The following is a 128,606-nucleotide window of genomic DNA, read 5'->3' as shown; positions in this document are numbered from 1 at the left end:
AGCGATGTTCTAGCTCCACGCTGGCTGCAAACCTTCCCGCTCGGTGAGCATTTCAGGCTTTGTTTAGAGCTGCCCAGCTGGACAAAGTTTTAGTCGCCGAGGAGGAATCTGTTGTCCCCGGAGCAGGGAGACCCGGAGCAGGGAGACCCGGAGCAGGGAGACCCGGAGCAGGGAGACCCGTATGTCTGACATGGAGTCATTTCAAAAAGTGGAGAAGATCGGGGAGGGCACTTACGGAGTGGTTTACAAAGCAAAGAACAAAATAACCGGCGAAACGGTGGCCCTGAAGAAGATCAGGCTGGACACGTAAGTAGAGTTAGAGGTGTCCGGCAGCACGGCCGTGAGCACTGGGGGGAAATAACGCTACAAGTTGGCGAGTTGCAAAAACCGCCCAAACCTGTCCGTTCCACCTTAAATCGAGCGGCGGTTGCATTCAGAGTTCGGGCAGCGCTCGAGGAGCGCAGGGGCTGCCCGCTGTGCAGCTGCCGCACCATTTAAGGTGGAACGGACAATTACAAAAAGACGCCAGCTTCAGACAGCTGGGTTCAATTTCTTTACAGACATCTGTCAGTTTTTCATCTTATTTGATCTGTATGTTCTGAGATTGACCTCAAATCTGGAGATTTCGGCTTAAAATGTTACTTTTCAAATTTTCAGCTTTTTTTTTCTTTTCAAAACAATCAAAAAAATTTTTTTTATGGTTATTTAAAGTATAAAAATTGCACAATTAGGTGTATGTGGGGGTAATGGATAGATATTTAATTTATAATTTTAAATATTATGATCATTAGTATTAAGGACTATCATAACTATCATATTAGCAATATCCCTTATAATAAAAAATATTAATATTAAATAACCGTAAAATACATAATTAAATAACAGTTTTATTAAATAACTTAATTCTGGGATTATTTCAGACGCTGTATTTGCTGTTTTGTAGTGTAATAATTGCCTGTGAAGGAACTTTTGCAGGCTCTGCTTCCATTCGGTTTTAATGTGTTTGTTAATGAGCATGTTTGTCTGAACAGAGCTAATTTAATTGATCGATAAGTGACACTAATCAATAATACTTCTGTACGCTTTGTTTTCCAGTGAGACTGAAGGTGTTCCCAGTACTGCCATTCGTGAAATCTCGCTGCTGAAGGAGCTCAACCACCCAAATATTGTCAAGTATGTCACACGTGTAACCCGCAGCTACTTTAAGACCTAGCGTCTGCTACTGGATTAGGCCCACATATACCCTCGCTGATCTTTTGCATATAGTATATATAAATCTGTTTAAATTTGGGGTATATAATATTTGTAATATTTCACCCACCTGTATCTGTCGTTTATGAAATAACCCCCCTCCTTAACCTCCACATCCTCAGGCTGCTTGATGTCATCCACACAGAGAATAAGCTCTACCTGGTGTTTGAATTTCTTCACCAAGACCTCAAGAAATTTATGGACTCCTCCTCGGTTACTGGCATATCCCTTCCACTCGTCAAAGTGAGTGTGTGAGTGTGTGTGTGCGCGCAGGCTGTCCAGATTCCTGAGCGTTCAGCTTTAAGGGGCTTTATTGGTAGAATTGGATTCATGGTTTTGTATCCTTTGTGTTTTTGTCCTCCAGTGTTCCCTCACTACAGTACCCAGCATGCATTGCCCAAATGTGTCGTACAACAATACTACCCCCCCCCCCCCTCCCCTCCCTTCCCCCATCCTCAGGCAATAAAGACAGCCAGGGACGTCATTGTCCCTTTGTGCTGCTGTAGAGATCGCTCTCACACATCAACCCAGAGTCAGCTGCAGTTTTTCAGAGGTCCCCTCCCACCTCCAGGATGCACGTTCAGAAGGGTGGTCCAGGGTTCCAGGTCTTTAAGCTGTAAGCTGTAGTGAGGCTGCTGTGGCACCGCTGCAGGAGGAGAGTAGGCATGTCTGCGACAGGTGTAGCAGTGCCTCTCTAAAGTACCTGCCTTATATTTGGTGCTCTCTACTGTAGATAATTGATATCAAAATAAGACAGATTCTGAGACTTGACTGATATTTTATGTGTATTTTGAACTTCAGAAATGCAGAATGTAAAAAATCTGAGATCTGTGTTTTATTTATTTGACTGTATTTCAAGCTTTTACTAATAAAGGATCCTGGTGTCTTTAGTCCCAATTTGTACGTTTTAGAAATATAAATATTTATAGTACAATTCAAAATTAATTTAAAAATACCCTGAATACACAAGTGGGGCAGCTGTTTACACTGCAGTGGAATGTGCACCATTAAATGAAGTTGTGGACCATTTGCCAATATCTGTAAACAATATTGTTCGTCCGAATATATACATATATATGTGTGTGTGTGTGTGTTTTTATGTATATATAGCTAATTTATCTACTTTTTGTAACTGATTGTCTTGCTATCCCTTTGCTGCAGTGACACAGTGAATTTCCCCTCTGTGGGACTAATAAAGTAGAATTACCCTCTTCCTGGCAGACCTGTATAAGTGTGTGGGTGGGGGCTATTTTGTACTCTGTGCTGTCTGTTCTTATCATCGTGTGTGTTTGTGTATCCTCAGAGCTATCTGTTCCAGCTGCTGCAGGGCTTGGCTTTCTGTCACTCTCACCGGGTCCTGCACAGAGACCTCAAACCTCAGAATCTGCTCATCAACGCGCAAGGAGAGATCAAACTCGCTGACTTTGGGCTGGCCAGAGCTTTCGGTGTGCCGGTGCGGACCTATACCCACGAGGTGAGAGAGGAGTCTCGTCGGGCTCCTGCTTCGTCAGTAATATCAGTTATTTGATCTGCATGGTCTGCTTGTTAACCACCACACTCTGAAATGCTTTTCGGTGAAAATGTCTTCAAGACATTCAGTAGATTCAGAACAAAGTCATGTGTTAGTGTCTGTCTGATTGATTGAATGATTGGATATATTTGTACTGTGTTCTTTAGGTCGTGACTTTGTGGTACAGAGCTCCGGAGATTCTCCTGGGGTGTAAATATTACTCCACAGCTGTTGACATCTGGAGTTTGGGATGCATTTTTGCTGAAATGGTAAGAGGTCATTGTTGGTGTTCACTGCTGCAAGACAATGTAACAGGGGTGGACAGTCAGTGGCTCTGACCTTTGAATGGAGAATTGTATCAGAGGAATTTTACTTGGTGTGAGCAACACAAGTATGACTGTTAACAAGTAGTAAGATAAAAATAGGCAATAAAATAGAATAAACAATAAATAGAATAAATATAATAAGTAAAAAAAAGTACTAAAAGTAAAAGAGCTGTAGCTGTCATACAAACATGGATGTTCATGTTTGTATGAAATGTGCGATGGCTCTGCATTGTGTTTGCAACTTTTTAGAGGCTCTGAAAGTAATGGATGGGGATTAAAAATTAATTGAATTAAAAACATTTATTTTTGTACAGAAGGCTGTAGTTATCATTGTACATCATATAATAAAATATGTAGTTTAGGATTTAGAAATACACAGGCCTGTAGATGTAAGCAGAAGTCTTGTGTACACTGGACAGATTAATGATAATTATAGACTTATAAAATAATAAATAAATAAAATATTTAATAAATTAAGATGTAATAAATGATTTGGTGGACCTTCTAAACATGATTTATGCAGCTTTTTGTGAATATCAGCATTGCCTGTTTGCTAGGGCTGGGATCACCACTGATTTCCAGGGTTGATTCAAAGGTCCCAATTTAATTTGGTTTGGGATTCGATTCAATGAGTTCATTTGATTCATTCATCGATTCATTGAATTTCAGAGAACTAATGTTGTAAAATGTACAAGGAGTAATAAATGATTTTATCAGATTGAACACCGAAGTGCCTAAAGATTCCCACCCTTAACACCTGATTATTGATGGCCTGTAGTTAAACTGCCTAATCCCAGCTGTGTCTTGTCCTTCTTGTTAATGTCAGATTACTCGGAGGGCTTTGTTTCCAGGAGACTCTGAAATCGATCAGCTTTTCCGGATTTTCCGAACGCTGGGCACCCCTGATGAGTCGGTCTGGTCTGGAGTGACCTCTATGCCAGACTACAAGCCTTCCTTCCCAAAGTGGGCCCTGCAAGACCTGGCTAAAGTAGTGCCCCCTCTGGATGAGGATGGCAGGGACCTGCTTGGGGTGAGGGATTCGTTCCTCATTTCTGTTTTAGTTTTCCTTCCTGTTCTTCTGTATTTGTGAACGACTGAAAAGTAGATCTTTAGTCTTTAGACCTTCAAAAAATATCTAATGTGGAAATTAGAGTTTTAAGAATTTCTATAGTTATTACACCCCAGAGATGTAATGCTACTGCCCCTAACAAAGGCCACTGATGCTGTGTGACCGGCCGGATTGTTTGAGAACCATTTAAAATGACGTGTGACTTTCATCTCAAAGCCGACAGTGAATTTTAGTCTTAAAAATAACCTGAATTCAAAAGTAGCTTTGTTGTAACTCTCTAAGCTTAAGTTCATCTAATAAGTTTGATCCACTGTGGTGCTTTTTTTTTTTTTTTTTTTTTTTTTTTCCTTCTTCTTCTTCTTCATTTGGTGAACCTTCTCCACATGGGGTTTATGGAGCTTTTTGTAAATATCAGCATTGCCTGTTTGCTAGGGCTGGGTATCACCACTGATTTCCAAGGTTGATTCGAAGGTCCCAATTCTATTTGGTTTGGGATTTGATTCAATGAATTCATTTGATTCATTCATCGATTAATTGAGTCTAATTGAATTTCAGAGCAACTAATGTTGTAAATGTGCAAGTAAACTCAACCTACCATTATTAAAAAGATTGATTATTTTTATAGTTGAACACTGTTTATAAGAACCCTTTGAGTTTGTGGCTTGCTGTAATGCTACGATGAGAAAAATTATGCAATGCACCTCACTGGGCCAAGCAAACGCACAACAGGTGGACTTTTCAGCCTCACAGGCAGCTCTCAATTGAGGGTGGGTGAAATATCCAGTGTGCAACAAGTTGGTTGCACAGCATGTGTCAACGTCCACAGCACTGTCTGTCCTGATTGAACTTTTAAACAAAATATGCTAATTATGCTGATGCTCTGGCTTATACGAATCAATATCGGATCATTCAAACGAAGATCGATTTGAATCTAAATCTTTTTTTAAAGCACCCTTTACGGTTTGCTCCTTTTGCTCAGGCTGAGAGCAGATGTTCACGTCTGTGTGCCGTTCTGTTCTGTTCTGGTGGCTGAAGCTTAATGATTCATTTGCATGTTTTCCCTTCCTCACAGCAAATGCTGAACTACGACCCCAACAAGAGAATTTCAGCCAAAAATGCCCTCGTTCATCGGTTCTTCCGTGACGTCACCATGCCGATGCCCCCATTGAGGCTCTAAGACGTGCAGAGGAGACGATAAACAGACTGACACTGGCTGCAGTGGACCAGGACTCAAGACCCCCCCCCCCCCCATCCAACCCCCCTCCACCCTTCTTTTCCTGAAGAGTTTCTTCTGTAGCTCAGAGACTGTTCGCCAGTTCTTTGCTTACGGACTCTGGTAGCTTTTTAAAAAGAGAGGAACAGTTCAGCCAAAGTTAAGATTCTGTGGAGAATGTTGTTAGTGATACCAGCAGGTTTTGTTTTTTTTCCTTTTCTTCATCCAGCGCAAGTCCGTCAGCTCAGGACTGTTGCTTTGTTCTGTGCAGATGAGACTCCCTCTCCGGTTCCTTCTGCTGAGAGATGACATTCCGTAACTTGGTGAACTGTGAATTCAGGAATTAGTTGACCGTGTCTGTTTCACAAAAACCTCTTCAAACAATCTTATGCACCAGTTTCATTCATAGAAATATTTATTTTGGATGGCTAAAAACTTTTCACTTTCAAGTTCTGGATATTTTTGTAATTGGTGATTTTTAAGCCTGGTTAGGCATTTTATCAATGTTTGCTTATTATACATAAACTTGTTTAAAAAAAAAAAGTGTGTTTAATGTGTTGACCAGCCTGGTCAGGAAACCTACTAACTGGGCATAAAGTTATGTTTGCAGTTTTTTCAAAGCAACCTGTATATACTTTAAAATAATAATAATAATAAATTATTATATATATATATATATATATATATATATATATATATATATATATATATATATATATATATATAAATTATTAATTTAATTTTAATTTTATTATTAAAAGTAATTTAAAAAGTTATATATAAATTTAAAAAAAGTGTGTGTTTATATATATATAATATATATATATATCTTTTTTTTTTAATATAATTTAGCATTAAAAGGAATACACAACCTAATCTTTATAGGACATAATAATAATTAATAATAAAAAAGGTGTCTTTAATATTATACAATTTAAAAATCCCAGTTTAGGAAGGTAGGGTTGTTCCTCAAGAGACCAAAAGTGGCAGCTTAGTGAACCTGGAGTTAGAACCCACAACCTTAAGATCACGACCCCAGTGCATATGTTCGCAGACCCCCTGCTTTTCTGTTTTTTAAACACACCCCTACGACTCTGAAAGAGCTTAATAATGAGCTGATTGGTTGAATCAGGTGTGTCTGGAGCAGGGAAAGCACGGACATGTGCCAGGCAGGGTGCCTCCAGGACATTGCTGTAACCGCTGAGCCAGTGCTGCCTTTGTAGCCACTAGACACTCAATCTTTTAGAACAATTTTGTGAAAGGATTTCATTAGAGAGCAGTTCTAAGAGGTTTTCCACCAATTCAAAGAACCACTTAAACATCTAAATGTTTTTCTGTGTTCTGTATAGCACTGCTGCTATTATTAAAGAACACTTAATGATACAGATTTTTAGTTTAATGTACAACTGTACAGCTGCTAATGTAACTTTGCTAAATACAGGAAACGCAACGCAGGTTAGCTGACAGTAGGCTATTGCTGATCGAGAGAAAGCTGGAAAGCCCTGAAATGTTCCTTTAATAGTAGCTATTAGTATATAAATATTATATTAATAATATATATTATTTTATTAATAGTATCTAAATATTATATATATTATAAATTATAAATATTGTATTTTTATATATTATAAATTATATATGAATTTGAATGAATTTTGTTTGATATGGTATGTAAATGTTTCCCAATCTTTATGGTAAAAAATTTACTGCAAAAAGCCTAAATTTGAACTCACTATTTTGCCATGTCACAAAAAACAATTCATTTACATATCCCCATTTATTCAGCCTACAGCAGTTTAGCCCCGCCCATTTACCCTGAGGTTATAAGTAGTATTTCAGCCCTTACTGGTTTTTGAATGAGTTGCAATATAACACAGCCAATCAGAACGGAGCACATTGCATGAATTACTCTTAAAGCTACAGTAACACCTCCAGCCTGGCAGTAAGAGTAGTTGGAGAATTGTCGTGTAAAATTGAATTTGAGAAACCAACAGTATCATGTAACATGTTTAACTACGCAGTCCCTGGGAGGAGTAAACACAAGGTTCAACTCCAGTACTGAGGAACCATTGCCCTGCACAGTAATCCATGCACTACCTGAACACACCTTATCTAGCACCTTAGCTGATCATCGAGTTTATCGAAAATCATGGAAACGTGCAGGGCAGTGTCTCCCTAGACCTGGCCTATGGTCACCATGTCCAGTGTTAAGTGTTTTAGAACATCTATTACACAGACCACTCTACACCAATAAGAGTCACTGGGCAGGACTCCTGTTCCTCTACATTCCCCTACATACATGACATGATACACATGCAAATGCCATTAATAGTAATATTTTATTGTTTATATATATATATATATATATATATATAACCAGACTTTACAAGATTAATATAACATAAAAGTATGACGCTGCTGTTCTCAGAGAAAAAAAAAAATATATATATATAGAACATAAAGAACAGCAGCGTCATACTTTTGTGTTATATTAATCTTATAAAGTCATGATATAAACTATTCTTCTGCTTAATTTTTTTTCTGTACTTTATGCAAAGTCCACCAAAATAATACTAAAAGTAATGTTCACTCTCATCTTATTTAAATAATTAATAATAATGTGAATTTTTACTTATGTTTCCAATTGACTCCTCGCACCCTGGCCACAACATCTTCCAGCCGCTCCCGTCTGGCAGACGCTACAGAACTATGTCCATTAAGACTGTCAGACACAGGAACAGCTTTTACCCTCAGACCATCACCTTCCTCAACAGCTGATCACCATCATCAGCCACAGGCCATAGATCTTACTTATCTTACTTATTATCACTCTTATCCCACAGTCACTGCATTACTGCACTATGACTCATCTCACACATGCTTACACAATATTTAATCTGTATAGCGCTGCATACTGCTGTTTTGTGGGTAACACTGTAAAGCACACTGTATAGTCTGTGTATAGTGGCAGTGGTGGCTTAGCGGTTAGAGCCGATAACAGTATCGATAACAGAGGTGTGGGTTCGATTCCCGGGCTCGGCAAGCTGCCACTGTTGGGCCTTTGAGCAAGGCCCTTTACCCTCTCTGCTCCACAGGCGCTGGAGTCGGCTGCCCACCGCTCTGGGTGTGTGTGTGTACTCACTGCCTCTAGTTCACTAGTGTGTGTGTGTGTGTGTGTGTGTGTGTGTGTGTGTGTGTGTGTGTGTGAGTGTGTGTTCACTACCACAGATGGGTTAAATGCAGGACACATTTCGCTGTACAGTGATAAATACATGCACATTTAGTGTGTATGCTATATTGTGTATTGTCTGTAGATTATATGTAGATTAGCTGTATATTGTTATTAACACTAGAGAGACGCCAGCAGCCAGAAACGAATTAAAGTGTGTGTGGCCAATAATTAAATTATTAAAATAATTGGATTCTGATCCTGATTCTGATCCTGATTCTGATTCTGATTCTGATCCTGATCCTGATCCTGATTCTGATTCTGATTCTGATCCTGATTCTGATTTTGATCCTGATCCTGATTCTGATTCTGATCCTGTATTTTGATCCTGATTCTGATCCTGATCCTGATCCTGATCCTGATTCTGATTCTGATCCTGATCCTGATTCTGATTCTGATCCTGTATTTTGATCCTGATTCTGATTCTGATTCTGATCCTGATTCTGATTTTGATCCTGATCCTGATTCTGATCCTGTATTTTGATCCTGATTCTGATCCTGATCCTGATTCTGATTCTGATTCTGATTCTGATCCTGATCCTGATTCTGATTCTGATCCTGTATTTTGATCCTGATTCTGATTCTGATTCTGATCCTGATTCTGATTTTGATCCTGATCCTGATTCTGATTCTGATCCTGTATTTTGATCCTGATTCTGATCCTGATCCTGATCCTGATTCTGATTCTGATTCTGATTCTGATTCTGATCCTGATCCTGGTGATTAAAGTGAATCCGCCGAGTCTATTTCCAGCCTCTGGGTGGCGCTGCTGTCCCGACGCCACTAACAGCTCCGTCCTGCAGAAGAAGGAAGAAGCCTCTCAAACGAAACGGGTCCCAAAAATGGCCGAAGTCGTCGAACTCCAGAAACTGAAGGTAATAAACAGACTAGTTTGCTTATATAGATGTTTTCACACCTGTATGAGTTACTGGCAGGGGCATGTGAGCTGGTCTGTGGGCGTAATGTGAGCGTTAGCGGGGAGCAGACTGCCTGGACGCCCAGCCTGCTTTCAGGAAGCTAGCGCTAGCTCATGTTAGCTTAGCGCTCAGAGGCGCCTCCCTGCGTGCTTACAGAGCTGCTTTACTCCCCTTCAATCATTTCAACCAAATATTAATAATTATAAAGATGTAAAAATATCCAGACCCATATCCAGCTCATTTGGAGGTAATCTGATAGTTGTGGGTGAATCATTTAGCTACACTCAGTCAAGTTTCGGTTCCCCCTTTAAAGCTGCAGCAGAGTTTGTATCCATTTCTAACAGATTATAAATCATTATAAACATTAATAACATTTTTAATAACGTTTTCTGTTGTTTTAGAGTTTAAAGTTTAGATTATGACTTTACTGTGAGGTGGAAATACAGTCCTAACCATAATAGCTATAGCTAGTGTCCAGCTGGGTTTAAAGGGAAAGTCCATCAAATTTTAAACATTAATGCATCTGCTTTTAATCACCAAGGTGATGGTAAGGTCAGTTAAAATGGGAATGATATGATGCTTTATTAAAGGAAAACTCACCAACTTTGATTTCTTTACAGTGGTGGTGAATGGAACCAGGCGCCGGTCGCCATGACTACAGTGCAGATATAGGCATTTTTATGTACTATCCAAGCCCACCAGTGGAGCCACGCATGTCTTGATATCTTGGGTCCATGTTATGTTATGTTGATAAATTGCTACAGTTGTTAAATCTTAAAAATAAAGAAATAAATAAATAAAGCTAAATACATAACTTAAAGGTCTCCTTGGGAACAGATAACCCCACTACCTGCCAGTGAGCTACCACAGCATGTGGGAGACTGGGGTTCGATTCCCAGTCTGGGTGAATGTGCTGCCCTACACCAATAAGAGTCCTTGGGCAAGACTCCTAACACTACACTGACCCTCAACCTCTGTAACACGAGTACCCTTGTAAGTCGCTCTGGATAAGAGCATCAGCTAAATGCTGTAAATGTAACTATTGGTCTCGTCACAGCCTGCACGTATCCTTCCACTGTATATGTATTTTAAAAAATACATTTTAAGATTAAGATGCTGAAAGTGTCTCAGGCAGCGTATTCATGACCGGTTGGTGTGATAACGTTCTGTTTGGGAGCTTTTAGAGACGTTAGCTATGACTCGGGTGCCTTGTTTCATTCGCCACCACTGTAAACAACGGATAAAGTAAGTTTCTCTAGAACCTTAAACTGATCTGAATGACTTTAATTTCATTTAAATATGCAGGAATATCTCTCTAATGTCTGTATTGTTGGTTGACCACTGGAAATGTGACTTTAATTGGTGCTTGGGGTCTGTTTGGGTCAGTTAGTAGCTTTTTGGATACTAATTCTCTAATTAATCATCAGAACTGGATTAAATATGAAAACACAAGGCTAAAATCTGGCTTTAGTGTCTAAATATGAGTATTGATGAATGTGTGTGTGTGTGTGTGTGTGTGTGTGTGTGTGTGTGTGTGTGTGTATAAATTCTGTAATTTATTCTTTTAAATGTTCTCCACAGTTGGCTGAGCTGAAGCAGGAGTGTTCTCTAAGGGGTCTGGACATAAAGGGTAACAAGGGTGACCTGATTGCTCGGTTGCAGCAGTACATTGAGGAGCATGGTAGGTTTTTTTTTTTTTTGGGCAGAGTTGCCAGAGGGGCAGTGGTGGCTCAGCGGTTAGAGCGCCGAGATATCGATAACAGGGTTGTGGGTTCGATTCCCGGGCTCGGCAAGCTGCCGCTGTTGGGTCCTTTAGCAAGGCCCTTTACCCTCTTTGCTCCCCGGGCGCTGGAGTTGGCTGCCCACCGCTCTGGGTGTGTGTGTGTACTCACTGACCCTAACACGTGTGTGTGTGTGTGAGTGTGTGTTCACTACCAGATGGGTTAAATGCGGAGGACACATTTCGCTGTACAGTCCACACTGTACAGTGACAAATACGTGCACCTTTACCTTTACCTAGTTGCCTAATGTTTTGTCTTTAACAGCAGGTGCTGAGATTCCTAGACCTACTCTAGGAATCTTAACAGGCATGCCCAAAACCATGTAAATCTAAAGTAAGAGTGGACCAAGCTGATGACCCCACATTGTAATATATTTTTGAGATGACCAACCTTTTTATCCCATTTTTGGGCCGAAATAGAGAATCTGAGCTTTTAACAAATAGTTTGGAAAAGAAAGCTGTGAAATCATGGAGGACACTGATGAATGTAAATGAATGATTTCTCTCATATCTGCTTTATGATACCTGAATGTTTGTAGGTAATTGGCTCTAAAACTTTGCATAGAAAGCCAGTAATCAGACATGCATTGGACTGAAATAGATTTGTGAGAATCTAATGACTTCTGAATGCTTTCAGAGGAAGAAGTGAATGAAGAGGAGGTGTTGGGGGAGTACACAGAGGTGAGTGGACTTTTAATTAGGGATGCAGCAATCCAGCTTTTTCAGTTCCGATACAGATACATAAACTTTGCATATTGGTTGATACCAATCTGATATCAGTGCTGAATTAATTAACCGTATACCTTACCATGTGGGAGAGACTTAAGGAATCAGAGTTGACTTGCACATTACTTTAATAACTTTGTAAAACAAAATATAACTAATTAATACAGATATAAATGTACTGAGTTGCTATTTATTTGTCACTAAAATAATAAACAATTGTGCAGGACCTTGACACAGCATTCACATTCAAAATAACGGAGTAGAACTTACTTACCTACTTAAAATATATTAAAATAAATAAAAGCCAAAACTGGAAAATAAGTAGCTTCACTTTGCTCAAAACTAAAAAATGAAGTCTAGCAGCTGAATCTGAGAATAAATAAGTAACTTGGCTAAACATCCAAGCAGTAATCAAGCATGTAAACATTTAGTGCAGTCCCACACCAACAAATTAAAGTGAAAGGATTGGTTTCATGGATCAGCCTAATTATCCGATACCCCATCCAGCTAATTTTGTTAATATCAGGACCGATATCCGATCCTAATATTGGATCGGTGCCTCCCTACTTTTAATTCGTCAATTCAAACATAAAAAAAGTTATTAATGATTTTAAGCATTTAGAATTCAAACATGCTACATGTTTTTATCCTGCCCCATCCCATCCCACCCCCAAACCTCCATGTAAGAGAAACAATGGTGCATATTAATTTTAAATAAATACGCATTGCAACTTTCACACACAGTGCATCTTATTAGGTCTTATTTCTAGCTTCCATGTTTTCCACAAATGTCAAAAAGGTGCCATAAAACATCTGTGCTGAACTCTGGAGGGCGTATCTTTATCTTCTCTGGGTTGAGAGATTGCAGAACTTCTCTAATCCATTAGGTGCAAGTCGGAGGAAGAGGATCTTTCCACTAGTAGTAGTATTAGACGCCTGGCTAGCAGAGTGCAAAAAGCCAGTACACTGCACTACACTTATGATGGTTTAGGTTGACTCCTGGTGGCCGAACACCAAATATTGCCACATGTCACTCCTCTGCTGCGTTCTCTTCACTGGCTTCCTGTAGCTGCCCGCATCAGATTCAGACCCCTGACTCTGGTCTACAAAGCCAAGACTGGACCAGCCAGCCCCTCCGTACTTGATAGCGATGGTCAAAAGCCGATCCACACTAAGAGCCCTTCCAGCTTCAAGTATGGCTCGGCTCGACCCGCCATCCTTTAAGATCCACTGAAGACGAGCGTCCAGACTTTTTACTGTCCAGCACCGAAGTGGTGGAACGAACTTCCCCTGGGTGTCTGAACAGCAGAGTCCAACACTTGTCCTCAAACCCAGACTGAAGATCCTCCTCTTCTGAGAGTACTCAGGCGAAGAGAAGAGTATTATGGTCTCCCTATTGTCTTGTGTTTAGTAGAGTCTAAGATTAGAGAATCTTTGAATTATTAGTCTATTCAAAAAAAAGGTTTTTCTTGGGTAAATAGTGAAGCACTTTTGTAAGTCGCTCTGGAGAAGAGCGTCTGCTAAATGCCGTAAATGTAGGACAAATAGTCTAGGGGTACAAAACTCATTTAAGAGAGGAAAAGGATGCTTTAGTCAATCGGCCGAAACATGTTTGGTGTCCAAATGTTGCTTTTGCAGTTGTGCACTGAAGCCGCTAACAAACACAAGTCAATAGTCACCAATTGGTTTTTGTACATACCGGCCCACACACTTCTCTCAGGCAGCTCCGAGATGTTTAGATGCATGCAGGCCTTCGTTAAGGTGGTGCAGAGACCTGTAGATGATGGGTTTTAATGAAATAAAATTAAGATATATCTCAATAGGGCTGTGTTTTGTTTCTTCTCGCAACTGATTCAACAACAACTCAGGTGATTGCTAAGCTCTCTGTGAGCTGAATCATTTGTGTGAAATCTGATTGTACTGATATGGCGACGTGTTTACGGATAACTGGAAAATGAATCTGTTTCAGGAGGCCTCCCCAAAAGCTGAGGAACCAGTCCCGGAAGAGGAATCGGTAGCTGAACCTGAAACGTAAGTCAGTTTCAGAGTTTCAGGCAGTAAATGCTTGTTTTTGCTTGATTCTGGTCTCTGTAGCAAACAGCTGCTCTTGGTACAGCTAAAAAGATGCGCACTGATCACTGTAGCAGCATTGATGCACTTTGTCCAGCAGATGGAGCTATAGCTCTGACTAGTGAGTTTCATGCAGCGTTATCAGTTCCTGCTAAAGCTGGTTGAAGATGTTTATTGTGCATCTGGTAGTTGTTCTTTATATTGTTTCAGAGTCTCATGCCGAATGGACCAATAGAAATCCTCCACAATGACTTGAAATAAAATCTTTCACATTGACTTCCATTAAACGTCCTGTAAAGCTGCTGTTTGAGATACAAGGTTTTTGTGGGACGGCTATTATTTGTACTTGCTTCTAAGATGTTTATAGGGTTAAACATTGAGTTTGCTTAAAGTGTGGAATGTTAAGAGTGAGGAGGAACTACTAAACCTGGGTGAGGGGTCCGTTTTGGCCTCCAGTCCTTTCCTTAGGATTCTTCCTTTTTCTGTCCTGCAGAGTCCGTATACAGTTAGTCTATTGCAGGTTAGACTGGTCTCCTCCAGAGCTGGCTATCTTTTGTTCTTACCCAGTGCCAACATTTAAGTATGCATGTACTGAAATGGTGCTGATTTGTGGTTTGTGTGTTTTTTCTCTCTCTTTCAGGGAACCTAAGAAAAATGTGGTTAAAATCGCACCCTTGTCTTCAGTTGATGAGGTTTGTGAATCCCAGCATATCTCTCTCTGTCCAGAACATATCACCTGATTCTGTTTTTAGTAAATCCAGCAGTGCACAGACCAGCATGACCAGTGCAGTGTTAATGTTGACAAAACAAAAAACAACCAAATATCCATTTATTTTATATATATATATATATATGTGTGTGTGTGTGTGTGTATATATAAATGAATGAATTTAAAAAATATAAATTAAAATATAATCTAAATGATAAAGAATCTGGGTGTATGTACTTCCTCACTTTCAGAGATTGCAGAAAAGGGCAGAGCGCTTTAACCTGCCCGCAACTTCAGACACCAAGAAAGCTGCACGTGCTGCCAGGTCAGAACCTTCACCAGGGGTTTCTGTAAAGATTGAAAATCTATTTCAAGCGAAATTCCTGATTTTATTGTTTACTGGCTTTATAAAGAATGTTTATTGTGTATTAAGTGTTCCTACAGTTCAGTCAGATCTATCTGTATTTGGAATTTCTGCCATAACTTATATATAATTAGATAGAATAATAGAATAATTATTTTTTTTAAAACAAATTGACTATTTGTGGAACTGGAATATGAATTTAATGTTATTTGGACTTAATGACCTCATTCAGAATGAAAGTAAATATCGACGTCAGTGTAGAAGTATCTGCTGAATTTACAGTGATGTAGCTCTTATTTGTAGTAAATGAATAAGTACCTTCAGCCCTTAGACCCTGTATGTAAGCCCACACATTACTCCTATAACTACATCAGTTTTATAGGCCTTTATATAGAACTCTGTCTGACTCCCTGGGATATGTTAATTCAGTGATAGTTTCTGCATTAGGATTAATAACTGAATAATAATTCTATGCTTTAATGTGTTAATAAACTTTAATAAAGTGCAGTTTCTGTCCTACTCAAATAACGCAAAGCACTGTTTTTAGGTTGTAGGACGTTGCTTATGTTAAATTCAAATTTTTTGTTGCGTCGTTCACCAGGTTTGGAATCCCAGCAACAGCATCAGCCCCCTCTAAAGGTGAGTCGGCATCTGATACCAAATCAAATACCTGGATACTTGTTAAATGCTTTTTCTGTTGGTCTCACCGCTGCTGTTCTGTTTTTTAGGGACCTCCGCCATGACGAAAACAAATGTGAGTGTGAAAAACACTTAACTCACTTTAGTTTAGTTAGAAGCTGAAGCTAGATTTTGCTCTTGTTGGTTTAACCGGACACCAGAAGGTTGGATGGAATGGAATAATCAGGCATATACGTCTATAATGTATAATTAGAATTAGAATATTTTATTTATTTATATTTCTACAGGTATTTAATATAAGTATTAAATCAATATAGACACATTGTAGAATGTGCAAGCCCCTAATTACTATACCCATATTATCTTGCCTAATTTTGATTGGGTTATCTTGTCTATAAATGTAGGTGTGGGTGTAAAATTCTTGATTTGACCTGGACGTAGGCACAGTAATGTGTATTTATTCATTGATTCCTCCCATGTACAGGTACTGTTAACATGAATTAAACAGAAAATATAAAGTTCAAAGGTCATGACGCATTTCCTATTTTAGTTTTTAAAATCCAATTTATTAATGAATAAATGAATAAATAAGCTGAAAAATGCCACGTTTGTTCGCCTGTTGTAGAGAATATTGCTAGAATTGAACCATTTGCTTTAGCATCGCTGAGGCTGGATTGTTCTACCTAATCTCTTCAGAAGCATTGTACGAGTTGTTCACACCGTCCTCTGTGTCCACCAGGTCGATGTTGAGGTCTTAAAGAAGAGAGCAGAGCGTTTTGGGATGAACGTCTCGTCCGTTTCTAAGAAGGTATGTTGCTGTTCTGTAAAGACCACCAAAACCGTGTTAAACGCTGAAATGGCTGAAAACGATCATACCGGACACTGCATGGTCCCCATTATCTCTCATACTGAAGTTAACAGCCTGCCCCTGAATTATACTGGGCAGGGTGACGCTTTCCACTAAAGCTCCAGTGTTTTTACCACTTCTCTGAACAGCGGAAGTTGTGGCTGGTGAGGGGCAGATATAATAGACCTTGGTTGGGGGTAAATGGGTTCCAAATGTGCAGTAAGTGTGGAGTAAATTGAATTATTGCAGCAGGGCTTTTTTCACTGCGTGGCCATTTGGTCGGAAGTGAGCAGCTTGCTCAGCGGTGCCTATTAGTATATGCTTATTACGGTGTTAGTGTAGTGGTGGTGATTTTATTTATTATTGTTATATATACACATGGTTATTACACGTTACTTTTTAAACCAAAAAAAATAAATACATAAAAATCAGGGTTGTGATCTGAAAGGGAAACTACACCAATTTTCCTTTCTTTTTAAATTAAATTAAAAAAAAAAATTTTAGTTCTCCATTCTAGAGAAATGTTACTGTAGTTCAGTGGTGGTGAGCAGAAATCTGAAGGCTTTACTGTAGCTATGATTATTCTTTTTTTTATTAATTATAGTGTGTATATATTGTATTATATTACATAGTTTATTGTTTTATTATTTGTGTAAGTTGTTTTATAAGGTACATATCTTCATTTTCAGTTTTCTCCTGCAGCATTTCTGTGCACTGTGTAATTTACTTCCATTCAAAGTTGATAAATTAATTGCATTCTGGGGATGCATGTTTTTCACTGGACAGCGCCGAGACACACGCTTTCCTCTGGAGAAGTGAACGTAGTGTGCCTGTTAACTTCTTTAAGGCACACAATGAGATCTTAAAGACAAGACTGGGGCTTTGAGGGTTTTATATATATATATATATATATATATATATATATATATATATATATATATATATATATATATATATATATATATATATATATATATATATATATAATATAAAATGTATGTATGTGTGTTATATATATATATATATATATATAACCCTTAAAGCCCCAGTCTTGTGTAAAAAAAATAAAATAAAATATACAAATATTAATTAATTTATTTTTTGCTGTTAACATGGGCATTCCCATAATCGGGCTGTTTTTACATGTGCTTTTTGCTCCACGCCCATTTTGGAGCAGATAGCAAACACACACACACACACACTTAGGAATGCAGTGTGGTTAAAGTTTTTAGAGCAAGTTTTTCCGAGTTGCACCTCTTCTGTTCTTTGTACTTCAAGCTCTTCTCAGAATCCAATCTGCTGTTCTGAAGCTCAGCAGTTTCTTCACAATGGAGCTGGGCCAGATCATTCTGCTCTGACAGCTCTGTCAACTTGAACCCTGACCTGTAAGAATCAGTCACCCTCCCTCATTGAGCTGAGTTGGTACATATTGGTGGAATCTGAGAGTAAGCATTGGTGTGGAGTGCCTCAGTGGTTGGGGGAGGAGGTGAATATACACTAAGGACAAAAGTATTGGGACACCTCATTCATTGTTCCTTAGGAGATCAATGGTATTCAAAAGAGTTCTGCTTATGTTTTTGACAAGAGCGTTAGGGAGGTCAGGGTGTTGGATGATTGATCACCGCCCCACTTCATTGGCATCTCCCCAACTTCTTCCAAAAGAATTGGATGGAGCTCCACCACCACCGTTCACAAGAACACAGGTCTACCACTGCTCCACAGCTCAATGCTGGGGGGGGGCTTTATACTCCTCTACTAGCCCACGCCTGGCATTAGGCAGCAGGGTGCCAATAGATTCATGATGTTTATCTATACTCATAAATAATGATTTGATGTCCTGACAGAATAGATTCTTGACAAGTATAGATGGCACAGACCAAACAGCTGTCCTCCAGCAGGACTCACTACAGTTATGAAAATTAGCGAGCCCCTTCCCGTGCAAACGCAACAGCTTACAAACGTGGCATAGCTTTGGAGGCCACAGTGTTCCAGTATTTCAGGTCATTAAAAAGCATTTGTCAAGGACAGGCCAGAAATGACATAAAATGACCAACATATCTTAAATACTTAAGTATAAATCTAATTTACTAATTTAATTTAAGTATTTAAAGTATGCTGTGGTTTGCAAAGTGGATTTGGCAAAGATACCAACAGACAATAAAAGACAATATCGATTATATCGATTCTATCAAAGTATTGTGGTATTTTGCGAAACTGTATAAATTCTCAAACACAGTATTGATTATTTATTAGACAGTGGTAGGATGTTTGATGTCGGGATTTGCAGAATATTGACAGACCACAGCATGTATTTGTTTAAAATAAGCTGTTGACTTTTATTATTATTATTTATTATTTTAGTTTAAACCTTAAAATCCCCTCTTAAACAGAATCAGCCTGCTTTATATCTCTTAAATATATATATTATAAATTATAATAAACTAAATTAAAGGAAATTTAATTGAGTTGTTTGTAGATTAAAATGCTCTTAGAGGGAAGCACCATGTGTCCAGACGCCGGCGCCAGCCAGCATCACACTGGAGTGCCGTCTACCCACCCTGTAGAGAGTGCAAGGCCAATCGCGCCATCTCGGGACCCGGCTGCCGATGGCTAGCAGCATGACCAGGATTCGGATTAACAACCCTCTGGTCATTGTGATGGCACCTTATTCCGCTGGACTGCTCTGGGTCCATCTAAAGATCCCACTGTTCTGATTGGATAAAAAGTCAACTATTCTTTTGCTTAGATTTTATGCAGATAATCTAAAAAAAATACAATGGCGATTTTTAATTTATTTAATTTTTTTAATGTATTTTTTTCCCCCCCTAAAAGTATCGCAGTGTGTCACAGCATATTGAATCGTAACCCCTGTATCGTGACGTGAATCGTATCGGCAGGTTCTTGGCGGCACACAGCCCTATTGTGAAGCAGCAGCTCCTCCTCGATTCCCCTGCACCCTCATAACTAACCCATGTGTTCTCCCTCCCCCTGTGGTGAGTTATGTAATTCAATTATGATGAAGTCAAGGCGGTGAGGTAATCAGTGATGGGGTTTGAGCAGCAGGATCAGCTCCCTGGGATTCGCAACTGGTCGTACCACGATACCCCCATTCTAATTTCCTTCTGAGTTTCATTGTAGTGGCTTGCCTAATGAGGGGGCCCCCGGGGATGGATGCAGGGAGCTGGGCACACTGACCTGCCTGGCGTCAGGGGAGTCTAGCACAGACTGACGTGATTGTTCGGATTACTCATTACGAATGCAGCATCAGGCAGGGCTGTTCTGGCAGCTGGTGGCACAAGGGGAAAGGAAGAAGGGAAGGATCCTGAGTTGGAAGGGGTGTGAGGGCATGGCAGAGGTCTTTCGTAGAGCTCCAGCTGAAGCTGGATGAAGATGTGGGGAGTTACAGCAGGCTGGGAGTGATTGGTCGCCAAGGTCCAGGGCTGGAGGTGGACTGATTGTTATTTTATTAAAAACTGCACATGGGTTTTGGGGGACATTGGGGGACCCTTCCCTTCGGCCACTTGATTTTGGCACCGGCATCGCCATCATGCCAGAGTGCTTTAAGTGATCTGAGGTGCTGGCTGAGACATGAGGCCAGATATGTTGGTGGTGTGTGTTGAAATACTCTAATAAACAATATCAGGAAGACAGATTCTGAAATTGAACTCATGTTATCGTGCCAGTATTGCACTATACTCAAATATTGACGGCCATATGGGGCTACAAAATCAGCTTGATGGGTAGAATGATGGATCGGGACACTAAATCACAGCTGTAGTTTAAAATATTGTACTTTTTATAATGTGGAATGAATTCTAAAGCACTGGTTTTGCATTAAGATATGTCAAATCGAGACCTCGTATGGTATCACATTGAATATGGTCAGTCGATGCAGACCTATTCCTAGGATAAGGATCTGTATACATTTTATTTATTTATTTATTTAATTTTTTGAAGCTGTTTTGTTATTCTGCACGCAGATGTTGTTTTTTTTTTACCAGTGGAGGTTGAAATATCATCATTCTTCAAAATCGAAACGGGAGATGCGGCTTTCGGGCGGTTGGGGTCTGAGCGTGAACGAGTTGATGAATGTGCGAATGCTGGCATTTTGATAGGGGTAATTTTCTCGTGACAGAGCCTGGGCCTATCCCATGAATCAAAATCTGTCATGAGTCCATACGAGATGGAGGGCCGCCCATTGTGGGTCTTGACACCCATGTGAGCGACCAGAGCTGCAGGGGGTCAAGTGTGACACATCATTATAACAGTGTTGATTTAGTGAGGCCACAACGCAACAGACCTCCTCCCAGGGGGCTAAAAGGGGGATGGACAAGCAGGCCAGTGGACAAGAGAAGGGGGCCCACTACTTTTCATTGGCAAGGCAATCAGTCGACAGCTTGCAAATCGTTCCCTACACCATACACCCTACATAATGCACCCTACACCCTACCCCCCACCAACGCTTCACTGTCCTTTACTTCTAGTCCTTCCCGAAGCCACCTCTCTTTCGTAGAAGCTGCTGACCACCTCGAGGGGCCGTGCGTAATTCTGCGCCGTGCAGGAAGATGGATGAATGTTTAGTGTTTATTTTCCCCTTTCCGTCTCTCCGTCTCCCCGTCTCTCAATCTGTAGTGTCAGAATGTCCAAGACCTTTCACCTTTGAACTCAGGGGTTGGATTTGTTCTCTGTAATGTCGAGATAGGCTTGACACTCTGCAGTTGTGCTTTCAGGTGACCTTAAACTGCTCGATGGAAACAGTTGACGGTCAGAAATGGTTCTGGCTTCAATGCTTCAGATTTGGGTTTTCAATATTCTGATGGTTTGCGAGTGACCTGTACCAGAACCAGGTTGAGGATCTGTACCATCGCGTCCACCACCGGACTTCACCATGGGCTGTATGGCTGCACTGTGTGGAGATATGGACATTTTTTTAAATGCTGCAATGACTGATTTAAATTATGATCCGTTAAAATGGCATATTCTGACTTTTATGATGCGTAATTTACCTCAAACGAATAAACCTCTTAACGTTTTCTTTATAGGCTTTTCAGTTCAGTTTGTTATTCCTTAAACCTTATTCCTAAAAGGTGATGCAGATTTGCTGTGACTGCAGCTTTTACTAGGGTTGTGCTTGAGCTGTGCTGTACGCTTTGTAACTGGATATTTAGCGAATGGTTGAGCCATTAACTGCGTTCCTGTTCGCCTAATTACTCCACACTGATGCGGCGCGTGTAACAGGTGTTCCTTATTTGCATTTATTTTTGTCAAATATAAGAAAAAAAATGAGTAATTAAGCTCCTTTGAGCATGATTACTGCTACCTTTTGAGGCTTCTGTAGAGAAAGGGCTTCATTTTAGCTTCGTTTTTAGGCCTCAGCTGTCCAAGAAACCAGTTTTAAGTCGTGTTACAAACTCTCGATGTTCGTAGTCTGAGTAGAGCCTTTCCTATAGCATGACCTCAGGGTAGTCTGTTGGATTGGCTTCTTGGCATGTTGTAGGTGTAGAAGCTTGGTGACCCAAGATAATACCAGTAGTTGCTTTGCTGCAGGATGGTGGATGTTTGGGTTTTGGCGTTTGTCGCCTCCTGTTGGAAATCAACTGAAAAGCTGTTTAACTAATGGTGTTGGTGAAAGCTCAGGTAAAGGTTATTTTCATGGTGGAAAGGGTTAGTAAGGATGCCTTGTGCACCTTTGGTGGCTTGAAGCACTGCTGTTAATGTAAAGGTACTTTACTTTCCAGTCTGTTCAACCCCTTTAGAAATGCACGATTTCTTCCAAAGCGTCGTTGTATTACCAGGCCTACTGAGGGGGCCGGTTACTGAACGATGGAAAATTAGTTGTCAAAACCGTAATACGGTAATTTGTCAGAAATGACATTGTGTCTTGCTTAAATTGATCACTTGTTGATTTATGAAAATTGTCATTGATCCATAGTTTCATTATTTTTGGGATTTATTGATGTTCTACCAGTGATTTAATGTCGTTCAAGGATGAACTTTTATTGATATGTTCTGAATATATATATATATATATATATATATATATATATATATATATATATATATATATATATCCATACACACACACATATATAAAAATAAGAAATCTTTTTATATATATTCATGTATTTGTGTGTATGAGTGTGTGTGTATATAAAAATCTTATTTTTTTGTGTATGTATGTGTGTGTATGTGTGTGTGTATGTATATGTATATATATATATATATATATATATATATATATATATATATATATATATATATATATATATATTTAAACCACTAAAACAGGTTTTAGAAGAAAATTGTTAGCTTAACTCTGTATAAAACATTGGTGCATTGGAAGCCTTAAGCTCCATACACACATAACCAGTAGAGAAAATAGCCCCTTGTCCTGCTGTGATTATGCACACACACACTTTCACACATGCAACCTCTCAAAGAGGTGGAGGAGGCCATATGCCCTCCTTTCTGCACAATGCAGATCTCATGACGTCACGTCATTACAAACCCGGCCAATTAAAAGAGAAGGGGGCGCCAGATCCCCTTGAACATTTCTGACCGCATTTGATTTTAATGGAGAAGAAGGACGCCTAACATCTCCATACCCCATACCCCCCCCCCCCCTCCCTTTTTTCCATGCTGTGGTGTAAAAGTGACAAATGGAAGAAGTTCAGTGAAAGTAGGCCCATCGTTCTGAAACCCGACCCACTTTGTCGTGAAATGAATATTCCTGCGACTGTAAGAGAACGTCACTGTTTGGTATTGTGAGCCGCAGCGGGTTTTACTCATTAGTTTGAATAATAACTGTCACTAATTCAGACTGTTCTCCAGTGGCTTCTGTGAATAGAGAGCGGAGGCCCTGTATTTGGCCCAATATTGTTTGAGGAGGCAAAAAGAAAACATGATGAGGGTGGGGGGCTCACTGGAGCCAGCGAAATGAACTCGATGATCTCTGGAGATCGAAATGAGATTGGCTTGCACTGTATCAACACTGTCACCAACACAGAGCAGGGCACTGTGGGAGATGACCCCCTGCTGGGCTCTGAACATTGGCTGTGTGAACTATGGAGACCCACAGAGCTTTTCAGTGGAGCTGCTGGATTTAAAGTGCAGCCTGTTTTACCAAGTCATGCTGTAAAATGCCTGGTTTCCCCTCTCTGTCCAAGCCGATATGCTGGTTATCACACTGGCTGTTATTGCTTTGATTAGCAGTGAAGTTGCGCTCCAGTATGTTGCTGGTCTCCATTCCACTGTTGTTGCAGCAACCTCAGTGTGTTCAGATGGTAAAAAACAAAAAGGGAGAATGATATTTATAAAGCCTATATATTACTGACACACTGGCCACATGCTAGCCCCAGTACGACAGTATAACGTCCTGAAATACAGGTAATTAATATGTTAAATAAATGTGAAAATAAAGGGAGGGATGCCCTTGAGGAACCACCTCTGATTCCTTAAAGAACTCTCCTCTATTACAAGCCAGGTTCTTCTATGGCATCGCTCAACTAAAACTCTGCATATACATATGTTACGTGTGTGTGTATTGTCAGTGCATGCTTTAATTAATTAATCAATTCATTCTTCATTTGTACTCATGTACAGGTTGAAGAGGATGAGAAGCTGAAGAAGAGGAAGGAGAGGTTTGGGATTCTCACAGGTGCCGCCGCAGCTGGAGCTGAGGATTCAGAGGTATTGAGATGAAGCTTTAATTAGTCAGTTTGCTTTAATTGAATATTGTTGATTAATTTTAATATTTAAAATGATTTGCATATGAAGTCCTGCAGACGTTGAAGAAGAGCACATCTAATTGAATAAATGGTTACCGTTATGATGTTTCCCATTTACTACAAATATATTGAAAAACCTTTGCAGGAGAAGAGGTGGGCGGGATTCCGAGTGAAAAATTGAGAAAATGTATAATTATATGTAATAAGTGAAGAAATAATAGATTTAATAATAGATTTAATCTCTTTCTGTCTTTCATAACATATAATACACACCATGTATGCAAAGTTTAGTGTTCTAGGTTCTCCAATTTCTCGTACTTTGAATACCGATCTGTGTTAATTGCGAGATTTTAACTGCATCAGCATTTAATGCTATATACCAACAGCCGAGCTTCGCTGGAGTTTCTTTACTCCGCTCCGGTTGGCCAGCCAATTGCACAACCGATACAGAGCACAATTAGATTTAGCTTTAGATTATTATTAGATTTATCTTATGAAGATTTATGTGGATTTATCAAATTCTATACATTGACTCTCTCCTCTTTGCAATTTAATGTTTTCCTATTTATTTTGTCATGTTGATTTAGTTGTTTTCTGTGTTTCAGGCGAAGAAGAGAAAACGAGCTGAGCGGTTTGGAAATGTATGAGTTTACAGTTAAACTTTTTTTTTACTTTTGTATTTTTTTTTTAATCGTTCATTCTTTAAGACGTGTCATTTCCAGTCACTAGCTTATTTTAAGTTGTGTACAATAAACATCTCAACTTTCTCTACATGTAGTTTCTTGAGAATGCTTCGCCACTTAATATGTGCGTTTAGTGTAGTCTGATTTTAAATGGTGCTTGCGCACTCTCGCAGTTTTGACATTTTGCAGAAACAGCTGGGTTAAAGTAGAGGTGGATTGGTGGTTGAATGAAAGGACATGAGCAGTAAACTCGGTGAACTGGATGCGTTTGGCAGTGAGCCACAGTTGTTGGCACAAACCCAGAGCTAATTAGCTTTCGCTGTAGGTCGGCTTGAAGATGAATGTGCTTCCATATTACATTAGAGGTTGTACACAGGGTCAAAAAAAAATGACTGAGTCCAGAGTGCATTTGTCTCCGCAGCCTATTTTCTTCCCACCGCCTCCCCAAGCACCAATAATCTACCCCCCGCCCCCCCCTGCCCCCAGAGCCCTTTTTTTTCCAGCTCCCAGTGAGCGATAGCGCCCTCCTGCTCCAGCACTTAACCTGTTGGCTGTTTGCAGATGTGACCGCAGGTCAAGGTGGGACAAATCCACCTTATGTAGACCTCAACATCCTTATTTTTGCAAGAGCTCAGTGATCGTTCAGGTAAACTCCTTCAAAATGAAAGTTAACTATGTGACTACAAACACACATTCACTCATCTTATTAAATCCTTCCTCATGGTGGATCCAGAGCTTTTTTTATTATTATTTTTTTATGAATGATTTAATATATAATTTCTCATTTATAAATTTAATCAGAAATATTCCCATTAAGAAAATGTCCTGCATTCTGTAGAATTGAGATTGAAATTAACCAAAACATCTGCAAACATGCTTACTTAATTTATTTATTTATTGTTTATTTTTCAGTAAGTGTCACTAACAGGATATGGTGGGAAGAGAACTCCACTTTTGTAGATATTGAATTGTGACACTTGAGGGTAGAGACATTACTTACAGTGGCTCTGATGCAGAGGAATAAAATGAAGCTGTTAACCAGTTTATTATATTAGTTTTTCAGGATAGATGTGTATATCACACATTATATATATATATATATATATATATATATATATATATATATATATATATATATATATATATATATATATATATATATATATACACAAGCATGCACACTTATATATTTTATATATTTATTTATATATACATATACACACAAGCATGCACACTTATATATTTTATATATTTATTTATATATACATATACACACAAGCATGCACACACTTTTATATATTATATATGTGTGTGTATATATAAATAAAATGTATGTGTGTAAATGTATAAAATGTATAACATATAAACTAGGAAAAGCAGGTAGCACCATTTCCCATACCTGAAAAGACACACAAAGAAGAATTGAGTAAGGTCAGCGCTGCCTTCCTTTCTCAGTGGACTCTAGAACGTGAACCTCGATGCAGTGCCTGTTTGCACCTACCTACTGGCACTGATGACAAACCTTACGTCAGTGTTTGCAGACCAGAGGTGGGTGGCCTCTGTTCATTTGCATTAGTAAAGAGCTCCAGACTCATTTGTCCTTTAGATTCACTAAATTACGTTGATGAGAGGCCCTCCTATCAGGTGACACTAATTGGGTCATGCTGCACTCCATACGTGATTCAAACAAAGGCCATCCAACACTGGATCCTGTCACCGGGCCCCTGCCTCTCGCTTTCCCCAATTAGCCTGAAGAAGTAACGAGTTTCCTATGGTGGTGGTAGTCCTAGATTGTTATTGTAGATATTGTGGTGTTTTGTTTTGTTATCTACAAATAATAGAGCTGGGTGGAATGTGCACACTGTGTATGGAGGGATTGTTGTAGGCTGCTGCTTGGGCCTGGTAGAGGGGGTGAAGGTTTCTCGGTTTTGTGATCACGCCAAGACAGCTTGACCAAGCCTAGTAATTTTAAATTCAGGAAATTATTTAAAAGCATGAACTTTGGGTTGTAGTTCAGGTGGCTTCTGCTGGGGGTAGGAAGCCCTTCCCCACCCTCTCTGATAAGTGGAGCCAGGAATGAGAGATGACGGGACTCTCCGGAAAAGCGAGGTAATTGGATGGTGGAAGGCTGTGAAGACCTGCCATGAATAAACCAGCTTCTTCTTCAACAACAGTGGTCATTACGAGTTCTTAATTATAACTTGGCCTGACTGATGCTCTCTGATGTTTTAGAAGATTGATCTTGTAGATCTTCAGTGATGTGTTCCACACAATTGTTGCGAATTGATGGCCTTGTGGTCTAGTCCATTGGGCCAGGAGGAACACATCAGCCAGAGTTGTCTACGTTGCTAGAGCACATTTTTCTATCAATAGGACGTTAGATTGGGGCTTCAGGCATGTTCCTCCTCCCAAACGTCTCTAAATGGATTCTAAAATGGTTCTAATGGAAAGCTGAATTGCGAGTTGCCAGGTATTTTGCACCCACAGGTATTTTAAAATTCACGCTTACTATTCTGTACACATGATGTTATAAAATAACAAATAATTGAGAGATTATTGATGATTGAACCTCCCTAAAGTCCCTCCTCTCAGTCTTCCATCCTTTAAATACCATCTCCACCTTCTTCACGTGTCTGACGAGTCTTCGCAACCCTCCACCACCCCGTCAACTCCCTTTAGCTTAGCCAACAACTAAACCCCTGCAGAGGGGACGTCAACAATCCGTGATCACACTTGCTCAGTAACAGTCTGAACGGATATCGCTGAAGGCAAACAGGCCACCGGTTCTCTTGATGTTCCATGGGATGCAAATATGTCAAGGACAAGGATGGAGAGGGTATAGGTCAATACCGGCTGAGGTGAGGAACTAGGTCAGTTCCCTGCTCTACACCAACTGACCCTGGCACTCAACTGATGACTTAAATCAGGTGGGAATAAAAAGTCTAATCTGATTTTCCTCAAATCTAATCTTACTCTCAAACCTGGTAGCCTAAGTAAATGGAAATGGATTAAAAAAACAGTTCTTGTCTCACTGTAGAAAAGTATCGCCAATGGAATATGAGACTCTGGAGCTGAGACCCATAAGACTATTGGCACTATGCCTAATGCCAAGCATGGTTCTCAGGAATGATGGTGGTGGAGCTCCATGGGATGAGTTGATAAGGTGGGGTGGTGGTGATCATCATCCAACATCCTGACCTCACTAACGCTCTTGTTGCTGAATGCAATCAAATCCTCACAGCAATGCTCCTCCTCCAAAATCTAGTAGAAAGTTCCTCCTATGGACAGTAGAGACCGAGAGTTACTCGGTCATGCTGCACTCCATACATGATTCAAACAAAGGCCATCCAACACTGGACCCTGTCACCGGGCCCCTGCCTCTCGCTTTCCCCAATTAGCCTGAAGAAGTAACGAGTTTCCTATGGTGGTGGTAGTCCTAGATTGTTATTGTAGATATTGTGGTGTTTTGTTTTGTTATCTACAAATGATAGAGCTGGGTGGAATGTGCACACTGTGTATGGAGGGATTGTTGTAGGCTGCTGCTTGGGCCTGGTAGAGGAGGGAAAGCTTATATTGATACTGGGACAACTGGGAGAAAACTGGAAGAGCTTTGGGTTGGAGTTCAGGTGGCTTCTGCTGGTGGTACGAATGTACGCCCTTTCCCCACCCTCTCTGACACAGTCACTCCAACAAAAACAGGATTAACTCTTTTTAACTCCCTTGATTTCAGAAGAAACAATGAATGAGCAGGTGTCCCAATACTATTGTCCAGTATTGACTTGCTCCCAGGTACTTCTGAGGTTATTTCCCTAGTTCACACTTCGGTTTAGTTCACTCCACTGCATTCCTGAGTCCGTCCACTGTCAGACAATGAAACAGCAGTTATGGCGGAGACTATCTGACAGGGTATTATTCATCTGTCAACTTCGCTAGCTTCTTCAAGATTCTTTGTTCTGGAGAAGATGGATGGAGACCTCTGACCTTCTGGCATCAACTGCAAGAGAATGGATGACATCAGTGTCTGTCTTTGGTCCCTTCTTTACTGGACAACTGTGTGAATTACACCTCCACACCAAACCAGCCTCTTCTTCTTCTTCAACAACGGTGAAGAACAGTGGACACTACAGGTTCTTAATTATGACTTAAGGCCTGACCGGCGCTCCCTGACGTTTTAGAAGATGGATCTTGTAGATCCTCAGTGATGTGTTCCACATAATTCTTGTGAATTGATGACCTCGTGATCTTGAGGAACACATCAGCCAGGGACAGAGTTGTCTACCCCTGCTAGAGCACATTTTTCTAGGCCTTGTCCTGACGTTGTATTCATGGAGAAACGTAAGATCATGTCCTTGAATGATACAGGAACTTCAGCTGGAATCAGATGCAAAATGGGCGGGGCTATTTACTCATTCAAGCATATGGGGATGGGCGGAGCTACACATCATACTCCAGCCAGCCAGCAGAAGCTCTAGACTTGTGGTGGCTTCACTTTTGAGAGGCGTTACATTACATTTACATTTATGGCATTTAGCTGATGCTCTTATCCAGAGTGACTTACAAGGTCACTGGTATTACAGAGGAGGGCCAGTGTAGTGTTAGGAGTCTTGCCCAAGGACTCTTATTGGTGTAGCGCCAATTGGGTAGCTCACTGGCAGGTAGGGGTGTTATCTGTTGCACCACACCAACCACACAGGCGTTGCGCTCGCTGTCCAGGCTTTCTGTAGTCACTGGCCCTGACAGTTTGATACCTCATTCAGCAGAAAATGCCCCCTCGTTCATTTCAGACAATGCGTCAATAAAAGGCACAGTGTATTATGTAGGCTAAATAAATGATTTATTGTAGAAAAAGAGACCAAACAAGAAAAAATGAAGAAACAAAAAACAATGAGCAAGTATTCATTCGCACAAAATTCAAGCTACAAATTTATAGTTCATCTACACAACATAAAAAGTGATGAGACAGCAAGAAAAACAGCAGGTATTTCTTTTTGAAGCGGAGAACCTGTCCACAGAAAACAGTGTAGGATAACATTGGACTTTATTTACACTGAGATAATTCCCTCTCCGATATCACTGAGTGTGGCGATATTCCACCAACGCATAACAGTCCACGTAAAGATTCCTTCAGTTTCACGGGTCGGTCGGTAGGGCTTTCTGTCCTAGGCACACCAGTACCTCCCAAATGGCTACACACAAGCCAGTCTGGAACTACGTCCTGATCAGCTGATTTCTGAGACTCAGCAGTGCAGTAGATCACTCAGAACATGCTCAACCACCTCAGTCCATCCATGCTCCAAAACCTTGTCTGTACCTTCTGGTTTGTTTTTCCTTTGGGATGCACAACCTTCATGAATTGAAAAAACATCTGAAGCTGAGGAGGCAAACATCGTACCCATCACCAGGTTACAAATTTGAGATAGTTAGCATAATAGCTAAGCAAAAGTTAAGACATATGTTGATGTGGTAGCCGGTACAGACATAGTCATAGTAGCACTCTGGAATCCAGCAAAGGACTTGAAAAACAAACAATAAAAATAATACTTTTTTTTTTTTTTTTTTTTGCATTTTGACCATAAACGTATGCAGCCTTAGGCCCATCCTGGGCCTGTCTTTCATGATTGATTCTCCTGAACCACTTTGCAGACCTCCAAATCCTTCTTTTTTATGGCCCAACTGCTATAAAATGGGAATCCCTTGGCTGGAATACCCATATCCATCTGCCATCTGCGGGAAACCTCGATCAACAAACCCTAAATTCTCAATTTGGCAAGAGGGTGCAAGTCTGCACTACCCATTACACACTACATTCTTCTTCGTTATATATATATAGTTTTTGGCATTCTGCAAACAATGTGTGTATACTGCCACCTGCTGCTACCTACCGTACTGCATTTACTTTAGTACCTAGAACCTTCAATCCATTAGTTTTACAGTCTTTATCTTCTGGAGACGTTCCTTCATTCGGACTTACATATACGGACTAGTCGAGTTCTGATTGTTGGGTCGCCCAACAAAAACAGACAGCTCTGCTCCGTTGGCCTCGAACAGTGATGTAACCATGTCCTGACCAAGCAGTTTGGATTCCCACACTGTGTTCTGCCAGATGGTGGGAGTGCTAAAAGGACTGCTCTGGGGCGAAAGCCGAGCAGGTGTTGCCGTGAGACTTGTGTTTATCAGCTCATCTCCTTTTCTTGCGAGGTTTAGAGGTAGACCTTGTTTCCTGCTCCTTCAGTGTCCATTTCTTCTCCACTTTGGTGACAGTATGTGCATTCGATCCCTTTCAATTCCTATTCGAAGCACAGGACCACAGAGAAACGGACAGGGCCGAAGGCTCGACCTTTCGTTTTGGGGTCAGTCAGTCAGTTTGTTGTGGCGGGACAAAGGGAAAAGGGGCATCTCCTTTGGATTCCTACACCGTCCTGTGTCTCGTAAGTACAGTTCCTCTATCCTCTGTAGTTGTAGGTTGTCCAGGCAGGATAGGGTCAGAAGTCTGTTTTCGGTGGCTGAAGAAAGGTCTTAGGGTTTGTAATTTTTTTTTTTAGGGGAAGGGGAACGACAACAGGCCTCCGCTTCAGAAGACAGAAGAAAGGAACATCAAGAAAGCATTATGGTAATGGAAAATGTGATCGACCGGGACAAACAGCCACTGTTTATCCACACAATGCATCTCCATAAACTCAAGACTTATTTTTTCTCCTTTTTTTTTTCTTCTCTCATTTGTTACAATCCATGTACAAGCTCTTGTGCTCGCAAAGGTATAATACAAATACAGACAATAACATGACTCCTCTTGCCATTCCCATAGTGCAAAATTTATTGTTGGTAAGGTAGAGTGCCCAGAAAGGATCTTTTGTACCCCTTTTTTCTTTTCTTTTTTTTTTTTAAATTATATACATATATTATTTATATATAATGTCAGAAGGCTCCTCCTTTATCCAACAGCATAGTGCTTTCGTTTCCAACAAAGGGAGATTTTTCTTTGCTTAGACATCTGGTGAGGATGAGACAAACTTTCCTACTCTAATCTTTTATTTATTTATTTATTTTTGTTTTGTTTTTTTAAGCACTTCTAGAGTTCACCATATACCAGTAATCAGGGCCGGTAAAGGGTAGGAGTGGTATTTTGTGAAATAAACAACAAGATAAACCAAGATAAATGATATTCCTCAAGACCCAGTGTAGTCGAACTGTAATGGACGCTTTCTGATGACATGTCTTGAAGGTGGGAGGAGCTTAAGAACTGCTTTGGGTGGAATTTTGGAGGGGGCGCATGGGCCATGCTAAAAAGGCCAATACAGTCTTTTAAGAAATCGTCCCTCCTTCGAGATACATCATTAGAAGGCTAGCTGGACTGTCCCTTTAATCAAGCGTAATCCACCAGCTATGGGTTTGGTACTGGCTACAGGTTTCCCTTACAGTCCCCTACAGTTCTAGATCACAACTGGGTAAGTGTGTTTGGTACAAAGCCCAAAGTTCTAGGTAATATATTTGCGTAACAGGGTGGTAAGGTCCAAGAAAGTCTATGTATCTAAGCTACATTGATATATTTAAGGCTGAAATATAGAGTTTCTTTATTAGGAATACGGGTAATGAATAGAGACTATGCTGCTGTGTGTTTTGGAGCTTGGTTTATAATAATAGTGTAAAACTTTAGAGTCTATCAATTGCACTGGTCTGTTACCCAGAAATGAATCTGCACTGAAAGTTATCATTCTTACCGGGCCTATTCTCAGTTACCTCAGTAATACAGTGTGCTGAAAATAATTTCCCAATAAAAACCTATATATGTTTTCTATCATTTATTAAAATTTTGAAAAATTTTATGCTACCCCAACAAAGCCAGGTGTAGATTTGTAAGCAAAATGCTTTGGAGTCTAAAGCTCCTTTATTCATTTAAACCTGGTAATAAATTCTAAAATTGTGGTTCAGATTTCAGAAGATTCGGATTGATGCTGATAATGAAATCTATATTATTTAAAATGTTGTATAAATATAATAATATAAAATCCACTTTTAGCTCATTGAAGAACCATGTTTTAACACATCTGCATGAATGTGAAGAACCTTCAAACCTTTACATCAAGCAAAGGTTCTTTAAGCCTTCAACAGGTTCTTCATGCTCTCAGATCTCTTTTAGAAACATGGAGTCAAAAGAGGTTCTTCAACAGCATCACTCGAAGAACCTTTTGTCGCACCTTTATTTTCCTTGAGAAACTTTTAGGGGTTGAAACTGTGGAGGTGCTTTGAGAAACTTTGAGAAACCTCCACAAATTGAAAAATCCCTAAATGTTCCTCAAGGAACTTTAAAAGTGAACATTTTAAGCATGTTTGTACTTACTGACCTGTCCTTTTATATAATTCTACAATTGATGAGTTGTTTTTCAATAGCTAGAACAGTTCTAGGGTTCTAGGCATTTCAGAGTCATTCACGTAGACTTTCTTGCTACTCATATTTATGTGGAAATGTTTGGGCCTCATTTTTTTTTTGTCCCAATTATTTATTTATTTGTTTATTTTCTAAATGTAATGTTCTTTATTTTTACTTACATTATTTCGTTTTACAGTTTCACTACACAAGGGGTGCCCAAACTTTTGCACACAATGTCCTAGTCATTATTTTACTTTGGAGTTTGTACTTCACACCCTCCCAGATGACATCTCGAGCTTAAGAGGACTGATTAGGAAAGCTCGACTCTTATCGTGGCCTTCAGAACCAAACCGGTCAGATTCCCGCAGTCCTGCTTTGTGCCTTGTTGACCTTCCACTACATGAAGTACCGACGGCCGGCAAACGCCCACAGTATGCTGGACCGAATATATATATATATATATAGTGGGACAGTATCTCATTAAAGCATTACTGGAACACCAAAGCATGAAGTTAAACCCACTTAAATCCACACTTCCAACACAATCTGCAGGCCGCTCTCCTGGCAAGAACTAAGGGCTCGTCCTGGTCCCACAGTGGGCGGGACCGGCGCTCAAAAGGTCAGGCTTCATGTGTTGAGTCGGTGCTGCGGTCACATGAAGCGTCGTAACTCGATTGCCCGGGCAAACCCTTTTCCTGTTCTCATTTAAAAGTACTGAAGAAAAAGGCCTTTCTTTCCTCTTTTCCGTCCTCTTCTTTTTTCTTTTAGTCTTTTTACAAGATCACGAGTAAAAGGAAGATCAAAGCGGCCATGAAAGGGTGCCTGGACTCTTGGGAATCTCGCACTGGGGTGCTAGATGCATTTGCAGAGTGGAGGTTGGGGGGCGGGGGCGGGTGTGGGGTGGGTGGGTGTGTGCTAGATGGTCTACCCTTAAATGCTTCAGCACTGTCTGTCCTGTTTTGGCATCATTTTGTTTGTGGTTGCTCCTCGAGTTCCTCTAGTGAGTGCAGTTTAGATGGGAATTTATGGAAAGGATGGGACTGGAGTTTCGGAATACTGAAGAAATGACGTGCATGCACACGAAACCAACTGTCCATAAGTATTGGGACAGCAAAGCGATAATAATTCTTGGTGGATGATAGTTTTTCTGTCCTGGTTAAGTAGTAGAACTGAATTGTTTTAAGGCCGATCAGCCATAACATTAAAACCGCCTGGACTTCACAAGACCTCCAGAGATGTCCTGTGTTGTGTCTGGCCTATCAAGATGTTAGCCGCAGATCCTTAAAGTCCTGCAAGTTCTTTTGGAGCACTTTTGGTAGGTACTGACCACCTGGTACAGACCTGCTGGGGATGCCCCATGAGACCTGCCTGATGTTTTGGAGATGTTCTGACCCACTCGTTTAGAACACCACCCACAGATATATCATACATATACATATCCACCCCTTTGACATGAGCCATTGGAGCCATTATGATGATGATGATGATGATTATTATTATTATAATACCCAGTGTTTCTCACTTTAGCTATCAGTGGTTTTAACGTTATGGCTGATGATAAGCTGTGAGGGACAAGTCTGACTTCAATGTCCCAATATTTATGGCACTGTAAAATGTTCACTTCTCAGTACTGTATTTTCCCCTTTCCTCAGAGCAGGATGAAAGGGTATAATGTGATGTATAACTAATAAACAAACAACTTAAAAACCTAAAACATGAAAGATAAACTTATTATTTTGTCTCTTTTGTCTCCGTTGTTCCATCTCGCTTTTCTCTCACCAGCTGGTCTTCAGACACTCACCCTCTGAAAGCATTCATACAAACCTCTGCCGCTAGGCCTCAGTTTATACTGCTGTACAATGAATTTTCTCTTATCTGTTGAACTACAGTGATGAACTAAAACTGGCCTCCCTTCAGGTTTCGTGTAGCTCTTCCAGGACATGAGGGACAAGGGACAAAAACCAGGAGATGCTCCATGACACCGTTGGGACGCTCCCGAGCCTGAACGAGTTGTGCCGTTGTCTAAGAGCATCCACAGCGATCTACCACCATGCCAGGAATCTTGCCGTGGATGATCTGCTGCTTGTCGTTGAAGTAGAGCATGTTTATGGGAGACATCTTGGTGGGGGTACAGCAGGGGCCCGCTGAGCCTCTGGGATTGGCGTGCTGGACCAGGTGAGTGTGAGGGTACTTCTGCATGAACATGTACTCACACTGACCCGAGCAGTAGTTGGCTTTGTAGCGCTTGGGTGCAATGATCCAGTCCCAGCCGAAAGCTTCGAAGTCCACCGTGAGCGGGTAGCGGCAGCAGCGGGACTCGGTGGAGTGCTCGTCGCAGTCCAGGCCCAGGTTCCGCCGCGAGCGCTTGGTGGTCTCGAGAACTTTCACCTCCAGGAACGGCTGCTGGAGATCAAGGGTGGGGGGGAGAAGGAGGGGAGGGGAGAGAGATAGAGAGGTGAAACAGTGACGGAGGTGAGATTTCTCATAATCTATGCAGAACTAAAAGGGAGATGTAAATGAGATGTAAATAATTCATTTAGGGTGGGGTTGAAGGGTGAAGCTCCTTTGAGGAACCTTAAAAGAACCTTAAAGGAAGTTATTGCAGACAGATGTTTGTGGCCTATTTGCCATGATTTTTAAAGTCAGGACCTTGGATGATGATCACCACCCCACCTCATCATCCCCTACTCATCCCATCCAAAAGTACTGGATGGAGCTCCTCCACCATCATTCCAGAGAGCACAGTTCTTCCACTGCTCCACAGCTCCTCAATGCTGGGGGGCTCTGTACCCCTCTACTAGCCCACGCCTGGCATTAATAGGCAGCATGATGCCAATAGACTCATGATGTTGATCATCTCCAGAGAGTCCTATTATCCTATTTGTGTCCACAAATATTTGGACATACAGTATCCACTAATAACACTAATGCTAATAACCGAAGCCTCGTGTTCCTGAGGCTAACCAAGGACCCGAGAAACCTGCATGAGCTTAGACTGACCCAACGCCTCAGACTGTACCCGCTGCCAAATAAGCCGAGACACAGCGCCGTCACATCTGAATAATCAGGCTCCGATTCTACCCAGAGCCTCGCGCTACTGATTGCTAGCGACTGCTAATTAAAATGTAAGGAACCCTTTCAGCCTCGTAGTGAGTTGTGAGGAGCTGTCAGAATTTGAAAAGCTGACCTTCTACAGGCCATACTTGACCTTTGCCGTCTTTTTTTTGTCCTAACCTTGACCGCGGCGCACCTAGCAATTCTCAGGAGGTTTGAAATCCAGTGTCTTCACGTTGCATTGTTCTCCAGAAAGCACGGATCTCGTTCTTGCGGCAAAGCAGCTGGACGCAAGCAAGAGTTTACCATAGCTCTCTGGTGGGGGGAACAAACCCAGAGGCCACTGAGGTCAAATCCTGTCAGCTTGTACTCTGCTTTCTTTGTTGGATGAAGAGAAAGAGGAGCGGACCCTGAGAGGTCCGGGGGGAGTTTCATTCTTTCTCTGCTTTTTATGTTGTTTTTTGTACTCTCACTAAAGACTCTCTGATCTGTGGGTTTTTTTCTCCTCCCTTTTAAAAACAACTTGCTGTGCAGAAGGACGGCCTGTTACTGACTCATGGGGAAACAGACCTGCCCTTTGGAGGACCAACAATGGACTGTGGTATGTATGAACATACCTGTCAACACCAATGCTTTACCCACATTAGTCTGACACCAGTCCTGCTGTTCTGCCTCAGTTCCCTGAGAGGATACTGCTTTCACTGCAATCTAATCAATATAATAACAATAATATGATTATTAATTAATTAATAATAATAATAATAATAATAATAATAACAGATACTTTAAAAATATCTTTTCTCATTATGACTTTAGAAATTAAGCATGTGAGTCATTTCTAGGCCTTTTTAGCTTTAAGTAAATGCATAATTCTTTTTCCATAGGCAAGCTTGCTGCAGTCAAAGACCTCGTATCTCCAAAACAGCAGCTTTACAGGAAAAAGACAATTTCTTCCTAGCTTTCAATGGAAGATTTTATTCCAATTCTTACTGGAGCGTTTCTATTGGTCCGTTCATCATCATTTCACATTATGGAGAAAAGTGAAAATCAGCTTTTTGTGTAACAGCGACAATATTTTAGTAAAAACGTCTGAAAACTGTCCACCAACTGATAAAGATCGTTAAGTAAACCTGTAAAACTGAGTTGAATATTCCTAAAACATTTTTATAGTGACTCATAATGAGAAGTAATGAATAATTAATGCATTTATAAATTGATATTTATGATATTTTAGGATCATTTTAGTATTTTTTGTTTTTCATGCACTGCTGGAACAGTCGGCTTTACACCTTTAAAAAGAAAGGTTCTTAAATGCTGCTCGGCTTGGATCAACCTCACACCTAGAACCTTAACATTATGTGAAAGTTCCTCTTTAAAGTTCAGTAAGGTTCTTCACGCTCACTCATTTACAAACAGGGTTCTTTAAAGAAGCTTCCATTAAAATGTTCTGTAGGATTTTTTGAATAGTAGATATTTTTTTTAAATAATTTGTTACCGAACTTTTATACAGTCAGTTACCCAACCCTCTCATTAGAACCCTCCTATCACATGCTCTTGATACTGGGAGGGCAAGGACTGATAAGTGCACAGCCAGCCACGCCTCTTTTCAAACTGCTGTGGATACAACGTCCCCGGGCAAGCTAGCAGCTGCCTGTGCCAGCCAGCAAGGCCAATTGTGCTCTCTCAGGCTCCGGCTGCTGATGGCAGGCAGCATGATTCGGGTCATAGTGGAAACGCCTTAGTCCACTGGACCTGTTGGAGACCTGTTAATTTTGCTGATTGGACTATCTTACCAATCTACTGGGAACCTGTACTGTACTGGCAACTTACTGGTATTTCTGTATAGGAGGGTTTTATATTATATATATATATATATATATATATATATATATATATATATATATATATATATACTATTTTTTCACACAACACCCTTCAGCATGTATCCCTCCACAGGTTTTAGACCCAAACCTTTCTCAGAACTCTGAGGCATCAGGTAGTGTATTCATAACCATTAGGTATATCATTTCCTTTAGCTTGGTCATTTACAAGCACCTAGAGTGCTTGGTTAGCAGGTCTAAGGGTCCTTACCAGCCCTTCTTCTCCAGGTCTTAGAGAGGTCACAGCCAGGTCGTTTCCACTTTCATCGAAGGCGTTTATGTCGATCCCCCAGTTCGTGTGTGGCTGCTTGAACCAGTTCTGCAGGACGTGCTTAAAGTCAATGCTCTGCCAGTAGCCCGATCGGGAATTCAGCTCGATCTTGAGCGAGCGGATACGAATGTGCCGGCTGCCCTGGTCGGTGACGGGCTTGAGTCGCAGGATCTGAAGGTATACCGTGGAGGTCTGCTGCAGGGGCCGCAAGTATACCCACAGCTGGGCTTTCAGCACCTTGGTGAACATCAGCTTGGGACTGAACTTGAAGAAACAGCAGCTGGGCTTCCCGTCCACCTGCACGATGGGTTCAGCTGTGGAGAGATCAAGAGGACAGGGTATTGCAGATTATTCAGTAGAGCTCAATTATACTGCAGGACAGTGTCCAAAAGTATCCAGACACATGACAACTTTAATATTATCTGCATAGGCCTGGAGCTGAGCATTGGCTGGAGGAGTTGGGGAAGCCCCAACAGGCCAATTGGGCTGTGCAGCAATGGGGGTTCTCTGGATTGACGGAGCTTCATCCACTAGCTTTGGGATCTGTTGGCCAGGACCTGACCTCACTGGTGTTCTTACTTTGCTTGATGCAATCAAATCCTTCTCAGAGCAATGTTCAACATCAGTCGAGGCTGTTCTGCAGCAAAGAGAGACCAGACCCCTACTGACAGCCTTGACTTCAGAAGACATGCCTGTCAACTGCAGATGATCTAGTCTCCAAAGACTGACAGATCGAGATCTCTTCAGCACCTTGGACAGTGGCTTCCACCGTCAGCGTTCACATGCATTGATGTGAAGAGCTTCAACACACCTTCTCAAACCAGCATCCAAGCTCAAGCCCAGGCATGATCACAGTCACAGGCAAATGTGACAGGCTGCAGCTTTCACAGTGACGCTACGCCAACCCTCCAGGTCCCACCTCTCAAAGTGTGTGGTCAGATTCATAGAGGTGATCTGCTAATTGGCATGGCTGTTATGGCAAGTGTCCAGATCATGAAGCTGAGAGCAGTGCAATCAGCGCAGTGATGTGTACCGTGACGAGGAGTTGGCCAAAGAACAAACTGACCTGTTTTGTGGTGAATGGCTGGCAGAAGAGGTGCGGGAGACTCTTTCTGCAGGCCCAGGCCCAGGCCAGCAAATTATACTATTATAATAATGATAATAATAATAATATTGTAAAGTATATTTGTAATAATAATTGTAATAGGACTCTCTGGAGCAGATAATAAACATCATGACCCTATCGGCTCCATGCTGCCTATTAATACCAGGCGTGGGCTAGTAGAGGGGTATGAAGCCCCCCAGCATTGAGGAGCTGTGGAGCACTGGTAGACCTGTGTTCTCTGGAATGATGGTGGTGGAGCTCCATCCAGTACTTTTAGATAGTATGGGTTGGGGAGTTGGGAAGGATGAGGTAGAGTTGGGTGGTGATTAACATGCAACATCCTGACCTCACCAACACTACTGTCGCTGAATGCAATCAAATCCTCACAGCAATGCTCCTCCAAAATCTAGTAGGAAGTCTTCTTCTTCTCTCAACAGTAGAGAGGAGAAACTCTTCCTTTGGTAATAACCTTGATTTCTGAAGGTGTCCCACTACGCTGCTGTCTGGCCAAAACCTTGTATCTCCATTTCTCTCCATTTTCTGGCAGTTGTTCTTTATAGAGTGTCAGATTTCATGATGAATGGACCAATAGAAATGCTCCAAAATGAGTCTAACATTGACTTTCATTGAAAGCTAAGAAGGTTTTTTCCTTTTCCTGTAAGCTGCTGGTGGAGATACAAGGTTTTCGAGTGGCGATATCAGTCTTAAAGGCACGGTAACAAGAAAAACAGCCTGGTTAGCTTTGCTGTAACTCTATCTCCTCACACTGCTGAATGGGATTAAATTGAATTAGATGAGTTTGAGTTTCCCACTTAGTCACGTGGAAGCAAACATGAGAGGAGAGCGCCCTTGAGGCCCTGAGCCTGCAGGTAAGGCTGACTTCTCGTGACCAGATGTTCCAGGTACCTGGTAAGGTACTTAACTCATTCACGTCCGGCATCTAAATGCAATACCATGAAGAAAAATACCTTCATTTTTCATTTTCCTGCTTTTATTTGTAGTCAGATCTGGATTTTCTTCGGTTTCGTTTGAAAAGAGGTAACTTGACATGATTGAAAGGCTAAATTTAATATGTTTGATGAAGCAGCCATATTCTTTGATCAGTCAGAACAATGAGGGGTTTGTGCTCTGAGAACCTGTGGACCAAAAGAACGGTAAAATCCATGACCCTGGGATAAGCGTAGCTAGTGCTCTACGTAAAAACACAGCTTATAAACTATTACGGGTGCAAAACCAAACACAGATCAGCCATAACATTAAAACCACTGGCACCTCTAATGGTGGCACCTGTCAAGTGGTGGGTGGTTTCAGCAAGTGAACAACAGTCAGATCCATGGAAGATGATCACCATCCCACCCCATCCCCAATTCTGTACTGGATGCAGCTCCACCATCCATCATGGACACACAGTTCTTCCACTGCTCCACAGCTCAATGCTGGGGGCCTCTACTAGCCCACGCCTGGCATTAGGCAGCACGGTGCCTCAGCATAGGTTCATGATGTTTATTTGTCTATCTGCTCCAGAGTCCTATTCTATTGGCTGCATTTTTCTACAAACTAGACAAGCTGTGTATGTGTGAGTTTGTGCATTTGCACATCTTTGTCAGCAATGAGTGCAACTGAAGTAGCTGAAAAATGCATTCATTAATAAAAAAAAGGGGTGTCCACAAACATTTGGACATGTAGTGTGGAGGGAACGTGTAAGTGTAAGGCGGGGACATGCAGCATGATTTCTGATTCACTTTGACTTCAAATGTGAGGACAATCTAAATGCAGTACCCTAAGTGGACACTAGGGACATGTGAAGACCATGTGTGCTGAAGCCCCCATCTGTTCCCCAGGATAACAAAAACGAGGGGCACGACGTCTACAGGGACGAAGTTGAACGGTATCGTCATTTTCTTTCCACGATCAAAAGCAACAGATACTGTAGCCGGCGTAAAGGGTTGGTAGATGCCGGACGGCTCCGGAGCCGCGTGTTTTCCTCCTTCTTTGTGTCCAACAGGGAAAAGTGTGCCTCTTCCATTTTCCATAAACTATAGGGACCTGTCAATCAAGCCCAAATCCGAGGTTGCTTTGGCAACCCGCGAGGGCTTCCTGTGTCAAGAGGTCATCTGGAGACCTGGGTCCAGTTAAGAAATGGGATTAAGGGTCAGCACTGTCAGCCTTTTACATCCCTGGTGCTGCAGGGAAGGGTCAGGCTTAATAGCCAAATTGAGTTTGAAGGTCAAGGTCAGCCCTATGGCAATGGTAATATCCAGAGGCAGAGGCAGCAAGGGGTCAGGGAGGGCGCTCGGCCTAGGCCCCTCTCTGCTGGGGGCCCACAAGCATAACCAAAAATGTAAATAAATGAATAAAAAAGAAAGAAAACTGTGGCAAGGCTTAATATAATGAAGAAGTCAGAGAGTCGCTCAGAGGAGGTGGTGGTGGTGGTGGTGGTGGTCAGTCAGGGTGGGAATCTCTCTTTTTTGCTGCACTTCATATACTTCTTCACGCTGTCAGCCCTTATTATATTTTTGTCTCACCATCAAACAGGTCTCACCTTTTTTTAATAACTAGGCAAAAATAAATAAATAAATAGTATTTGATTTGTTTATACTTTAAATGTGTCAGAAAATATGGCTATATGGACATATCACAATATTATGTTTAGCAATACCCTATCGATTCTGAAAAACACAGTATTGATTATTTATTAATAAATTAGATGTAAAAATTGCTGGCAGACAGGGGTTCATTTTGTGTTGGGTTTGAACCCTGACCACTAGAGGGCAATGTAATGCTGCTTCACCACTAGAGCTCCACCTAACGCTCATAATTCTGAGGGTTCAGGGCCTCATTTCCCTTCAAAGGGTACATCCACCCTAACAGTGTGGAGTGTGGAGGCGGGGCTTAGTAAGGAGCGGGAGTCAATCAGAGACTTGCCACGGCAACAAACATGAGCGGCAGCAATCAGAAGAGGGGCGTCAACAATCCCCACTGCTACGCAACAAGGGGGAAAATCCCCCTGTGAGAGTCACAGAGGCTGCAGGATTGATTTTTCAACCTCTAGGGGGCGCTCTAGCCAGGCCTGAGACGGCAACATCGTAATTTCTCAGCATGAAATGCTGGCGTTTCCTGGCATTTAAAGGTCAAAGACCATCTCAGCTCGAACTGTAGAGAGAGTGCTCAAAGTGATGCTCGCTCTCCCACTGAAAGGACTCCCCCTGCAGCACTGACGAATCACGCGCTACTCCAGGGCGCTCTCTTTCTTCTACTTGGCCACTCTGCAGCTGATGTACCACAGCAGGCCCTCCTCCTCCTCCTTGGAGGAGCTGTTTACAGGCAGGGGAAACAGGGCCGCATTTCTCTTTCAGCCGGTCCAGCGTTACCTCAGAGTGTTGTAATCAAATTAACGGGGCAGCATAAGGGGGACATGAATTTAATGAGGTAAAGATAGAATATCCATTATCTGGCTTGAGTGGAAAGTTGACCAGGAGCCAAGCAAGTGAGCGGGAAGGTCCTCCAGCTCCGCTTCGCAGGTCCAGTCATTAGCGAGTGTAAATTATACAGTGTCTCACGCTGGAGAGACAATATGGCAATGTTCCTCGCTCCGGGTCGGCGAGGTCACGGCAATTAACGTCTGTGTTGTCGTAATGTTTATGTGCTGGAAATAAAATGCCAAGCGGTTCTGCGCTGGGCCCGGCTCTCCGCGCCATTACCAGAGAGAGAGACCGGATGTTGTGTTTGTGGGAGGTTTTTTTGGGGGAAAAATTCACATACATTATTTGGACAAAAGTATTGGGACGCCTGCTTGTTCATCGTTTCTTTTGAGATCAAGGGGATTAAAAAGAGTCGATCCTGCTCTTTTTTTTGGAGGAACTGTCTCTACTGTCCAGAGAAGAAAGCTTTCTACTAGATTTTGGAGGAGGAGCATTGCTGTGAAGATTTGATTGCATACAGCAACAAGAGCAGCGTTAGTTAGTGAGGTCAGGATGTTGGATGATGATCACCACATTAACTCATCATCCCCAAATCATTCCAAAATGTTCTGGATGGAGCTCCACCACCATCATTCCAGAGAACACAGTTCCTCCACTTCTCCACAGCTCCTCAATGCTGGGAGGCTTTATTATACCCCTCTATTAGCCCACGCCTGGCTTCAGGCACGGTGCCAAAAGGTTCAGAGAACACAGTAAACAACCTGTTTACCTCTGCTGCTTCACTCTAAACAACTAGGGTTCTAGATAGTCCAGAAAAAGGGTTTGTTGACTCGTAACAATAGGGGGAACTGGTTCTGAGGAACCATTTAATCAAGCAAAGAACCATTGAAGTATTGAGAAGAACCCTTGAAGAACCAGAATTCTAGAATGAAGAAACCACAGAATGGTTCTGTGTAGCACCAAAAAGGGTCCAGAAGGCAGTGGTCAAGAACAATCTGAGAACCAGTGTGCTTTCCCTGCATAATTGGTTCTCTTCTGTGAAAAATCCTGTAAATTGTTCTTTAAATAAATGGTTCTATACAGAACCAAAACTGGTTATACTGTTGTTATATATCAAAGAACCTTTTTTCAGTACTGTGTAGAACCCCTTTCTATGGCAGTTGGTTCTTTAGTAAATATAATGGTGATATACAGAACCATAAAAAAATTGCATGGTTCTTTTCATGATTAACCGGTTCTTTTCTAGCACGGAGAACCAATTGTATGTGGTTCTATAAAAACCAATAGTTCTACATAGCAAGAAAAAGAAGTCAGAGAGCCCTTGTTTAGTACCCTAAAGAACCTTTTTCTACGGGCACTGAGTGATTCCTTAGTTAACTCAAAGGTTCTCTACCAAACAATTCAAATGCTTTTCCTGGTTGGTTGGTTCTAACAGAGAGAACGTCTTGTATATATAAAAGATGGTTCTACGCAGCATCAAAACGGGTTCCAAAGCTTTTCCTGGTTAAACGGTTGTCTTGTAGTACAGTGTTTAGTGTATAGTTCTCAGCAGCAGCAGCAGCAATAAACAGGGAGTGTTGATGGTTCTCCCGCTGGGGTACCTCTGGGGCGGGTTTTAGGATCGCTTCTGTTGTACCAGTCTAGCACTCGTGGGTTAATAACCCAGGGGTTCGATGATTCGCTGAGCAGCGTAGATCAGCCCTGCCCTGTCAGTGTTGCTCGGGTCTACACGGCCGTCCACCAGCAGTGGCTGGGAGGGGAGGAGGCGCGTTTCTTGATTCGCATCTGCCGAGCAATTGCACACGCTAAATTGCACTGACCCCTGCAGAACGCCCCGAGCACTGAGAACGTCAGAGCCTGACTCTAAGGATTAGCCTCATGTGACAGAGACCACAGCACCCACACACACACACACACACACACACACACACACACACACACACACACACCAGCAGTGATAGTCAGAGGGTGAGCTGGGTTTTTCTCAACCTCTAAAAAGCCTGGTTGTACCTGACATGTGAATATGGGCAAAAGTATTGGGACACCTGCTCATTTACTGTTTCTTCTGAAATCAAGGCTATTAATAAGAGCTGATCCTGCTTCTGTTGGAGTAACTGTCTCTACTGTCCAGATACATTGCTGTGAGGATTTGATTGCATTCAGCAACAAGAGTGTTAGTGGGACAGAATGTTGGATGACCACCAGCTCACCTCATCCCCAGCTCATTCCAAGCTAAAGTACTGGATGGAGCTCCACCACCATCTTTCCAGAGAACACAGTTCTTCCACTGCTCCACAGCTCCTCAAGGCTGGGGGGCTTTAGACCCCTCTATAGCCCACGCCTGACATTAGGCAGCATGGAGCCAATAGGGTCATGATGTTTGATGATCTGCTACAGAGAGTCCTATTCTATTGGCAGTACTTCTTCTCTACAGGTACTAGACAAGCTGTGTGTGTGCATTTGCACGTCTGTGTCAGCAATGGGTCCAACTTCAAGTAGTGGAATGCATTCATTGGAAAAGGTGTCCACAAGTATTTGGACATATAGTGTATCTGATATTTCTTATTTTTCATTATTTTTAGATGATTGAACTCTTGTGTGATTATTACATTTATTTGTATGTACTGAAAGTACTATTAGTTGATGTTTAAATAAACAGATTTTAAATGTATATAATATTTCTTTAATAATCTCAAAATATGAATAGAAATATTAGCAGTTGAGCGTTTAGAGGATTACACGTGCTAGCATGTTTCTGGCAGAGGCACAGGAGATTGTAAATAATGAGATTCGGCTCTCAGGGGGACGATTTCGAACAGCCTGGAGGGGGGAGGGTTCCGAACGATTCAGAGCCTTTCCGAGTTTTTATCGACGTTTTGTAGCACTGTGTTCTTCTGTGGGAACAAAGCCCCGCCTCCTTCAGTTCCACACCTCCATCAGTTACTCTGGGTTAAACGTGTGATGGACGTGCTGAGCGGCGAAATGCGCAGTAAGATGGATGTTGTGTCACGTGACATGAGTCACAGGGCCAGCTGGAGCCAACAGGACACAGCTCAACCCAGCACCACTCAACACAACACTGTAACACAACACAACACTACACAACACTACAGTACACAACACAACACTACAGTACACTACACAACACTACAGTACACTACACAACACAACACTACAGTACACTACACAGCACTGTAACACAACACAACACTACAGTACAGTACACTACACAACACTACACAACAAAGCCCAGCACAACTCAACTCAACTCAATGTAACACAACACTACACATCACACTACACTGCACTATACTACACCACACTACACTACACCACACTACACTACACCACACTACAGTACACTACACAACACTACACAACAAAGCCCAGCACAACTCAACTCAATGTAACACAACATTACACTACACCACACTACACAATACAACACTATACTACACTACACTACACCACACTACAGTACACTACACAATACAACACTATACTACACCACACTACACTACACCACACTACAGTACACCACACAACAAAGCCCAGCACAACTCAACTCAATGTAACACAACATTACACTACACCACACTACACAATACAACACTATACTACACTACACTACACCACACTACACTACACGACACTACATCACACAACACAACACTACATCACACTACACAACACAACACAATACTACATTATGCAACACAGCACAGCACAGCACACAAAGCAACACCACACAACAAAACATAGTATTACGCAACACAGCACAACACCCAACGCACAGCAACAGCACACCACCCAGCACAGCGTATCACAACGCAACACAACACAACACCCAACGCACAGCAACAGCACACCACCCAGCACAGCGTATCACAACGCAACACAACACAACATAACACAACACGCAAGGCAAATTTACTCTCATTAAAAGTAATAGCCCCAAATGATACTAGCTGTGTGGCACGTCAGCCCTGTTCCAGGCCCAGGCCCAGGTCCAGGTCCAGGTGCAGGTCCAGGTCCAGGTGCAGGTCCAGGTGTTCTGCTCAGAGCAGATGTAGGTGTGGATGGATGTTTTAAAGGGAATTTGAACTTTCCTAGCTTTCCTAAAACTTTCCTAAAACTGTGAGTATACAGAACTTTTACATCAGTAAGGAACCGTTACACCCACTTCTTCACACCTGTAAGGGTTCTTCATACAGATACCTCGTTCACAGGAGCGGTTCTTTAAGTCATCACTCACAGGACCATCTGTAGGACCTTTATTTTGAAGAGTGGATATGAGCTTGAACTATAGTTTATTTATAGCGCCCCTAGCCACGCCCACTAGTGCTGAAGTTACAGAGAGTGTTTCTGGCTGGACTACTTTTTTAGACATGTAGCCAATCAGAACAGTCCATTCATGTTTTTGTGATGTCATAAAAACCACATTTACATTTTTTCAGCCGGCAGCGACTTAGCCCCGCCCACTAAAGCTGAAGTTATAAAGAGTGGTTCTTGCAGAATAGGTAGCCAATCAAAACAGTCCATTCGGTTCTTACACTGAGCTGTAAGCTAACTAAGCTAACTGAGCTTTTTGCCAGGCTGTTTTTGTGATGTCATAAAATCACATTTACATCTACTCAGATGGCAGCAACGTAGCCCCGCCCACTCATGCTGAAGCTATAGAGAGTGTTTCTGTTTGGACTGCTTTTTTAAACAGGTAGCCAATCAGAACAGTCCATTCAGTTCTTACACTGAGCTGTAAGCGAACTAAGCTATCCAAGCTAACTGAGCTTTTTGCCAGGCTGTTTTTGTGATGTCATAAAAACACTTTTACATCTACCCAGCCGGCAGCGACCTAGCCCCGCCTACTAATAGGGAGTGGTTCTAGATGGACAGGTAGCCAATCAAAACAGTCCATTCAGTTCTTACATTGAGCTGTAAGCTAACTAAGCTAACTGAGCTTTTTGCCTGGCTGCTTTTGTGATGTCATAAAACAATATTTATATCTATGTAGCCGGCAGCGACCTAGCCCCGCCCACTCATGCTGAAGCTATAGCGAGTGTTTCTGGTTGGACTGCTTTTTTAGACTAATGCTAAAGTTAAAAGTGCTTCAGTGTGAATTGCTTTTTCAAACGGGGCAGCCAATCAGAACAGAGCTGTTCTACATATACATTAGATTAGAGGCGTGGCCTGTTTAGTTGTAGAGTTAAATGGACATGCTGTGGCCTCTTTCCTGGTCATTTTAATGAATAAATGGAAGGAACTCATTCGGATCTGTTTATAGGAAATATATACCGTTCAGAAAGCATCATCTGTGAAGTCGTCCTGTATGCCATCAACCGCCACATGCAAATGTGACAGATGACGACGTACGAACGCAATCAGATTGAAGATAGATGGAGGATGAATGGAAGAGGAAAACAAATTTTCTCCAAACAAAAAAGCCATTGAGGAGAAAACGGTCATCTGGTCTGTGGTGAAAGAGACCGCAGCTCATAATGGTATAGCTGGCCAAAAAAAGAAAAAGAAAAAAGGGGCGGGGCTGTATTTGCATATGTATCTATATTTTCTTAATGGGAAATGCAAATGTGGTATTTTGGTGGAAGTGCGTGTTGGAGAGCTGGAGCACGGAATAAATGTGACTCTAGGGTATCCCCGCGCACCTCTGGAAATTAATCATTCTGACACGTTCACGACCCCTCTAATAAGACAGGGGCCACAGTGCGCACCCCCCAACTCCACCACCACCATCCCGAGCTCGGGCTGCCCCTGCTCCCTCTTTGTTTGGCCCCCCGGTCCCAGGAGGAGTGGGGGAGGATGTGGGAAAAGGGGGGGAAGGGGTTGGTTGGGAGGGAGGGGTGCGCAAAAAATGCCAAGTGAGCCCCCCTCATTCAGCGCGCTCCTGAGGGAACCCCGGGCCAGGCACAAGACTCCTATCAGCCTAGCAGCCCCCCCAGGAGGAACAAAAGCACGGTCCGTATGCTCCCTGTAACACAGATCTCTTTTCGAGCCGGTGAGCCGTGGAGAACCCGTCCAGATTTAGGGTACAAACCATCACCTCTTAAACCCTGAGGGTCTTTAGGGGGGTTAACACTTCTGTACCTCAGTCATAGAACTACAGAACGTATACATCAGTTTTATAGAGTGTTCTCCTAACTGGAGTCTTTTCGTTAAGCCCGGAGAACCCTCAAGGCCTGTACGTGGGCCCAGTTCTCGGTTCCTCAACGGCAAACTGCTATTACTACTGTTCGGATTCGTTTTATAGAAGTTACTGAATCATTTCCTGAAGCAGATACTGAATAAACCCAGCAGGCAACCGACGTCAGTCTGAAGTTGGAAAGATGTTGTACAGACGTTGAATTTTAGTTAACAATGCAAATCAGGTTAACGTTAAAACCCGCGTTATATAGATGTTGAATTTTAGTTAACAATGCAAATCAGGTTAACGTTAAAACCCACGTTATATAGACGTTGAATTTTAGTTAACAATGCAAATCAGGTTAACGTTAAAACCCACGTTATGCAGACGTTGAATTGTAGTTAACAATGCAAATCAGGTTAACGTCAAAACCCACGTTATACAGACGTAGAATTTTAGTTGAAATCGAAAATCAAGTTGACATCAAACCCAACACTAAACAGACGTCAAATCCTGTTTACATCATAAGTCTCACGTTCGAATTTCGCATTGTGTGGGCGTTAACATTATGAAGTTCAGCAGATGTTGGGTTGTTTTGGCATGTGACATTTGGAAGACCTGCCTACTTAACCTAGTACCGTTTAGCTCCACCCATTCATGCTAAAGTTCTGCTCCTCGCTGTTCGTCGCTGATGTCATAAAAAGCAGAAACTTAGCCCCACCCACTCACACTGAAGTTATAGGGAGTGTTTAAGCTCGGGCAGCTTTTTTGAAGCAAGGCAGCCAATCAGAACAAAGTTGTTTTACATAAACCAGCCTTGAAGGCCTGTTTAACTGGATGAGGTTGGAAATTGCACATAAGGCAAAAATGTGACCCCTTTCACAGGCATGTTAAGCAAAGACTCCAAGGAACTCATTCAGCCCATTCTCCTCGTACTGCTTTGTGAATGAGGCATTACACAAGGCTAGCCAATCAGAACAGAGCTCAGAGCTTATTTGCATGCCACAATCTTAAAGGCACAGTAACAAAAAAGGCCTGACTCATTCTAACTTCTAACTTACTGCTGTTTTTGATACGTAAAGCCACTCATTGCTGAGCTTAATGGGGGACCAGATGATAGAACGCAGGGGAGATGGAGGATATGGGCCTTTTAAAAAGGCGATACCATGAAAAGTGTCCTGTTAAGTAATGCAATGCAATTCTGGGAGCTACTGTGTAACTCAGTGGATGAGCCTGCACACATGCATGCTCTCTTTTTTCCACTCAGTCATGATGATTCCCTACATCTGCATGACGTGGAACAAATATAGACGTATATTAAGCTCACACGGGGTTAAGGTCCATTAGATAGAGTGACAGTGCGCATGGGGGAAGGCGGAGGCAGGCTGTAATATCGCACAGCTTGACTCTGTGGCGAGGGAGCGGATCTATTATTTAACATACAAGCTCTGAAAAGCTGCCTAAATGCATTGTTAAATGGGCTTTATGCGTTTATACACGTCTGAATTCGCTACGGATTACTGCGTTTTCCACAGCAGCGCAGAGTGGTCAGGGCTATTACATCATTATAGCTCACTGTAGTCATGCTGCTGCTGTTGTCACCAGTATGGGAACGTCTGATCTTTGGGATGGTGTAAAAAAACAACAACCTGCATTTAAAAAAAGTTTGCATCAGGTTGCAAATTTAATTTTTATTTATTTCCTCGATTCCGATTTTTTGCTCAGATCAGTCGTTCTGCCTTGTAGGTTCTCACTGCTGTGGGTGGGAGATCCCTATCTGTCCAAATCAATAAATGTCACATGAACAAACCCAGTGCATCGCAAATATCCAACTATGGCTTAATCCCATATGGCTCCCTGCTCCCTAGTGCACTCTGTACTCCGTCCTGGAAGCAAACAGTGCACTACATGTAGCCATCCAGTAGGCATCTGTGCACATGAACCGGATCACAAAGGGCTCTTTGTTACACGTGTGACGCAGTGTTTTGGTACAAAAGCCCTATTTTTGCAACCCGTGACGTATGCACTACGCAGGGAGTAGGGAGCTATTTGAGATTCAGCCCATCTCAGTAGCAGCAAAAGCCATAGGAAAGACAATCTGATGAAGTACGGAGCTCACAGGTGTGCTGCATAGGTGACCGACTAAGAGAGCTCTGTAGTGTCGAGAATCTGGCAAAACGATACAGGGGTCACGATTTAACGTATTGACTTTTTATCCAATCAGAACAGTGGGATCTGAATACTGAGAACAACACTGCTCTCTAGTGGTCAGGGTTTAAACACAACACTAAATGAACCACCGTCGTCACCAATTTTTATATCTAAACTATTCATTGATAATCAATACTGTGTTTCTGAGAATCCATACAGTATCGCTAAACATAAAATTGCGATACTTTGATCTGTCATTTATTTTCTTACACCTGAATAATCAACTGATCTTTATTCAAAAGTTTAAGCTCCAATAGTTTCCCTTCTAATCAACATACATAAACTTTTGGTACTATATAGAACCCTTTTTTGAATGTAGCACCATAATGTTTTTTTTCTGTTGTTGAAAGGTCATAGAACCTCATTTGGTGCTATTTAGAACCCTTTTTGATTCGAAAGTATCACAATAATAGTTTTTTCTGTTGTTACAAAGTCATAGAATGTTATTTGGTACTATACAGAACCCACTTTGATTCCAATGTAGAACCATAATGTTTTTTTGTTACAACAAAGCCATAGAACCTTATTTGTTACTATACAGAAGTATTTTTTTTTTTATGTAAGTAGCGCCTATTTTTTTCTGTTGTTACAAAGTAATAGAACCTTATTTGGTACTACACAGAACCCAGTTTGATTCCAATGTAGAACCATAATGTTTTTTTCTCTTGTTAAAAAGTCATAGAACCTTATTTGGTACTATACAGAACCCAGTTTGATCCCAATGTAGGACCATAATGCTTATGTTATGTTATAACAAAGTCCTAGAACCTTAGATTTGGTTCTACAAATAACTTTTTAGATTCAAATGTAGCACCAAAAAACTTTTTAACGTTAAAGCTGTATGGCTTAATTAAGAACCTGTAATTGCTTTAGAACCTTTATAATACGTTCTTTTAACTTTGAGAATGTTCTTATCATTGACTAAACTGACTGTGTACACTCAAGCAAAACGAGGTTCTGAAGAAGTGTATAGTATCAGGGTATAGTCCTGAAAAAAGGTTTTCTTTGGCTTATAAACAATAGTGGAACCCAGAAACATTTTTAAAGAAATATAAACGAGAGGTTTTTCATCATAAAGAACATTCATATACCCAAGAAAATGGTTCCAATGGCTCTATAGTGATATGTATAACCATTTGCTTTACTAAAGAACCCTCGAAGAACCCAATTTTCTACTTAAAACATTAACAAATGGGTTGAAGTTCTTCCAGTCTTTTTTTCAACATCGGACTGTTCCTGCACAGCGTTAAATATTTATTATACTATTCTAAACTCCTCCAAAAACGCTGGATAGCGCTTCCCGCTGGGTCCGGGTGCTGCCCCACTTTCATGCACATGTTTACGTTCACACAGTGGACCTCAGAGCCTCAGCCAACCACAGCAGTGCACTACATTTAAATGGCAATCTGTGTCCAAATAAATAATTCATGAAAGAAATTAATCTTTATTCATGTCATTAGTGTTTTTTGTGTGATGACATGAATAAAGATGAATTTATTTCATCTTTATTTTGCTGGAAATGACTGACAGTGAGTGAGGGCATATTGCGTGACCTTTCCGCTCTCCTTGTCCTATTCCCTTATTCCCTTGTCTTCATTACCTCTCCCACGCTCGTATGCGATGGCGTATATTTGGCAGGAATTGCTTCATCTCCCGCTTGTCAGATAATAATTATAGGCCTTACTGGTCCTGACTGCTCATGAAGGGAATGGTCCACATGGAATTCCCAGTGATCTGGATGGCAAAAAGCATTGATATGCAGAATTTGTCTCTTTAATGAAGCTTTCAGTGGATTGTTCTTTTAAAGAGCAATTTTTCAATAAATAAGACCTTTTTAAACCTCTGAAGAATGATTTCATAAAGGGTCGGACTAAAGAATCAGTTATTATTTATAAGCAGAAAAAAATATCACTGATAATTATCAACTTTTTAGGTCACAGCAAAGCCGAGATTGGACGTGGAATCTTCTAAAGATAAGGCAAAAGCTTAAAGGAATAGTTTGATGAAAAAATTGAACACGATTGATCGCTAAGCCCAGATGCAGTCAATCACCCGAGACATGTTTGGTATCTGACGTGTGCTTCTTTAGTTTACAAAGGGAGATGCTAGGCTAACACTGCTAACAAACACTGGACTTGGACTGTCACCAATCTCATCGCTGCAAACTCACGCCAGTCTCTTAGTTCGTCTCTCCAAACACATCCAGGTATTCATTAGTTTGGCAAAGACAAATGTGATTTACTTTAGTGTGTGAACTCAAAAATAAACAGCTATTTGGAGTAATCTGTCCAATTTAGCCTGAATCCATGTCTATCCAGACAATTAACTGGATCATTTTCTGCAAAAAACTTGTTTACAGAGCTTTTCAAAAGATTTCTGAGCCTCAAAAGGAAGATTGTATCATGTGTTTACAGAGATGAGATTGGTCACAGTCCAAGTCCAGTGTTTGTTAGCAACGTTAGCCTTGAATATTTCATAATAAACTAAAGAAACACACATCAGATATCAAATCTTAATTATATGAATCATTAGAACACAGAATAGTATCATGAATAAAATACAAAAAAACATGTAAATGTAAAACTAAATACTGTAAAACACAAAAAAACATTTTATATGAAAACTTTTGGTACTATATAGAACCCTTTTTTGAATGTAGCACCATAATGGTTTTTTTCTGTTGTTAAAAGGCCACAGAACCCTCTTTTGGTACCATACAGAACCCAACTTGATTTGAATGCAGGTCCTAAATGTTTTTTTTCCTGTTGTTACAAAGTCATAGAACCTCATTTGGTACTATACAGAACCCAACGTGATTCCAAAACGAGGTACTGAAGAAGTGTATAGTATCAGGGTATAGTCCTGAAAATTGGCTCTTTGGCTTATCTTTTGGCTTCTTTGGTTTTTCATCATAAAGAAGATTCATATACCCAAGAAAATGGTTCCACTGGCTCTGTAGTGTATGAACTATTTCTACTTAAAACGTTGAGAAATGGGTTGAAATTCTTTCAGTCGTTTCCAGCACAGGTTCTATATAACATCGGACTGTTCCTGCACAGCGTTAAATACTGTTTCCAGCACAGGTTCTATATAACATCGGACTGTTCCTGCACAGCGTTAAATACTGTTTCCAGCACAGGTTCTATATAACATCGGACTGTTCCTGCACAGCGTTAAATACTGTTTCCAGCACAGGTTCTATATAACATCGGACTGTTCCTGCACAGCGTTAAATACTGTTTCCAGCACAGGTTCTATATAACATCGGACTGTTCCTGCACAGCGTTAAATACTGTTTCCAGCACAGGTTCTATATAACATCGGACTGTTCCTGCACAGCGTTAAATACTGTTTCCAGCACAGGTTCTATATAACATCGGACTGTTCCTGCACAGCGTTAAATACTGTTTCCAGCACAGGTTCTATATAACATCGGACTGTTCCTGTACAGCGTTAAATACTGTTTCCAGCACAGGTTCTATATAACATCGGACTGTTCCTGTACAGCGTTAAATACTGTTTCCAGCACAGGTTCTATATAACATCGGACTGTTCCTGTACAGCGTTAAATACTGTTTCCAGCACAGGTTCTATATAACATCGGACTGTTCCTGCACAGCGTTAAATACTGTTTCCAGCACAGGTTCTATATAACATCGGACTGTTCCTGCACAGCGTTAAATACTGTAAAACACAAAAAAACATTTTATAAGAAAACTGATGAAAAATAAATAAATGCTGAAATGCACTTGTTACCGTAGAATTAGCTGCGATTAGCAGTTTTACACTAAAGTCTTCCTCCCTAAGACATTTTACATGTAAGGACGTCTACTGCTTTGGCAGAGCAACCTGCTGAAAAAGCGCTACCTCATATAACCAGCAATGACGATCCAGAACGATGGAAATGCTACATTTAGCTTCAGCCCTTCAACCCCATGTCTCCCCCGACTAGCATGCTATGCATGTTCGGTCAGTTCGATGGACTGTATTACAGGCCACTGAACTGACTGCATAGCAGGAAATCAGGGTCTCAAATGATGTAAATACTGAATCACTGTGGCTAGAGTTAGCTTAAGCAAGCTAGCTAAAGCGCAACAGTAAACACGGTTATACCAGATAATCACATACATTAATGCGCAAGAAATGCGCAATACAAAATACGCAGAAGTGGCCGATATTTGGGGACGGCCATTGTTAGGGGCCTAACTGCAGTTAAAATATCGGCCACTTCTGCGTATTTTGTATTGCGCATTTCTGCTCTAGATGACGACATTGTTAGCGATGTTTTTTTTTTCTGCAGGAATAACGTTTAAATGCCTCTAAATTTCATACAAGTAATTGGCAAAGAGAGAGAGAGAGTGGAAATGCTACTGCTACGCTGCTACTGTTTATAGCTATAGCAAGTACGCTAGCTTGCTAACTGTTTGGTTAGCTGCTGCTAAACAGCTGCTACTCAGTTTGCATCGCTTGTAGGTATGTGATTATCTGGTATTACCGTGTTTACTGTTGCGCTTTAGCTAGCTTGCTTAAGCTAACTCTAGCCACAGTGATTCAGTATTTACATCATTTTAGACCCGGATTTCCTGCTTTTTTCAAAATGTAAGAGTTGCAAAAATGATTTTCTCACTGTAAAATAATGCGTAACCAAAATAAGTATGTAATTAAGATTAAATATCATATCCTACAAATATCAAATGACCTCAGACTAACTGACTGTATAGTAGAGCTGGGCAATATGACGATATTTTATTGTATCGTGATGAATTTTGTTATGGTGATAGACAGTAAGCTTTTCTAATCATATGGAGGAGACTGTTATTACTGCTTAATAAACACTGATCAGCTGCAGGTTTCATTACTAACAGTGTAATTAGACTGGGTTCATTAGATGAAGAGCAGCAGATGATGAGTAGAAATCACTGAATTCAGTACAGGAGAGGATCTGAGGTGGGTTATAGGTAGGTTCTTATATAGCAGGTTATAAGAATCTGTTGCTACTGATGTTTTTAGTCTGTGATCACATGTATCGTGATAAATATCACATAACATATCGCAAAAAAGTCATATATCAATATCGTGATGTAGTATTTTTACCATATCACCCAGCCCTACTGTATAGTAGGTCCAACTCCAGAACCATTGAGGAACCTTTGTAGGAACAGCTGTAGAAGATGCACACATGACTGTTTACAGATTCCTTCTTTCAGTTGTTCTGGCTGAGTAGCTTGTCCTTCTTAACAGCGCTGACCGTGGCCCTCATCCAAATGTGCTTTTGGCAACGGATAAACCGCCGTCCCTAATGAACACCACGGCTGACGTTAAATGGGAGAGGAAGTGTGCCTCCTTGGTGGGAAGCCGCTCTCAGAACACTTAAGATCCTTATTAATTTTTCATGTATATCCAGCGGCAGAATCTTGACTTCTTTTCCGGCGTATCTGGGCTCTTAGCGGCGGGCCAGAATGATTCAGCTGTGCTGGCTGCCACTGATTGAGCCTTTTAGATTCTATGAATGGGCGTTTTTAATAAACGAGCTCACGTCCGCAGTCAGCATGGTGGTAATAACGTGCTCGGTGATTTTTATTGTTTTTTTTTCCTCCCTTCGTTCCGCCCTCGTTCTGACAAAGTGCTTAATTAGTGGAGGGGCAGCAGAATAATTATTTCCTTTATTAGCGAGGGCTGACATCTGTTTTGACTCTTTAACGCGGGCCTATAAAAGAGGCCCGTGATAAAAAGCGGCCCTGATCTCGGCCCCTTTAGGAGACGGCCGGGGCTGCTTGTTGCTCCTGGCTGGCTTTGACTGTGGGGTTTTATAAAGCCTGTGCCCATCTTGCAACTAGTCACACAGTCTAGAACCTAACCTGTGGCTAATCCAGACCTTCTCTATGGCCCGAATCAAGTTAGCCACTATTTGCTGGGTCCGAATACAAGAGCTTGAACCCTGTAGAGGTTGCAGTCTTAAATATAAAGGTAGCAAATAGGGCTCTGTACATGATACCAAGAAGGACCTCTTCTGGTTCTGTCAAGCCTTTGCGATACGGTGATACAGATGCCGTACTTTCACTACAGTACAGCCTCTGTGATACAGCTCATGTTCATTCGATCTCCACATGCCTCTTCTGACCCACATCGTTCTAGCCGGAACACAGAGTCCAAAATCTCCACAATAGCCTCTGGAAATCGGGCCAAATCCCAACTGGAGGTACTTCCACAAATGTACGCATTCGCATGCACTGCAGAAAACAAACTGCTCAGAAAAGCATCTTTAATTAAAAAAAGATGACAGAGGCCTCTTCATCAATAATGCTCAAATGCGAACGCAAAAAGACAAAAAAATAGGAATAGTACAAACAGTACATTAAGATCAATGTACTTGCCAAGATAGATAGACAGATAGATAGTCAGATAGATAGATAGATAGATAGATAGATAGATAGTCAGATAGATAGATAGATAGATAGATAGATAGATAGATAGATAGATAGACAGGCAGACAGACAGATAGATAGATAGATAGTCAGATAGATAGACATACAGATACATAGACAGAGATAGATAGACAGATATATAAACAGATAGATAGATAGACAGGCAGACAGACAGATAGATATATAGACATACAGATATATAGACCGAGATAGATAGACAGATATATAAACAGACAGATAGATATGTAGATAGATTCTGATGATAGATGCTGTACTTCAGTATCAGCTGTGGTGAGAGCTCCACTGTGATGAGATTGTTGGAGATTGTTGGACGGTCTGATCTGGTCATGCTGGTCAGCTGTTCCACTTATAAATGATTTAGTGGACGGTGGAACAGCGGCTGATCTCTAACTGTTCTGAGATCTTTTTAACCCCCTTCTCAGACTCCACTACAACATCTCCACCCTTCTTTCTGAAGGCCTCAGAGAGCTCTCTGGATCTGGCCATGATGGTGATCTTCTTCACCCCTCACTTCAACCATCAAGATCAGACCAGACTAAATGTCTGAGGATAAAATAAGACTCCAGACTCCTCCAGAATAATCCTCTCCAACCATGGTCTGATCATCTGCAACTGATGTTCTGCTCCTGAGTCTAATTCTACACATCTGAAGGGGTGAGAAATGTGGGTCGAATTTCTTCCTTACATTTCTATTAATTCTATTTTATAACTGATGATTAAAGACGTTTCTTCAGGTGTGTGAGTTTAGTTAGATCACATGAAGATCACATGAAGATCAAACGTCCTGATGTTTAAATGTGGTCAGAATGTCGGTGGTTGTCCTCATTTGTTTGAATGACTGTACATTTGTGTTTGTGTGGACAGCACACGGGTTCAGATGATGCCTGTTAGGGGTTAAGTGTCCCTGAAATGAGCGGGACCACTTTTTCAGGAGGGAGAGAGAGAGCGAGACCGTGGGAAGAGAGGGACGAGAGGGAGGAGAGAGCGAGATTCCTGAGAGGGCTGGTGAAATTTTGCCTCGGGTATTAATGGACTTTGGTCTCTTTGAAAGTTTATTAGCCATAAAATTGACAGCATGTTGTGCTATTTCTACAGCCCCGCTGTCCTCGCTTTTTATCCCTTTTTAAACAAAACAGACAAATGACAAAAGCGTCCACACATGTTTGCTGACCCCCCTCACCCCCCCAACCCCCTCCCTCTCTCCACTCTCCCTCCTCCCTCCCTCCTGGACGGGAATCGCTGAAAACGATCTCGGACGCAGGTGTTACTGTCCGACGTTGCATGTATAAAGCCGACGGCTTCTCGCACGGTCCTCCCGCCGTCGGACGGCCGTCTTGTCTTTTCTGCCGCTCTCCCGTCTTTAACGTTTATGGCTCCTGCACCTTCAGGAAATGACCCTTTTATAGGGTCAACACTATAAAAGACTTGTGTCTTTTTTGGGGGGGAGAGGGGGTGGGAGTGGTTGGTGGGTGGATGTTGTGAGTGAGTGTGTGTTTGACGTCTTAGGTGTATATTCTGTGGAAGAGGGGCGAGTGGGGGTGGGGTTGTGTTGTTTAATCTACTACCAGCTCTCTTTTGCGGCCAAAGAAAGAGACCTGAAGAGGTTAATTGGCTCCTCATCCGATATATCACATTGCTGTGAACTCTGTGACCCCGCTTGTCAATAGGGGGCTTTTTCTCCACTGTGACTCAGTGAATGTATTAGTTCTTGCTGTGCGTATATATGTATGTGTGTGTGTGTGTGTGTGTGTGTGGGGGGGGGGGGTTAGTGCTGGGTGTGTAAGACTGTTCTCAAGAGCCAGCAAAAGCCTTAAATACCACAAATGATCTGAACCAGCAAAAATAATGAATTTAGAAACTGCACTTCAAGATGTTCCAGGTTCGATGTGTTCCTGACCACAGTGACCACCAGAATGGGTGAAGGTAAAGAAGGTAAAACCAACCGTAATCCACATTCAAACTGATCTGAATTGATCGTCCACCCTAAACCACAAGCAGCACTTCTTGGCCTGCAGCCTCAGCCAGCACGAATGACCACTGACCACTGGTATAGTTAAATTGCAGTAAGATGGACTGATCCCTAAAAAATGAACAAGAGCAGGAACAGGCAGGAGAAGGAGGGCTGACAAATTACTGACAAACGTTCTCAAAAGCCAGTGATTGTTAGAGGGGGGCATTGATGAGGGAGGAAGGTCTGGTTTAAATATGTGGACAGGTGACAAATGAGGGCTCCAAGGGGTCAGCCCCCACGGTGGCCTCAAGCACAAGCACTGAGACAACTGACCAACCTGCACACAGGTTTGCCTTTATACAATGTCCGTATGTCTCCTATATGTATAGATACCTTTATGTAATAACACTACAACCCATATGTATTACATATATATGTGTATATACAGGTAAATGATTACAAAAATACATATATATGTATTATTATATAAATAATACAACCCACATATATAATGTATATGTAAGTGCCTATATGTAATAACACTACTAACCCATATGTATTACCTCTGTTTAATCAATGTATCCCATATGTATAATATATATGTGCCTATATGTAAGAATGATACACATATATAGTGTGTCTATGTGTGTCTATGTACAACCTATGTACAACCTATATATCTTATATATAACCTATATATATATATATATACATACCAATAACACAATTTACATGTTATGTATCTGTAAGTACATATATATAACACATCCTATATATATTACATGTATATATAAGTACATATATGTTATCTATATATTATATATACCTATATATAATGTGAAATTTCTAGCACTTTACAAACATCAGACCAATTTGTGTGGTCCCTATATTGTAAATTAGGCCTACAATGATACTTTTGCCCTGAAATTGTAGAAAAACTGACACACACACACACACACACACACACACACACACACAAAATGCTCCAGAGTTTTCCCCCATTTTTAGCCATTTCCACCCATTATCTAGATGTTATGTTCTCTGAGACACCTGGACACGAATGGCTGTGGCATCACCAGAGGATGGAACCGGCAAGCTTCGGAAGACAGAGCTAACACTTAGACGGTTACGCCAGTGTCAGTGTGGGAAAACACTCAACAGGGGGTATGACTACACTCTTAAAAAGGGTTCTTTAAAGGTTCTTTAGTGAAGGTAGTCTGAAAGAACATTTGGATGCTTAAATGGTTCCTTAGCAGGTTTAACGATCCGTCACATTGATGGAATACCTTGTCCAAATATTTGTGGACACCCCTTCTAATGATTGAATTCAGCTATTTTAGGTTGCAGCCATTGCTGACACAGACATGCAAATGCATGAACACAGCTTGTCTAGTCCCTGTAGAGAAGTACTGTAGAGAAGTACTGCCAATAGAATAGGACTCTCTGGAGCAGATCATCAAACATCATGAAGCTATTGGCTCCATGCTGCCTAATAATGCCAGGCGTGGGCTAGTAGAGGGGTATAATAAAGCCCCCCAGCATTGAGGAGCTGTGGAGCAGTGGAAGGACTGTGTTTTCTGGAATGTGATAGATGGTGGTGCTCCATCCAGTACTTTTGGGATGAGTTGGGGCTACATGGGGATGATAGAGGTGCTGTGCTGAGGTGTTGATCATCTCATCCAACATCCTGAACGCTCTTGTCACTGAATGCAATCAAATCCTCAAAGCAATGCCCCTCCAAAATCTAGCCTAGACTCCAACAGAAGCAGCATAACCCCTTTTTAATATCCTTGATTTCAGGAGAAAACATTAAACAAGCAGGTGTCCCAATACTTTTGTCCAAATAGTGTACCTGGCCTCGATTACAGTTGCAGAGAGTTTTAGGGAGGCTGCGCTCAGGCGGGCCCAGCTAGAACATAAGGCACTGCACTGCGATATTAATTAATAAATAGGAGAGCATAAACCCAGTGAACCCCCTCTGCAGCTGCTCGCAGGTAGAAAAAAGAAAAAAGGAAAGCGTCCAGTTTGCAGGTTCAGCAGGACGCCTCAGGCGGCATCAAAGGCGCATGAGAGGCATATCTCCGGCGGGGCGAGCAGGGAAAAATGTTTGAAGTTTTCTCTCTCTCTTTTTCCGGTTGGCGCTCCTGTGGGATCCATTACGACGCCACAGGCAAGAGCGATGCAGTCCTTCTCTCAGCATGAGAGGAGGAGAGGGGGGACGAGCGCGAGAGTGAGAAAAGGGAAGGAGGCAGGAGCAGGGGGAGGAGGAGGAGGAGGAGGAAAGATGAAGGAAAGGAGAGGAGATGAAAAAGAGAGAGAGCGACGCTGAGGGCGAGAGGAGGAGGATGCAGAAGATGCAGAAGATTATTCAAGACACTAAATTTGGTCAAAAGTATTGGGACACCTGTTCAGTCATTGTTTCTTTTGAAATCGAGGGATAAAAAAAGTTGGAGTAACTTTTTTTGTCTCTACTGTCCAGAGAAGAAGGCTTTCTACTAGATTTTGGAGACGCATTGCTGTAAGGATTTGATTGCATCCCGCAACAAGACTGTTAGTCAAGTTAGGATTTTGGATAATCACTGCCCCACCTCATCCCCAGCTCTCCAACCCATCCTGTCTTATCCAAAAGTACTGGATGGAGCTCCTCCACCATCATTCCAGAGAACACAGTTCTTCCACTGCTCCACAGCTCCTCAATGCTGGGGGGCTACTAGCCCACGCCTGGCATTATTAGGCAGCATGGCCAGTAGGCCAATAGGGTCATGATGTTTATCTGCTCCAGAGAGGTCCAAAGGTTCTATACCAGGTCTGGAGGCCCACTGTCCACCACTGTCCTGAACTCATCACACTTGAGCCGTGTTAAAGAAGGGGTAGCATAAATGTGCAGGGCAGTGGGCCTCCATAACCACCACTGACATTGCCCCATATGACATTTTAGGCACCCTACAGAGTCACTAGGTTAACACCCACTTTGTTACCATCATGTTTAGCTCAGGGGACTGTGAGGGCCATTCCAAAAGCTTCGGATTGTGTGACTTCAGGTAGTCCATCATGGTTGTGGATCATTATCCTGTTGTAGAAGCCATCCTCTTTCCAGCTGCAGCCTCTTAGCAGATGGTTTGACATTTGCATCCAGGATTTGCTTCTGATATTTCATGCAGTCCATTCATCCCTCCACCTCATGCAATATTGCCATGACCCTGAGTCCATGACCCTGAGTCCACAGCACTTCTCTAGGTGTTCTGCAGCATATTGCAAGCTCTGAGGTTTGTGGCCTGTTGAGGTCACTGTTAAGGTTTCTTTCCTATGACTCTTCCATAAAGTTTATGTTCATGTACTACACTCCTGACTCAGCTAAAACTGAATGCAGGTGCTTGGCAGCCATATAGGGGTACTGCTTTGCCTGTCTTACCAGCATATGAGCAATTCTCTCAGAGACTTTAACAGTTCTGCACCGTAGAAACTGAAATAAACACCATTATATATCTTCTCATAGGATTCCCCTTCTTTGTGAGCATCGACTTGGTTCATTTTCCGAACTTTAGACAGCAGTTCAGAGGAGCCCATGGTGGATGAGTGTCAAGACAATACCTGATTTGCTAGAAATTGGAATTTTGCGACACTTGGTGTCTAAACTTTTGCACAGTTTGGAGATTTAGGTGTTATTTTGAATGGTATGAAAGACAGATTTACTGTGCATTAGGATTCGTTGAGAACAGAGGCTGTGTTTGCTAATACTCAATTATATTTGTTATCTGCCCAAACTTTTGCACGCATATTATATCGCACATTGATATCAGAATCATTGTAGGAGAAATGGACAAGCATAAGAATCTGAGACACTTTGACCAGAATCAAACTGTGACGTCCTAGACGACTAGGTCAGGTCATTTCCAAAATCTATAGGTAAATATAGTTGCTATCACGCAAAAACCTTGTATCTCCAAAACAGCAGCTTTACAGGAGAAGAAAAAAGGAAATCAATGTCAGAATATTTTAGCAATTGTGGAGCATTTCTATTGGTCCATTCATCATGAAATTCTGATACAATATAAAGAACAACTGCCAGATTCGCATTATATCAAAAAGTAAACAAATAAGATACAGGTTTTTTGCATGACAGCGTAGATGCACATGTCCATTTTTGGCGTTTTTCACTTTTCAACATAATGTGAATCTGACAGTTGTTTCTTACATTGTTTCCCAATTTCATGATGAACGGACCAATGGAAATGCTCCAAAATGACTTGGAATAAAAGATTTTTACATTGACTTCCATTGAAAGTTCAGAAGGTTTTTTCCTTCTCCTGTAAAGTTTCCGTTTATAAACAAATATATATATATATATATATATATATATATATATATATATATATATATATATAATAGTAGCTGTTGCTTTGCAGGCTGCAGGGGCAGGCTGTTGAGCTGCTGTTCATTATGCCTGCGGGGATGGCCAACGACGTGGGCTGTGTGACAATCAACGAAGAGGTTAGTTTTAGGGGAACACAAACCTATCTTTGTTCGGCTCCTGCTCCCCAAAAGAAAAAACGGATTATTTGCTCGGCTTTTCGTCCGCCTTGTGCGGAATACATTACGTGTGTAAATGTTGTTGAACCCCAGCGATTCTTAGCGGAAAGGTCACACACTCCCCTCGACCCCAACTGTTCCACGGGGCTTTGTGTCCCCCTCGATGGAGGAGGCAAAAAAAAGAGAGAAAAAAAAAACTAGAGCTGTGCCTATAAACTTCGCATTTAAAAGGCAAGTGCGGTCGTGAGGGACTGCTGCAAGGAGGAGGAGGAGGGTGTTGGGGAGGAGAAGGAGGAGGAGGAGGAGAGAGGGGAACAATAGCATCTTTTTTTGGACACACTTTTTCTCAGTGAGCCTGACAGCGGGGGAGCCGGTTAGGGCCCGTCTCTAAAGCGCTGCTCTAACACAGCTGCTCGTGATTTTTAGGGCCATTCTGTCATTAGATGGCCTATCTGCCTTAATATCGCCTCTTATTTCCAGAGCTGGGATTGAGGAAAATAAGGGCATTTGATGCACTGAGAACCTGCTCCCATTTCCACAATCGCTTTCTTTTACTGGACTGGTTGGGGGAGGTTGGGTTAGAGAGTAGGCCAGAACTCGGGCTCTCTGTGGTTCATTCAAGTGCATCTGCCTGCCGTGATTTTAATTACATTATCATTATTGATTTATGACACACCACTCCCCCAAAAAAACGGGCACAAGCCGGTACGGAACACATGATGCGGCCTGCTAAACGCTCGAGACAATAGCCGCGGCGTTAGATCAGCTGAACAGAGAGGTAATGTTAATGCGGTGTGATTTTCCTAAACTTCCCAAGGTGTTCCACAAATACGTCACACTGATGACTTGCAGACGAAGCCCTGAGCCATTTCTGTTCGCTCACAGATACGAGAACAAGCAATTCAATGTAATAAAGCTGAAAGCTAGCAACAGAGGCTCAGCTTCAGCTTCAACCTCATGATGGACACAGCCAGAAGCAAGACAGGAGGCTTCGTCCGAGAACAGTGAACTCACTGTAAGCTGTGATGCTAAAGAATGAAGGTTAAGCTAAGCAATGACACGCAGAAGTGACGTCACACCAGGGACTTGCGGTATGCTAAGCAGAGACACTAAAAAGTGATGTTACACCAGGGACACACTGTAAACTAAGTCAAACTATAAAACATGACATTACACCAGGGACACACCAGTGACACTAAGTAGGAAACTAAAAAGTGACAAGGGACACTAAAAACTGATGTTACACCGAGGACACAAGGTAAGCTAAATACAAACACTAAAAAGTGACAGACAGTAAAAAGCAATGTTTTTCCAATAAGTATGAAACTGAAAAGTGACATTTCACAAGGGACACACAGTGAGCAAAAGAGATGTTTCACCAGGGACATGAAGTAAACTAAGTATAAACACTAAAAAGTGATGTTTCATCAAGGACGCCCATTCAACAAAGGTGTCTTACCAGGGACACACATTAAACTAAACTAACCAAAACCACTGTGTTTCACCAGTGACGCTGAGTACGAAACTATAGAGTGACGTTTCACCAGGGACACACTTAGTACAGCTAAGTGCAAACAATAAAAAGTGATGTTACACCAGGGACACACAGTAATCTACAATGTCTCACAGTAAATTTTCACCAAAAAGTGACACACAAGAGACTAAGTCAAACATCTAGAAAGTGATGTTTCCCCAAGGACACACAGTAAACTACAACATTTGGCCAAAAAAGTGACATACACAGCTAAGTTCAAAATCTAGCAAGTGACGTTTCACCAGGGACACACTTAGTACAGCTTAAAAAGTGATGTTACAGCGGGGACACAGTAAACTAATTAAATACACAAAATAGTGATGTTTCCACAAGGACACACAGTAAACTAATTAAAAACGTTTCGCCATAAAAATTGACACAATATGCTAAGTCAAAAATCTAGCAAGTGATGTTTCACCAGGGACTTACTTAGTACAGCTTACACGAAAAAGTGATGTTACACCGGGGACACACAGTAATCTACAACGTCTCACAGTAAATGTTTCACCAAAAAGTGACACACAAGAGACTAAGTCAAACATCTAGAAAGTTTGTTTCACCAGGGACACAGCTAATGACTTAAATACACAAAAAAGTGATGTTTCCTCAAGGACACAGAGTAAACTACAACGTTTCGCCAAAAAGTGACACACAGTAAGCATAGTCAAACATCTAGCAAGTGACGTTTCACCAGGGACACACTTAGTACATCTAAGTGATGTTACACCGGGGACACAGTAAACTAATTAAATACACAAAATAGTGATGTTACACCGGTGGACACACAGTAAACTAATTAAATACACAAAATAGTGATGTTACACCGGGGACACATTTAGTACAGCTAAGTGATGTTACACCGGGGACACACAGTAAACTAATTAAATACACAAAATAGTGATGTTACACCGGGACACACAGCAAACTACAACATTACAACGCCAAAAAAGTGACACAATAAGCTAAGTCAAACATCTAGCAAGTGACGTTTCACCAGGGACACACAATAAGCTGAACTAATAAAGCACACAGTGCAGATTCAGCAGGGACTGAGACAGAGTAAGTAAAGCAATCAGTGATGCAAAGACAGCAGAGCCAAGCCCCGAGACCAATGAGTGACCTTGCACCAGAGGCTCGCGCTCAGCAGTGAGGCCAAACTCTTTAGTACGTGCAAAAACAGCGAAAAACACAAAGTCTGCAGAGACACGAGCAGCACGAGACGAAGTTTCACAACACACGCGCAAAGTTTCCCCGAGGACTACAAGCCAGGCTACAGCCACTTACGCTCGGAGGCCATGGTGATGACCGACTCGGTGGTGGCGTGGTACTCGTCCGCCTCCACGAACTCGTCGTGCGGGGACGCGTCCCCCTGGAAGTCGTGCTGGTCCAGGAGCTGCTGCAGAGGGGGCGCCTTGGGCAGCAGCTGGTTGACCACCTCGCGGCTGATGTTGGGCGCCTGCTTGAGCCGCAGCTTGCTGAGGATCTGGGACTTGATGGTCTCCAGACGCAGCACTTTGCTCTGCTCGCGCCACACGCACGCGGAGCACTCGCGGGCGCCGGAGTCCTCCACCTCGATAAGGGAGAGCCGGGCGTCCGGGTCCGTGTCAGGGTGGTGGTGGAGGTCTAGATCCGAGTCCCGGAGAGGGGGGATGGAGAAGTCCGGCTCGTCGCTGCCGGAGAGCTCCAACCCGACCAGAACTGTGAGACACAGCAGAAAGTTGTACCTCGCCATGGCGATGGGCTGTGGTTCCTCCAGCCGAGGCTCCCCGGTACCAGAGCAGACCTCCGGGCTTTGGGTCGGAGCTGATGGAGAAGGAGAAGGAGACGGAGAAGGAGAAAGAGGAGGAGGAGGAGGAGGAGGAGGAGAAGAAGGAGGAGAAGATGAAGAAGGAGGAGGAGGAGGGTCCTCGAAAAGCCTGGCTGAAACGCTCTCCTGCTCTCAAGTGTGAGTCTCCATAACCAACCAGGATGGAGGTCAAACAAAAGCGACGAGAGTCCAGGAGGAGTCCAGGAGGAGTTGGAGGAGGAACCTTCAGTGCATCACAGTGGATGAAGCTCTGGATGGATGCAGGTTCTCGTTGTTTCTGATACTTGTGCAGCTGGATGGAGCTGATGGTCACGCTTCTCTCTCTCTCTCTCTCTCTCTCTCTCTCTCTTTTGGAGGGGGTGTTTCTTTTTTTTAGGGTTGTCACTGACAAGTGTACAAACGCGCCTGGAGAGCCCCCCTTTATATATGCCCACTGGCCGCTGTCGTAATCTGCCTCTATTGGCTAAGATGGCAACAAAAGGCTTTGAGGTTTGTCACTAAGTCAAGAGAGAGAGAGAGAGAGAGAGAGAGAGAGAGGGGCTGCTAACTCTCTGAATACGGATACCCCACTGACCCCTACCAGTAAGCTGCTCAAGTACTAAAGAGTGGCATCCAGTGATACTTACTGTTAGAGGTTCTTTAAGGTTCCTTATAGAACCTTTATAAAAACCTCCTCCTTTACCCTTTCCAGTTCTGTGTCCATCTACAGAGACCAAGAACCACCTTTGGTTCCGCCAAGATAGACACATGTGGGTGTAAAGAACCTTCACATCAACTTTAGACCTTTACGTCTTTTAGATCTTTATGGAATCAAAGGTGGTTCTTCTATGGAATTGATCAAAGAACCTTCTGAAGCACCTTTATTATTAAAAGAGAATGTTTTCCTTTGATGGTTTAGCTGGTCTTCAAGAAGCTGGTCATGACCAGCCTGGTTAAGCAAGCCCTATGCTGGTGTGTTGATTTTCATTTGATGGTTTGATGGCTGGTTTGATGGACCAAGCTGGTTGACCAACATCATGGTCAAGATGGGCTGTACCAAACTGGTCGACCTGCTTGACCGAACATTTCAACCCGATGCTTCTATGCTGGTGGACCAGCTAGTCCATCAAGCTGAAATGGACACTGGTGAGTATAGAGTATATTTTTCGTTGATAGTTTGACTAGCATGGTCAAGCTGGTTGACCATGCTAGTCGACCAACATGACCATGACCAAGCGTTGCTTGACCAGTTACCACCACTTGTTGGTCAAGTTGGTCGAGCTGATAGTCCAGCTAGTCCATCAAGCTCAAATGGAAACTGGCTCTGTGTTGGTCAGGGGTTTAGCCGGGTGAGTATAGGGTATATTTTTCGTTGATAGTTTGATAGTTTGATGGCTGGTTTGATGGACCAAGCTGGTTGACCAACATGATCATGCTGGTCAATTAAAAGACAGATCGACCAGATGCTTCTATGCTGGTAGACCAGCTAGTCCATCAAGCTGAAATGGACACTGGCTCTGTGTTGGTCAGGGGTTTAGCCGGGTGAGTATAGGATATATTTTCCATTGATATTTGATGGTCCACCAGTGTGACCAAGCTGGTTGACCATGCTAGTCGATCAACATGACCATGACCAAGCGTTTGGTCGACTTGCTTGACCAGTTACCACCACTTTGTTGGTGAAGTTGGTCGTGCTGATAGTCCAGGGCTGATGGTTTAGATGATCCGCCAGTGTGACCAAGCTGGCTGACCATGCTTGTCGACCAACATGACCAGCCTGACCAGGTGTTTTAATCAGTTTGACCAGCTTAAGAACCAGTTTGGACAAGTTGCTCATGCAGATAGTCCATCAAGAGCTAAGCTGGTTAAGATGACTGACCAGATCAACCATCATGACCATGGTTTAGCTGGTCCACCAGTGTGACCAAGCTGGTTGACCATGCTAGTTGACCAACATGACCATGACCAAGCGTTTGGTCGACTTGCTTGATCAGTTACAACCACTTTGTTGGTCAAGTTGGTCGTGCTGATAGTCCAGCTAGTCCATCAGGCTCAAATGAACAGATGCTATACTGGTCAGGAGCCCATGTGATTTAATGTTAACCAGTTGAACCAGCTGGCTTACCAGTATAGGGTTTTCACTTGGATGACCAGCTTTTCAACCTTCTTGACCACCAAAGACCTTCTGAGAAGCTTAGACCTTCTGAAAAAACACCAGAAGCTGGACAGCTGGTCTTGAGCTGGAACACATATGCATGGAGATGGTTCTTGGACTTGTGTGAGAACCCTTTAGAGAGTGTATTTATTACAACAGTCTATTATGGTCTGCTTGGAACCACACCTCTGAACCTCTAAAAGCTCCTCACAGAGCGTTAGTCCACCTAATGGTGATGAAGAAGCTGCCTGATGCCTGCAACACTGTTCTACCAGAGTTCTGAGAAGAGTTTGGCTCTAAAATGCTTATTATGGTGGAGGGATACATCCAAGGTGTTGTGTGGTAAAAATAGTCCCATAGAAATACAGATTTTGATCAGATCTGCCACATATAAAGCTCAGAAGACCTCTGTAGGTTCACTGGTGGGTTTGGATAGCAAATAAAATGGCTATATCTGTGTTGTAGTTCCAGGGACCGCCTCCTGGTTCCATTCACCACCACTGTAAAGAAGGAATTGGTGGGCTTCTGTACAATGAATTTCACACCAAATGTTACACCAAACCTCCACACTAAATGTATCCGTCTCCAACACTGAATTATGAAGCCAGGTGAGATTCCCCTTTAACTAAGCACTGGGCCTATTTAGTGTTGCATTGCCTATGAATTGAGTTCTTATCCAGCCTACCTTATCCTCCATCCATCCATCCATCCAACCAACCATCCAACCAGCCACCCTTGCATCCATGGAGCAGTGGAACTGTGTTCTGTGGTGGGATGGATGGATGGAGCTCCATCTAATACCTTTGGGTTGAGCTGGAGTGGCAGACCTAACCATCCAACACCATTACCTGACCTGACTTATGCTCTTGTGTGGCTGTATGCAATCAAATCCTCCTCATAGCAATGGTCCAACATCTATTCTAAAGGCTTCCCAGAAGAGGCTACAGGCTGTTGCTACAGCAAAGAGGGACCAACTGCCTAATAAACCCCTTGATCTAATTGGGCCTATCGAATCTCTTCATACATTAAGAGATACAATACATGGACAAAAGTATTGGGACACCTACCTATTCTTTACCGTTTCTTCTGGAAATCAACTAAAGGGAGTCTGAATCCTGCTTTTGTTGGAGTAACCGTCTCTACTGTCCAGGGAAGAAGACCTTCTACTAGATTTAGGAGGAGCATTGCTGTGAGGATTTGATTGCATTTAGTGACAATGGTCGACCAACATGACCATGACCAAGTGTGACCAAATACAACCACTTTGTCGGTCAAGTTGGCCGTGCTGATAGTCCAGCTAGTCCATCAGGCTCAAATGAACAGATGCTATACTGGTCAGGAGCCCATGTGAATTAATGTTAACCAGTTGAACCAGCTGGCTTACCAGTATAGGGTATGTTTTCACTTGGATGACCAGCTTTTCAACCACCTTGACCATCAAAGACCTTCTGAGAAGCTTAGACCTTCTGAAAAACCACCAGAAGCTGGACAGCTGGTCTTGAGCTGGAACCCATATGCATGGAGATGGTTCTTGGACTTGTGAGAACCCTTTAGAGAGTGTATTTATTACAACAGTCTATTATGGTCTGCTTGGAACCACACCTCTGAACCTCTAAAAGCTCCTCACAGAGCGAGCGTTAATCCACCTAAGGGTTAGTGAGGTGAGGGTGCTGGTTGAGGATGATGGCCAACCCAGCATCAGTAATCAGTAGGTGCTTTCATTAGAAGGGCAGTCCACAAGCATTTGGACAGCCCCTGGTGTACTCAGGGGCTTAGAAGATTCTAGATGTTCTAGAGTAAAATGTTTTTTTGGTCCAATCTGACCACAGAACCTGGTTCCAGCTAGTTCAAGGTTTCGGTGACTGCAAGCTCCAGCCAGTCACTGTATGTTTGTCTCTGGAGAACAGTGGAGGACGTGTCCCAGCAAGCTTTCCGAAATTGGTTTGCTTGGCACTGATTTGGCATCTAATCATAGCTTTGGAGGATTAGTGATCCAACCTGAGATGCAACCATTTCTGCAACTGTCCAACTGAGATCCTTGGAGATGCACATGAACATGAGGACAAAAGACAAGTGTAGGTCCATCACTGGCAGGTCCACCACTGGCAGGTCCATCACTGGCAGGTCCATCAGAGGCAGTTCCATCGTAGTTAAGCTCTAATTACCTGGACATGAGGTCACTTCTTGAAGGCTGATCTGACAAACCATTCCGTACAGCGAAGGGCGCCGAGACGTGTAATTGTCAAGGTGTGTTAAAGCAGCCCACGCCCTCTGAGAAAGCAGGTTCCTACAGGTTCCCTTAAGAGCTCCAAGAAACGTCTCTACACTGAACTACAATGTACAAATATTTGTGGACACCCCATCTAATGAGCACATTCTGCTACTTTAAGTTGCACCCATTGCTGACACAGATAACAGTGCGAATATACCCCCCCCCACACACACACAGCTTGTCTAGTCCCTGTAGAGAATAAGTACTGCCAATAGAATAGGACTCTTGAACCTATGCTGAGGCACCATGCTGCCTAATGTCAGGGATGGGCCAGTAGAGGGGTATAAAGCCCCCTAGCATTGAGCTGTGGAGCAGTGGAAGAATGATGAATGGTGGTGCTCCATCCAATACTTTTGGGTTGGGAAGTTGTTGTCGCTGAATGCAATCAAATCCTCACAGCAATGCTCATCCAAAATCTTCTTCTCTGGATGGTAGAGACAGTTACTCCAACACAAGCAGGATCAGCTCTTTTAATAGCCTTGATTTTAGAGTGAGCAGGTGTCCCAGGACACCTTCAGCGGTCCTGTGGGGTCCAGGCCTCGACTGGTCAGAGCTTTTAGCTGTTTATTAAATCTGCTACGTCATTAAAACTGTACAACTGGCTAAATATCATCATTACTATTTCTGAAAATCTCAAAATAATGCTGAAGACTGGTCAGAACTGTGTGATTACAGTGTTATGTTGAGCTGCTTGAAGGCTTGTGAGGCCTCATAATAGTGTGCATGCCTGCTGTGCTGTGCTGTACTGCCACCTAGTGTTCACAGCCACTGTCGTTCTGGCTCCAGTATGACATTCCAGCCAGGCCTCTGATAGTAACTGTGATTTATTCAGTAGATTTATATGAGTTATAGTTGTATTTATTTATATTACATTACATTATATTATATTATATTATTATTGTTTATAAATTATATTATATTATATTATATTATATTATAGAAAGCTACATATCTGGGCAGGGAGAGTTTATAGGCTCACAAAAACACTAATATTATAATATTATTTAAAAACATAGTGTAGTATACACCTACATAAATTCAGATTCAAGTTTAATGTAAAATAGTGCATTACAACCAAATTTATCAAATTTACAAAGGGGTCGCCATGACTACAACATAAAATAAACCACGTTTTATTTCCTATCCAAACCCACCAGTGCAGCTACACGAGTCTTCTGAGTTTTATATGGAATGATGATGATGATGATGATGGTAAAATAGTGAATAGAGAGTCTCAACTAATGCAGTTCTCTTTAGGGACTACTTTCTGTAGCTGCACTACACCCTGCAGCATGTATCCCTCCATTCCCTTCCATTTTAATGATCTGATTCTAAAAGCAGGTTCTAGAGCCGAGCTCTTCTCAGAACTCTGGTAGAACAGTGTCTCAGGCATCAGGCAGCGTCGTCTTCACCATTAGGTGAAGAACTTTCTGTGAGGAGCTTTTATTATTAGAGCTTCAGAGGTTCAAGAGTTCTGACTGCTTTCACACCAAACCCACTGACCCCACTCTGGATGACTCACCTATGCAGGATCATCCAGTACCTGGTTTGGTTAATCAGTGCTTCAGTCTCCTCTAAAAGCAAACTCGGACGAGGCCTCGGTTGGTTCACTGAGCCCGGCCCTGTGATACGTCTGCTATGTGAGGGTAGGTGTTTGTGTTCAGCTCTATGGAGATCTCTGACCTTGTATGCAGGGGAAAGGACGTGAACACCCAAATCACTGACAGATTCATCTATGCAGAGAAGTGCTGTGGAACATCCCCCCTCCGGCTCTGTCCAGTAAGATGTCTCACAGTCCCAGGATTGGACATGGACAGAGAAGAAACTCAGATATAATCATGGATTGTATCAGAAACAGCAACAAAAGCCCATAGATTTGATGGTGCTGAATTTTCTGGACGGCTGACAGAGACGTCCGGAGCAAGGTCGAGAGGGTCGAGGCCACTGGTAATCCTGTTTGCACACAACAGATCTCTCCAAATACAGAAACACACAGGACGTGTGTTTTGGGTCTGTCTACACCAAATCTACCATAACATTAAAACCACCTGGCTAATGTTGTGTAGGCCACCAGAACAGCTCTGACCCATCGAGGCATGGACTCCACACGATCCTTTAAGTCATGGAAATTGTGAGGTGAGGCCTCCATTAGCATCAATAAGCCTTGACCCCTTGACCCTGTCGCTGGTTCAGCTTTCTTGGAGCACTTTTGGTAAGTACTGACCACTGCATACACCGGAACACCCCAGCTGCCTGATGTTTTGGAGATGTTCTGACCCAGTTATCTGGAACGTCATGTCAAAGTGTCTCAGATTCTTACGCTTGCCCATTTTTCTTGCTTCAGCACCTTCAAGATCTGACCGTTCACCATGTAGATCCCAACATTTGACAGGAGCCACTGGAGCCAGATCATCTGTCAGTGGTTTTAATGATATGACTGATTGGAGAGTTTTCTTATATGGAAGATATGGATGTTTAAAGCATTTTAATTGGTCGACTGATCAAGGAATGTAAATGTTTACACAATGTTTACAATGACTGTAAAAAGAGCTGCTGTGCTCGTTTGATAATAATAATATTGATATCTATATTAAATATGGTCAATATAGATAATATTGATCATATTTAAATATCTTGATAATTGTACATTTAAATCTATAGAACATTTAAGATTAAGATTTAAATATAACTTTAATTTACAATAAAAAAATAAAATCAATTTAAAACTTTTATTATAATTAAAATGGTAAAAAAAAGGTTTACTCTCATTAATCCAAATTAATGTAAATAAATTAAATTATCTAATTACAGAAATTTTTAGAAGTAGATTATTGGTAAATGTGTTAATGTAAATGGGAAGTAATGTGATTTTAAGAGTTATAATAATAATAATAATAAATTATTATTAATATAATAGCAACAATAATTGCTGCTGTGTTTAAATAAAGTCCCAAAATAAAAAAAACAATGATGTCTAGGTGAGCGATGATATCCTGCTGGAATATATATACAACTTTTGCAACCTAAACGAAGATTGCTTTATAATTATGCAAATGTTATAACCAGGTCTGCTTCATTCTGTAGATGAAAGAGACACGAATCCACTGAAATATACAAAATTTATTCAGAAAGAAACGACGTTTCAAAACAGCTCTTTATATTAAAACTAACAAGTGGAATTCCCTTCGAAGGCCTGACTTATTTACACGTCCATGTGGGTCCATGAGGATCGTCCCCTAGCGTTTAAAAGACATTAAGGACATTTCATTCAGCAGGAATTCGTCTGCCGTCCTGAAAGTGCAAAAAAAAAAAAGGTCCATTTCCGCAGACCTCCAGCATCCTTGGAGTACGCTCCTCATTGCGAAGGCCTCTCTAGCTTCAGAAGCTCCAGCTGCTTTCTAAAGCTGTGTGTAAAAGACTCAGCATTAAACCCACACCAAATCAGGCCTGGCCGGGCCAATCTGGACCGAAGGTTTCTGGTGAGATGGAACTGAAGATAAACCTCAAAGCTGAAGAATGTGGGGAATGAGAGACACTCCAGATGACCCTAAGCTGACCGAGGTTTGGGTATGCGCGGCTGGATCGCATCGCATGTCCAAAAAAAGGCCTCCAGAACCACTGGGGTTCATAATTCAGCTAAACAGACGTCCAAAACACACTGACCACGTCACCCAACAGTTCAGTCCAGCAGGCCAGTGGAAAGCTGTGCTGCTGATCTGGCTGTAAGACCTTCAGTGTTTACGATGTCTGATATCTCACAGTGTCACGCATAGTATAACATTTACGTCATTCGACCTGTCCGACCCGATGCTGACCCGTCTCACCGCTCCTAACAGGGTATGACCACACAGCCACACATCTGACGGCTGAACGGTGTATTTTTAGCTCAGCTATCTAAACATCCATGAGGACAAACACAGAAGACGTCGGCCAGCCAGCCAGCTCAAGGTCTCTCTCCTGCGTCAGTGCGGCAAATACAGCACACACACAGGCTCTGCGGTACACAGCAGATAATCAGACGTCAGATTGGCTGTTTCTCAGACCAAGGTTAAGATTAGACCCCGACTGAATGTTGAGCATGAAGATTGTAAAAGTAATACCCTATCGTTCAAAAGTTTGGAATCACGCGTATTATGAGTGACATGGGCGACTTCCCATGTCCCAGGGACGGTATCTTGACCAGCAGCTGGTCAGAATCATGATATTGATTTATCTGGGGATTTATTAGATTAATAAACAGTGATTCCCTTTCGAACTGTCAATGCAGCTTAAGACACCAGCGTAGGCAGTCCAGATATGTAATTCTCTGATTTGTCAATTCATGAAGAATAAAATGTACAGCCTGAAACATGATAAGCGCATTGGGATAAATAATATGATAATCCCTTACTAATGAGCAGAGATTAATGACGATTAATGGCGATTCTAAAAGGTTTGCAGCTCAAACTCAGTTTTACGGAGATGTTGAGACAGTTGGACAGATGGACAGACTGAGATATGGGACATATATATATATATACGCCTCAATGCACTTGTCTGGCTACATTAAGACATACTGAAGGTTCTAGGAAGAATCTTAGTTGTTATAGAACCCTTGTATTATGTAGAGGTTATTAAAACTATAAAAACCTTTATATTAGGGTTCTTTAAACTGTAAAAGGGTTCCAAAGTCTTTTTTTAAAATAGAACCTTTGCACTGTATTTCTTGAAACTGTAAAAGAATTCCTGAAAGGTGCTCGGCTTAGACATGTGGTTCTAAGAAGCATCTTTTGTTAATATATAGAACCTTTACAGTATATGGAGGTTCTATAAACTGTAGAAAGGCTCCCAAATGGTGCAAGGCTTGGACATATGGTTCTAGAAAGAACCTTTTATTAAAATAGAACCTTGACTAATGAGCGGAGATTAATGACGATTGTAAAGGGTTTGCAGTTCAAACTCAGTTTTACGATGTTGAGATGTTGGGCCATTAACTTGGCCTGAGGTCAAATAGAAAACAGGATCTTGTGCCATCCAAGGTTCTAAGCAACACCTCAGAATTGCTTGTGGAATGTTTTTCGACATATTCTAGATCGAAGGATTTTGCGATTGTGACGAAGCGCCGCTGAAAACAGCTCAGATCTACAGTCTAACTGAGGACGGGTGAACTAAACCTCACTCAACACAATGCAGATCTCTCAGATAAGGCTCTAATCAGGTTCCACTGAGACAGACAGATGGACGGACTGAGATATGGGACATATAGATATATATATACGCCTCAATGCACTTGTCTGGCTACATTAAGACATCTCTCAGGCCACCAGCATTTAAACGTGTACATCTGCCCTGAGAAAACACAAAGCACTGCTGTGATTGCATCAAGGAACTGTGAGGCAGTCACGCAGGTCGCTGTGGAGGCGGGAGAAAGACCAGTGTATCACTAAAGCAGGACAAAACCAGTTCAGCTGAACCAGCTTCAGACTCAGAGTTCAGTTCTTGATAATAAGCAGTTTGTGCAAAGATAGTCTCAGTAAAGCTAACTGTACAAAACGTGGCCTCACTCTTAAAAATAAGGGTTCTCACAAGGTTCCAGGCCTGGGTGCATGGTTCTGGGGAGAATATTTCCTTGATATTGTGCCTTTATGGTATGTGGAGGTTCTGTCAACTGTAAAAGAGTTCCTGAACTTTATATAGAACCTTTCCATTAAGGTTTATTTACTATTATTACCTCACACTGAAGGTTCTAGGAAGAATCTTAGTTGTTCTAGAACATTTCCGTTAAGGTTTATTTACCAGTATTACCTCATACTGAAGGTTCTAGGAGGAATCTTAGTTGTTCTAGAACCTTTCCAATGAGGTTTATTTACTATTATTACCTCACACTGAAGGTTCTAAAAAGAATCTTAGTTGTTCTAGAACCTTTCTGTTTAGGTTTATTTACCAGTATTACCTCACACTGAAGGTTCTAGGAGGAATCTTAGTTGTTCTAGAACCTTTCCAATAAGGTTTATTTACTATTATTACCTCACACTGAAGGTTCTAGGAGGAATCTTAGTTGTTCTAGAACCTTTCCAATAAGGTTTATTTACCAGTATTACCTCACACTGAAGGTTCTAGGAGGAATCTTAGTTGTTCTAGAACCTTTCCAATAAGGTTTATTTACTATTATTACCTCACACTGAAGGTTCTAGGAGGAATCTTAGTTGTTCTAGAACCTTTCCAATAAGGTTTATTTACCAGTATTACCTCACACTGAAGGTTCTAGGAAGAATCTTAGTTGTTCTAGAACCTTTCCAATAAGGTTTATTTACCAGTATTACCTCACACTGAAGGTTCTAGGAGGAATCTTAGTTGTTCTAGAACCTTTCCAATAAGGTTTATTTACTATTATTACCTCACACTGAAGGTTCTAGGAGGAATCTTAGTTGTTCTAGAACCTTTCCAATAAGGTTTATTTACCAGTATTACCTCACACTGAAGGTTCTAGGAAGAATCTTAGTTGTTCTAGAACCTTTCCCTTAAGGTTTATTTACTATTATTAGTCTTTTTTTTTAAATAGAACCTTTGCACTGTATTTCATGAAACTGTAAAAGAATTCCTGAAAGGTGCATGGCTTAGACATATGGTTCTAAGAAGCATCTTTTGTTAATATATAGAACCTTTAAAGTATATTGAGGTTCTATAAACTGTAGAAAGGTTTCTAAATGGTGCAAGGTTCTAGAAAGAACTTTTAATTAAAATAAACCTGTAACCAGGTTTAGATAATGGGTTTAGGCTCCAACGTAAGGCTCTAAGGAAATAATGAAATTGTATAGAACCTTTTGTACAGAATGTGGAGGTTCTGTTAACAGGTTCTGTAAAACGGTTCTCGGTTCTCTAGTTGTCTAAGATGTCAAAAACAAAAAGAACTATTCAATCAAATGCTGCTTTTTAAATGGCATTTCTTTAAAGAACCTCTTTGGCACCTATATTTTTAAGAGTGGAGCTTCTAGGAGAACGGCAGGCAATCAGAAGACTGTGGAACATCTGGTCTCTGATCAGTGTGGAAAGCACCACGAGAGTAAAGGCTCTTTAAGACAGAACACAGGAGTCTGCTGGGTTCCTTGGGATCCTGGGATCATCGCTATTCCTCGGTTCCCCCTCTTCAGTATCTCCTGCATCTTCCAACAAGGCTGCTTCCAAATACCCATCTGGAGTAGAAGCAGGCGAGAACTCTGAAGGGGCGTCTTCATAGCCACTACTCTCATCATTCTCCTCCCCTTCCTGAGCTTTCTGGCAAACTCCACCCTCCTGCACTGACCCTGGCTCTGACTGTTTCCCAGGTTCCTTCACCTCCTGGTCCACTGACGTTCCTTCTGAAGAATCCTGAGGACTTGCTTGCTTTGATAAGCTGGGGTCAGGTCTTCTGTTCTTGAAAAAGGAGGCCAGGAGTCCCATGACTTTCTGTTCTTGAGGTCCAAAGATGGAGCCCGAAGACTGCGAGACTCCATCTGAGATGGTGGCCAAGATGGGAGCTCCTCCATCTACTTCCACAGCAGGCTTATCTCCTGCCCCAACGCTCTCAGCTGTGCTTTTGGCCAGGTCTGCAGAAAGGGAATCTTTCTCCTGTTGATGAGAATGAAAATAAGGATTAGAACGATACAGACCCTTGACAAAAATATTGGGACACCTGCCCTTGTGGCTTGTGAAACCAAGGGTATTTAAAAAAAAAAAAGGATTTTGGAGGAGCACTGCTGTGAGAATTTGATTGCATTCAGCGAAAAAGACTGGAAGTGAGGTCAGGATGCTGGATTTTGGATGCTGGATCACCACCAGAACACATTTCCTTACACAGCTCCACAGCTCAATGCTAGCCCACGCTATGGGGCTATGGGGACTACACAAGTTGTAATGGCAGCAATGGGTGACACTGAAAGATCACTAGGTGATTGGATGGAGCTCCATCGCTCAGAGGAACCGCTGCTCCACAGCCGACTTGCTAAACACACTCTGTCTGGTGTAACTTCACACATACTCGGCCCTTCTGTGTTTAACAGACATAACAGGAACTGGTGTTGTGTTATCAAGTCACCATTCCTTTACACCTCACAGCGTTTACTGTCAGTTAGACCATTTAGAGAAGTGTAGCTCAGCTTACTGTCTTCTGCTGACATTTATTTCCCTTCCTCAAATAGCTGAAAGGATGTCTGGGTCATTGTCTTTTCGTTTCGCAGCTGGAGGCTTTTTAGAGAATTACTAATACCTCCAACTGACGTCACAAAAACGCTCAAGCTGAAGCTACTTACTTTCGACCTGCTGAGTTAAACCTACTGCTACAGTTTATTTGTATGTCTATTATTAGTATTAAAATTCATTATCTACTCCATATATATGTACAATGACCCCTTTTCACTCTTATAACCTGTGGTTAATAGCCCTTCTGTATCCCCCCCCCCAAAAAAAAAGTATGTACACACTTCTAGTACATACCTCATATATCCACATCAACCCTGCTTACGTCTATTTATTGTTTGTTGTATTTACTGTATAATGTAATAATGTATGCCTGTTCCTGTGTGCAATAAGTACAGTACTGTGACACTGCAATTTCCTTTGGGATCAATGCTGCTGAATGAACCGTATCCCAAACACCATTAACAGAGTATAATACATTAAAAAACATTAGAATATGATTCATAACACCACACCATCACACAAAAAAATTCCACACGGATGAATCTGACTGTACGTGTCTGAAATGTCTGATTTGAGGGTCCTTTTTTTTATATATATAGACTTTAATAATTGGACTGAAATACAGCACCACACATTTTACCGGTAAGGTTTATGAATCAGAGCCAACATTACAGATGTCTCAATCCTAAATAGATAGATAGATACTTTATTGACCCAGAAGGAAATTTAGCTGGCAGTAGCAGTTGCGCAATACAGCACAGTAATGCAATACAATAATTACAATAATAACAATAAATAGAATAAATGTAAAAAAAAATTTGCATTTGAACCAACCGGAGATGAAAGGCAGTGCAGTTCTAAAGAATAAGGAATGAATAATGTGCAGGAGTGGGTATCAGCAGATAAATATATGCATATATTGGTAATTAAATAAAGTAAAGTGGACAGTAGTGTCCGGGAGCGCAGATGTACAGGATGTACAGTAAAGTGTAAGTAGTGCAGATTAATAAACTAAATCCTGACATACTTTAATGGATGACTTTAATGGATGACTGTCTTTTGTGAGGGGTGGGAACTTGCCCTCCCAGAGTTACTGTGTATAAAGGCTGTGTGAGGCTTCCGTTCTTGTTGGATGCGCTGTGTTTTTTCCTGAGTGAGTGCTTGGAAACACCAAGGGTATCAGCCAGGAGCTTGTCCCCATTTGCCACAGTAACCCGTAGCCAGTAGCCTCTACTCTTCTGCGAAGGCTGTACACTAGATGCTTGGAACATTACTGTGATAATTTGATAGCATGTTGGCAGTTATTCTGAAACTCTAACTTATCCCGAATGGTACTGGATGGAGCTCCAGAGATTCCCACAGCCCAGTGCTGGGGGCTTTATACCTCTGTAGCCCACGCTTGAGATTGGGTATGTTGACTTCATGTGCAGCTGCTCTTTTTGCATTTATCACTTCTATGAAGATTGTAAATAGTGCAGATTAATAAACTAAATCCTGACATACTTTAATGGATGGATGACTGTCTTTAAGGGACGATCTCCACTTGAAATAATCACAATATGAACTCAGCTCCAACAGGAACACCTCCTCCAGCTCGGACGTAAACAAACAAAAAAAAAGAGCTCATTTTATCTCCCCAGAAAAAAAGTGTTATGCAAGCAAGCAAGCAACCACCCCCACTCTCCTCCCCCTCTCCACAAGGCCGTGAGTGGGCAGCTTCTCCTCGTTCAGTGTGAGCAGCGTGGTTATGTAAGCTCAGCCTTTCCTCACCTCCTTTAACTGCTCCACCTCCTGCATCAGCACAGCAACCGTGTCCTCCAACTTCTTCCTCCGCTCCCTTTCTCGCTCCAGCTCCTGCAGAACAGAGAGAGAGAGAGATTGTGCTAGGGGTCCGTAACTAAAGATATAAGAAAGGAGTTGCAGGTCTAACCATGTACCATGCTGGCTTCATGAGCTTCTCTTTGTGTTTCAGCGAGCATCTCTTCAGCCCCCTGAAGGGCATCCTGGAGACAGTCCACCTGGAATAGCAGCACCTCCTGCCGGAGCTCAAGGGTCTGCAGTTCCTGCAGGCAGTCTTCGTAGTTTGCTTGGAGCTCCATCTGCACAACAACCCAACGAACAAACAACGAAAGTGCAGCGGTCAGAGAGACCCCTAACCCTTCATTTAGCTCATTTTCAGTCTAAACGGCCATTAGGTACGAGTTCTGAGTTCTTCACTGAGTGTTTAGGGTGTTTCTCAACTCTGCCCCCTGTTGACCCCTCGCTCTAACACACCCCTGCAACTGGTTAATGAGCTGATGAGTTGAATCGGGCGTGTCGGGGGAGCAGAGCGTCCACCTTTACCTTCACCACAGCTTCACCAGTCTTCTCAGGAGACTCACTTTCTTAACCTCATCTGTTAAACTTGGTGGTGGGAGTATTCTGAAATCTGCAGGGAGAATTATCCACACCTCCAAAGTTCAAAAGTTCTGACTTCATAAGTTAAGAGTGCTGCTTTCAATGATGTTGAGGTCTGGACTCTGTCTTGGGGCAGACAGTATGTTGTCCTTTCAGACCCACAGTGTTGAGCCATCTTCTCAATGGTGGAAGGATGGACATCCACCCTCGTGGATGTTCTCAGATCTGAAGCTGTAGTTCTGTTTAAGGGGTCCAACAGGTCTTGCAGGGGGTTGTTATGGGTTCTATTTTTCTCTGTATCTTTAAAGCTTTTTTGAACTGCAAGTATTGAAGAAATGATCTGATGTCCTGAAAAATGAAGAACCAGTACCTAATGGTTGCTTTGACTGGAAATAAAGAAATGAAGGGTGCTCTCAGACTTTCATATTAATAAATAAATAAATACTATATAATATTTAATAGTATTTTATTGGTCTATAGTAAGTATTACGTGACATTCTTGTAGATTTTGACACAACTACAAAGTGTTCATAGTGGAATGGTGTGTCCCTAGGAAGGTCCAGTACACCCACCTATGCAGACACCACCCTTCCACTGGTTTTACATTATGAGATGTGTGCACCTGTTCACTATAGCAAAGCATCAAAACGTCAAACCGTACCATATCTGGGTTCTCTGCACGCTCCTCTTCACTCTAATACACAAAAGTAACACAGAAAAAAAGAGCGGGGTAAATACACATGTACATTCCTTATTGGCATGATTCATAGGGGTCGGGGTGGAGCAGATCTTGGCTGCATGAATCAGCAGGGTGTGCACTGGGACCTTGTTTACACTGTCATTTCCGAGCCGAGCTGAATTATTTGACAGGCCCTTGCTGCTGCCCTGCGCTGCTGCCCTGTGTGAACCTGCTGGGCTGGAGAGTATGAGACTGGAGCACTGCCTGGCCGAGCTACCGGGCTGTATAAAGGCTGTGTGAGGCTTCCGTTCTTGTTGGATGCGCTGTGTTTTTTCCTGAGTGAGTGCTTGGAAACTCCAATGGTATCAGCCAGGAGTTTGTCCCCATTCGCTGCAGTAACCCGTAGCCAGTAGCCTCTACTCTTCTGGGAAGGCTGTACACTAGATGCTTGGAACATGTTTGCAGATATTCTGAAACTCTAACTCATTCCGAATGGTACTGGATGGAGCTCCAGAGATTCCCACAGCCCAGTGCTGGGGGCTTTATACCTCTCTAGCCCCCTCAGGTGCAGCTGCTCTTTTTGCATTTCTCACTTCTATGAAGATTATAGAGGGTGTGCATGTGACGTCGGTTCAGTGTGAATACCGCTAACACACAAAAACTGGAAAGAGCAGTTGTGTGAGTGACTGTACAAACAGATTCAGCAGGACTTCAGAGCTTCCTTCCACAGACTGAGGGGAGAGACGCTACAGGATTGCTGCAATTTGCAAAAAACCATCTGGAATCCAGGCACCGAGACGTGTGGAAGCTCACTGAGTGGTGAAGTCAGGCTCTGAAAACAGGGGTAGTTGTGCAATTTAAGAACATGCTAAGCTCAAGTAAAAGCAAACCTGGATGAACCTGAGCCTGAAAACAGTGGAAAACACTCCTCTGAGACCGTTCCCTCGAACCCTGTGCTCTCAGATACGAGGCTTTAATCTGAACCTCAGTCAGCTAGACGTTCCTGGCCACACATACACGCTTTCCATGGACCGTTGGTTCTTGGGTGATTCGGGCGGATCGCTGATGAGTCCAGCTGCCTTTAACTTGAGCAGACAGTCGCTTGTGTCGTTCCCGGTTTGGCCGTTTGCCCTAATAAATAAATGCTTTGCCACTCAGTCCGACCAAAGGGGAACTTTTAGGGGTGTCTGGATACTTTTGGACACACTGTGCAGCTTTAATAGCGAATATTAACATTCTTACCTGACTTTCTCTTGTTTCTCCCCGTTTCAGTGACCCGTATCTGCTGTCGCTGCGGGATAGGCTGCGCTTGTTTGACTCCTCAGCCTGGCAAAATCAACACAGACAGATGACGATGTACTGAAGATCACACACTACGGTGTACATATCAGTAATGTACATATCGTTAATGTACATATCGTCGCTGTCCTGCAAAAAAAACAAAAACCTTGTATCTCCAAAACATACATATTCCAAGTCATTTTGGAGCATTTCTATTGGTCCGTTCATTAAAAAAATTCTGATATAATTCACATTACATGTTAGAAAGGGTAAACAATGCAGTTTCCGCCGTTGCGCCATCACACCTCGAAGGACTGTGGGAAACAAAAGTGAAAGGGGGATTTAATGAGCCAGAATGGAGACTGACTCGCTTCACTACTCATCCTCAGCCAGAACTGCAGAAAAACAGGATGGGAGGAGGAGTGAGGGCTTAGTGGACCAGTCCCAACAGGCTGTGATACTAGCTGCACTATCAGCACGGCCACTAAACACCACGCGCTACGAAGGAAGGCCAGTTTGGTCCAAACCAAGCAATGATTAAAGCAGTATTATGTGAGAATCATGTTTTTTTTTTTTTTTTTACTCTTGGGCTCCCCCTACAGTTGGGATTGTAATATACCATAGCAACACCTTAGCAACCAGCAGCTCTACAATAGCAACACCTGTATTACAGCAGTACTTCTGTGCTGCAATCATACTTGCAGTTTCTGCAGTTCACTGTTAGTTCACTCCACTGCTGTAAATACAAATCACGCTTTGAGCGCCCCCTCATGGACAGCTGTGCAGTTGAACCCCTGAAGAACCCTTGCGGTTTGCGGTTACAGACTAGACTGTTCCTGCATAATTTGTTGGCCCTGTTTGAAAGGGGAAAGGGACCTTCATAGGGACACCACTGACCGGACATTAGCTGGGTGGTGGAGCGTTCCCAGCATGCATTTAACATCATTATGAAATATTATAATAAACATCAAGGCTGCAGAAGCTTGAGAAGAGCTTGACTTTCAAGCAAATGAAGATCTGGATGTGTTCTGAGAGACGTCTGAGAGGGGTTGAGGGGTGTGTTAGGTGGTGTGACAGTCTAAGTGCAGTGTTTGTTAGTAATGCTAGCGTCGATCATCTCTCACTGTAAACTTCTAAACTGTTCCTTTAAACACGTTCTGGGTTTTCTGTCCACTGTTACTTTCTTCCAGTTACACTGAACTCTGAGCGGCCGTCATGATGTTTACTGCTTTTTTAATTGCTGTGTTTTATTTTCGGTCTCAGCGTTGTAGCGGAGCAGTAAGTACCCATAAAACATACCAGTCAGGCAAGTTTGGTCGATATGACCGCGTCTAATCGTTGGTCTTGGGTTTCCTCTAAGTGCCAGTGACAGATCCCACTGTAAACACATGCTGCTGAGTCAACGCTTATGATTCAATGGCGACTTGTCACAAGAGCAGACAGGCTGTAGTCATGTGAACACTGTTGCGCAATGAACACAGCCTAGAGGAATGCGTACACTTCCACAGTATCAGCCCCAACCTCGGACTGGCAACGCTGCTCTAAGCCAGACACGAATCTGATCATGACAGATGTGTAGTGCAGTATGTATAGCATCTTATAGAGCAGTATATGCAGTGTATAACAGTACAGCATGACTAGTTATGTTTTTATGAGTCTTATTATGAGCATAGTATGGCTATAGTACTATAGTATATCACAGTTTAGGTATAGTGTGTTGTAGGATGGCATGTGAAGTATATTAGACTACAGTAAGCATAACACATTACAGCATAGTTTAGAGTATTATAGTACATTATATACATTTTAATATAGTATAATACGAGTAATATAATATAGTCAGCATAGCATTATATAGTACAGTATGTATAGAATAATATGGCTTTGAATGTATTGGGCACTACAGTATAGTATGTATAGTAAAAGAATGTATAGTATGTAGAGTATATTTGAGTGTAGTATGTATAGTAGAGTATGTACAGAATACAGTATAGGATGATATGTATAGTGTACTATAGTAGAACATAGTATAGTATATAGTATGCAGTATGCTAAGCATAATACGTTATACCATAGTTTAGGATATTGTAGGACTACAGCATAGTATGTATAGTATATTTGAGTATACTATGTATAGTATACTATAGTATAGTAGGTATGGTATATACAGTATATTTGAGCATATTATGTAAAGTACACATAGCATACTATATTATAGTATGTACAGTATAGTATGTATATTTGAGTGTAGTATATATAGTATATTAGTGTAGTACATATAGTCTAGTATGTATATGTATAGTCTAGTAGTATAGTATGTATAGTGTAGTATGTGCAGTATATTATAGTAGTACAATATTACATTGTAGCATGTATAGCATATTATAGTATAGTATGTGTAGTAGTATATTTGAGTATAGTATGTATAGTATATTACAGTGTAGCGTGTGTAGTATGTATAGTACAGTATGTGTAGTAGTATATTTTAGTATAGTATGTACAGTAAAATATAGTGTAGTATGTATATTATAGCATGTACAGTAAAATATAGTGTAGTATGTGTAGTATACTTTAGTGTAGTATGTATATTATATTATGTACAGTATATTTGAGTATAGTATGTGTAATATACTTTAGTGTAGTACGTATAGTATGTACAGTATATTTGAGTACAGTATGTATAGTATACTATAGTGTAGTATGTATATTATAGTATGTACAGTGTATTTGAGTATAGTATGTATAGTAGACTTTAGTGTAGTACATAATATAGTATGTATAGTATATTACATTGTAGTATGTATAGCATACTATATTATAGTATAGTGCATAGTGTATAGTAGTATATTTGAGTATAGTGTGTATAGTATATTACAGTGTGGCATGGGTAGTATGTATAGTACAGTATGTGTAGTAGTATACTGGAATATAGTATGTACTATAGTATACTATAGTGTAGTACATATATTATAGTATATACAGTATATTTGAGTATAGTATGTGTAGTATACAGTAGTATAGTATATAGTATATACAGTATATTTGAGTATAGTATGTATAGTATATAGTATGTACAGTATATTTGAGTGTAGTATGTGTAGTATACAGTAGTATAGTATATAGTATATACAGTATATTTGAGTATAGTATGTATAGTATATTTGAGTGTCATATGTGTAGTATACAGTAGTATAGTATGTATAGTATATAGTATGTACAGTATATTTGAGTGTAGTATGTGTAGTATACAGTAGTGTAGTATGTATAGTATATAGTATACAGTATATTTGAGTGTAGTATACAGTAGTATAGTATGTATAGTATATAGTATGTACAGTATATTTGAGTGTAGTATACAGTAGTATAGTATGTATAGTATATAGTATGTACAGTATATTTGAGTATAGTATGTGTAGTATACAGTAGTATAGTATGTATAGTATATAGTATACAGTATATTTGAGTATAGTATGTGTAGTATACAGTAGTATAGTATGTATAGTATATAGTATGTACAGTATATTTGAGTGTAGTATACAGTAGTATAGTATGTATAGTATATAGTATACAGTATATTTGAGTATAGTATGTGTAGTATACAGTAGTATAGTATGTATAGTATATAGTATGTACAGTATATTTGAGTGTAGTATACAGTAGTATAGTATGTATAGTATATAGTATACAGTATATGTGAGTGTAGTATGTGTAGTATACAGTAGTATAGTATGTATAGTATATAGTATACAGTATGCAGAAGTGCTTTCAGCGCTTTAGTCGTTACCAGGCGACGTCACGACGCAACAGAGCGCCCCCAATCGGTGCATCTAGCTAACATCCAGAGTTTCCCTGGAAAATATGGGGCAATCCTGATTAATCACACCGACGGAAACAGCTCCACTAACGGAGGCGGTTTAGGGAGAGGGGCGCTGAAGAGGAATCCGACTAGTATTGGGGAAACTGGGGGAGCTAATGTGTTTTAATGGAAGTTAGCTTTAGCACTAGCTAGCTGGCAAAACTATGATTTGTTTCGGAATATGGGTGTAAAAATTGTAATATGAGTGTATTTTTGAGCAGATTTGTGTTTAATTGGCTTTTTTAGTTTGTATTTCGTTTATTTAGAATTTAATTTGAGAAGAAAAGGCGCTCCTTGCCAGCGTCTTACGCGAATTCCCCGTTCCACCTTAAATGGTGCAGCAGTTACATTCGGGCGCCTGAGGCGCCCGAATGTAACTGCTGCACCATTTAAGGTGGAACGGGGAATTCGAACAACAGCCACTTGAGCATCGCCAATCTCACACAAAGAGATCCCGTTTCACAATACTACTTATTAAAATGTCAAAATCAATATTAACACTTACATTTAACAAACATTTAAACGCCATAAAGGTAAATGAAACCCACCTCTTTTATAATATGTCGAAGCGACTCTTCCTCGCTCATCCCCCTGGAGAGGACCCGTTTTCTGGGCGAGCCAGCCTTCTCCACCGTCCCCGAGTGCATCCTGCAGACGACAACAACACGCAGCTAGCGGCCCGACTTCAGCAGATACCGAGCAGACGGTCGGGCTCCGTGTGGAAATCGTTTCCAGTAGTTTGGAGATTCGTATTTGACAGATAGGGAGGTGGTTGTAGACTGAACTTCAGCGCTGGGGAGGGAGGAGCCTCAGAAGTAGCCATCGAGGCATCGAGGGCGGATCATAACATTGGTGACTAGAGCGCTGGGCCGCGTCCCATTCCGTAGGAGGACGCCTCCTTCCCTTCCGGCCTACCCTTGAGTACAGGCCATGCTAATATGTAGCTAGACAGCTGCTCGTCCAGTATTTTTTGCAAATCATTAATGGTTACTATGGTGGCGGTTGCTATAGTATTTCAGGTGTTTGCAAAGTGTTTTTCTAGAGTGGTTACTATGCATTTCTGGTGGTTGCTAAGATGTTTCAGCTGGTTGTGAAGGTGTTGTTAAGTGGGAGCTATGGTGTTGCTAAAGTGCTTGATAGGGTGGTTACTATGGTATTTCTGGTGGTTGCTAAGATGTTTGAGTTGGTTGTTAAGGTGTTGTTAAGTGGGAGCTATGGTGTTGCTAAAGTGTTTCTAAGTGGTTGCTAGGGTGGTTACTATGTATTTCTGGTGGTTGCTAAGATGTTTCAGCTGGTTGTGAAGGTGTTGTTAAGTGGGAGCTATGGTGTTGCTAAAGTGCTTGATAGGGTGGTTACTATGCATTTCTGGTGGTTGCTAAGATGTTTCAGCTGGTTGTGAAGGTGTTGTTAAGTGGGAGCTATGGTGTTGCTAAAGTGCTTGATAGGGTGGTTACTATGGTATTTCTAGTGGTTGCTAAGATATTCCAGGTGGTTGTTAAGGTGTTGTTAAGTGGGAGCTATGGTGTTGCTAAAGTGTTTCTTAGTGCTTGCTAGGGTGGTTACTATGGTGATTCTGGTGGTTGCTAAGATGTTCCAGGTGGTTGTTAAGGTGTTGTTAAGTTGGTGCTATGGTGTTGCTACATTGTTTCTTAGCGGTTGCTAAAGTGGTTACTATGTATTTCTGGTGGTTGCTAAGATGTTCCAGGTGGTTGTTAAGGTGTTGTTAAGTGGGGGCTATGGTGTTGCTAAAGTGTTTGTAAGTGGGTGGTTATTATGGTATTCCTGGTAGTTGCTAAGATGTTCCAGGTGGTTGTTAAGGTGTTGTTAAGTGCAAGCTATGGTGTTGCTAAAGTGTTTCTAAGTGGTTGCTAGGGTGGTTACTATGTATTTCTGGTGGTTGCTAAGATGTTTCAGCTGGTTGTTAAGGTGTTGCTAAAGTGTTTTGCAGTGGTTGGTAGGGTGTTTGCTATTATCTATCAGGTTGATGCTATTGCAGTTGTTATGACATTTCAGATGGTTGATAAAGTGTCTCAGATGGCTGATAGGGTGTTGCTAAATGGGTGCTTGGTGGTTGCTAGAGTGGTTCATAGGTGTTCCAGATGATTGATATAGTAATTGCGGTGGTATTTCAGGTGGTTGCTAAGGTGTTTCTTGGTGGTTCCTAAAGTGTTGCTGTGATACTCCAGGTTTTTGCTAAGGTGTTCCCAAGGGCTGTTGTGTTGCTAAGGTGATTGCTATGGTATTTCAGGGGGTTGCTATAGTGTTAGGTTGCTGTGGTATTTCAGGTGGTTGCTATAGTGTTAGGTTGCTGTGGTATATCAGGTGGTTGCTATAGTGTTTGGTTGCTGTGGTATATCAGGTGGTGGCTATAGTGTTAGGTTGCTGTGGTATATCAGGTGGTTGCTATAGTGTTAGGTTGCTGTGGTATTTCAGGTGGTTGCTATAGTGTTTGGTTGCTGTGGTATTTCAGGTGGTTGCTATAGTGTTTGGTTGCTGTGGTATTTCAGGTGGTTGCTATAGTGTTAGGTTGCTGTGGTATATCAGGTGGTGGCTAAGACAAGGTGGGAGCTGGGGTGGGTGCTGTGGCTAAGGTGTTCCAGGCAGTTGCTATAGGGGTTGCTGTGGTATTTCAGATGGTTGCTAAGGTCATGAAAACCAAGCTGCTGTTGTGACTTAGTGGTTAATCAGGTCTGTGTGAGGAAGGCTTGGTTGGGGAGGGATTTCCCCCTGTATGAAGCATGAGGTGACAGGGAAACGGGACGCAGCCAGACCACGGCACGGCCACCCCACCACTCCCCCCACCGCAGGAACTTTCTCACACCAGTGAACACGGGCTCGCCTTTCAGTTCTGCATTTGGTTTCCTCCAAAACAAACGAAATGATATCCTATAAAAAATATATATAATAAATGACTCCAAATTAACAGCGTGCTGATTGTGCCCTGTCCTGCAAATCTCTCCTCGGGACCAGAACTCATTTGCGGGGAGCCTGGTGTCTTGCTGCTGATACAAACCCCTTTACTGGATCCCATCACGCTATATTACACCCCCCCCCCCTGTAACCCCCCATGACCCCTTGTGTTCTCCCCTCCTTCCTGTTTTCTCTATCTCTCTCGTTCTCATGTACTGAGATGCCGGTCCTAACGGTTCCATCCTGGTTCCGCCTGACCCGGCTCTCCACTACCCTCCTGCCCCCTGTCCTGCTCCGGGGCCTCGCACTGACTCCTCCTCACCTCACTGCAGGACTCTGCTTCTGACCGTTTACCTGCAGGACTAGACGCCACTTTTTTATTTATTTTATTTTTATTTTTTTAAATTCAGTTTAGTTTTATTGTTGTTTTTATTTCTGTTGATTTTTATTAAGATCTGATGATGTGACCTGAGGACCTTTGAGTCTTGGGTCCTGAGTCTTGAGTTTGTCCTGGCCACTGCTGCCACTGGCTTGCTCTAAAGAGGCTCGGACCCGGAGCTCTGTAAAGCTGCTTTGTGACGACGTCTGTTGTAAAAAGCCTAAATAAATAAAACTGAATTCGATTCTAAAGAGACAAAGACTAAAGGAGGCTTTCTAAAGCGAGTTCTTATGAAATGGTGCTAAACAGCTAAAAACATGCCGTGCAGGATTTTCCTTTAATTTAATAAAGTAGATGAATTTAGTAATATTTAAAAGCTTGCTACAGATTTATAAAACTACACATTAGTCAGGCTGGGTTTGCAGATCTGATAATATTGGTAATAAATTGATGAACTTTTATTAAGCGAGTTTATCAGGACTTTTATTTTGGAGACGTGCGTTTCCTGCTCCGCTCGTGCTTTCCCTTAGTTGCATCATTTCCGCATCTCGGCTTCTTTTTCAGCAGCCCGGCGAAGAGCAGCGCGTGTAAGTCCTGCTGTGCAGCACACTGCCGCGCGCGCGTGTGTATGTGTGTGTTTACCTGTTACCTGTTACCTGAACCCCCTTTCACCCTGATTAATGCCAGCCTGACCTCAGATCTCTCCCTGTAGCTGCTAGAGTGTGTGTGTGTGCGTAGAGAGAGAGAGTGTGTGTGTAGAGTGTGTGTGTGTGTGTGTGTGTGTGTGTGTGTGTGTGTGTGTGAGAGCTTTAGTAAGTGTGGCTGGTCCTCTGCTGCCTTTATTAAAATGCCTGGCTGTAGTTTGCTTGAAGAGACTCAGCTGCAGTCTGATCTCCAGGTCTGATCTCCTGGTCTGATCTCCTGGTCTGATCTCCAGGTCTGATCTCCAGGTCTGATCTCCAGGTCTGATCTCCTGGTCTGATCTCCTGGTCTGATCTCCTGGTCTGATCTCCTGGTCTGATCTCCAGGTCTGATCTCCAGGTCTGATCTCCAGGTCTGATCTCCTGACAGGCTAAAAGCCCCACCTCAGAAATCCCCCCCAGCAGAGGGTTTAGGGAGGGTGTCTGACTGACCGCAGTGTCATTATCAGGAAATGCTCTCAGCTTATTACGGTCTGTAGGATATTTAGATTAGACTAGACTTGGACTAAATCAGCCAATCAGACAGCAGATCTTGGGTAATTAAGGTGATAATAATGAGCTTCTGTCAGGTGTTATTGATCATGCACACTTTTGGAACACTCGAGCTAACTCGAGCTAGAATACTGCAAACCACAGGACTAACACTTGTCTAATAATAGTCTGATATTACTTCTCTAATAATACTCATCCAAGAATGCTAGTCTGATATTACTAGTTTAATAATGCTAGTCTGATATTACTAGTTTAATAATGCTAGTCTGATATTACTAGTTTAATAATGCTAGTCTGATATTACTAGTTTAATAATGCTAGTCTGATATTACTTGTCTAAGAATACTTGACCACTAATAAGAGCCGGATATTATTTGTCTGATGTTTGTCTAATAAAAGTCCTTTAATAATACTAGACTGATATTACTAGTTTAATACTACTAGTCTGGTGTTTCTTGTCTAAGTCTGATATTTACAGTCTGATATTTACAGTCTGATATTTACAGTCTGATATTACTTGTCAAATAATACTAATCTAATAATAATAGTCTGATATTACTTGTCTAATAATACTAATCTAATAATTATTGTCTGATATTAGTCATCTGATAATAGTCTGATATTGCTTGTCTAATAATACTAATCTAATAATTATTGTCTGATATTAGTCATCTGATAATAGTCTGATATTACTTGTCTAAGAATACTTGACCACTAATAAGAGCCGGATATTATTTGTCTGATGTTTGTCTAATAAAAGTCCTTTAATAATACTAGACTGATATTACTAGTTTAATACTACTAGTCTGGTGTTTCTTGTCTAAGTCTGATATTTACAGTCTGATATTTACAGTCTGATATTTACAGTCTGATATTACTTGTCAAATAATACTAATCTAATAATAATAGTCTGATATTACTTGTCTAATAATACTAATCTAATAATTATTGTCTGATATTACCCATCTGATATTACTTGTCTAATAATAAAAGTCTGAGTTTATTTGTTTAAAAATGCTAGTCTGATATTGCTTGTTTAATAATATGTATCTAATAACAATAGTCTGATATTACCTGTCTGATATTACCAGTTTAATAATACTAGTCTGGTATTACTTGTCTGATAATTCTCCTCTGATAATAAATCTGATATTACACGTCTGATATTACTCCTCTAATAATACCAGCCTGAGATTCTTACTTCACTACTTTGATGCCCTCAGTAACGCACAGAACACAGTCCGGACGCTGGGGATCATATCCTGGTTAGGATGCTGGTGATGAATCAGATGCATCGCTAAACCAGTGTGACCTCAGTCTTCACATAGACTGGTACAGACGGTAGACCACCCGGCTCAGGGTCCCGAGTGAAAGTGAGCGATTCAGCTGGTGCTGCTGCTACATGTATTTGCACTTAAATGGCTGCTTTGTTGTTCTGCTGTAGGCGCCATGGTGGAACCAGTGCCAGAGTCCATCAGCTTTCCCTCAGAGGAGGAGCGCATCCTCCAGTTCTGGAAGGAGAAGGACTGTTTCCAGGAATGTCTGAAGCAATCCAAGAACAGGCCGAAGTGAGAGGCGTTTTAATGATTACACAGTCATTTTAAAGACCCCTCTCAAGAGCACACCTACCCCCAGAGTGCAGTTTTTTTGTTGAGTAATCTGAGGAATGGAGAAGCTTCACTGGAGTAACTCATTGTCCACTGTGCTGTTATTAGACCCTCTACAGTCTCCGAGAGAGAGGACGGTCACTGCTGTGCGGTCTGTAACACGCTGGTTAACGCAGTGCACTCACTCATGGATGTGTTTGATTGGCAGGTACACTTTCTATGATGGGCCTCCCTTTGCCACTGGTCTCCCCCATTATGGCCACATCCTGGCCGGTACCATAAAGGACATTGTCACCAGGTTTGCCCATCAGAGTGGCTTCCATGTGGACAGGAGGTTTGGCTGGGATTGCCATGGATTGCCTGTGGTGAGTGTCAGTGTGTGTCCTACACTTTGCTGAGTGGGCAACTATATCTCTCTATCTATCTCTCTATCTATCTATCTATCTCTCTCTCTCTCTCTCTCTCTCTCTATCTATCTATCTATCTCTCTCTCTCGCTCTCTCTCTCTATCTATCTATCTATCTATCTATCTATCTCTCTCTCTCGCTCTCTCTATCTATCTATCTATCTCTCTCTCTCGCTCTCTCTCTCTATCTATCTATCTATCTCTCTCTCTCGCTCTCTCTCTCTATCTCTCTCTCTCTATCTATCTATCTATCTCTCTCTCTCTATCTCTCTCTCTATCTATCGCACTCTATCTCTCTCTCTCTCTATCTCTATCTATCTATCTATCTATCTATCTATCTGTCTCTCTCTCTCTCTCTCTCTCTCTATCTATCTATCTATCTATCTATCTCTCTCTCTCTCTCTCTCTCTCTCTATCTATCTATCTATCTATCTATCTCTCGCTCTCTCTCTCTCTCTATCTATCTATCTCTCGCTCTCTCTCTCTCTCTCTATCTCTCTCTCTCTATCTATCTATCTATCTCTCTCTCTCTATCTCTCTCTCTATCTATCGCACTCTATCTCTCTCTCTCTCTATCTCTATCTATCTATCTCTCTATCTCTCTCTATCTCTCTCTATCTATCGCACTCTATCTCTCTTTCTCTCTCGCTCTCTCTCTCTATCTCTCTCTCTCTCTCTATCTCTCTCTCTCTCTATCTCTCGCTCTCTCTCGCTCTCTCTCTCTCTCTCTCTCGCTCTCTCTCTCTCGCTTTCTCTCTCGCGCTCTCTCTATCTCTCTCTATCTCTCTCTCCTCAGATAACCAGGTCAGGAACCTTTATTCTTAAACGTGTGGTAGATTTTTACGTTATTGTAATGTTTATGTAATTATTTAATTTAATTGTAATTATTATGGCCAGTGATGTTATCAGTGTTACTTGGCTAAATGCAGCTATTACAACCAATAATATAAATATTATTAAAAAAAATATATATATATAATAATAATAATTTTATATATATATATATATATATATATATATATATATATTTTTTTTTTTTTTTTTTATATAACACAGAGGGAGAAATGAGAAATATCTATAAATATTGTAAAAGGTAAAGGGGCATGTATCTATATACTACTGTACTGCGAAATGTGTCCTCCGCATTTGCTCCATCTGACTCTGACAAAATGACTTTTACATTGACTTCCTTTAAGAGTGATGTAGGGCTGGGCAATTTGATGATATTTTATTGTATCGTGATAAATGTTGTTATGGTGATAGACAGTAATCTTTTCTAATCATATAGAGGAGACTGTTATTACTGCTCAATAAACACTGACCACCTGCAGGTTTCATTACTAACAGTGTAATTAGACTGGATTAATTAGATGAAGAGCAGCAGATGATGAGTATAAATCACTGTATTCAGTACAGGAGAGGATCTGAATAGTAGTTTAGAAGAATCTGTTGCTACTGATGCTACTTTAGTCTGTAATTACATGTATCGCGAAAAAAGTCTTAAATATTGTGAGGTAGTGTTTTTACCATATCACCCAGCCCTAGAGTGAAGAAGGTTTTTCCTGCTGATTTGGAGGTCTTATGTAGTATGTAGGTGTTAAGGGAGAATTGAGGTATACAGTGTATAGGGGCGTAACGAAGGGCCATGATGATTACCTGCTTTATTTATTTATTTTTTAAAACACATCTGCCACCCTTCATTTATCCTTTTCCAGGAATATGAGATTGATAAGACGCTCGGCATCAAAGGACCGGAGGATGTTGCCAAGATGGGGATTGCGGAGTACAACAAGCAGTGTAGGAGTATCGTGATGAGATATGCCAGCGAGTGGGAGGTAAGCTCGCGTGTGTGTGTGTGTGTGTGTGAGGGAGAGCTCTGAGTATCAGTTTGGACCGGGTTATTGAGTGCAAAGGGTTTGGGTCGACATTTTCAGTAATAGAAAGCCAGATGCATGCTGCAGATACATGTACGAAATGACTCTGAGATGATGCAGCTTCACAGTTTTCAGCGAATTAAAGTGAAGCTGTGAATGAAGGAGATAAATGAAGCTGAAATGATGAACAGAGCTGATGGAGAAAGCTGTAGGGTGCATTTGCATGTGGGGTTTTAATAAAGGTGATTTGTAGTTTTCATTTTCAGAATGCCTCAAATCCTGAGGCAGGTAGTGTGATAAATGATTTTATTAGGGATGCACCGATACCACTTTTTCCGATACCAATACCAGATGTTTAAAGTATCTGCCGATACTGAGTATCGATACCAATACCAACTCTGGCTTAAATACTCGATAGACGGCTATAAATCCTGATACTCCTTAAAAAGAACAGCGTGTCCTGGTTGAGTATCGGAACATCTGAGCTGTGAAACAGTAAAAATCGGCACAGTGCAGTAATCTTGCTAAGCTTGCTAAGCTTTTTTATTTGGTGTTTAAAATTCACATTTCATTACGAGAACACGTCTCGATGTACAAAGCTGCTAAATTTCAGTGTGTGGCTTTAAAACAAGCTGCTTAAACTCTTAAACCTTTGATTTTAGAATAATAAAAAAAAACATGTGGAAAGAAAAAGGTCTAAAAGTTGCATTAAAAGTCATTTAAGTGTTTAATTGTAAACTATTTAAGACTGGCTTTTACTGGTTGTTTAAATGTTTGGTTTTATAAAGTATGCAAACCAATATTTTCTATGTGAAAAAAAGCGTTATGGTATCGGTGCTCTCTAGTGCCGATACTGTGTGTAAGTGCTGGTATCGGCAGCGATACCGATACAGTATCAGTATCGGTGCAATACTAATAATGACTTCTTTTCTTTTTTGCATTCTCAGTAATATTTTTATTAGTATAAATTGTTTTTGTTATGTAAAGTTTGAATATAATAATGAGCCTTACTTGTTCTTTTTGGATATTTAGATGTGACTCCATTCAGCTCTAATCTTCACATTAGTCCAGTTCAATGATGTTTAGGAATGTTTGGTTTGAACTGGTTCTGGTCCGTGCTGTTCAGCAACAGGGCCGGGTTTCCTTCTTAGCGTCTAACAAAGCTCACCTGGAAATGCTCGAGTGAGCACCGCATAACACACTCTCTCTACAATTTAAGATGTTCATAATACTACAAAGCTGTTACGATACTGATCTGATCACTTTAACACTGGTGTGTTACTGGGAAGAAACCAGTCAGTCCAGACAAATGGGGATATTTTGGACATGAGAGTCCAGGTGCAGGGAGCTCTGGCACGAGCAGAACTGGTTTTTGGGTGGAGCTTGCATTTTCACTGTGAAATTTGGTTGCACATTACATGTTCAGCAGTCGTCACTGTAATGACAAAAGTATTTGGACACCTGCTCATTTATTGTGTGTTTTTATTTATTATTATTAAAAGGTCGATCCTGCTTTTGTTGGAGTAACTGTCTCTACTGTTCAGGGAAGAAGGCTTTCTAATAGATTTTGGAGGAGCATTGCTGTGAGGATTTGATTGTAATCCGTGACAAGAGCGTTAGTACGGTCAGGATGTTGGATAGATGATAACCACCCCAACTCCTTTATCCTCATCCCAAAAGTACTGGATGGAGCTCCACCACCATCATTCCAGAGAACACACAGTACCTCCACTACTCCACAGCTCCTCAATGCTGGGGGGCTTTATTATACCCCTCTACTAGCCCACGCCTGGCATTAGGCAGCATGGTGCCAATAGGTTCATGATGTTGATCTGACACCCTATGATCGTGAATGATCGTGTCTTGGGTCCATGTCAAAGTTTCCCTGTTTAAATCTTTAGAAACGTGAATATTAACCCTTTATAACGCTGCACGTTTCTGTGTTTCTGCTCGCCAGACGTCTGTGACGAGAATGGGCCGCTGGATCGATTTTAAGCACGACTACAAGACCCTGTACCCGTGGTTCATGGAGACAGTCTGGTAAGTCTTTCTGCTGTAGGTGGTTTAACCTGTTGCTGAACCAGGCAAAGCCTTGGTTTGTTATTCGGTTATGAACACTAATGTATGGTTTAGCATATCTTGCAGAGTCCCACAGGGTTCTATTTTAGGACCTATGAAACTGATGGTAATTATAATTACATGATGTAAGTGTTAGCTTACATACTGGGCCTATATATAGATGAAACATTCAATATTTTTGTCCATATAGTGTAAGAGTGTGTGTGTGTGTGTGTGTGTGTATATATATATATATATATATATATATATATATTATATATAGTATATTTTGTATAGTATATTATAACAGTTATAAAATAGTTATATATTGTGTCCCTATTGAAGAATAAAAAAAAGTCTGCAGCATCCCCATAAACAGAATTTGCTTATTAATTTATGTTAATTAATAAAATACACTCTGGAGAGCGTTCCAATAAAATAAAATAAAATACCTTTTTTTTTTTTTTAACTCTTGCACTATATGGACAAAAATATCGGGACTTGAATGTTTCATTCAGTCCCATTGTATAAACTCCAGCCCCTAGCTCTGCAGTCTGCCTTTCTTCCACACATCAGTGAGAGAACGGGAGGTTCTGAAGAGCTCACTGAGCTCCAGCGTGGTTCTGTATGTAATAGGAGACACCGCTGCACCAACAACTACAAGTCAGCTGGTGAAATTTCCTCCCTCCTAGATCTTCCTCCATCAGCCGTGAGTGGTGTTATTATTGAACAGTGGAAGAGTTTAGGAGGAACAGCTCACAGAGAGCAGCTCAGCCACCGAGTGTCTGTCAGACCACGTAAAGTTACAGAGCGGGGTCAGGGCCGAGTGCTGAGCTCAGAGCAGAGTGCAGAAAAGCCTCCAACTGACTCAGTAACTGCAGCAGAGCTCCAGACCTGCTGCTGCTGGTAGAGCTAAGAGCAAAGGGGGACCAGCTCCTTATTAATACAGCCTATGGGTTTAGAATGGGATGGCATAGAAGCTCCTGTAGGTGGACTGTGTAGATGTCCCAAAACTTTTGTCCAGTAATCTGCATAGTGTATTTACAATGTAAATAGTAAGATTTTGTGGTCCTATGGCATCACCTGAATCCACACACTATCTGTTATGTTTTAGGTGGGTGTTTAAGCAGCTGTATGATAAAGGCCTAGTGTATAGAGGAGTGAAGGTCATGCCGTTCTCCACGGCCTGCAACACACCCCTCTCCAACTTCGAGTCCCACCAGAACTACAAGGTATGAACGCACCAAACAAAACTTCAGCACCCCTTTAATGCCATGGTCTTATCTCATCTTGTCTCATCTTGTTAAAGTTCACTCCACGTCCATAAGTTTGTGGACACCGCACTGACGTCCAGGTTTTCTTTAGAATTCAGAGACAATGATATTAAACTTGTTCCTTTGTCTTGTCGTCATGACAGGATGTTCAGGACCCGTCTGTCATCGTGAACTTCCCTCTGCTAGAGGACGAGAACGTGTGTCTGATCGCCTGGACCACCACCCCCTGGACCTTACCCAGCAACCTGGCCCTGTGCGTCAACCCTGAATTACTCTACGTCAAGGTCAAAGGTGAGCATCAGTGTGGAGCAGTTCACCAGACGGGCTTTTTATTTTACCCTATCTGACTCAAACTCACAGATTTGTGGGAAGTGTAGAAGTAATGTGACTCGTGGAGGAAGCAGAGTAAAAAAAAATTTTAACACCACTAACCAGATAGCCCTCTCCAGAGTCCATCGCTCAGCCCAATACAGTGAGTATCAGGACACAGCAGAGCCAACAAACACCTCTAACCTCACACAGCTGTGCAGTGCAAACAGTGCAGACCACATTTAACCACCACCAGCATTCAGCAGGGACAGACAACCCCCACCGACCCCCACACAACAATATCCTAACTAGGGTTATTACCTATGTGTCCCCATTGTCCTCTTTTTTTTTTTTTTTATAAAAATATATAGAGGCATTTAGATCAGGTGTGTCCAAACTTTTGACTTTTGTCTGATTTTTTTATTAGAAAATGTTATGAATGTTTCTGGATTGTTTATCATATTGTGATGTTATATTTTTGCTGTATCGTCCACCTCAACGTCTTGTCCACCTCAACCAGGGACATATCAGATTTGAGGTCGATGGCCCGTCCCCGCTGACCCGCCTTTAGCACGCTGTTCAGCAGAGATGCTGCTTCCCCATCAGCACATGATGCAGCAAAACCGTCTAATACTGAAACGCCCGCCCGTGTCCTCAGCACCAGCACCCTCCCCACAATGCCTGTTTGAGCTGCCCCGTGTGGAGATGTGGGCCGTAACAGTTCTGGAATCAGGTCACTATAAAAAAGCCTGGTCCTCGTTTACATGTATAAATAGCCTCTTCTTCTCCTGCTGGCTTTTTAAGCATCACTCTGGATTTCGTATGAAGCTGCTGTAGTAGAAGTCTGACCTACTTTACCCAGAGTTGCGCTGTAGCCGCCGGCAGCCAGCAGGGGGCACTGTGAGCTCACTGTTAGCTCAGTGGCAGCGGGTCGTGCTGCAGGGGAGGGATGTGCAGAATACTAATGGAGGGAGAGGAAGCTGATGTTCTCTCTCTCTCTCTCTCTCTCTCTCTTTCTCTCTCCTGCATTCTCTCCTTCCTCATATTCTCTCTCTCGCCCACAGCTAGTCTAGTCCCTGTAGAGAAGAAGTACTGCCAATAGAATAGGACTCTCTGGAGCTGATAAACATCATTGGCTCCATGCTGCCTAATGCCAGGCGTGAGCTAGTAGAGGGGTATAAAGACCCCCAGCATTGAGCTGTGGAGCAGTGGAAGAACTGTGTTCTCTGGAATGATGATGGATCGTGGTGGAGCTCCATCCAGTACTTTTGGGATGAGTCTCGGATCAGTCTAGACATCCTGACCTCACTTAAACTCTTGTTGCTGACTGCAATCAAATCCTCACAGCAATGCCTTCTTCCCTGGACAGTAGAGACAGTTACTCCAACAATAGCAGGGTCACCTCTTTCTTTTGCCTTGATTTAAGAATAAATAGTGAATAAGCAGGTGTCCCAATACTTTTGTCCAAATATTGCATTATCTGTTCTGAACTATTTAGGCCCTCCTCAGATGCCTGACATGAACTGAACTGTTTCTTTAAGGGTGTGTTGAATGGTTCTTTGGTGCAGAACCTGGTTCCACCTGCATGCTTTAGAACATGGTTTCCTGCTGAACCTTATTTTAGCTTCTAGTTTAGGAAGCAAATGGATTGAATTGTTGGTGAAGGAGCGTCCGGATGAAAGACCCCTGCCGGCTGCCTCTCGGTGAAAAGAGGCAGCTCTTCATCTCTTTAGGCTGTGTTCTAGATTGTCCTTCTGCTGTAAATCATTTATTCCCTTTATTGGGCTCTCCTCCTCCTCCTCCTCTTTCTTCGCTGTGAGCCGAATCTCTCCTCTAACCTCCCTGCTCTAACGGCTGCTGTGTTTTTCTGTTTGTAGACAACTCCACTGATAAAGTGTACATCATGATGGAGGCCAGGCTCGCAGCGCTGTTCAAGTCCGAGAGTGAATACACCATCCTGGACAAGTAAGTGTGGAGGCCCTCGCAGATGCACAGATAAAGTCCTGGGCAGGGCTGCTCTGTATATTGTGTGGTAATGTGGCATTTAGCAGAGGCTCTTATCCAGAGCGATTTCCAGAAGTGCTTCGCTGTCCATTTAGAGAACATCCCCAGGTGGTGTGAATAGAGTAGATCCCGGAGAGACCTCAAGCTTAGATGCTGCCCAATGCAGACGTCAGTGTGGAGACCTAGAAACGAAAGATGCCCAAAGCTGCTTCGGTCATTCTGCCAATCGGGCAGGATTTTTCTACGTTGGAATTCAATTTTTCATCAATTTCATCCTTCAGAAACATATTTTCCCACTTAAGGCCTAAAATCCTAGTGAATTTTATCATTTCTATTCAGACTTGGGATCCATATTCTCAGTATAACAATAAAACATGGCTGGGTGTTGTGTGAGGTGGGGGGTGGGGAATTGTGGGGGGGGTAGTAAATTTACATTTACAGCATTTAGCTGACGCTCTTGTCCAGAGCAACTTACAAGGTTGCTTGTATTACAGAGATTACAGAGGTGAGCCAATATAGTATCACCCAGGCCAAGAATCGAACCCTGGTCTCCCACATGGGTAGTGAAGTAGCTCACTGGCAGGTAGTGCTGGTATCTGTTGCGCCACACTGACCACAGTCATTATTAAATTCGTCATGGGGTTAAATTCCTGACCTAGTATGCATGCCAGCAATCCGCTTGAAATGACATTCATATTTCTTTCATTTATAGTTTTTAATATTAATTTTAATATTTTAAAAGTTTGCCCTATCTATTTTGTGTGATGGGGTGGTTGGCTTGAGCTTGATGGACCCTGTCTGATATGAAAAAGCAGCAAATAAACAATACACCTGACTTCTGTGTTCTTGGCTGCTCCAAAGGCTAAAATGATGTCACTTCCTTTTTGTGATTTATAAAACAACGGGAAATTATTTATAGACAAAACAAGTGCATGTGACGGGGTGGTGATTCACAACTGCAAATCATTATGGTTATGTATTAAGGTTTGTACATAAAATTGAGTTTTTATTTTGAGATATTTTGAAATATAGCTTATGTAAACAGGGACACAAATATTAATATTAAAAGTAATATGGTATAAAAGGTTTGTTTAAAAACAAAAAAAATAGGAATGTGCAAATTCAATCTCTTAATGCTGAGTATCAGCCGACACCGATCTGATCCAATAATCCAGCCCCCCAGTTTAGATCAGACGAGCTGCTGGTTAATATCAATAACTCGGAGATGAACCTTCTGATTATGATTGGTCCTAATATTCACTTTATTTGTTTTGACCCCTCCCACCAACTGTTATTGGTCCTTCTCACTGCACAATTAGTTCTGAGACCTCCTCCTGACTGTGATTGGTCCTGATCACCATGTTATCTCAGAGACCTCCTCCAGACTGTGATTGGTGGTGATCACCCCATTCTTACCTCTGAGACCTCCCCCTGACTGTGATTGGTCCTGATCACCCCCTTCTTACCTCAAAGACCTCCTCTTGACTGCAATTGGTCCTTATCACTGCACAGTCCCTTTTGCCGACTGTGATTGGTCTGAATCACCCCCTCTTTATTTATAAGACCTCCTCCTGACTGTGATTGGTCCTTATCTCCGCACAGTCCCTTTTGCCGACTGATTGGTCCGAATCACCCCCTCTTTATTTATTTTTTATTTAAGACCCCCTGCTAACTGTGATTGGTCCTGATCACCACCTTCTTACCTCAAAGACCTCCTCTTGACTGCAATTGGTCCTTATCACTTATCACCCTAAGACCTCCTCCTGGCTGTGATTGGCCCCCTAACCGCCATCGGTCCTCATCGTTTGTTCCAACTGCTCCACCCGACTATGGTTGGTCCTAATCACCACTTTAGTTGTTCCAAGACCTCCTCCTGACTGCGATTGGTCCTGATCACCACACAGTCCTCTTGCCGACTGTGATTGGTCCGAATCACCCCCTTTTTATTTATAAGACCTCCTCCTGACTGTGATTGGTCCCGATCACCACCTTGTCTTGTCTCCCCTAATTAGGCTCAGGAAGTCACAATGAGTCCGGCTGGCGGTTTCCTCGCTGCCTGACTGTGTGTGAAGAGTGAGAAGAGCATGTGAACAGCTTGTGCAATGAGTCAACCAATCTCGCTGCCTCCCAGGGTGATCTGCCTTTTGGAGGCCACCCTCCTGACTCCTGAGAGGCTGCAGGTGCTGGAGCTGATTTGCGAAATCTGTGGCTGCTTCCGCTCCTCTGCCCCTTTGGCCCCGGCTCTGCTGGCCTCTGCCGTAGGTGTGCTGGAACGTGACCAGTGGCCGGCGTCCATGGTGGTGCAGCTTCGTCCAGACTGTCAAACGCTGGCGAGATGACGCTGCGTTACAGATAAGAGCGCTTCTGTGATCCTTTTGGGATTTTTTGAAAATTCCGTTTCAGGAATTTGCCTTCTCACCGAGCGCACGGTAGCCAAGCCGGTTCTGACACCCGCGATAACGCGAGGGCCGATTCATTTTCCGCTGCTGTTGCATCCGTTAAGCTGATGCGGTCAATTCCCTGGTCGAGTTTCAGACAGTGGTTGAGACAGGGCGAATAGCCGACAGCAGTGGAAGAGCTGGGCTGGGCAGATGGGCAGAGAGGACAGTGCGAGTGACAGAAGTCATTACACAGATCAGTGACTAGCTTCAGCGACTGAAGGGCAGAGGAACGAGAGGTAGACTTCGGTTGTTGCTATGGCTGTTCCCGTGAAAGGGCAGACTGCTGGGTGGGGAGGAAAGTAGGTGTTGCAGTAAAGGATTCGAATGGGGACGTATCCTTCATTTTTCCAGTGGCGATTATTGGGGTCCAAGCACTTAGCAGCATTATGGAGCCAGTAAAGCACATGTAGTCCTTTAAGACTGGCCTTATTTATAGTAGATGTGGGGTCTCGGGGACTTGAATTTGCATATTCCATTCAAGCAGTGCAGGCTAGAACATACAGAAGCTGGAACTATATACCTCAAGCAAAACACCATCTCCGTCAGGGACGTCCCACCTGTCTCCTGTGGATCCTAATCGCTGCCCCACAGTGACTTCCCCCTGAAATTCGATTGGTCTCAATTGCTAAGTTTTTTTTTGTTGTTGTTGTTGTTGCGACTGCCATTGGTCAGGGACCTCCCCTAATTACGATTGGTTCTAATCACCATGTTGTGTCTTCTGAAACCGCCCCCCTCACTGCGATTGGTCAGAGATGTCCTCATTACTACCATTGGTCCTGATGGCAGCATCATTTGTTTTGAGACCCACACCCAATCACTACAATTGGTTTTAGACCCCTGACTGTGATTGGTTGCCATCTTTACAACGGGACAGAGACTTGCCCCTGATTGGTTCTAATCACTGTGTCATTTCTTCAGGGACCTCCCACTGACGGCAATTGGTCAGGGACCTCCCCTAACTACAATTGGTCCTAATGGCCATGTCATTTGTTCTGAAACCGCCCACCTCACTGCGATTGGTCAGAGATGTCCTCCTTACTTCCGTCAGCCCTGACCACAGCATCATTTATTCTGGGGCCGACTCCCAACCACTACGACTTGTCGTTATCAACGTGCCTTTTGTTTGAAAACCCCGGACTGTGATTGGTTGTAATTGCCATCTTGTTTGTTTTGAGACCTCCCCCTGACTGCCATTGGTTCCAATCACAGTCTGGTTCAAAAGATGCAGAAAATTAATTTCATATTATGGTAATTAAGTAATTATTATAACTGAACTGTAATGTTTAGATGATGCTTTGTGTCGGCTACGTTTAAGCATTTGCGTTTGTCTTGCAGGTTCCCTGGCAAGACTCTGAAAGGGAAGGGATACAAACCTCTTTTTGAGTACTTCGTCAAGGTGAGGGGTGATTAGACCTGAGGTTAGGATTAAAGACTAACATTGCTGACAGGATGGAGATTAATACAGTTAGCAAGATTTTTTATTATCATGCCCTGATATCTTCCATTTATTATAGATATTACATCTTATCTTATATAGACATTACGTCTTATTTTGTTCTGTAAAATGATAATTTATGCACTGTAGGTTTGAATATTATCTAAATATATATAAATATATATATTTTATATATTATTATATTTATATAAAATATATTTAAAACACAAAGTTAAGTAGTAAGATTATGCAAGGTGAAAAATCAGAAATCACTGTATGATGTACTATGAATCACTTATTAATTGTTGGGTGGCACTAGAGTGGTATATTGTTACTGTTGTGCTAAACCTTGTATCTGCCAAATGGCAGCTTAATAAGAGATTGGGAAAAAAAAAACTTTAATAGAAAATAGTCAATTTCTATTGGTAAAGGTGAAGGTGCACATACCGGTCACTGTACTATTTACAGCGAAAAGTGTGCATTTGACCCATCTGTGGTGGCCAACACACACAATCACACTAGTGAACTAGGGGCAGTGAGCACACATACACCAAGAGTGGTGGGCAGCCAACTCCAGCGCCCGTGGAGGACACCCAGAGACATTGAAGGGCCTTGCTCAAGGGCCCAACAGTGGCAACTTGCCGAGCCCGGGGTATTGAACCCACAACCCTGTGATCAATAACCCGGAGCTCTAACCGCTGAGCCACCACTGCCTCATTGGTCCATTTATAATGAAACCTTGAACCATTATATTCACAGAAAAAAATAAAATGGAGATACAAGGTTTCTGCATAACAGTGATAATTTATTAAAGCTGCATGATATTGGAAAATATATTTTGTATATAGTATGTATGTTGTGATATTAAATATTACACCAGATTTAAAAAATGTCACCAAACGTGCCCCACAGTTTCACCTGACTAGACTTCATCATGATATTCTGTGGGTCCAAGGTTGAGTTCAATAAATGATATTGGTGTGTAATGTGTGTGTTTGGTAGATCTCTCATCGAAACTGAGAACTGTGTTAATTGAGCTTTTTTATTAAGCAACATAAAAGTTATAATTGATTAAATTGATTACATTTGGATTAAATTGGCCTGTTGGGACGTTGCACTTCCTGCAGGTCTGATGTGTAACACACTGTACTTCAGAGTTGTAACACATACTGGTGATAATGAGATCAACAGCATTACCTTGTTTTTGGTGCAGTGTAAAGAGAACGGAGCCTTCTCTGTTCTTGTGGACAACTACGTCCGCGAGGAGGAAGGTACCGGAGTGGTTCATCAGGCGCCGTACTTCGGAGCTGTAAGTCTGCACATTTTAAAACCTGGTGGAAAGTTTGTTATTGGAATTGGGGATAAACTTTTACCCAGAACTGTGTTAGATTTTCAACTACATCTGCATCACGTTAGTAATACAGTAAAGAGTTATGGGACATGTAATTAATATCCCAGCAGGTAGGTGTGTGTGTATATATTATATATATATATATATTATTTTTCACAACTACATCTGCATAACGTTAGTAATACAGATAGTAAAGAGTAATTAATATCCCAACAGTAGGCCTGTGTGTGTGTATGTATGTTTGTGTATATATATATATATATATATATATATATATATATATATATATATATATATAATTTATTTTTTTCCTAACTACATCTGCATCATGTTAATAATACAGATAGAGTTATGGCACATATAATTAATATCTCAACAGTAGGCCTGTGTGTGTATGTGTGTGTGTGTGTGGGGGGGGGGGTATGTGTATATATATATTATTTTTAAATTAATATTTTATCTTTTTTTTTTATTATCTGCATCACATCTACACAACCAACACTGCTCCCAGCGGACCACATACACACACACTTAACTACACACACATGTTCATGTTCAGGGAATACTATGTGCAATATCCCACCCCCATGTGCAATTAAGAGTCTTTTGCTGTAAATAATATTGTTTATTGCTTTTTTAATTCTTATCTATATTGTGTGTATATAGTGTAAATTATTTATTTATCTAAATTTTTGTAACTGAGTGTCCTGCTATCCCTTTCTGCTGTTACACTGTGAATTTCCCCACTGCGGGACTAATAAAGGACTATCTTATCTTATCTTATCTTAACTACATCTGCATACAGATAGTAAAGAGTTATGGGACATGTAATAAATATCCTTACAATATATTTATATATATATATACACACACACATACACACATAATTTATTATTTATTTTATTATATATAAAATATAATATATAATATTTACAATTATTTTTTATCATATCTCTCAGCTCTACTGTAAAGATATATGGATGGTTAGTGTTGGTAAAGCCGTGTCACCTCCAGTGTTTTGGCCTCCAGCAGTGGAGAAGTGGACGTCCACATACATGCATACTGGCATTCTGCCATGTCAGCGCTGTCCATGTTTACCTGAAGTAAAGGGACCATAGAACATGGCAGCATTTTCACTTCTGCCAAATCCCTGTTGGAAATGTGCCATCCTTTTCCTGACAGAACTCAGAACCAGAAAAAATGTTATTTCTGGTTGTTTTATTTATTTATTTATTTTTGCCTTTTTGCTGAAAAAACGCTGAGCTGGCAACCACTGCTCTCTTGCTTCTCTTCGCAGGATGATTTCCGTGTCTGCATGGAGTACAACATCATCCAGAAAGACTCTGTACCCATCTGCCCAGTGGACTCGTCGGGTTGCTTCACTCCTGAGGTCACTCACTTTTCCGGCCAGTATGTGAAGGTACGAGTCTCCCGGACGTGACAGTCGCAGAGGATAAAAGCATTTGTTGATTATTTAATTTGGTGTTTGATGCTTTAAATGGTAAGTATGTGACGTGTTGGGGTTACCGTGTGCACATGTTGTTTAACAAGCCTGTTTACCACCCTGTTATGCTGGGAAAAAGGAAAGCTCTGCTTTGATTGGCTGGTTTATGGCACCGGTGACTACTCTCAGAAGCCACATTTACAGCATAGTTTTAATGCGGTAACAAAACACTGTCATTTACCAGACAGTGCTGCTGTCCTCTCACAGCAATGTAGCCATTTAGCTTTTAGCTTAGCCCCCACCTAGCCTAGCCTCGCTTCCTCAGGTTTGTCTTTGTAGAGTCTTACCGGGGCTTTCCCTTCTGGTGTGGTTTAGCTCCAGTTTGGTTCGGCTGAGGATGTCCAGTTTGTTTTCGAGGGAGTGGACGATGGAGAGAAGAGCTGCTAAAAGCTAGCCTTCGCTAGCATTAGCTCGTAGCTTAGTGCAGATCTCTATTGGCTTTCTGGCTTTCGCTTCATCGGGGCAATTTGAGCTCCCCTTCTGCAGACACTGGCTCTAGATAAGCCGTGGTCACGAGGCCTGGTTTCCGTAGCAACTCATGTTCCCATAGCTAGTCCGGAGGTGATGAGCTGCTCTCCAGTATCATCAACACCATATTCTCCTGAGATCACAGTCGCGTTTTAGCGTTTCACCAGCTTCTACTAGAGCTTTCTCTTTTCTACAAGACTGTGATGTAACAGTTTTGGGGTTTTTGGAATTGACCGGGTTTCCAGCTCAGTTTTGGTTGTGCTGGATGTTCTTTTGAAGGAGGAACAGCAGTGTTTGAGTGTGTGAGGTTCAAGGTTTGTCACTTCCAGGTACTGAACTCTTATTATTTGACTAAGACTAGATAAACTCGACAAGGTTTCTGTTCTAGGGCCAAAGGGCCTGCAACAACCCTGGAGCTGCTTCAGTTTGAAACTGTGGAGGAACCTTCAAGAAACCTTTTTCTTCAAAAAATTAAGGATGCACCGATCCGTCTTTTTCAGGTCCGATACCGATACATAAACTCTGCATATCGGTCGATACCCGATACCGATCCGAAACCATTGCTGTATTAATAAACAGTATAACTCACCATGTGGGAGACTTTAGGCATCAGGCTTGACTTAATAATTACTTTATATAATATGACAAATGAACACAGATATACATGTAATAAACTGCCATTTGTCATTTATTTATGTGCACATTTAGTGCAGTTTTACACCAACAAATTAAAGTGAAATGATCGGTTCCAAGGATCTGTGTAATTATCCGATACCCGATCCAGCTAAATTTGTTAATATATGTTATATATGCACCTATATATAAATATAGGTGCGATATCCAAACCTAATATCGGATCGGTGCATCCCTACTAAAAACCTTTTGTACATTGGCCTCAACACTCCTGGGGTTCCCCAGAGGCTCTGGAGGCTCTCCCGACATCTCAGCCCCACCTCGGGCCAGCCTCTTCACTTCTCGCTGGTTATTGATGAACCTCGTGGCTCAGCCTTGTTTGGCAGGACTGCCTAGAGGGTCGATATCTTGTAGCTTATAATAAAAGATAATGTTCATTGAAGGTGTGCAGAGGTTATGGACAGTGCCAGGCTTAAGGTGCTTTGAGGAACTTTCAAGGAACCTCTTTCTTCTAAAAAAATAAAAAAACAAAAAAACAAAAAAAAAAACCTCTTTTCTCGAATGTTTCTAAAGGCACTTTAAGAGGTTCCTCCACAGTTTCACATTGCAGAACCTCCAAATGTTCCTCAAGGATCTTCCACTTTCAAAGTGTACGATCTCCATCCTGGTCCACTTTAGCTTGTTATAGTTGAAATGACCTGGATCAGGTGTTCTAGATGTACGGAAACTCTAACGCCTGGACATGAAGAAGAGGAAAGTAGTAGTGCAGTGCTGTGTAAGTTGGTGACAGAGAGGTAGTGAAGCAGTGTCAGCAGTTTCGCCTCGGCGGGGGGGGGACCCTCATCTGGACACAGAGCAGCTCCCCGAGGAGAACGTCTTCCAGGAACAGCGAATAATGTCAGGGGAACTGCTCTCATCATCGTTTCACACCGTCAGCCTGTATTTTCATCACTTTCTGTCACTTGGACTTGCAGGATAACCCACACACACACGCACACCTCAAAACCCCACAAAACCTAATGGCCAGAGTTCAGAATGCTGACCAGTCTCAGCAAACGCCCACTACAGCTGCCACCCCTGGCTCTGAAGTGGAACTGCTGATGTTCAGGCAGTGAAGGAGTCACTTAACTGGCTGGGCTGCCGGCCTGTCTGGTTTCCATGTGGTGAGATCAAAGTGGGTGGGGTTTGGAAGTACAGTATTTGCTGTATATTTTCATAATCTGTAAAAATTCTACATTTAATATAAAATGTTAATTTTATACCGATCAGCCATTACATTAACACCACCTCCCTGTTTCTACACTCACTGTCTATTCTATCAGCTCCTCTGACCAGCACTGTGTAGATCTGTTTCTCTGCAGGTTCTGTTATCAGCCTCCTCCTCTCACCCTGTTTGTTCTTCAGTGCTCAGGACCCCACAGGACTGACCACCACAGAGCAGACTGTAGTATCTGGGTGGTCGGTCATTCTCAGCACAGCAGTGACACTGACTGACCTGGTGGTGGCGAGTGTGTTAGTAGTGTGTGCTGCGCTGGTGGTATTGTAGTGGATCAGACGCAGCAGTGCTGCTGGAGTGTTTAAACACTGTGTCTGTCTGTCCACTCACTGTCCACTCTCTATTAGACTAGTTGGTCCACCTTGTAGATGAAGGTACAGTCAGAGACAGAAGCTCTCTGATCTGCTGCTGCACAGTTTGTTGGTGTTGGTCATCCTAGTGTCCTTCAGTGCCCACAGGACGCTGCCCACAGGACGCTGCCCACAGGACCCTACTAGCACAACACACTACTACTAACACACCCGCCACCACCATGTCCACCAGTCACTGTAGTGCTGAGAATGACCCACCACCCATATACTACAGTCTGCTCTGTGGTGGTCAGTCCTGTGGGGTCCTGATGATGATGATGATGGCATTGCTTTTTCACTTTTGTGCCATATGAAATTCATCAGTGTAAAGCTCCAGCGTGATGTTTTTCAGGAAGCCGACAAAAACATCATCAAGATGTTGAAGGAGAACGGCCGTCTGGTCAGCGCCAGCACCTCCAAGCATAGCTACCCTTTCTGCTGGAGGTGAGTGATGCAGACGAAGCAATGTGATTCATCAGCATGGTCCTGATGCTGCAGTTTTAGGGTGCGAATGTCCCCCAGATCCAGTCTGTGCGCTCTCTGAACTCCTCTGTGACGTGACCTCGCTGGCTTATACACCGCTAAATCACTGGCTCGCTGTATAACGAGAGGGTGGGTGTGGGGGCGGAGGCGCATTAGGGTTGCAAGCCGCTGCAGCATTAGCATACGGTGCTTAATACCTCGCCAGCTGCCTCAGCACTCTTGGGGGCCCCGGAGGCTCTGGAGGCTGTGAGGAAAGAGGTCAGAGTACCCTTGCTCTTCCGACATCTCGGCCCCACCTCAGGCCAGCCTCGTTACTTCTCCCTGGTTATCAATGAACCTGTCTCCTGATGGATTCTCGTGGCTCAGCCTTGTTTGGCAGGACTGCCTAGGGGGTCGATATCTTGTAGCTCATGATAAAAGATAATGTTAATTGAAGGTGTGTGGAGGGTATGGACAGTGCCAGGCTTTGTGAACTGTTTGATTGTGACAGGAGTTAAAGGGTCATCGGAAGACAGTGTTAAGTGTATAAGAGAGTCTGGAAGTGTAGTTAAAGGAATTGTACCGCGAGGAATGGGCTGCAGTGATCGCACTGCAACAGACGGTCCACCTGAAGCCTAAATTGATATAAATTTCATCTGGAAAAGCCTTTAAACAACATTCTTCATCAATTTACCTTAAAACAGCAGCTTCAGGATCATGCCGATGCTCCACTGACTGTACTGACTGTACTCCGGGCTACTGCACTGGAGTACTCAGCTCTCAGCTCGTCCAGAAAAGCATGTGTACAAAGCGAGATTTATATTTACTACTGCAGTGGAGAAAAAGTAAATTACACTCCCCATCTGTAGGAAATATTCCTGCCAATTCTTGCATAGTGCTGCTTTACATAGAGCAGTTATTATTAAATTATGGACAATGTTCGCCATAATGCGTCATAATTCTATACCTGACATCCTCATCATCTCGCCTCAGAGCACAGCAAACCTTTTCCACCTCACCTGAAGCTACCTAAGATAAAACACTGGGGAAAAAAGCTCAGTGCAGGATGTGTGATAAGAGGCTGATAATGCGCCATCATCTCAGATATGTAACTGCAGTGATGTTTATCTTTATCTAAGCTCAATTCCCTTCACATTACCCTTAGCCTGTAAGAGACGTAGGTAATAGGTTCGTGGCCGATTTCAGTTCATTCGCACTTTCACTTTTCTTCACTATTGATAGTTCACTGCCCCCTGCTAGATAGATTTTCAGCTAGAAATGTTCAAACATGCTTAAAAATGTGGTTTATAATGTTATTGTTGTTTTGTATTATAGTAAAAGTGATTCTGGTCAGTTGTGCTCACACCACTATGTGATACTAAAATCATCAAATAATTATAAGACATAAATATTATTGTTTTTATGGCTGGTTTGAGGGTGATTATATAAGATTCAGCATTCAGAAGCATTCCGATTCTATAAAATGCTGTTTTGGATGTTAAGTGAACTCTGATAGACTTAAACATTGGATGTTTTGTAGATAAGTGTGCTTTTAATAATAATAAAAAATATATATCTGTGTATTATTTATTATTATTTATATATCCTTTAGTTTTTGCTACACTTCTGCTATTAAAACTATGTACCTGTAATTGATCGGTGTGGCGCAGATAATGGATAACCCCACTATCTGCCAATGAGCTACCACACCATGTGGAAGACTGGGGTTTGATTGAGTCCTTGGGCGAGACTCCTAACACTGCATCGGCCCTCCTCTGTAATACGAGTAACCTTGTAAGTCGCTCTAGATAAGAGCATCAGCTAAATGTCCTAAATGTAAATGTAACCTATTTTTGTTGTAATGTGTAACAGGTCAGACACACCTCTGATCTACAAGGCGGTGCCCAGCTGGTTTGTGAGAGTGGAGCACATGGTGGAAAAGCTTCTGGATAACAATGACAAGTGCTACTGGTAAGGCATAATCCCTGATTACAGTCGATCCCATGCAGAATTATTAGTCATTTTCTTCATCTGCTTAAAAAAACTGTCCTACATAAGTCTCGGCATCATAGCGGTTAAACTGTTGACCAATTTTTATCAATACCAGTCACATGCTGTAATTCTCAATGTTCACAATAATCTATCTGTATGCGATTAATATTAGAAACAGGCCCTGATAGGCTTTACAGTATGCCGGGGTCCCACTACGGGATAACCAGGCTGATTTTTAAGACAATTTTTGACATACTGGCTACTGATTTATTCTGCACTACTATTACAAGTGCATTGAAAGCAGGTTCTTATTTTTTGTTAGCTCTAATACTAGTCATTTAAACTATCATAGCTATTTATACTATTCAGAGTTGACGTCTACAGCAACAGTCCATGGTTCTAATATGGTAATATTGGAGCCATATCAGTATCTGCAGATAATTGCTTTGGAAGAAGTATTGGGATCAGGCAGGTGTTTAGGTGTGTGTGTGTGTGTGTGTGTGTGAAGCTGTTGTTGTTGTACTGTATTTTACTGTAGTGCTGATGCATCATGAGCAGTGATACAGTGTAGTTAAAGCTCCGCTTGCCCGGTCTGCCTCATACTATCGTGGTGCAAGCTCATGTCTGTGCTCATGCCGCACTACAGGTGCTGGGCAGCCTCCTCCTCCAATTCCCACAAGTCTGCAGCAGGGGTCTGCGCTAATGTGGCTGTCAGTCTGAGACAAATCACCTGCAGGCATAGGGGACAGAGGAGGAGGAGGAGGAGGAGGACTTATGGGAGACTGTAATGCCGGGACCGTGCAGCAAATTTGGCTTCTCCATTTATATTTCATGCACTGTAGCTGCACTGCACTGCCTGAGAGATGCGGGCGCTCTGTTAAAGGGCTCCTACTGGGGCAGACAGACACTTTTAGCCCTCAGATTTTATATCGGAGTTCAATTTATTATGCAAATGTTGTTCAGACATCGTCTCGATAGGAACAGTGTTTACCTAGAAACTAGACTATTTGGATTTCGTCCTGGCTGTGAACAGATACTCCCAGCTCAGCCCACAGTGAACTGATCCACTGATCCACTGATTGGAGACTGAGTGGGCAGGTTTGTTTGAGTGGGAGGGGCGGGGCTGAGTGGGTGTGTTTGTTCAAGTGGGGGTGGGACTGGGTGGGTGGGTTTGTTCGAGTATGAGCGGGACTGAGAGGGCAGGTTTGTTTGAGTGGGAGGGGCGAGACTGGGTGGGTGGGTTTGTTCGAGTAGGGACGGGACTGGGTGGGTGGGTTTGAGTGGGAGGGGCGAGACTGAGTGGGTGGGTTTGTTCAAGTGGGGATGGGACTGAGTGGGTGGGTTTGTTCAAGTGGGGATGGGACTGAGTGGGTGGGTTTGTTTGAGTAGGGATGGGACTGAGTGGGTGGGTTTGTTTGAGTGGGAGGGGCGAGACTGAGTGGGTGAGTTTGTTTGAGTGGGAGGGGCGAGACTGAGTGGGTAGGTTTGTTCGAGTAGGGACGGGACTGAGTGGGTGGGTTTGTTCAAGTGGGGGTGGGACTGAGTGGGTGGGTTTGTTCGAGTATGAGCGGGACTGAGTGGGCAGGTTTGTTTGAGTGGGAGGGGCGACACTGAGTGGGTGGGTTTGTTCGACTAGGGGTGGGACTGAGTGGGCGGTGTTTTTTTTGGGGCGGGACTGACTGAGTGGGTGGGCAAGGTTGTTTGTGGTAGGGAGGGGACTGACTTGGTGGGTTTGCTTGAGTAGGGACGGGACTGGGTGGGTTGGTTGTTTGAGGTAGGGGGCGGGACTAAGTAGAGGGGGTTTGTTAAAGTGAGAGGTAGATTTGAATGGGTAGGGTTGTTTGAATGGGGGGTGAAACTTAGTGGGTGGGTTTTTTAAAGGGGGGCGGGACTGAGTGGTTGGGTTTGTTCTAGTGGGGGTCGATATGATTGGGTAGGGTTGTGCCAAATGGGGGGCAAGTCTGAGCGGATGGGTTTGTTTGAGTAGAGGCGGGACTAAGTGAGTGGTAGGGTTGTTTGAATTGGGGGGTCGGGACAGAGTAGGTGGGTTTGCTTGAGTTAGGGGCAGGACTGAATGTGTTGGTTTGTTCGAGTCGGACGGGACGATTGCTTGTTTACTTGGTCTCCTTTAGCAATTTCTAGAACCCCTTGCTTCCTAGAACCCACATTAACGTAAGTGTTGATGAACCGAAATGCCAGGTAGCTGGGTTCAGAAGAATTACCCCCCTGCTGTACATCAGATCAGTCACTGAGGTGTTCCATTGGTTCTGGATGTGAATGTGCAGAATATTAGAAGTGTATATAAATACCTACTGAGCTTTCAGAACAGCCTTGACAGAACAGTAAGCAGTCCAAAGCGAAGTGGATCTTTTTATTATGTAACCGCCAGCTTTGGTATATTTAGCAGCCTGCCTTACTGTGCAGTCTGAGGGAGTCGGGTATTCTGAGAGCGCAATTAGAGTTCTCCATCAAGTCCAGCTCAGCGGCACTGCTGCTCTTGGAACATTCAGAAGAGTGCATTGCTCATTTTGGGCTGCGTGTGGGAGTGGGAGACTTTACCCATCCTGAGATCCCACACTTAGAAGAGCTACTTATAGTCAAGGCTGTGTGCTGCAGGCTCATGCTCCCTCAAGATAAGCACTTATTTAGTTCTTAGAAGAAATAACATATTTTAAGGGCCTCAAGTTCACCTGTCTCTCTGAGCAGGCTCATGTTCCAGCTAATGAAAAAAAACATTCTATATATATATAATATTCCTCATGTCCACCGACCACTCACAGATTCAGTGAGTAACGCTGACCATGTTGGTTACGGTAGCGAATGTGAAGATCTGGGAGCTCAGTTGGACGGTAAGTGAACAGTCGGTTCTCGCCGGCGACCTGATGACCCGAGGCACAAAGTCTGAGGAAAAAGACAAACCATGAGTCCTGCAACAGGGGTCCCAGACCCCAGAGGCTCATCATAGGCTGTCCTACCTGGGCTTGACCCAACAGAAGAGCTTTTGTAGCTCAAGTCACTGAGTCTTAGCCTTGGCGCCTTGGCTGACGACTTTCCTCCATCGGGTCTGGTCCCTAGCCATGGCTGCGGCGGCGTCTTCGAAAGTTGCCCGCCATGTCTTGTATGGTCGTCCTTGTTTCTGTTTTCCAGCCCTCGGTTTCTAGTCCGTCGCCGTCTTTGAGCATACGTAGCACATGTCCTGCCATGTGCCGCATACGGCGGGAAGTGATCACGACGTATATGGCATTTATGGCAGTTGGGAGTCACAGAACTGTTTAATGATGGTTACTGGAGCTGGTGTCCCAACCCACAGTGCAACCTGTGTAGCCTCTGGTGAGTGTCCCATGCTAACCCCTGTCCACCATCAAAAGAGCCTACAGAAGTGCCTACAGAACCTTGGAAGTGGACCTCGGAGGGGTGGAATAAGGTGACCCGGCCTGATTGCTGCATCATTGCTTCATCATGTGGACGTCAAGTACCTGTGGAATCCGATGGCCCCAGGATGCACTGCGGGGACAAGCTGGAGGACGTCTGATTTGCTCTGGTGATGTTCTGGTGAAGTCCTGCCGTTCGTTTTAGATGTCGTCGAAGCGCTCAAGATGTTGTCCTGACTTCTGTATCCCCCAGACTTCAGCCTTGTTCCTTGATCCAGCATTTATGGGCCACCTTGCAACTTCCTGGACTTTTGAAGGATCTGCACAGTACCACAGATACCAGGACACCTGTTTTAGGGACACAGAGTCGACTGGGTTCATTCTACACTGTGTCCAGCACATGCTGTTGATGTGGGAGACCTGCGTGTTGAGCCATGGGGAACCGATGCTGTAGACATCTCAGCCTTGTAGCTTCAACCCTGACCAGAGGACCAGCTGGGCTGAAGCTAATTCCCGTGCCTTGACCTAAACCGACCCCATGGCCCATCTGTGTTAGACGTGCCCCCACCATCAGCCCTCTTCCCTTCGGCTTATTATAGAAGCACATGGATGTTAAATAGCCTCCTACATCTAGCATAAGACAGAGCGCTTAAGATTCTACATTTAGTCCGCGGAGCAGAAAGGGCGAGCGAGTGAGCGAGCGCAAGAGAGAGAGAGAGAGAGAGAGAGAGAGAGGGAGGTAAAAAATCATTAAATTGATGTATTGGGTGCCTGAATAGAAATGCCTCACGCAAATGGGAATTGATGAACTCGTTGCTCAGCTGGTGGAACCTGAGCGCGATTTTTATACCGAAGCATGTTCTCCGGGGATGGTGGTGTCGTGTCCTGGAAAATAAAAAAATTAAAAAAAGGAGAGAAAAACGGAAGGAGAGTTTAACCTCTGTGGCTCTACTTATTAAAGAAAGCATGTTGTTATATATTTAGAGGAGAAACGGGTTGAGAAGAGATGGAGGCCAGCTAAATTAAGCAACACAGCACAGCAACTGTCTCCTTAAACGTGGCGCTGATGATCAAGCTGCTCTGCGGTAGGGAGCTAGTGCTGATTTCTGATTCGTTCTCGAAGTCGCACCACGAGGATTTGTTCCTTTTGAGCTTGTTGAGCCATGTAGTTCACGCCATTATGTAGTTCATGCCAGATATTTTTTTTATACATATATATATATATATATATACATCCGCTACTGAGGTGCCCTTGAGGAAGGCGCCTAACCCCCAGATGCTCCCTGGGCAGTGTGCTCTCATTGCTCAGTGTTGATGAAGTGTGTGTTTCAACCCTGGCATTAACCCAGTCATCGCCTCACAGTCTAAGAAAGCAAGGCTTTTAAATGGTTCTTGGCTTGGACGTGCAGTTCTAGGAAAGCTCTGATCTTTACAGATTAAAGAACCTCGGCATAAGGGAAAGGTTCTGATCCAGTTAAATGTTAAACTCCATGTTCTACACTGCAGAAAACGATGTCTTAGCAAGTGTAATCCTTTTAAATGTAGTCTAAATATCTGATATTTCTCATTTTTAGATTATTATGGAAATTTATTCGCTATTTATTTTAGCTTATTTTTACTTATTTTAGGGGATTTTATCTACTAAAGGAGTCGTATTCCTTTGGCAAATAATTTCGCTTCATTAAAAAAAAAAAAAAAAAAAAAAATTATCCATCCACTGCCAGCATGACCTGCCGGCAGCGAGGTTGTGAGGAATCCCCAGCCATGCCGCTTTGCCATCAGCAGCCAGAGTCAGAGAGAGCACAATTGGCCAGGCTCTCTCTCTGGGTGGGTAGATGGCGCTCTCATTCTCTCCCCTCATCATTCTTAAGCGATGTTGGCCGGCACAGGCTTCTGTTAGCTGGTGTGGTGGAGCTGGGGAGCTGGTGCTTTCCTCCGGAGATGCCGCACTGGCGGTGGCTGGCTTCATGGGAGTGAGGTGGGTGTATTGGCGGCACCAAATTGGGAGAAAAAGGGAACAATTTGACAAACAGATGTGGTGCTTTTATCTGGAAATACTGATTAAAATTTGTTTAATTGTTATTGATGATATTAATATATAAAATTATTATTAATATGTTACAAATGAACAATATCAGATATTTTGATTAGATTTAAGAGGATTACACAGGCTAAGACGTGATTGTAACCTATTGTAACCTAGTGTTGTGTGCCCTTTCTGAGGTAAAGGCAAAAACGCTGCAGTACTGTTAACTGCCCCGACCTTTTGAACTTCTGCCGTCTGCCGTTTCGTGAAAGTCTGCTCACACTGTCGGAAGTTTGGGCAAATCCAACTTTCTTTCCGCAACCTGAACTCAGATGCCCCCCCAAGCACTCGTCAATTCAGAGTCTGACTGACAGCTCATGGCAGGATGTGTCACTCAAGGTGCAGGGCCTTCAGGATGGCAGTTCAAGCAGAACGTTGGCCTCCTCCTGGTTCACACATTTCCTCCGTGAACTTGTCAATTTGAAGCCCCGACCTGACGACTCCAAAATTGGTTCTTCAAGCCGGGTCTCCATATTGGATCTCAGCTGCTGTTTTTATCCTCTTTATGACTTATTTTGTGCTAAAGCATATTCTGCCCTGTCAGCCTCTCTTCTCCATAACCCCTGCCGCCTTCAGAAGCGCTCATCACCTTTTTAGCATTGATTAGGACGGCGCTAAGAGAGGCAGAGGCATTTACTTTCTCTCTCTTTTTTTTTTTTTTTCCTCTCAGGGTTCCGGAGTTCGTGAGGGAGAAGCGCTTCGGAAACTGGTTGAGAGATGCACGAGACTGGGCCATCTCACGGAACCGGTACTGGGGGACGCCCATTCCTTTGTGGGTCAGCGATGACTTTGAGGAGGTCAGTGACGAGTATCTGCTGCTGAAGTTGCTTTGTGCCGGTGGTCACCACCCCTTGGTCCTGGAGGTCCTTGCTGCAAAGCCCCATAAAGCGGCTCATCTGGAATATAGCCCCCCTCTCTCATTGGCTAGACTGATAATGATCCTCTGAGGATAATTCATCGGGGTACATTTGCGATAGATGCATTTGTATAGATGCACCGTATGTCCAGCCACCTTTTCTAAAGCCCAATTTTAGCTGCTGGCACTTTTGTGGACACAGGCTTTCGCTTATAATGACCATAGAAAAAAAGCACTGACCATTCTCATTCAATACCTTTGGGAGGCGCTGAAGTGGCAGAGCTGATCATCCAACATCAGGTCAACCTGACCTCAGTGATGCCCTCATGTGGTTCCGGCATCTAGTCTAAGGACCGGCAATGATTGATCTATATGATCTATATACGATTGCAATGGCCTCTTCTCAGTGCCTTGTCCACTTATTGGTGCTGAAAGCCCCTCGCAGCGGAAGTCAGAATTGGGTTGTTGGCGTCTTTGCGGGCCGAGACGAGCCTCTAGAAAATAAGGACAGCGACCTGCTTCCTGAAAATAGCATAATGAGTTGTTTCCAAGAGCCAGTCTCTGGAGTGCCTCCTGACTCCCAGAGCTTTAGCGGGGGCCAGAAAGTGGAACTCCCTGGCTCTCTGGCGAGGAGGCCCTATCTGGGCCATCTTACCTGCGACCGGCATGGAACGGGGACAACAGCAGAGGTGTGTAACACTTTCAGGAAAACTTCCTCGCCCACCTGAAGTCAAAGAGTGACCTGCTTATTTTTCTAGCTCATGAACCAAAAAGCCTGCTAGAAAACGAGCTTCACCTCCGGATCTCCTCCAGTGCTGCCCATTGATCTACAGCCATGACCAGCTGCAGAACGTACGGTCAAAAGTCTGCAGACACCCGCTCGCCTAGCGTTTCATTGGGAATCAAGGGTATTTCTAAGGAGTTTGTCCCCTTTTCGCTGGACGTTCATTGCATTCAGACCATTAGTGAGGTGCAGCTGGACCGCCACTGCTCCACAGCCCAGTGCTGGACAGCTCTGCACCCCACTGGCTTACTTACTTGGGCATGGTGACCCGACTTCTGTTGGTTGTATTGGTCAGTGCTTTTCTATGGAGCTTCTCGGTGCGCGCTAGAGTAGCTAAATGTGAGTAGAAGGGGTGTCTGTATACTTTTGGCCACCACATGATAATGGTAATTCATTTGCGTGATACAGTTTTCAGTGTCCTTTTTTCCTGTGTCCCCGCTCAGGTGGTGTGTGTGGGCTCCATGGCGGAGCTGGAGGAGCTGACGGGAGTGAAGGTAACCGATCTGCACAGGGAGAGGTGAGTCACTGATCACCGCAGCGATTAGCCACGCTGCCCTGCTTTTCCGGCGTGACGGAGGCTCGCCCTGACGGCCTCACCTGCGCAGAGCAGCCAGCTTTGTTTTCACTCCCAAATTGAGCTGAATTATTTGTGAGAACACTGTGAGTCCGATTCACCAGACAGAGGAGATTGGTGTGTTCCCGATGGGCGAAAGGGCAGGAAGGTAGTTAAGATCTGATTGGAGGGGAATGATCATTTTGAATTATTCAATTTTAATAAGACAAGATAATCCTTTATTAGTCCCACAGTGGGGGAATTTACAGCAGCAAGACAGGGATAGCAAGACATTCCGATTTAAAAATGTAGGTAAATTACCAAATATATACATAATATAAATCATAAAGTCAAAAGCTATGAAGAAAAACAATATTATTCACAGATTATTTACAGATAATTGCAAATTGACTCTTAATTGCACAGAATGTTTTTGCCAACAAATATCCTAAAGCCACAAAGGCCACATGTTTCTCCTCCTGTTGTGAGCCATAACTGTTTAATCGTTAAGCATATGTGTATACACACATGCAAGGGGTTGCAAGCCTTTAGTGTTGGAAAGGTGGGACCAACTTCAGCATTTTCAATTAGGACTGCCTCGTGTTTGGGGGAAAAAAAACACTGCCCTTTTTCTCATTCAGAAAATAACAGTGAAAATGTAATGCTGCGTCAAAAGAAAACAAAGCGTCCCTAAACTTTTGTCACACAGTGTGCTTCTGTACCTTTCTGTTCTGACCTAGTGTGACCTGGGTAGGTGAAACCCCTTCCAGCTGGAGGTCATTGATATGTTACACGGTGAGGTTACTGAGGTGCTGCTTTCTGGAAGCGCGAGTGCAGCCTGTTCATTGGCCATAAATAATCTTCAAATCTGGACCTGGAATTGCGAAAGGTCAGATTAGACTGATGGAAAACATTGAAGCAGTCTGACCAACTCTGGAGCAAGATCTTTTGGTGGTCAGATGAAACCAAAATTGGCTTGAGCACAAAGAAGGAAAGGAAGGGTTTCAGATACGAGGCATACGAGGCATACACATTATCTGTCAAACATGGTGGAGGTACTGCTATGTCATGAGCACATGTATGGATGCCTGTGGAACTGTATTGTTGTTTTTTTTTTATTGTATATATGATATATGATATGATTGCTGGACACACAATATGTCATGGGCCTTTGATCTCAGAAGGCCGCAGTATGCAAATGAGCAAGGAATTAATAGAATGCAGGAATGGTAATCGGGTAATTTGGGTGAAAGTTAAGCAGGTCAGACTTTCACGTGTGAATCTGTTACAGTGCGCAGCAGCGTGATCACAGCACTGGTCTTTTGTCTGCTTGCTGCAGCCTCACAGATGGCGAGCGTTTCATCAGTGCTGCCAGATCCTTTGATCGGTTCCCTCATGCCTGTCTCCCCACGTGTGTTCACAGCATAGACAGCCTAACAATTCCGTCTCGCTGCGGGAAAGGCCAGCTGAAGAGGGTCTCCGAGGTGTTCGACTGCTGGTTTGAAAGTGGCAGCATGCCCTACGCCCAAGTGCACTACCCGTTCGAGAACAGGCGGGAGTTTGAGGACACCTTCCCCGCAGACTTCATCGCGGAGGGCATCGACCAAACCAGAGGATGGTGAGGAGCTGCGTGCTCGCTCTGCAACATGCTGGGCCACACGCTCCACAGTCCTGGGGGCGTGATGGTGATCAGTTAGCCTTTCTCGCATTAATTCAAATGCAGCCGGCCAATCACGTTTCTGTATTTGATTGGGGGGGGGTAAGCAGTACTAATGTTATGGCTGATCAGTGTATAAAGACAATAGACTAACGGGTTTAAGAATGCTTGTGTTTGTATCCCTGTTTGAATTCCATTGAATTTATTGACCTGCCCTGAAAATCTGAGGATGGTACCAAAATGGTACCACCACAGTCCACAGGTGGGACCACTAGTCTGATGTCTAAAATACCAGCTGACCTGTACGTGTTTTTAAGGTTCTACACGTTGCTTGTGCTCTCAACCGCCCTGTTTGGAAAGCCTCCGTTCAAGAATGTGATCGTCAACGGACTGGTTCTTGCAAGGTAGCCATTTCACTCATTTTTTTAAAGTTTGTGGACACCCTTTCTCATGAATGCATTAAGCTACTTTAAGCTGCGCCCATTGCTGATACAGCTGTGCAAATGCACACACACACAGAAGAAGTACTGCCAATAGAATAGGACTCTCTGGAGCAGATAATAAACATCATGACCCTATTGGCACCATGCTGCCTTATGCCAGGTGTGGGCTAGTAGAGGGGTATACAGCCCCCCAGCAGCATTGAGCTGTGGAGCAGTGGAGGAACTGTGTTCTCTGGAATAATTGTGGTGGGGCTCCATCCAGTACTTTTGAGATGAGTTGGGCAGTAGGTACAGTTACTCCAACTAAGAATGAGCACTTGTCCCAATACTTTTGTCCATTAAGTGCATGTCTTAAGTGTTTTCTCGGCCAGTGAAGGCGTCATACAGTCCAAACTGGCTTGCCATCATTAGGCAGTGATATCAGAGTGCTGATAATCTCGTGACCCGGAGAACTGGGCTTGGTTTTCATCGTTCATGCATTGTGTCTTCACAGCGATGGGCAGAAAATGAGCAAACGGAAGAAGAACTATCCGGACCCTGGCGAGATTGTGCAGAGCTTTGGAGCTGACGCACTGAGGTAGGCATCTTCAGTGTAATGTCGAAGCCTAATGCAGTAACGCAGCACCGTATTTTCAGTCGAATCCCTCGAAGCACTGTTGCGGCGAGGCCATATGGATAATGAATAAAGCAGCATTCATTGCTTCATCCATATGGTTGAGTTGGTTCCAGAGAATGGCTGATGTCTGCACTCGACAGGGACAATCTTCTCAACCCTTTAAACCCTGTATGAGCCTGATCAATGTATTAGGAAGACCTATATACCTGCTCATTCATGCTATTGTCTAATAGCCAATTTAGCCAATCATGTGGCAGCAGTCATGCAGATACGTCAGGCCAGCAGCTTTAAGACCACCCTTCACGTTCCAGTTCTGTCAGCTGCCGTGTCCCAGCACAGGCTGACCAGCACTGGACAGTTGAAGACTTGTCTGAGGATCGTCACACTGATGTGATCGTCACGCTGAAAATTATTAAAATTATTTGATAGCTAAAGATAAATTATAGTAGAACACAAAAAAATTAATATATAAATAAATAAATATAAAATATATAAATATACACATTAAATACACCAATCAGCCATATTATCAGAACCACTGACCGGTGAAGTCAAGGGGTGGCTAGCCTAAGAATCTGAGACACAAGAACCAAACTGTGATGTTCTAGACATCTGGGTCAGAACATCTCCAGAACATCAGGCGGGTCTTGTAGGCTGTTCCCGGCTATGCAGCGGTCAGTACCGTATTACCAAAAGTGCTCCAAGGAAGGACTACCAGTGAATCGACTTATGACCGACAGAATTTGGAGACCGGTCCAGGCTGGTGAAGGTGGTGTGACTGTATGGGGACGGTTTCTTGGCCCACTTTGGGCTGTTAATACCAATCAGTCATCACTTACATTCTACAGCCTGTTTAAGAGAGGTTGCTGACCATGTGCATCACTTCATGACCACAGTTTACCGTCTTCTAACGGCGCTTTAGGACCAGCATGATGGTAGCATGATGCGCCAGGTTCCAAAGCTATTGTCTCCCAAACTGGGTTTTGTGAATGCTGAGTATACAGCATTTTCATAAGGCCTACAATTGAACCCTGAGGCACTCCCCCCACAAATTCTGGTAAACTAAACAGCTGTCCAGTTGGTATCGCTTTAGGACTTTAGGGTTTATTTGGTGCATTTTGTCTAGCAGTTGTCTTCAGCAATGAAAACTTTGAATCTTTCTAATGGGATGAAGTTTATTTCCAGAGTATTTCATGTTTTCCTTTTAACATAAGTCCCTTTGCATCTTGACCGTTGACCCTTCCATCTGTTCATCTCCACTGTTTATTCACTGTTTAACCACCTACAGCGAACACCTACAGGTGAAGGCAAGGCATTATAAATTCATGCCTGCTTGAATCCTGTTAAACCTTCTCAAAGAACAGAAATCAATAGTTCCCCCTCGCAGTGCGAACTTCAGAAGAAAGCACGACCTCGGAGAATTCTCTGTCCACCAGACCTCTACGCCGATAAATTCCACAAGGCCACGTTTGTTCCAGAAGCTTCCTTGGTCTCCCTCCCCATCTGTCTGTTAGCTCCTGCCAGTGCTTCCTCGAACACTTCGGGAAACAGATTCAGGATTTGATGCTCTGGGTTGGACACGGGGAGATGAAGAGCCCCCTCTAAGGCGCCGACCCCTCTGTAGTTTGGTTGCTGTGAGGTGAAAACGGCATCATACGTCTCACCGGCGATCACCTTTTTCCTAGAAACACCCAGCTCCAGCAGCTCCAGCAGCATCAGCGGACCCATAAGATGACCCAATTTCTGACCAAGGAGAATTAGATGAGTTTATGTAACGGTGAGTCAGTAGCCCAAAGAACATTCAGGAAGCTTCTCTTCACCTCGGTTTGATGACCCTGCCTTCCTGCACAATCAATAGCCGACAATTTTCTTGGGTATAAATCAGACGCTGCTTTCCAGGAATTTATCCCGGGAGGTTTTATAGATAGATGGCTGAAGCACGGAGGGAGTCGATTGTATTTTACAGAAGAGATGGGAAATGAATGGACTGGTTTTATTTATTTATTTAAGCTGGAAATTAGAAAGAGGAGGAATGTTGGATTGTGTGTGTGTGTTGGTAAAATTGATGCTGTGGTAACATCCTTGACCCTTTTTTTTAACTGTATTTTATTTATTTATTTAAGAAATAAGAAATGCTCCTTAGTGTAATGCAAATGTTGCAAAAATGCAAATTATTTTATTTATTTATTGCAATTATTTATTTATTTATTTGTTTGTTTTATTCTATGTATTTATTTTAATCATATATACATTTTCTCCTTGGCTTTGGTGTATTTAAAAATCTTATATATTACATCTTATATATTAAATAACCATGACTGTCCTAATATTGCATGTGTTATTTGTTGTGTTATTTTTTATATTTATTGGTGGTGTATAGTCAGGTCTGCCTTTGAACTATATATATATCTATAGTGGGATTATAGTTTTTCTTTGGTCTTTCGGTGTTTAATGACGTCAGTCTGCCTCGGTTTGAGATTCTCATGGATTTTCTCTCTCTCTGTCTCCAGGCTCTACCTGATCAACTCCCCCGTGGTGCGAGCGGAGAACCTGCGCTTTAAGGAGGAAGGAGTGAGGGATGTGCTGAAAGACGTCTTCCTGCCGTGGTACAACGCCTACCGCTTCCTAGTGCAGAACGTCCAGAGGCTGCGTAAGGTATGACGCCTGGGACTATCCTGCACCCATCTGAGAACAGCTACGATGCATCAGAGGCCTCCAGAGCGTCAGACTGACCCCGAGCGTGGGTATACACCAGGTTACCAGGGCTACTGCCGACCAACTCGCAGTGTCCCACCGTCAAGCTGTTACTCAGTGAGGGCAGGCTCAGCCGGTCAGCTGAGACGTGTTCGGTGTCTGCTGTGTGCTTCTTTAGATTAGTTGAAGGGGGATGCTAGGCTAACATTGCTAACAAACACAGAACTTGGGCTCACCTCCAAGAACACACATCAAAACATTGGTGTCTCAGCCCGTCTCTCAGAGCTCCTCCAGATCCTCGTTAGGTTAAGGAGACGGTGGGACGTCCTTTAGTCTATAAACACAGACTGAAACGTCTGGAGGAGCCGTCTAGAGGTTCTAGTTTTAGCTCAGATGTTTAAATCAGGTCTAATCAGGCTGTTTTACTGAAGCGCTGTTTGTTTTTGTAGCTTTTAGATGGATTCTGATTTACAGAAATGGGATGAGGTGCCAGCCCAAGCCCGGTGTTTGTTAGCCTGGTAGTAAACCAGACGGGTTTATTAATTCAGGTTTGTGTAGATAAGCTACAGAAGACCATCAGCAGCATCTGCTTCCAGTTCTCATGAGCTCTGCCTGTTCTTTGTCTGTGCTAATTAGGAGGAGGACATTCAGTTCCTGTATAACGAGAATACGGCCAAGCCGAGCGACAACATCATGGACAAATGGATCCAGTCTTTCACCCAGTCCCTCATTCAGTTCTTCAAAGCGGAGATGGACGGTGAGCCACGCTAGTGACATCAGCAGCCCGATATCTAAGAAACTGAAGTGTTGTTATTATTATTATTATATTAAATTATATGCCTTTATTGTCATTTATCACGTTGTCTTCTGTGCCTCCTAGTGGCGGGGCCCATAAAAGCTTTTAGTAGTAATAATATAAAAAATAATACAAATAATAATCATAATCATTAACATATTTTTTTCATTTTTTCCCCCTTTCATAATTTTACTAATAACTACTTTCATAATTTTACTAATAACTACTTTCATAATTTTACTAATAACATACTTCTCTTCAAAATGATTTTTT

At 42.4% G+C, this 128,606-nt stretch overlaps 5 protein-coding genes across 7 annotated transcripts in view; 3 read left to right on the top strand and 2 right to left on the bottom strand.

The window, feature by feature from the left end:
- cdk2 (cyclin dependent kinase 2) overlaps positions 1-5,849 on the top strand; it is a 5,911-nt gene extending 62 nt beyond the window's left edge. The window contains exons 1-7 of the mRNA XM_072665704.1: positions 1-306; positions 1,096-1,173; positions 1,374-1,494; positions 2,555-2,725; positions 2,929-3,030; positions 3,914-4,117; positions 5,229-5,849. The exon at positions 1-306 is cut by the window's left edge and continues 62 nt beyond it. Coding sequence (XP_072521805.1) covers positions 182-306; positions 1,096-1,173; positions 1,374-1,494; positions 2,555-2,725; positions 2,929-3,030; positions 3,914-4,117; positions 5,229-5,333 — 906 coding nt within the window. The 5' untranslated portion in view covers positions 1-181 and the 3' untranslated portion in view covers positions 5,334-5,849. The remainder of the gene's footprint in view (positions 307-1,095; positions 1,174-1,373; positions 1,495-2,554; positions 2,726-2,928; positions 3,031-3,913; positions 4,118-5,228) is intronic.
- A 3,540-nt stretch (positions 5,850-9,389) lies between these two features.
- sarnp (SAP domain containing ribonucleoprotein) lies at positions 9,390-25,144 on the top strand. The gene is made up of 11 exons (XM_072666522.1): positions 9,390-9,473; positions 11,097-11,196; positions 11,933-11,976; positions 13,991-14,052; positions 14,732-14,783; positions 15,052-15,125; positions 15,766-15,803; positions 15,893-15,918; positions 16,543-16,611; positions 24,253-24,339; positions 24,983-25,144. Exons 1-11 carry the CDS (start codon positions 9,441-9,443, stop codon positions 25,022-25,024), a joined length of 627 nt encoding a protein of 208 aa, XP_072522623.1. The 5' UTR covers positions 9,390-9,440; the 3' UTR covers positions 25,025-25,144.
- Positions 25,145-35,349: 10,205 nt separating this feature from the next.
- Positions 35,350-68,150, bottom strand: LOC140542687 (growth/differentiation factor 11-like). 2 transcript variants are annotated; one of them, XM_072665540.1, is made up of 3 exons: positions 67,253-68,150; positions 38,574-38,947; positions 35,350-35,831 (listed from the first exon to the last, which is right to left on the bottom strand). In XM_072665540.1, exons 1-3 carry the CDS (start codon positions 67,698-67,700, stop codon positions 35,451-35,453), a joined length of 1,203 nt encoding a protein of 400 aa, XP_072521641.1. In that variant the 5' UTR covers positions 67,701-68,150; the 3' UTR covers positions 35,350-35,450. The 2 variants fall into 2 exon arrangements, with proteins under 2 accessions (XP_072521641.1, XP_072521642.1); XM_072665541.1 differs by having other exon boundaries at positions 35,350-35,828.
- Positions 68,151-75,281: 7,131 nt separating this feature from the next.
- Positions 75,282-89,361, bottom strand: LOC140542923 (uncharacterized). 2 transcript variants are annotated; one of them, XM_072665878.1, is made up of 6 exons: positions 89,100-89,361; positions 84,657-84,740; positions 83,397-83,429; positions 82,276-82,437; positions 82,109-82,192; positions 75,282-79,768 (listed from the first exon to the last, which is right to left on the bottom strand). In XM_072665878.1, the coding sequence occupies exons 1-6, from the start codon at positions 89,196-89,198 to the stop codon at positions 79,235-79,237; spliced, it is 996 nt and encodes a 331-aa protein (XP_072521979.1). In that variant the 5' UTR covers positions 89,199-89,361; the 3' UTR covers positions 75,282-79,234. The 2 variants fall into 2 exon arrangements, with proteins under 2 accessions (XP_072521979.1, XP_072521980.1); XM_072665879.1 differs by lacking the exon at positions 83,397-83,429.
- Positions 89,362-92,350: 2,989 nt separating this feature from the next.
- The window catches only part of iars1 (isoleucyl-tRNA synthetase 1), a 63,497-nt gene continuing 27,241 nt past the window's right edge, over positions 92,351-128,606 (top strand). Inside the window, exons 1-20 of the mRNA XM_072666521.1 lie at positions 92,351-92,427; positions 94,478-94,601; positions 94,849-95,005; positions 96,762-96,881; positions 98,878-98,960; positions 100,093-100,210; positions 100,396-100,543; positions 102,439-102,526; positions 106,342-106,402; positions 107,655-107,750; positions 109,090-109,212; positions 112,376-112,467; positions 114,358-114,456; positions 120,605-120,731; positions 122,018-122,091; positions 123,551-123,745; positions 124,102-124,188; positions 124,721-124,804; positions 127,354-127,498; positions 128,174-128,294. Of these exons, the coding sequence (XP_072522622.1) occupies positions 94,483-94,601; positions 94,849-95,005; positions 96,762-96,881; positions 98,878-98,960; positions 100,093-100,210; positions 100,396-100,543; positions 102,439-102,526; positions 106,342-106,402; positions 107,655-107,750; positions 109,090-109,212; positions 112,376-112,467; positions 114,358-114,456; positions 120,605-120,731; positions 122,018-122,091; positions 123,551-123,745; positions 124,102-124,188; positions 124,721-124,804; positions 127,354-127,498; positions 128,174-128,294 (2,137 nt within the window). The 5' untranslated portion in view covers positions 92,351-92,427; positions 94,478-94,482. The remainder of the gene's footprint in view (positions 92,428-94,477; positions 94,602-94,848; positions 95,006-96,761; positions 96,882-98,877; positions 98,961-100,092; positions 100,211-100,395; positions 100,544-102,438; positions 102,527-106,341; positions 106,403-107,654; positions 107,751-109,089; positions 109,213-112,375; positions 112,468-114,357; positions 114,457-120,604; positions 120,732-122,017; positions 122,092-123,550; positions 123,746-124,101; positions 124,189-124,720; positions 124,805-127,353; positions 127,499-128,173; positions 128,295-128,606) is intronic.

Source organism: Salminus brasiliensis, chromosome 21 (genome assembly GCF_030463535.1).
Source record: "Salminus brasiliensis chromosome 21, fSalBra1.hap2, whole genome shotgun sequence".
Taxonomy (NCBI): Eukaryota; Metazoa; Chordata; class Actinopteri; order Characiformes; family Bryconidae; genus Salminus; species Salminus brasiliensis.
This window is presented reverse-complemented; position numbering and strand designations above follow the sequence as displayed.

What these genes read in the sequence shown, in the direction of transcription:
- LOC140542687 (XM_072665540.1), bottom strand. Translation starts at nt 67,700, where the DNA reads ATGGCGAGGTACAACTTTCTGCTGTGTCTCACAGTTCTGGTCGGGTTG. An exon ending in CATCACCATGGCCTCCGAGC is followed by an intron (nt 38,948 to 67,252) that starts GTAAGTGGCTGT and finishes ATCTCTCCACAG; the next exon opens with CTGAACCCATCGTGCAGGTG. An exon ending in GACCTGGAGAAGAAGGGCTG is followed by an intron (nt 35,832 to 38,573) that starts GTAAGGACCCTT and finishes CTTGATCTCCAG; the next exon opens with CAGCCGTTCCTGGAGGTGAA.
- sarnp (XM_072666522.1), top strand. Translation starts at nt 9,441, where the DNA reads ATGGCCGAAGTCGTCGAACTCCAGAAACTGAAG. An exon ending in AAAGCTGCACGTGCTGCCAG is followed by an intron (nt 15,126 to 15,765) that starts GTCAGAACCTTC and finishes GTCGTTCACCAG; the next exon opens with GTTTGGAATCCCAGCAACAG. An exon ending in AGCATCAGCCCCCTCTAAAG is followed by an intron (nt 15,804 to 15,892) that starts GTGAGTCGGCAT and finishes TCTGTTTTTTAG; the next exon opens with GGACCTCCGCCATGACGAAA.
- LOC140542923 (XM_072665878.1), bottom strand. Translation starts at nt 89,198, where the DNA reads ATGCACTCGGGGACGGTGGAGAAGGCTGGCTCGCCCAGAAAACGGGTC. An exon ending in GAGAAACAAGAGAAAGTCAG is followed by an intron (nt 83,430 to 84,656) that starts GTAAGAATGTTA and finishes TTTGTGTATTAG; the next exon opens with AGTGAAGAGGAGCGTGCAGA. An exon ending in GTGCAGAGAACCCAGATATG is followed by an intron (nt 82,438 to 83,396) that starts GTACGGTTTGAC and finishes GTTGTTGTGCAG; the next exon opens with ATGGAGCTCCAAGCAAACTA.